Source organism: Streptopelia decaocto (assembly GCF_964273445.1).
Source record: "Streptopelia decaocto genome assembly, chromosome: 7".
NCBI classification, from domain to species: Eukaryota; Metazoa; Chordata; class Aves; order Columbiformes; family Columbidae; genus Streptopelia; species Streptopelia decaocto.
Window position 1 is genome coordinate 11,134,473 of NC_138661.1, and position 144,179 is coordinate 11,278,651.

The window sequence follows — 144,179 nt, forward strand, 5'->3', positions numbered from 1 at the left end:
AGACAGATCTGGGCACAAAGGGCTCCTGTTTTCAGACATGTCCTCCTGGGACTGCAGGGAAGTGCTCTGAGGTCAGACTTCAGCCCATAATAATACCAACACTAAGCTGGTTGCTGAGGAGATTGCATCTTTAATCTAGAGATGTGCAGAGAGTTGGTGTAAACAACTAATTGCTCTTCTGGGGGTTAGGAGTGAGGTGAAACTTAGATTAAACCCACGTTTTGTTCTAAGTGGTTTCAGCTCAGCCAGGGAAGAGATGGGGCAATAAGCTGCCAGTTACAGGAAAATATCAGATAACTGTAGCTTTCTTCAGCTGACTCTTGTTGTCCATGAATCTAAAAACAAGCAGTATAGTCAATTAAAACATGCTAAATAGTTGGGTGTTTTTCCAAAATGGGTCTGTCTGGTTTGCAAGCTCAGGCTGTCCTCTGTGTGTGAGCTTAACTGTTGTATTGTGCAGGTGTGTTCTCCAGAATGGCTGTAGTCAGCGTGCAGGTGTTTGCTGTGTGGCAGCATCACATTATTGACCTTAAAGAACAATGTTTTCCAGAAGTACTGATAGCTTGGAGCATCAGAGCCCCTGTAACAACAGCTTTTGTAGCTCATGCAACCTTGGAAGCAGATTAGCGCTTGCTCAACAGCTCTACTCACTGCTGAAACCTGGCTTTTATAGAGGGAGTGTGATGAAAGGTTGCTACATAGCTTCACAGCATGCAGCTTTATATAGGTACGTGCTGACAACTGAAGCTTGCTTTTGTAGAGGCTGTGATATTTCTAAGGCTGTGATTGCAGGCTGTCACGTAGCTGAAGTGACAACTCCAGTTGTGGTTAAGCTCATTGAATTTTGGTGAGGGAAAGGCTGAGTGAACATCTCAGGTGTGACTTTTTTTTTTTTAATATAGCTTTCTGTATGATTCAAATTTAACTGGGTGGGGGAGAGGAGATCACATGTAAGAGTTTTGCTGTGCTGGTTGGTGTTTCTGTATTTGAGTTAATCAGCACAGGGATTTTTTCTGTACGAGGCTTGTGAGAACAGGGAAGGGAAAATGGTGTAAGAGACAAGCAGTTGGTTCTGTATATTCTTTAGATCCCCCTTGCTGTGCTTCATGTCACTGTTCACAGACACTTGGCAAAAAGCTGGTGCTGCATCTTGTAATCAGAGTGTTCATTTGGTGGTGCCTCTCCTCAACACGGTATCATTACTGTCCTCACAGCAATTATCTAATGGAAAGAGGTGCCTGAAAACTTGTCTGTTGTTTTTTTCTAGCTATATCAGCTGGACTAATAAAAACATGTCTCCCTATGCATCGTGTTTCTCCTGTGTCCTTAACCCATCAGAGCTACTACATCTCTCTGTCTCGTAGCCCCTGGATCCCCACAGTCTGAGGCAGGACCTGTAGCTGGTTAAAAAATTATGGTCAAAGCAGAAAGCCAGTCTTTAATGCTTGCATCCAACTAGAAAATATTTCTTTTTAATTGGTTTTCTTTCCCACCCACCACCTTTTCTGTGTTCCCTCCTGTTGCTGCCACAAGGAACAACATGACCGTGCTTTTGTTTCAGCTTTTGAAAAGCAATTGAAAATATTTCAGAACATGTCATGGTAGAAGGCTGGACACAGCGACCTACCCCAGCTGGGACACGCTAAAAGCCTGCAATCAAGAGAGAAATTAAACCTCCCACCCGCTCACCTTAAAAGCTTTGGTTTGATTCTCAGCATTACTCACCGTCGTGCCCTGTGGGTTGCTCAGATACTGCACCTGTACACAGTAGGTCATCCGGAGCACCCGAAATGGTGCTGGGCGACAGCAAGCTGCCACATGTCGGGGTGCCTCGGCTTGAAACCAAGGGGAGGAGTGGGATGTCACTAGTGGCTGCTGTGCTTTATACAGGGGAACTGCAATCAGCCTTGCTGGCGGAGCCACCCACCCCGCGTGGCTTTTGGGAAGGATGCAGGAGCTGGTGGGGCCCTCTGGACGGATGAGCTCATGCTTTGCATCACACCCAGTGGTGGTGGCGTCGTTCCTCACCAAGCCTGGAGTGCCACGTGGGCTCCTTGGTTGGCCAAAAAAGTGCTGATGGTGTGTGGGTATGAGCCAGGGAGGAGAGGGGCTGGGAAGCCCTTCAGAGCATCCAGGAGTTTGTTGTATTTCTGGGCTTTCCCATGGAGTTTTAGATGATTTTTTCTCACTTGCAGGTTGGGGAGCAGGGACTTTGGCTGCCCTCCTGCTGCTGGGGAGAGCAGCTGAGCTTTGCCAGCTGTGACATGGGCCGTGTGTTGTCCCCTTTCGCTGCTGTCACACATCCTGCTCAGGCTAGCACGTTGTCCCTCAGCGGCCGGCTCGCACTCAGAACACGCACTGGTTTTACAATGTGTTCAAGCGGCATTTCTTTTTGCCTTTTCATTTTTCTTCTGAAGGTTTCTGCTTTCCTCTGGGAAGCCACTGCCCAGTCCTGGCACTGCGATGCCCACGCAGGGCCCTGCCTGTGCCAGCTGCAGTTGTTCAGCCCCGTCCCCTGCCCTCTCGGCACGCGTGGCACCGGCACCACATCGCCCGCTGGGACCCCAGGGTCCTTATTCAAGAAATCGAGCTGCTTGGGAAACCACTCACCTCTCACATTACATTTTCTGGCAGCAGACTGCCCATAAATGCTCTTTATTCCCCTTCCGTGCTATCTACTGGAAAATTATTCATGGTCTTTCACCCGCTTGTGGACTAAGCCACAGGGAGGATGGTGGTAAGCTCAGCATTATGACATTGACCCTGGGCACCCTGCCATGCTGTGGGGAGCTCCCAGGCCTGAGTTCAGTGGCCAGGCTCCCTCCACTCTCCCTTGTGTCCCCAGCCAAGGCAAGGGACAGGGTGGCTGCTTCATGAGGGGGTCCAGGTGCTCCAGGGAGGCTCCTGCTTCCTGGGACAAGCTAGCCAAACCGTGTGACTCTTCTCATGAAAACAAAGTATGGAGCAGGGTGGTTTTATCTACTGGATGCCCAGCAAGACCCCTGCCTGGGGCACAGGAGGCTGCTGCTCAGGTCCTGCCTTCTGCCGGGGATCCTCACTTAGCTCAGCTTGGCTTGGCTCAGCTTGGCTTGGCTCAGCTCATCGCAGCTTGGCTCGGCTCAGCCCCAACCACAGCTGAGGACATGGCAATGCTTTCCTGCAGCATTCCATTTTGCCCAGTGTAATTAATCCACCACTAGGCCAAGAAGAAAAGGGAATCACAGAATCACAGAATGTTGGGGATTGGAATGGACCTCAAAAGATCATCTAGTCCAATCCCCAAGGTGCTGTTTCCTAATGTCTCCAGCATCCATCTGGAAAGGAGGAGGTTTAGGCTCCAGCCTGTCCTCAGATGAACATTACTGTATTTTTATGCAATGTGGAATAGCTCGAGCAGGAGTTTGGGTGATTTTTTTTTTTTCTTTTTTCTCCACCCACACAAAAAATGTGGTAGCGTGGTGGGCAGGGCACTCTGCTGGGAATGGAGACTGCATCACAGCCTTTTAATCTCCTGTTTGCTTTTCTTTTTCCCCTAGGGAAGCAGCAGGCCAGCAGGCTCCTTTGGCTGCTCCGTGTTCCTCTGGCTGGCCTGCCTTCCCTCCTCTCCTTGACAACTCTCACAACTATAAAGCTGGAAATAGCCTGGGTGACCATTTTCTCCAGTCCTCTAGCAGTGAGACAGGGCACTTTTCCACCATCCTGGGGCTTTGTCAGGTTTATTTATCCCCAGGGAAGGGGGAGTGAAACCCAGTGCTGGAGGACACCCCATAGACCAAGATGTTGATAGGACGGGCTAATCAGAACCAGGTGCATCACTTGACCTTCTTCCCCTGCCTTTGACACAGAATCATAGAATAGTTTGGGTTGGAAGTGACCTTCGAAGCTCATCCAGTCCAAACCCCTGCAATGAGCAGGGACATCTTCACCCAGATCAGGTTGCTCAGAGCCCCGACCAGCCTGGCCTTGGATGCCCCAGGGATGGGGCATCTACCATCACTCTGGGCAACCTGGGCCAGTGTTTTACCACCCTCATTGTAAAAAGATTCTTCCTTATATCTAGCTTGGATCCACTTTGCTAGAGTCTGTCCCCATCTTTCTTGCAGGCTGCTTTTAAATACTGAAAGGCCGCAATAAGGTCCCCCTGGAGCCTTCTCTTCTCCAGGCTGAACAACCCCAACTCTCTCAGCCTTTGGGGTTTATTTTCTTATCCAGAAATCACACAAGCTCCCACCAGCTCCATTTCGCCCTGGGGTCCCGGCAGCACCTCTGCCCCAGCGGCCGCTGCACGGGACCGCGAGGGCTGCCCTGGGCTGCAGAGGTGCTCGTGCTGCACACACTGGGTTCCCCTGCCTTCTGAAGGACCGTCTTCGGTTTATTTTTTAATTCAAAAGCTCCATAGAGCCAGGACGAGTGCATCAGGTGAGAAGCTGTATCTACAACACCCACAGGGGGGGTTTAGTAGTTAAACTGGCAGCGTGGGCTCAGGCTGGGATTGGCAGTTAACGGGGAAAATCTGCGTTACCAGACAGGGTAAAAATAAACAGAGATGCATCCAAACCTACAGAAGAATTTTGTTTTTCTCCTCCAGCCAGTGAGTAAGACTATGAGAAACCATATATATACATATGTATATTTATATATATACACATATATATATATATATTTTAATATATATATGAATATAAACTTTCAAAGGGCAAAATGTCTCACAATTAACACCTGGGAAAATGGATAGAAAGGGTAGCACTCAGTAAAATATGAATGTTAGGCTTTTAATTGAATGTCTAAAGCTTCTGCTATAAATACAGAATAGGCAAGCCCAAGCTTTCTGTGATGCAATTTCAGAATAAAACCAGAACTGAAAATTAATTTGACAGATGATACACATGCAAGCCCCAGATCTTTGTGAAGACTTTGGCTTCTCACTGTGTTTAGTGCAGGTGGGTGCGAGGTCTGGCCAACAGCTGCAGTCTGATTGTTTGTTCCATGTCCATTATTGATGACCAGAGAGTAAAACTGAGAATCACCTGTGCTGAGGAGACCTTGGGAGTGTCAGCTTATATTTTTGCAGGGACTTACTGTGATGATGTTTAATGGTAGCACTCGAGCACAACAAAGCTTTCCCAGATTGGAAAATAAGTGAATTAACTCAACTGAAACCCCATGTTCTCTAGCCTGGTCTGGCAGGGTGGTTAGCACATGCACCAAGGACAGTTTTGTTGGGACACAAAAGCATTTTTTTTCAGCTCAAGCACTGCTCCGTATTCAAAGTGCAGTGAAAATGGAGGGAAATCCGAGGGCAGGTTCAGTGGTGGTGCCAGCCCTGCTCGTGGGAGCTGATGGAGGTCGTGCACCGGCTCCGGCACAGCAGGGATTCCTCCTGCTTCACTGGCCTGGGACAAAGCAGGAGGGACCACAGCAGCGAGAGGCAAGTGAGTTGGTTTTAGGGCACTGGGTGGTGAAATCATCTCGGGCAGGAAAACTGGTGTTTCAGTAAGCGTGGGCCAGGCTGCGTCCACCCACAGAAACTGGCCCGTCTCCCTCCATGGCTGTGGTGAAATCCCCTGAATCATCACTAATCACCGCCTGGGCTGACGATGTTCCTGGGCTGCTGGGCAGACAGGCTGACGGTTGCCGGGAAGCTGGCAGAGCTGATCTGGAGGGACACACAGGGAGCAAGTGACTGAACGTGTCCAGATGGGCACAAGAGGAGAGGTCTCCAGTGGGGATGGACAACAGGAGAGCCATGGGACCATGCAGATGCACGGGTGGGCTGTCTTCAGCAAAGGGCATTGGGACACCATGGCTGTTGTGACAGCCTTCAAGCTGGGACTTGTCTGGGGAGAGACGGCTCCAGAGATACCCATGGGATTGTGCATGAGAAGAGGATTGCAATGGATGGGAGCGCTCATGGCCCCGGAGTTCCAGCACTTCGCTGTGGGAGAGTGACGGCTTTTTTTTTAATTCTTTTTATAAGTCAGTGTTTTAAGGCAAAACACTGCTGAGCGTCTTGAGGATGATCTTTCCCCGGAGCTGGAATAATTGCCTTCCTACCTTCCCTCTGCCTCTGGGATGCCCCTCCTGCCTGGCCAAGGGGACCTGCTGCTGCCAGCACCGCTTCCTCTCCTTCATCTGGTGGGTGGCACGGGGTGCTCTCTGTTCCCACAGAGGAATGGCTGGTGGGGTCCCAGCACTGTCCCAAACCTTGCACCTACCTAGAGGGTGGAAAGGACCATGAGGAACTGACAGATCGGCTATTTCCTGCTGCTGAAAACCTCAGGAGAGGCTTGAGGATTTCTTACAGTTGTCCAGGAGGCCTGAGGAGAGCAGAGGTGGGAGTGCAAGACCAGGCACGCATGGACGTGTGTGAAACCGCCACAGTGCACCCAGCCGTCCCCGGTGCTTGGCTTCGGTGCCCCCTGGGTGCTATGGCCAGCTCCTCATTCTGCCCCAGGTCTCCGGAGAATGTTCCCCAGCTCATGCCAGCTCTTACAGCACCCCAGAAGGTCCAGCCTCCACTTTCTCCACTCAAACTCTCACAAAGCCCTATCCCAGCAGCAGGACGTAAGTTCTGGGGAATGCTGCACCTCCCCACTGCGGTGGTGTCCCAAAGGGCTGTGTCTTGGCTGGTGTCCCTCACCACAGGTGACCATACAGACCATTTGTCACTGCAAGGCACTTGTGGTTGCATTAAGACAGAGGAGAGGCCAGTGGGGTTTGTAACCTCCAACTCTCTGCAGGGCTGTGAGAAGCTCACTAATGCAGCAGCTGCTGTGTATCACACCTCGCGTGAGCCTCAGCCATCCTTGTGCAATAGCGAAACTGGCCACTGGTTATCATCTCCCTGAAGTGCCCACTTGGACTTACTCATGCTGTGGGCTGCTATGAAGTGGGTCAGGGCTGAGGGGTCATGCAGGCCAAAGGCTGAGCCAACCTCACCACCAGCAAGTGGGGGATGTAACCAACCCAGAGCCATAAGCTACAAATTTTCTCTTACTTGGTGGTTTTGCTTTTTTGGGAGGATTTTTTTTTTGGTGATGGTTTTTATTTGCAATAAACCCTGCGGTTTGCAAAGAGACTTGTCAGCAGCATGAAGACCTTGCAGCTTAGTGTGAGGGGAGCTGCCTGCCTCCGCTGCCCGGCAGCAGCCTGTGTCACTGCTGGGACAGAACAAGGTGATGAGGGCAACCCCAGCAGGGGACAGGGAAGGTCCATCCCCACTGGACCTGCCGCTTGCTGCTGTGGAGCAGCATCCCCAGTATGGGGGGCTGGTTTCTGAGTCTGTCAGAGGGGAAGAGTTCATGTGCCTCACTTCCTGGCAATAACCTAAATTTTGGACAAACCGAGGTCCCAGACCCGGTGGGGAATGGACAGTCTGGCCCCAGCGGCTTCCCTTGGAGCATCTGGCCTCTCTTCCCACTGGTGGCTGCAGATGCTTGGCAGCATTTCATACTGGTGGTCACCCGTGTCCTCACACAGGCGAGGGGACTGCCTGTTTTGGGGTGCAGCCCTGGGCTCACCTGAGTCTGTGCATCACTCCCTGGCGCCAAAACACATTGCTAGCAAGATGCTGCATCCCTCTCCTGTCTCAGGGGAACCAGGATGTCTCTAGGGGCTGAGCACCCCTCTGCACAGCCCCCTTCTGCTTCCCTCAAAATTCCTTAGAATTGATTCTGGTGGTCCTGGTGCTTGGGCATGACACTGCTGAACACCTGGCTGGGAAGAACCATGCATGCAGTATAAAACACAGTTTTAACAGCAGACAAAAGTTGTATTTTGTTTTTCCTCATAAGGAATAAAGGATCAGCGCTCGAGCAGTATTGATGAGGAATGACACCAAGCGGTGGGTCACCTGGAGCCCCTGGAGAGGTGGAAGACAGCAGATAGCCAGTGTGTTTTTCCCAAATACTTTTATATGATGAATGCTGAAGCCAGCAATCTCATGTCTTTGTATTTAGCCAACATGTCCTTTCAGCCATTGCTTTCCTGGGGCACCTGTGCACTGTCCTCTCTTGCAATCATTTCCATTTTGCTCGTCACTGGCATGGCCATGTTGAGATTTTTCATACAACTTAGTTCAAGAGTGAAGTTTCCACCAAGAGCAACTTCTCTGGTGAGACACCACCTTGTATAGGGTTTGTTTAAACACCCAGCTGATGTGCATTTCAGCTCAGTTTACTCACTTTCACTTAAAGCCAACTCTGAGCAGAGACCACCAAAAATCATATATTAGATTACCTAAAAGAGATTTGTAATAAACACATCAAGAAGATATAGAGAAACAGTGGAATACATTTATAAACCCAAGCGCTATTTGAGGCTGAATGGGCATGGCAACAGTTATTAAAAACACTCATGAAACTAGGAAGGTAAAACAATTTTTAAGATTCTAAGAAATATCTTCCAGTGGGTACCAGCGAGGGGGGAAACACTTTGTTGTTTGCCGGCACTCTTAGTCCCATGACACTTTCAAACACAAACATCCACCATTAAGCCTTTATTAATCCTCCCTTCTGATTTTTAATGCAGGTCATTTAGCATTACTTAATACTGAGCTTAAGGGGAAAACCTCATAAGCCAACCACTAATCTCTGAATTTGGCACATAACTCTCCCTTTGCTGTTTCTCAACATGTTCTTTCTTGTCCTTCCACCCCACTGAGAACCACCCCGGAGTGCCGGCAGCGGTGATTGCGGACGGCGGCAGCAAGCCGGCCGCAGTGGCCAGCCCGTGCTTACACCAGCCGAGCGGCTGCAGTTTCCAAATGACCTGTTGCTGGAGATATTTTGGAACCTGGAAATGAGCCTCTTGGAAAAGGTAACCTGTGGTGAAGGTAACCTGGCTGTTATCAAGCCACACTGAGACTGTGGGATCCTTGGAAAATAAGAAGAACAAAAGAATCACAGAATCGACTGGGTTGGAAAAGACCTCAGAGATCATAGAGTCCAACCCTTGGTCCAGCTCTAGTCCGTTTATTAGATCATGGCACTAAGGGCCATGTCCAACCTGAGTTTAAAAACCTCCAGGGACGGCGAGTCCACCACCTCCCTGGGCAGGCCATTCCAATGCCTGACCGCTCTCTCCGTAAAGAATTTCTTTCTAATATCCAGCCTAAATTTCCCCTGGCAGAGTTTAAGCCCATGCCCCCTTGTCCTATTGCTGACTGCCTGGGAGAAGAGACCAATCCCCACCTGGCTATAACTTCCCTTCAGGTAGTTCTAGAGAGTGATGAGCTCACCTCTAAGCCTCCTCTTCTCTAGACTAAACAACCCCAGCTCCCTCAGCCTCTCCCCATAGGTCTTATGCTCAAGTCCCTTCACCAGTCTTGTTGCTCTTCTCTGGACTCGCTCCAGCACTTCAATGTCTTTCCTGAACTGAGGGGCCCAGAACTGAACACAATACTCCAGGTGTGGCCTCACCAATGCAGAGTACAGGGGAAGGACAGACAGACATATATTTAATTTAAGCAACAGCACTTATGCTTGGCATGAAGCATGCAGCTAAAGCATATTTTAGAAGCAGCTGAAAGCCTGACAGTATTTTCTTTCCTTTGTAAGGCAGAAAAGACCTCTGCCACCACCCCATTGGGGAGGTATGTGATACTAACCAGGAGAGGGAAACCTCCAAGGCTGGGCTTTGGGGGCATCAACAATGGAGAAGCCCCAGACTCTGGCTTGCAAATGAGAACAGGATCGCTTCTTCAGCTTAGACCAGTCAGTGCTAACAGTATTTTGTATTTGTATGCTGTTGCTTTTAGCAAGCATCATGCAGGCTTTTAGCCAACCATTGGAGAGTGTCTTTAGCCCCATTTTGCAGTCTGGAGGAAGCAGCTTTGCTGAGGCTGGGGAAAGGGTGGCCAAGGTGGCTCTTGCACACAGTCCTCTGCCTTCCTGCTCACCCTCTTCAGAGCTGAGGGTTAACCTGGGCACTCTTCTTCTCTGGATGGAATATACAAAAAAATATAATTCACGGTTTGAAATGCAGAGTCCTTCCTTAGCTGTGTGTCTCTCTCACGCACAAACTCACAGCCTTAGGCAAGGATCTTGACTGAGTATTTTCGTCCCAGCTAGAGCTGGATTTTGTGTATGCCCCTTCTAGGTTGTTTCTTCCTCAAGATTAAAAACAAACAAAACAACAATGACAAAAAAACCCCAAACAAACAAAAAAAATAAACAACAAAAGTAAAAATAAAGTACAAAGTTCTCAAGAGAGATCCACCTTTCCTCTTCCCACTGCTTCTCCTGCAGAAATAGAAAATTCCTGCAGAGTTTCTCTTGGGAATGGAAAAGACTAAAAAAAGCACATTATCGGAGGTGAAGAGCCTTGTGGTCCTCTGGCAGCTCGAGACCCTGGTGTCCCCCACAGGTCACCTCCCACCAGTGCAGGGAGGGCACCAAAGGGGCCATCACCCTCCAGCCCAGCTCAGGGCAGACCCTTGAGCCAACCCAAGCACTGGCAGCAATAAAACCTTTAGTAGATGGATCTGACTCCTGGTACACAGCCCACCCACCTCCCTGTTCTGGGTGCTGGGCTTTGTCCTCCACATTTTGGCCATTTTGGGGTGTGGAACCCCTCACATCCTGCATGCTGGGGTGCTGGTGGTGACAGGATGGGGCTTTGCCACCATGGGAGGGGTTGTGGCAGCAGAAGTGGTTGCAGAGTGCAGGTACCACAGCGAGGGTCCACCTGAAGAAGCCCTGCTAAGGAAAGGGGGGTCAAATCAGGGAAGATCCAGGGGGAAATCTCCCCGCAAGGAGAACGTGGGGTCAGAACACCAGGGCCAGAGCAGCACTGGCCTGGCAGGCTGTGTTCCCTCATTCTCATGGAAACAGGAGTGACTCCCTCTGGCTTGGCTGTTTTCTCAGCTTATTTTTAAATGCAGCTCCTGTTTGCTCTGGGGAGCATTTCAGCAGCCCCTACGGGGGTCTCCCCGTGGCAGGGCCCTGGGGTGACCCTTGAGACACCCCACAAAGCCTGGGAGGGCGTGCGGCCCCTGCACCAGGCCAGCTGTATCTCACCGGAGTGATGCTGGAGCCCCACAAACGTCAGCGCCAGCCCGGCATGCCTAGGGAGCCCTGACAAACCAGTGGTACCTCCCGCATCTGCTGTAGGTCACAGTCACATTCGACAGAGGCCACGAGTGCGAGCTGGTACCTTCTCACTCCCCCTCCATGCTGAGCAGGCGAGGAATCTTCTAAATAAAAAAAAAACACCCTCACTTGGCTTGAGCGCAGGAAACAGCCGCCTTGCGAGTAGTCGGGTCAAGCAAGAGACTTCCAAATCAGGGCATCCTGTCCCCCTGCAGCCGTGGCACTGCCTGCGCGTTCTGAATGGGGAATGCTCTTCCTTGCCCGCGCTGGAAACTGGTGCCTGGCTGTTCCTATTAAAGGATATTGTTTAATCTCTGGTTGGGCTGATGTTCACGCAGGCTGGAAGCTGCAGCCCAGCTGAAATCCTTGGCAAGTCTCATGAGGACCTGAGGTCTGTTCTGGGATGCTCATCCTTTTGTGAGCGGTGCAGCTCTAAAACACAGCAGGGTGTTGCCAGTACAGCCAGGGGTGCTTGCAGCAGAGCTGAGGGGTCCCAAGAACTGAGTACCCACCCCAAATAGGCTTGGGGCACCCCCTCCCGCCCCGCGTGGGGCAGCCCCCATCGGTGCAGGCTTGCATGACCTGCAGGTCTGAGTGATGCTTTGTGAGCCTGAACATCACTCTGAGGTGACAAGCCCAGGAGAGGGGGACGTGGCACCAGCCCCTCGAGGTCCTGCAGGACAACCTCCATGCTGGGGGGTGGAGAGGTCAGTTGAGCAGCCACCAGCCAGGAGGAGGTGGCAGCAGGTGACCACACTGCCTGCAGGGAGGGGCAGTTGCAGCACACGAGCCCACCCGCCATCAGGAACCCCAGCATCCAGCTGCATTGGGGCTGAACTCAGGGACACTTTCCTTGGCAGGGGGTGAAGGCTGCCTCCACCACCGGCCATGACCGAATGGTGCCAGCAGGCAGGGTGCAGCCCTTCACTGTCCCAAATTTGGTTACCTCCAACTGCATCGCTCTCCAAACACAGTCTAGCTCCACAGCAGCAGGCTGCAGACGGGTCTTCGCTCACCTTTGGAGCTCTATTTCCAGACCTTCCACCTGCAGGCCACAAACCCAGGGCCACCAAGAGTTGCTGCAGTTGGAGGCTGACCTGTTTTAAACTACATATGGTCTCTACTGTCACCACAGAGTCCACCAAGCTCAATGTGGTCAAATGTGACATGATATTTCCCGCAAAACAGTCGGGTTTCTGGTGACATGTTCCCCCCACTGAGGTTCAGCTTGTCCCAGAGGTTCACAAAAGCCACAGAAGATGTTGTCTGGGAGCAGTGAATGGGGAAATGAGCTCTCTTGCTTTTTCCTACATGCACACCAAGGCCTCGAGCTTTGTCTTTAGCTCAGGCACAGCCAGGCTACCATTGCTCCAAGCCACCTCTGTTCCTCCTGCCTTCTCCTCCTCTCAGCTCCCCAAAGGCAAGGAGGAGCACGGGCTCATCCCAGATTACTTTTTCCAGGAAAACAGATGCCTGTTTCAGCTGACGCAATGACTTTGTGTTGAGTTTGATCCCACCTATTCTGATTGTCACTGTTGTTATTATTTCCATAACCGTTTTTCCTCCAGACTTCCAGCATGTTCCTGCCCCGGGAACACATTACTTCAGCCTTGCCCACTCCCAGAGCTCAGAGGCTTCAAAAGGCATCTGAGAGACCTGTCCTTCCTAGTAACACTTGCTCCTTCCCTTGGATCCTCTGGGGACATCGTCTGCAGCATGTCACACGTGGGGAGGAGCTGCCCAGGAGAGCAGCACCATGGTCACGGCCAGGGCAGGAGGCATGGCCTGCTGGTAGCCAGCCTGGGAACCACTTGGGCTGGGGCAGGATGGAGAGCAACCATGTTTCTGGCTAGCACCGAACCAGAGGGTGACTTCACTCCTCCTCTGCCAAGGGAGAAACTTTTGCTTGAAATCAAGCATATGACAGTCTAAGCAAGATCCAAAACTAAGTTTTTCTGAGTTGCTGCAGGCTAAGGGATTCACAAAACAGCTTGCTGTTTCCTTCAGCAGTGGTGGTGAGATGGTCTCAGTTTCCCATCCAGGGAGACTTCTGCATACGTTGTCCAGCTCCCACTCTGGGATGTGCATGGGACATCTCAGGTCCAGCTGACACAGGCAGCCACGTTCTGGCCATGGCTGCCAATGAGATGAACAGCCCTTTTCAGTGCCACTTCAAACACATACCAGCTGCTCACAGGGAGGATTCAAGAGGCCTTCTGGCTCCACAGAGAAAGGACTGGCCGACCATACACCTGAGCTGACTGTGAATATTTATGACCTCCAAAAAGGACAGCAGTTGCTTGTGCGCAGGAGAAATAACCACGGGCTTGGTGAATTATGCCTCGTCCTAGTTCTTTGCTGAGCCTTTACAGGCTTCAAGGTCTTCCTGACAGCATTCTTGGATGCTGAGAACCCCTTTCCCTTCTCTTCTCCAGGAGAGAAAATTTCAGCAAAGTTCTCACAACACTGTGAAAAATTATCACTTTACTTTGGCAAGAAGAAGGCTTTGGACCTTCTCAAACTACTGTGCTTACGTCTACCAACAGAGAGCTTTTGTTGTCCTACATGTCAGCCTACCCACACTCACTGCAGCGGCCAGAAAGAGATCTAACTCGAGACTTGGGAAAAGCTGACTCCTACTCTTCCTGCCTTGTGACAGACACTGGCACAAGCTGCCCCGCTCCCCCCCGAGCGAGGTCAGGGCCTTCCCTTCCCCTTTCACACTGGGTTAGCCTGGCCCACGCAGAAGGTTTTTCTGAGGACCAGCCAGCAGAAGAGCATCCAGCCAGCCAAAGGAGAAGTTGGTCCAGCAACTAGACAAGAAACCAGGGCTAGGAAGTGTCCTGGCCCCAACCCAGCCTGGATTCAGGTCAGAAAAGAGAAATGAAACCAGCCAAGATAGGAAGAAGCTTTTTACTGTGATTAGGCAGTGGTTTGTCCTTCACCCTCCAGCTCATGTTGATCCTGGGGCAGCACCTACCCCTGCCATCCACGGCTGCTAATGCAGGGGTAAGATGGCAGCAGACTGGGGTGCTCTTTTGTGGAAAACCACAACTACAGTGGGATGTGTCAGTGGGCCATGTTATTTCTCGTGGGTACACACACACCTGCCAGGTTGGACCCTCGCAGCGGTGCTGCCCATGCAGAGGCTGTATGGGGATTGCCCTGGAGGGGTGCAGTGTGAGGGGACCTTGTTATAAGCACTGAACAGGGAGAAGGAACAACAAATTACTGTCCCCAAACCTGACCCACTCCTCCAGCCATGCCTGGGAGGAGGGTGGTGAGGGAGGGTACTGCTGCTGCTCCATTTTCAACTATTGATCTACCTACTTGAAAATAGAAGCAGAGATCAGATCACTCCAGCCTTTCAACTTCTGGACTCGGCTCCACTTCTGCTCAGTCTCCTGCCCCAGGACATGGCCTAGTTAGGGCCCTGTCACCTGCAAAGACAGATTTTAGTACTTTTTCCTGAATCTGAGCCCACTCTGGGATTTTCCACACGGCAGCTGGTGAGTAGGATTGCTGGCAGGCCTTTTTGTCTCTGATGGCATCAAGGCTGAGCAGGGTTGCGTTCTTGCTCCTACTGGGTTTAACACCTCATTTCCTTTGCTGTCTGCCCCAGAAACATGGGGAAAGGAGCCTACGTGCCCTTTAGGCTCAACAGCAAACTGTACAACACTACGCAAGTACAGACAGCTCGCCGTGCTACGAACTGAAGAACTGGTTTGGGAGCTCAGATTTGCTGGTGACCACATTCTCTTTGCACATACAGTAATTTCTAGAAGGGCACAAGCCATTCATCAGGGTGCCAGGGAGCTGGCAGAGGTCCCCCTGAGCTGCACAAGGAGCATCTTTGCTGCAGGGGCTGCCCACGCCTCAGCCCTTGGCCCTCGCACCAGGAGCCAGGCTGGAGGGTGCTCTGTGGTGGTGCGGGTGTCAGGCACAGCCTGGAGAAGAGGTTTAGTTCTCCTTTCAGCTTGGTGCGAACACAAATATCAGGTACTCCAGCTTAGATAGTCACCGTCAGGACTGGGGGTGCCTTCTCTTCTGTACTGCACTTATACACACTTATAGAGCCCGGCCCCTTCATGGTGAACTGCAGCAGCGTGTAAGGCATCCAGAAAAACCTCCTCTAGCACAGTCAGCTCAGCATGGCCAGTATTGCACAAGAGGTCACTGCCAGCATAACCCACATTTGGAGATAGCCCCTGTCAGTATGCTTGTCCGCACAGTCGTTAAGGAAAGGGCAAGTTACGGCAACGAGCTTTATCTTTGCATGCTCAGTTTGCTGTAATCTTCAGAGCTGTCTCCAGCACTGGAGTAATTTCATTTGAACGGACTGACTGACAGTACTGTTTCCAAAACATTGCTGTGGACACAGAGAAGTGGAAGCTCCTGGGTTTGACCTCCCTCCAGCCCCAGCAAAGGGTTCAATAAAGATTTGGGTGTCATACCAAAAGTACACACAAATTTGAGCAGGCGTTGGTAAAAATGTTGGAGCTGTTGGCAAAGAGGAGAGACTGAGAGAGCTGGGTCTGTTCAGCCTGGAGAAGAGAAGGCTGAGAGGGGATCTCATCAATGTTTATGAATATCTCAAGGGTGGATGTCAAGAGGATGGACCAGACTCCTTTCAGTGATGCACAATGATAGGATGAGGGGCAGCAGGCACACACTGAAGCAAAGGAGGTTCCATCTAAACCTGAGGAGAAACTTGTTTGAGGTGCCAGAGCCCTGGAACAGGCTGCCCAGAGAGGTTGTGGAGTCTCCTTCTCTGGAGACATTCAGAACCCACCTGGACACATTCCTGTGTGATCTGCTCTGGTGAACCTGCTTTAGCAGCTGGGTTGGACTAGATGATCTCCAGAGGTCCCTTCCAACCCCAGCCACTCTGTGATTCTGTAATACTGAACTCAAAACAGACATGGACTAGCACCACCTTCACCCTCTTTGCTTCCTTACTTCTCTTCCTATATTCTGTGGGAAGCCATTTTCAAACCAAGTCAGGGTCTCCCACCTCTCAGGCCACGGGACTTCTGCAGGTTAAAGCTGTGTAGAGGTGGATCTCTCTGAGCAATGGCCAGAGCAGGCCAGTGTAGCTTAGACTTGCTAAGTAAGGGCAAGAAATTACCATTTTCTGTCTCCATGCATAGACTCCTTGCTCTAATAAGCTGCAAATGTTGAGCACTCCTGGCAGGAGGAGAGCCCAGCCGTGTCCCACACAGCCCTTGGTGGAGAGTGGGGGGGCCAGACACTTTCAGAGGTCAGCATGTGGTCTCCAACCTCCTCTGCAATGCCCTACCCACAGGGTTACTCTACCGCTAGTGAATTTAGCACCACAAAACCCCATTTCTCTGCAACCAGCTGATAATGCAGAAGAGGTGACTGCCACCACGCTCCACCTGTCCCCAGCCAGGACACTTGCACCTGCCCTAAGGAAAGATAAAGGGGCTTATTACAGCAGCAAGCCTAACAGGTACCATCAGCATAACCACACATTTCATTGCAGTACCATGCTGATCCAGAGCTTTACTTCCAGGCTTTTGGTTTTCCATTTAGCAGCATGTCTATCTTTAGTTCAGTCCAAATTTAGGACTTGTTTTCATGCCTTGCCTTCCTCAAATTCAGCTGCGAAATCAATGAAACTCAGCTTTGCAGTGAAATGCTGAGCGCTACTGAATCTGAGACAGAAAACTGGAAAAAGGCATCATCTGAGTGACAAGACAAGACACGGATGAAACATTCTTCATTCTCACATGTTGTTGTAGGACAGAAGGGGAGGGTAATGTAGAGGTAGCAGTAAGTTAATGAGAGATGCTGGATGCTGGTTAAATAAACAGCATGTCTCCCCATAAACCTTGGCTCTCATCCCTCCTTTTTATTTTTATCCTTGGTGAATGCTTTTGTCACTGCCTTTGCTTATACCGCTTTGCAAAGGTGGTTCCACATTTCCGTGCTTCTTCAGCAGAATTAGCCAGATCTAAAAGAGCGAGAGAAGAAAAATAATCTGTCTTATATTATGCAGCGCTCACCCTGGCAGACCCAGTTAATCATGTCAGCAATAGAAAGAAAATTGGACCCAACCTTTAGTATTTTAAGTTACCCAAGTTATTAGGTGCACAAACTAGAGCTTGGCTCCCTTTTGTGCACAGCAGAATTCGTCCCTACTCCATCAGGATTCACCCCCAGCACAGCTCTGACCTGAAAAATGACCTTTTAAGGAGAGCTGCCTCTCGATGGGCAGATCTGGTCCCTGCTGTGAACTGTCACGGTTTTAGGCTGGTTTCCCAGAGAAACAAGCCTTATGCAGCCATGCGCGGTGCGCGAGCGCCTGCGCTCGAGTCTGCTTGATCAACCAGCGGACGGATCGGAGATGAACGTCCCTGCAAGTCCCCTGAAAACAGAGCTCCGAGAGGAACAGGCCTTTCCATGCAACCCCTCAGGGCTGCAGCTTTACCCCAAGAGCTGTTCACACCAATAAATACAGTATGAGACGGTCTGGGACATGGTACAGCTGCGCCCCAGACACAAACCCACCCGAACCAGGGGCCATGGAAGGTGGTGGTCACTAAGCTCCTCTTCTGCCACAGGTAAGCTCCACCACCCCTCCCTTCACACCTCACAATTCTCCTTGTAGTGTCTCTCCTAAGCAGAGCCAAACGGCCACCAGGGAGAAAAATGGACACATTTCCCTACAGCAACACACCCAGGACGAGCTTTCCCTCCCACCTGTGGAGGGCTCATGGTGCGAGGAGGCTGGAGAACCACAACAGGACTGTCCTGCTGGTTCTGTCAGTACCTACAGCCCACACAGCTTGTTGGGGACATTGCCCACCACTGTGCAGGCCCTGCATGTGTTACAGAACACACCTAATTAAGTGTGCGTTCTCGCGAGGTGTTTGATTCCGTAATGAGAGGTCTGGAAAGCAGCTAGGAACCAAAGTCACGCAGAAGAGATGACTCTCCCTTGTCCTCATCCTAGGGGCTGCTCTAAATTCAACCATCCATTACAGCCTTGCACTTACTTGAGCTAAAGTGTCCCCCAGGTCTGAAAAGCCACATCAGCAACTGAACACAGAGGAGATCTCTTTGCATTTGCCATGGTCTGTACCAAGGACCCACACTGAAGGGCTTCAGGGGACCCTGAAGCACTTGTGCTCTTTCCCCATGCAGAAGAACACTTACAGACCTGGTCTGGAGAGCTTCATGGAGCTCTGACACCACAAAAGACCTCAGAAAGGGACTTATCCTTGAATTTAAACTTCAGCTCACAGAAGTGCTTGGACAGAAGGGTTCAGCCAAGGCTCACCTCTTGAGATAAGGAGAAAGCAACAAGTTCTAGATGCCGGGGATAGAGTGGTTCATAAAGGGGTCAGTTAGATAAAACCGCTAAAAAATATGTATTTGACCCAACGAATTTGCTCTGGTGGTTGCTCCCGGATTGGTGATGAGGAACAAAACTTCCCAACAGCCAAATTCTGCTTTTGCTGCTCCAGACGCACGAAGCCACGAGCCCTGTGCACGCCGCTCAGTGTGACTCCCACCACAACCGAATCTTCAGGGCATCGTCGCCTTGGGAGGTGCAGAAAAGGGCTCGGTGGCGGCCGATGGGCCTGGGACTGCAGGGAGGAGGGGACGAGTCGCAGGGCTCCTTCACCCTGAACACCAAGAGCCTGAGACCGACCAAAATAAACAGCTCCTCCCTTTCCACTCGCTGAATCCAAACATCCCAGCAATAAATATTAGTACCAGTCACTATTAATCCCCCAACGGCAAAACTTTGATTACAATAGAAGTGAAAGCTGTGGCAAAATATGTGATTTGAAAAAATCCTGAGCAAATAAGGAAGTTTCACTTCTTGCCTACTCAAAGAACAAGCACTGAGATTTGTTTGAAGATTAAAACAGAGTGCAGGCATGGAAAATGCCAGGCATAAAGCTTTAGAGTTACTTAATACAGTGAAATCTAAATGGCAAGTGATCCCAGATTATTTCAGAAAAGGCTGGCTGCAATTTGCAGCCTTGATTAGACTGATTACTAAAGGGTGAACAGCAAAATAGCTTCACTAATTAAATTTCTGAACAGGAAAACAAAGATTCTTACTCTTTTAAAAGCTGGAAATGAATTTAAATATTCACTGTTCCTTACCCTTATTCTTACTCTTTTAGAAGATGGAAAAAGAATTTAAACATTCAATATTCCTTATACCCTTCTGAGCAGAAAAGCCGGCTGCCCAACGTGGTCACTTTCTAGGAAAGCAGATGGGACAAGGCTTGACCAAGAGCAGAAAAGGGTTTTGCAGCCCTGCAGGTTTTATATGGCAGAGCTAAAGACCATTTAACTACACCTCAGCTCCCAAAGCAAGAAAACATGATGCAAAGTTAAATGTAGCATTAAGGTATTTTTCAACCTGAAAAATAAGCAACTTCCATCAATATCTTGTGGTGCATTTTTTCCCCTAACGCTTTTAGGGGTAAGTCAAAGTTGTCTGAGCGCATGATACCACCGATAACCGCCGTGAAATCGCTGCTCTGCGTGGAGCAAGCGATCCTTGGAGCTCTCCTCTAGAAATACTCCCGATGGACACCCACCAGAGCCGTGTTTCTGCATTTGAGAGACATCCTGTGGCCACTGCAGACACTGCAACGTTGCTCTGCAGCTCGTCTTTCCTTGCAGAAGGGACCATCTGTCCACCCATCACCCCACCAGCTCCCCTCCTGCTTCTTTGGGCACCACAGACGTGGGTCAACTAAAACACGTTCTGGCAAGCGTCTCCAAGCTCCTATCAGGCTGGTGTTTTTCACATCTAGGAGGAAACACGTGTGAAAGTGCTTTATTTCATACCTTTTGGCTGGGTAAGCCGAGGTGGGGGGGGAATAATTCTGTGCTTAGAAAGAGTTTGTTGTTTGTAGCTGGTTACAGGGACCTTAGGGAGCTTAAGTCTTGGTAAGAGGCACCTCAAGCAAACAGGACTTTACCTCGAGATAGGCAAACTATTGAAAACTGTGCCATTGTAATACCAGTAGCATTTTACTTTCCAATTTTGCATCCTCAAATGTTTCAATGTTATTATTATGTGATGAGATATCCAATTTTATTCACCTAAAATATCCAGTGTGATCAGCAACTGCAAGGAAACACGAAGTGCACGAATATTTTGGTTTTATGCCCTGATTTTCATCCAGATATTATTTAACAATAACAGAAGGGGTTAATGGGATGAGCACTGCAACACTTCAATGCCTTGAAACTCAATGCCGTGGTTCCCACAGCAACCATAACCATGGCCACTCGGCAGGAATTTCACATCCAGTCTCAGAACACGCAGTTCCAAGCGCTCAACGCACACAAGCAAAGAACCAACCAGCAGCTTTTTTGCCTCTTTTTTTTTTTTTTTTCTGCAATAAATATCTTACCTGCCGAGTCACCACAAGGTGTAATGGCACTTGTAGGTGAAGATGAATTCCCACCAAGTGGCAATCAATGCCCCAGACAGATACTCACAGGATTCACGGTGTTGGTACAGGCACAGCTTCTGTTTTCAGTTATTGCTGGAATAGGAGCCCACTGTTTGTACCAAAGGTTAATACATCATTAGAAGGCTAAAAAAGACCTGTTAAGGGTCTTTCACAGAATCACAGAATGTCAGGGATTGGAAGGGACCTCGAAAGATCATCCAGTCCAATCCCCCTGCTGGAGCAGGAACACCCAGATGAGGTTACACAGGAATGTGTCAGGCTTTCAAATTACTTAACGTCAAATACTGTAGTATTTCAACTTCAGAAGCACCGGGTGAAGAGGCTGCTCTCCCATGGACCTGCTCACTTCATCCAGCCCCTTTGCCTGGAGGCAGGACCTGGTAGCACATTGACACCAGCAGAAACCAGAACATGAAAACCATCAAGTTATCCCACCAAGGTGACAGGTCAGCTTTTTTCTGCTCTCAAGTTTGTCAGAAGTAACGAGCGCACACAAGGACAATTACTAGATCTGTCCTGTGTTTCTTGGATTTCTCTAAGCATTTACTGCCGCTGTAATACAGGACACTGATGGCCCCTTGGTATAAAGAAGTATAACTTTGAAAAAATTCTTAATTGCACTAGGTTGAGCTTTTATCCAAAGCTCACGTCTCTTCCTGCCGGACGACAGTTTCTTCTCTGGAGTGATGGAGCAATGGTCAGTGGTGAAACCAAGGAAAGAACTCACTGCTACCAGAGGGAAGAATGCCAGCCAAACGTGGAATTTTCACAACCACACTTCATCGGAATGTCAGAGCAGGGGTTTAATTGGCAGCACCAGTGCTTTGTAACAATGTGAACCTGTCTTTATAGGAAAGCTCCAGGGCTTTTCTATGAAAGCTTATAGAAATGAGATCGTATTGACAGCTGAAAAATATGGGAAATTGCAGATCTACATGTTTAAATCTAAACATTAATCTACAGTGGGATCAGCTTTCCAAAGCTGTATTTAATATTTCCTGAACATCTGCAATGTAAATTAGAAAACAGAAATTTTACATTAGCATGACACCCCTAAATAACAGAAATAGCATCTACCACCGAGATTCTCTAAATATCTAACTCTTTAGGTTGCTAAGAAAAGCGTGCTGGTGGATGGCGGACACAGGCTGCACAGCAGGCAACACCAACCACCCCCCCTTGAAATACAGAGACCGGCAGCACTTGTGTCCCTGCCCCGGGTGGTTCCTGAGCCCCTCAGGACCCAAACCAGCATCCCCAAGCGGGATTCAGCTGGGAGCGGTCGTGTATGTGCTGCAAATCCAGAGCTGGACTTAACAGAAAATGGTTCTCGGCGTTGGCTGCGGTCCTAATTAAATTGCAATCCACAACACGGCGTAGGACACGGCAGCTGTGGGAAAGGCTGATTAAAAGTCTTTACACATTATCCCAACAGGCCCATGTGGATCTGAGCTTTTAATTGAATTGGAGAGATCTGCCACAATCTTTCCATAAGGCTACAAGGGCTCCTGAACCATTAACTTCATTTCTTTAACACGTGGATACTCATGTCAGATTTTTTTTTCATTATCTTGACAAAAAATGCTGCAATTGAAAAAAAAATACAGTATCGCACTGCATTTGATCTTGAAATTTCACCATAATACAAGAGAAAAAGGCGAAGCTTGCCCAAATCTGCACTGAAAGTCTTTGAACCCACTAAGATTGGACCAGATGCTGTAGCTTGAATAGAAGCAGTAAGCAAAACACTTAGAGCAGCGGGACAAGCTGTTCTAACCTACCTCCCTCGGCTTCTCAACACGGTTGAGGATCTTACGCCTTGTAAAGAGGTCAAATAGACCGAAGTGTTTTAGAAAGCCCACGTACAGGGAGGGTTTGCAGGAGAAAAAGTTTATCGGAGCATGTTTGTTCCCGTTCAGTGTTCAGACTTTTTTTTTTTTTAATGTACGTACCTTTAAGCACATTTATTTAAAGCAATCGACCCCCCGCAACTCAAACTTTAGGACATTTTTCTCTGCCAGACGCAGCAATCGAGAGGCCTCTCCAGAGCCGGATGACGGGGTTTGAGCCAAGCAAACGCTGAGCTACAAGCCCATCACAACCCCCCCAACACACCACTCGGACCACACGTTCCAGGACACCAGTCACGCCGTTAAACACTTTTTGGTTGCTGGACACGCATTTCGGAAAGGCCAGGCCTGCTGCTACCACACACTGACCTGTGATTATTTTTAAAGCTTGTGTCTTACGGAGAGAAATAAACCAGCTGTAGCTCTGCAGAGTCGCACCAGCAGCGGTGCCGATAAACCTACACAGATCCCCAAGGGATAGGAACAAATAAAAGCTTGGGAAGAAGTTCATCTTTGGTTTGGAGACCTGAAGAGTTCTTTCCTTCCCAGGCAGCTCCTAGAGGCTTGAACAGCACGTGTGCAGTCTGCTACAGAAACAAGGGTGTATTCTTGCAACTTGGTAATTCTACCAGGCATTTGGGAAGGAAGCTGTTAAAAATCTGTTTCCAATTATAATAATTAATTTTTTTTAATACCTCAAATACAGATTTACTCTGAAAAGAACCTTTTGAGAACACTTTAAGAAAAATATTTAAGTACAAACTTTAAATATCCAACGTATGATACCGGTGTACTTTCTAGAAACAATTACATACTTAAGAGGTGAAGTAGGAAGAGAGTATTTCAGAAAACATTTAATATGAAACCTTTTGGAACTTCCATCGAATACAGATTTACACCATTTCTCAGAACACTTTTTCAGTTCAGACAACAAAGTGCACCGCCAGGTGGAAAAAAATATACATTTGGAGGAGTGCTTACAACGTAGGGAGTGAAAGGATAGGTGACCATTCACCTGAGAAAGTACAATGACTGCCCTGAAATGTCTTATTGCTATTACAAAATGGAGTTTTCATGGAAAAAAATATACTGAGCAGCACAGGCATGGGCAGAGCACTGAAAGCCAATTGAACTCCAGCAGCACCTGGAGCTCCCAAGCCATGGTGTGATACAGAATATACAGAGAATAAAATGCAAATTCAGGAATATTTATTATATTTAACAACTATGATTACCCTTCAAACTAGCATAATCAATACCAATGCTTAGGGAAAGAGAGGGGAAGTCTGCTGCCTTCACAGATCACAAGAACTAACTTGCAAAATATTAAGGATTTTGTATTTTCACCTCGGGTCAAATCTGGACTGTGTACTATGAATAATTAGTAGCTCGCTGCAAATTTAAAATGCAAATTTAGGCTCCAGTTTAAAGCACATGCTTAAGGGCTTCACTGAAATATAACTATAAAATATTAATACAAAAAGTTGGTAACGCAGGTTATTATCTACAGAAGTCCTTGATGAGATAAACTGACTCTCAGTAGGAAACAATGCATGAAGAACACACTTCATTTTAGTTTGCAAAGTCAAATTTGGCTCACCACAGTGGTGGTTAGAAAGTGGGGACCACCCCGGAGCAGCACGTGTCCTACAGAAAGCTCGTTGGCCACCGGAGTCCCCCAGGGGCGGGTTCCCCACCGCGCTCAGAAGAGCGGCGGTGAGTTCCCGCCGCAACGCGGCCGGGGCCGAGGGAAGCGAGAGCTGCAAGGGCGAGTTCTACCTGCTGCTGCCTACGGCTGCACTTCAGCGAGTCGAATGTTACAACAGAGATCAGGAGCCAATTTGATTCCCACTTTTGGGTTTCCACGCGTGCAGCAACACCCCCGAGCGGCGCCAGTGCGGACGTGGCGACCGGCAGCAAAATACAGCCATTATTCGCGAGTCCTTTTGTGCTTTGTGTCGGTCTGACCTAGCCTAAGGTGCAGAACTTGGTCTGAAAGAAAAAGTCACTAGCCAGCGTTTGGCGCATCCTTTTGGACAGGCTGGTTCTGCAGTGGAACGAAGGGAAAGCGTTCTTAGCCGCAATCAATACCCATAAGCCAAAAGGACAAAGAGAGAACTTCAGCAGTTCAGCAGAAGCATGGAAGCATTTACCCAAGTTTTAATGCACAAATCAACTACATTTTAAAAATTTGATTCAGACTTAAATAATAAATAGGTGGGCAAAATATAATGCAAGACTTACTCAGTAAAAGTGAATTTTTAATAATCTCATGAGATCTACTTAGAAAACAGGACTAATAATGTTCACAACCGTAAATCCAAACCCTTCACACACTTTTTGTTTTCTTAACACAGCAGTGAACTGTAAACCTGCATTTACTGGTTATCACTTCAGTTATTTTAAATATTAACTCAAGTGTTTCCTCCTTGGCCATTTCAATTTTTAGCACCAAAATTAGCCCAAAAAGAGGTACTGGTACAGCTCAATGTTGTAAATGAATTGTTTACATATAATATTTTATATATTATACACACATACTGTACATTCACACGTCCACACAAACAGGAGGCATATTTAAATGAATATATTCTGTGTTTCAATTTGTTGTCAAAGACTTAGAAGCAATGGAAATAAAGCAGAAGGGGTAATATTTTACATAGTAGGCAACTTTAATGCTGTAGTGCACTTATAAAAAAGTCCAACTCTCCCGCCCAGCTCAGCAGCTTTTTTTTTAATATCACTATTCAGAAGGATGCAGAAGTTATTGCCTAAATGTTATTCTATACATTTCCATCGGAATTCTCAAAAACACTTGAAATTGCTAACTAATTTACAACTTAACTATTTTTCTTGTTACAGCTTTAACTCATTGGCAATTTTGGAAGCAATGTTTTTAAAAGCTATGGATGTTCCCGATATCCGTTTAAAGCGAACTCCATTCAGGGACAGTCTTGGCAGTTTACACACCTCCATCTCCCACTGTACAAGGTTTTCCGCGTGCCCATCTCCATGGACACAGAAAAGCAAGAAACGCTCTCTTTGTTCATAGTCACAATTATTGGCATCCAGGACCTTCCGTATTTCCCTCATCATGTCATTGGGATCCATCGAGCTGGTGGTTTTCATGCTCCAGGTAAAACGCAGCGAGCGAGGTTTGGCTTCCTTGTTCTCGTCCTTCTGATCCACAGCTACATTGCGGCTGAAAAACAGGAATTCACGAGTGAGCAGGGCCAGCTACCTGCTCCACGCCTCGTGTTAGTGAAGCAAACTGACACTCAACGCACACTACGGGCATTAGAGCAGCGTCTAGAGGCCCCGGCCGTGAGCAAGGCCCCTGTCCTCGCCGCTGTACGAACACACAGTCAAGGTAAAGCATTAGCTGCTGGGGCTGAAATGAAGGCGTGGTGGCACAACGGGTGACACGACTGGAGGTCACTGCAGTCAGGAGCGTGAGGGAAACGACCTTGCGGAGGCAGAATGACATGCATCACCTACGACTCGGTTTTAAGGCAGGTTCTGCTCAAATTCCTACTCTGGGGCCATGTGGATGGCTGAAACGACAGATGGGTGCTAGAAGTTTCTGGAACGTTCAAACGGCGGCGACTTGTGACAAAAGGGTGTTCAGCCTGGGCAAGCGGGAGTGCCAGACCACAGCAGGCACCCACTCATACACAACGGGGACGAGCCCGTGCAGAAAGATCCTGGCGGCTCCTCTGCGCCTTCTCCAGTGCAGCAGGTGGGACACCAAGCCCTGGGAGGGCCCATGGCAAGCCCAGGAGATGCCAGCAGGAGGGAAGAGACCAAGCCAGGGCACCCTGCCAGGCGTCACCCGCCATCTGCCCCCCGGCCAAGCTGCGGGCCGGCTTGGTGTCACTGGGGCCGTCCTGCACCGCTGGGGTTTGAGATGGCCACTGCAGACCCACCACGCTGCGGGCTACTGGGATGACCTTCAGCAGGGGGGAAATGCTGTCTCAGAGTTGGTCAGTAATTTGTTTAATACCAACTGATAAAGCGATGGAATCTTTCACTGCTACAAACTATGTGACTAAGGGCCTTTGAGGCTGAAATACAGGAAAGAGTTGGCAGCTGCTGTAAGACACCTCACCAACATCGTTAGTAAAAACAGCAAATAAGAGGGTTACTGTTCCTGTCACGGTTTTCGAGATAAAGCACAAAATATTGAGGCCTCAACTTTTTTTTTTTAATAAAAAAAGCTTTTCCTTTGGCATGTATAAACATGGTTATACAGGACAATTAAAAGAAACGTTCCAGAAATTTCTAGTTTGCAATGATTCTTGTACTTCAATTAACATCAGTGGTCACACAGCTGAAGGAACTACACTTGGACCTTTGGGGGAAAAGAAATGTGACAGATTCGCTTTAGGAATCTTTGCACACTGTCAGTTGCCTCTTCAAATTTACTTGTCCTCAGTACAAGAGACTTAAATATATTGACTGTCATGCTTAAATATCTTCAGAAAATACCCAACCTAACTGACCCCAAACCACACAGTTTAGGTCTCCTGTTGGACTTCAATTTACAATATTAAGTCAAGCTGCTCTTTAGAATAGTTGGCAATGAATTTCTGGTTACACAATGCTTTCTTTCTACCACCATTAAGCAGGCAATTATGAAAAAGTTAAATAAAAAGTGATAGCAGGGTCAAAACTAAATAAATATCTCTCTCAAAGATAACCTATTTCATAATTTTACATGCTATTAGAAAGACTTCCAGTAACTGAGAGAGACAAAGGATTATGCTGTCAAATCCTGCTACGTGATTTGCCAGATGTTACAAAATTCAGTGAGCAAATTAGAGAGTACTTTGTTCTAACTTTAAGGTTTCAATTAAATAAGGCTGTAAGGAGGCAGGGGGAACACCAATTTTTATTCAATGCTTATTTTATTTTTTAAAGCTTTTTCTACTTGAAAACAGTTGGCAGAACCAGCACAAGTTTGATCATTTCTACTATTTTTCGATATGCATATTTTGCAAGAAAAGTATAACATGAAAAATACACTTAAACTATCTGTGATTTTGGAGATGAGAAGTATCTTATCACTCTTCATTGGTTACCCCACAGGTTTGCAGCCTCACTAGAGACCACTTACCTACACACAAGACAACAGCAATTTGTAACAACTAAAATACAAAAAAAAAAACCCACACAAGGGAAAAGGCAACAGGGAAGATGAAAGTTTAGAATCAATTCAGTCAGTGCTTTAATAGCTTTTTTTGCAGACAGAAATGCTTCTTTGTTTAGTTTCAAAGCTTTACATGAAACAAAAGCTGCTGCCTGAAGCCACTGTGCCACATAATCAAGGGGAGAAAGGTTCAAACTCACCTAAGTAACATTTTAAACAAGAATTTGACCCTCACCTTGAGCCCTCAAATCTCCCGTTCCTCTCATATTCAGTCGGGAGCCTCATTGAAAAGAACGCAGAAGCAAAAGGAAGTGGGAAAGAGAAGACAAATCTTACACTACAACATACAATATCTGAGTAGCTGCTAAAAGATACTGCAATCATACCAAAGGTGTGTTAAAATACAAAGCAACAAAGATGTAAAGAACTTTGTAGGTTAAACCGATTTCAGAATGTAGCATATCGTCAAAACAAATGGAAGCCTACAAAGTACCGTTCTCAAAAACACTATAACAATTTTTTACAATGTACCTTTTTATATATGTAATATAATACTGTAGAACTCATTGAACAAAGTTGGAAGTTCTAAAAGCAAAAAATGTTAGAAGCATATTGAAGTTATTGCATTATTTGTAGGTACCTCTTAAATGAGCAATGACTCTAAATCATTTTAAGCTAACGATATCTAAAAGTTTTATCTGTAAATACAATATAGATTTGAAAAAGTTCCCTATTTACAGACAAGTCTGGTCACCCTGTGTGTTTGCATGCATGTCGGATGTGAGGTATTAGGTGTTTAAACAATACCAAATACCTTAACACAAAAGAACAAGACGCATCTACATTTTAACAAAAGTTCAGAGGCAAATCCAAGATTTCTTGAGCTGTGGAAACTCCATCCTATTAATTCCCACACTGATGCATCTTCCCACACCCCAGAGTAAGCTTAGGCTTTCTGTCTTCTTACATTGCTTTGAGCTACATTGCTGATCACTACCATTTTTACAAGCACAGTATCAAACAGAATTAAGGGGAAAAATCACCTTCCCGTTATTGCAGTACTGCAGTTCAACATCTCAGCGTTAATTCTGCTTGCAGGGAAAAAACCTTTATAGGGTTCTTATCAAGCCTATTCTAACACATGGCTTCACTGAAAACATAAATTATTAAAGCAGTTTGGTTGACAGGTGTCTAGGGATAGGAATGTACGACAGCAAGCTTATTTTTTGATGCATGGTGGTATTTCTGTCAGGGTGTGTGGGGTGTTTCAAGGCTTAATTTCCTCCTTTCCTTCCTTTGGAGGGTTGCAGTGAGGGAACAAGGCTGGTAGGACAGCTCTGTGCAGCCCCTGTCCCACAGAACAGATGTTGTGCGGTGCTGCGAGGGACAGGGCTGCAGCACTCGCTCTAAGGACACGGAGCTGCTCCTCGCTCAAAATTCACCTTCCTACCATGATAGAAACCCAGTTAAGAAAGTCGCAAGTCCCTCAGCTGTGAGCTGATGGTTACAACCACGTCCCATCAGAGCCCCATGCAGGACGGGGTCTCTGCTGGGAAATGTTTGCCACTGACTATAATAAACGACCGTCAGGAGCAAAAAGGATGAGGAAGATCATGAGAAAACAACTGGCAAGCCCTCAACTAATTCTAGTGCTTCAATGTGGGGTTTTAAGGGTAGTTATTTTCATGAGATCTCGTGCTACTTATCTATGGTGGATATAGGAGGTGGAAAAGATTTTTAAGGTCTATATATACAGCCCACGAACCTGTTGTTTCTGACTACTCTGCAGGACTGAGAAAGGGAAAAGCCATCACATGTACCAGCTGAACAAATCCACACCTTTCAGATGGTCTGAAAAGGCTCGTTTTACTGGGCAGAGCAAACAATGACTTTGAAGACACTGTTCAACTGAAAAAGTGAGAGTACTTGAACAATGAAGAACCTACTATGTTCCTCCAAAGTGAAAGACCACAACTCTGTTAAGAGCTGCAAGCATTTACGGGTTTTTTTCTTTCTTTAAATTTGCCAAAGGTTGTAGAAAACAGGAGCACAACCAGTGTCGCCAACAGTGAATACTCTCACTGTTACTGGAATCTGTCCAGAAAAGTCAGGGTGGATTTTTCCCTGATGATGTTCTCGGACCCTTTTTAGGTTGAAATTAAGCTGAACTGTTCAGTTTGTAAACCACTGTACTCTGAACTAAGGAAGGTCATTATTTACAAAATACCTGCCACTTTGAAATAACAAACACACTTTCATGGATGCCTCACAGAAAATCCTTACTTTGTTCAGTGTTTCCATGCATCAGGGGTGCATCCACTTAGTGTGAGGAACTGTGGTTGGTGACAGGGACCCTCGAACATGACCCGCCATGCCGAGCTCTGAAGAGCTGGGCCGGTCTCTCTGGTGCTCCTCTCGTCACGCAGGACACGGTTATGGTCCAGTTCTCCAGCACTGGGGCTTTGGGACCAGGCCCTCACTTTCCTGCCAGTATTGTTGTGGTGGGTTTGCAAGTCAGATGCAGCCCTGAGGCCTCCTCACTGCTGACACAAGAGTCACTTCTGCAGGAACCACAAATCGCTTCTTTATGCTCCAAATTTTCTGCTTTTGCTTGCAGTTTTACATAAATTTATTTTATGGACCAAGACGCTCCTTGGTCTTTTGAATGGCACAAATATATAGGAAAGTTATGTTCTCATTTGTCATGCAATGCCTATGCACTCTCCTTTATGGTTTCTGAAAGGCTTTCAAAAATAAGAATGTTTCCATACATCTGTCCTGAGTTATGCTGTGTTTTTTGTTCTTTACATCTTTGTACACTCTGTGTTAAATATCCAAGTAAACACAAAGAAAACTGTCTAGAAAGATACGGAAAAGCAGCAAAAAGTGCAAGACGCTAAAATGGAGAAAAGGTGCTGCAATAAAATCCAGAACATAGAAAGTGATTTTTGCTGTCAGAAAAAAAAAGTTAGACTTCCACAATATGCAGGTTGGCAAGGACAGTGCATGGTACAAGATTTTATATATGTGTGTATATATATATATGTACACACACACACACACACACATATATATTATACCTCTGTGTACTGAGCACAATATTAGAACTCAGTACCTTAAAAAAGGAGTGACTGATTACCTACTTTTGTTCGGCTCTCTAGAATGCTGTTGCAGTACTGTATATATGCACTACTGGGTTACAGTAGTGCTTTCATTATAAAAGACACTGAGCTTAGGTAAGATTCATAGCATATGAAGCGAGAAGAAATTGCCAAAATCCCCAACGTTTTCAGTTTGATTTTGTACCTACATAGAGACCAGGTATGGATGGACACCATGTGCACTTAAACCAGAATTTTAAAAGCACAGTCTGGTCCTGTGCAGGTGGTATAAGACTCTGGAGATCTCTTATTCGAAAGACAGATTCATTGAAGCTGTAGCAGCTAATTCCACAATAGCCTAAGATTCCTGGTCTCAAGTCAAAAGAAAATTGAAAAATTGATTTAAAAATTATGTTTCCATGTTTCTTCAGAGCAGCAGCGTAACAAACGTATATGCATCCAGCTGTGGATGTTGCACAGATCAAAATCCTTTGTTTTAAAAGCAACGTGACTACAGGGAGACAAAAGCTCCCTACCACACCCCACAGCCCATGGTGCACAACGGGTTAAAACTACTGCCGCTGCTCAGTGACACCCCCACGCTGCGTTGGATGGTCTCTTTCCTCAATGAGCAGTTTGGTGCATGCTCCTTCTCTCCAGTCGGCTGTGACAACGCCAGCCAACCCAACCAGCACCAGTTCCAAACTTCCATGTTTGGAAGAGCTCTAATTATCACATGTACATGGAATTTACTCATTTCAGTGGGTGAGGTAGTTTCAGACTCAGGCTGTAGAGAACAACCCCAAATTTAGGCAGCAATTTACATATCTCAGGTCTCCCTAATCGAAGTATTTCCTTAAACTGATCTGACAAACTTCAAATTACCATCACATGCACAGCCTTGCGTTTGGAAGTTAAGACAGATGTCTGTATATTTGCCCTGTCTCCTCATTTTTCATCAATAGCTGGAAACTGAAAAGACAGCCCTTTAAGAAGCTTCAAGATATGAAACAACTATACAGAGTATTATAAAATTCTACTAGGAAATTTACCTGTGGATCAAAATTGTATAACCAACTTCCGTGAATCCTAATGGATTTACAAGATGTATAATATAGCAGTTTGATTTGTTCCCAAATTTTAAAACTGAATTCAGTCTTTGGGCTTGAAATGTGAATCACACTTCTGAGCTCTTCCCTTTTCTTAACCAATTCACATAGATGTTATACTTTGTATTTACAACTAAAGTGCTGTATTTGTACTTCAACTGCAACCCACTTCAGCAAATGCATCCCATTTTAATATACACAGCCACTGCATCTTCATTCAGTCATCCATATAAAACTGTTAGATTCACAACTGTGTTGAGTTTGCTGTTGATTGAATCAACTGCAGACAACTGTTCGAACTGATTTTTTAAGTAAAATATCATAAAACAGAGAGATAAAGAATGTAAATTTAGCGTCACTTACCTTTATTTGCTCGTAACCTTATGTTTTGTTTATACTTTCATCATTGTTATCAAACACCTCATTCTTCAAACATAAGCATGCTAAGTGTATTAGTACAGAGAACAGAATTACTTTGGTACTACCAACTCTATCAAAGAAAGAAGAATTCACAAGGCATGCTTAGCATCTTGTTATACAGGTGCCACAGATTCTTAAGTATCATCATGAGTTAATGGATTTATTCTATGCTTTCCTCTCAAGAAAAGAAAGTATTTAGTTCTCAGCAGAAAGTTTAGTTTTCAGAAAAATCAAGGCTAGAAAGCCAAATCTTTTGTTAATTGCAGGAGCCACTTTTTTTTAAATATAAATAAATCCTACCTTTTGATAAACCTGAATGACATGTTTCTAAAAGAAATTAAGCCAAAATAATAATTAACAAAAAGTTTTGTACAAAATAAATTTTAAAAGCCATTTAGAGTGAAACATGCAAAAAGTTTTCCTTTAAAATGCACAATGAAATTACACTTCAATACATTCTGAGATCAGGCAGATGATTTAGGGTCTGAAGAGTCAACCTCTTACCATTGCTACTTCCAAACTCAATTATTCTGGGAAATACGCCACCAGTAGTTTTTACGAATTAAAAGACACACTGATGTCAAAACACTTGAAAAATCAATCTGCAAGGTCACATAAAAACATGTTTGGATTTTCTTAATGTATTTGAAATAGCGAAAAATCAGTAACTCTACTATAATTAGATCTTTAGTATCTCTAGAGTTAGGTTTCTTCCTTCATAATATTAGGTCAGTCGCGCTGTGCCAAAAATTGCCTTAAATATTTAGTTAATTTTGTGGCAGAAGCTGTAAAACTGCCTACACCATAATATAAGTAGTTCATAATCAAAAGGATTCTTATCCCCATAGAGAATGGTAAAATAAATTAACACTTGGTTTTTTAAAAATTTATTTAAAGAGAAGAAACATAACTGTGTCCTTTGATGGCATTAGTCACCTCCTTAGTAACTCGTACAGCACCCAGTGTAACAGAGCCCCAGCTGTAAGAGCTCCTACAAGTGCAAACTTCACCATCTGTAACAGTGCTATTGTGTCACAGCTGCATGTGATTTAATCAAGTCCAGATGGAATTTAAACTACTGTCAAAAGTAGTGGGGAAAAACTTCTTCAAGAAAACCACACTACACTGCAAAAGCTGAAACTCAGAGGTAATGAGACAAGTTTGAATGCTGCCTTAACAACTGAGTGAAAAGCTTGCATGTTCACAGTTTGAGCATCCACATTTGGAAAGTCAGATGGAAAATGAAGTAAGGATATTGCAAACAAAAGTACAGAAAGAAAGATGTGCCAAAAGGATGTGTCTGGGTAGACTTCACTTCACAAAAAGCAGATGACTTAGTTCTTTAAAAAAAAATAAAATTAAATCAATCTTTTATCTCTCAACAGAAAAAGAACAACAACAACAAAAGTATTTCATAAAGCACAGTATTTCCCAGGAAGTGTTAGCTGACAGAGAGCTGAGCAGGGTAAAATATTTACCAAAGGCTAAGCTGTCACTTTTTCATTTTTCACAGAACCAATTTCTAGATTTTAAAATAAATTCGCTCTCTAAATTGAAATCAGGCAGTTGTGAAAACCTGGAGTTCGGTTTAGCATTATTTTGTAGGAAGGGGATACTCTGATGATGAGAGGGAGGCACGTACAGTCACAGAACAGACAGGAAGGAAATGGCTTGTGCTGATGTGATATAAGCCCAGAACAAAAGCGAGCAGGCCAAGATCAGAATGATATATTAAAAAAAAATTCACATGATGAGGAGGGTAATAAAGTATGGAGATTATCTTAGGGCAAAGATAAACAAACCCTCACTTCTGCAAACACAAGTTGCGGGTATCGCAGTGGTCTGAAGCATGTGGTATGTGAACTGACAGGTTTGAAATACAGAAAGCAAACAGGTGGTTTTCAATCTTATGTTTGTAGGAACTAACTTAAATCATACATGAATTTGGAACTAGAAGTCCAATTGGAAAAAAACTGTTAATGCAGGAACAACACCTGCTTAAACTAGGCTTTGGCTAGACCAACATACCTTCACACCAAAACCAGAATCCACACATGAACTGAAGGTCAAAACAGGAGTAAGTTTTCCAAGGTTTGACCAGACTCTTGCCTAGACTGAAACCATAGCACTGCCATTATTTTAAAATGACGTATGCTAGCACTACTGCCAAAACAAGCTTTTGTCTACTGCCCCTATCCTTTCACCTGTGATACTTCTATTTGTGTGTTACCAGCAAGATTATTCTGGAAACACTGATTGCCTAAGTGATTGAGAAATGCAACCTGAGCTTCTAACGCTGCATTAAATATTAAGACTGGGATCCTAGTTTATGCTGTCTGCTGACAGACTGTGCAGTCAGAGTGAGCTGCTTTTGAACTGAGCTGAAATGTTTCAGCTCTGCAGCATTTGTACCTCAGACGTGAGGATGAAGAGCACAGAAGAAACAGTACAGACTAAGGTGTCCCACTTTTTATCCCATTTGATTCAACTGCTAAAAACAAATGGCTTCTGTAACCAAAAAGAATTACGAAAAAAATAAGCCAGTGCATTTTGAGTTGCAGAAACTGTTAAGCCATTAATCGGAGAATGTGGACAAAATCACCTAAGCAATGAACTACTAGGTATTTCTACTACTCGATAAAAAGGAAACACCGCGTTACCATTTTCAGAGGCTTACCTTCTCGTTAGTTTTGAAGTTAGTTTACTAAACAGATTAGTGGAACCCCTGGTTCGAGTCTGTGAGAGTGGTGTTGCTTCGTGGGACAGACTGGGGGAGGCCGGGGGTCCGTTGTAGGTGGCGGTGCGTCGCTCTCGGAGCTGCCCGTGGAACGTGCTCCGGCTGGCTGTTCCTCTGGGGAAACGAATACGGTCAGGTGTGGTGGCACTGCTAATGCTGTGAGTTGAAGCAACGGGAGTTCTTTGATCGGGAATAGTGCTAGAGCGGAAAACAAAAAAAACAACGCTAGAACTTCTTTACGGGAGCACTACAGTTCTGCAGGAAACACAAAACGCTACGTTTTACAGTAAAGCATAAGCAGACAATTTTATATAGGCCAGAGTTGGAAATATCAACATTATTACAGCACCGTATGGAATCAAAACTTGTAAGAAGTTAGGATTAAAAGGCTGCCGAAACAGAAACCTACATAGGCAGAACAATGCAACAGGAATATCCTGGAAAAGACCAGATACTCTAGGCATGTTTCACTCAGAAGACTGATAAAAGAATAGATGAGTAAAGTTTCCTTCCAGGAAAGAGAAGCAATAGGTAACTTTAGTGTCTCTCCCTCCACATTCTAGATATACATCTCTGAAAATCTTGCTAATTTGAAAGTATCCTACACCAAATTCTCAACAAGTGAACTGCTCCAAGTAGTGAAGTCCTTCAGGACACAGTTAAAGTCTCCCAAACTTCGACAATAGGGAATGTCCAATAGTCCTAACACCAGGAAAAAAATTAAGGTTCATTATTGCAGGATTATGTCACAGACAGCCTGACACACCACAAGACAAATGTAAACATGACAAAAAAAAAAATATGAGGAAACACACATCTTGTGGGCAATATATACTAGAACAATCTAGGACTAAAATTCCACAGCACAAAGTTAAGAAGCAGTGGGTATAAGTTAGTGTCACAACGATTTCAGGTTCTTACATAGGCCTGAAGTTATCTGCGCCATTGTCTATTGGAGGCAACATCATCTTCGTGTGCACAGAGGCTGACATGGACATCGACTTCTGATGTCGCAGCCGAACACTGGAGAAGGATGTGGTACAAACTGAAGCAGGGCTAGCTGCGTAAGCGAACATTTCTGTCAGGCTGTGAGGGGGTTTGGGTTCAGGCAGAGGCAGAAAGAAGAGCATGATGGACCAACAACAAACTGCTGCATAGAAAAAAAAGCAAACTTTTCCTTCTATTAACTGATTTATCAAAAAACACAAAGTCTAAAAGCCCTCTTCTATGTAAACAGCAGTAACTACCCTACTCTCCCCTTAAAAAGCATCTTTACTATAGCACTTGACATCTATGAAGTAATCATTCTCTTACCACTAGCATTAGTTTGTGGTGATACCCTCCCCTGACATACAGAACCTGAATAACTCAGTGTTCTGTACCAAAGCACTAGTATAAAGCACTCATGTAACTCGTACTGATCTTAACATTAAAAAATGCATTAAAAAAGCACCAACTGCACTTTCCAAAAGACTGATGATAGCTCCATTATTGCAGTGAAACACTTTGTTTTCAGAATTTATCTGTGTTAAAGAAAATCAGTGTAAGTTGGCCAAGCTGTCAAATCTCAATCTACATCTGATAACTGAAGAACTTCACAGGCACAATCAAAACCAACATCATATGATCTTTAACAAGCCCAGAGAGGCCCAAACTAAAAGGCGACTATTAATCAACCTGTACTAGTAGGAGGCAATGAATAACACTCAAGTGTTCTCTGAAGAAGGAGGTATGACTGTTGAAGAGCATCTCGTATGGCTTAGCCATGAACCTCAAATTCTCCAAATGACCATTCAGGCTTTGAAGGAAGGTGATTTCATAGCAGAATGGCAGTAGCTGCCAGCTGTATAATACGTTAAAATATGAGCATGAAATCTTTTTCTTTCTTTGGGCCAAAATACTCCTTGTAGCCTTCACATTGCTTAGTAACAGTAAGGACGGGAGAAAACTGAGAGGCCATGAGATATAACGGGCCTTTCAGGCTACACCACATGCCATTCATCTCAGGTTTGCTTTAAAAGTGAGGCAATTGCAATTCAGAAATATTGTTCAAGGTTAAGAAATCAGTAATTGTCAGTGTCAAGTTACTTCATGGTTACACATACTGAAATTCAAGTCCTGTTATCTCTGGTATGTCAGAATTTGCAGAGGAGAACGCTGGTCCAGCTACAAGTATTAGCTGACCCACTTCTGAGGCTTAGCTCCTGAAGCACTATTAGCAAACACCCCACAGCTCAGACATCAGAGCTGCTGGCTAAAACAGTTAGTGAAATCTACCTCTTTTTGCTTTGTTGTTAACTTTTCAGAATGTAGAAAACTTCACCCGAGTCACGCACGCCTCTCTCCACAATGCTGAATCCAGCAGGATGCCGACTACAAACACCACTACACGGAAGGCTGCAACACAGCCCAGCGTTTACATTACCCCAGGGTATAAAGAAATCATACAGTAATGAAGATTCATCTTGAAAGCAATATCCTGAAGTCAAGTAATCCCCAAATAATTGGTCAGTAGCTTCGCAAGCACTTCTAGCTCCTTTCCTCTCAATTTGTTGTAGAAGATAAAGGAGAAAGAATCTAGTTTTACAACACAATAGACCCAAGTTTTATTTAGTCACTTGCCTCCAAAGATGTCATAGCTAATGGTAGCAATACGGTACTACAGCTCATATTAAAGCATTTATATCTCTTCCTCTGAAGCTTTGCTAGAAATCAGCTTCCTTGCATTACTAGCCTGGGAACACAGAAACTGCGAGCTAACATCCGCCAATTAGTGCCAAGGCTTATTAAAAATCTGAGGCTGCTGTAAATCATTTGTGCTACAAATGATTTAAAGCAATTGCCTATCATTATGAAGAGTGTTTTATGAGTCCCCAAGTGCGTTAATTAATGCTCAGGCTTTGGAGGAAAGCCAGAGCCATCTCCAGCAGAATGCCTGTGTCAGCCACACAATGTGTTAAAGTTGGGATGTGAGACCTAAAACCCCTTTGTTTCGACCAGTCTGGCACTGGGTCTGCAAGGCTGCTTTCTCCAGCAGCAAGCCCCGTAGCTATTGATTCTTCAGAGTTCCCGTACCTTCAGAAATAAGGCCTTCTCAGAATTCAGTGTGCAAGATAAAAACAGAACAAGCAACATGTTAACGCTTCCTCTACAGAAAGAATGGAGACTTTAAATGCGTACATCTTGCCTTTCAAGGCAAGTCTCCCATGTTTGCCCTGGGCCACAGTCAGTATCTGACTGGATGTGGAAAATCTAAAATCCAATCTGCAACAAATCATTTACAGTAATCACTCTTGCCTTTCGCATCTGCCACCAACAGACGTTCCAAAAGCATTTTTAACAAAACCTTGGGTTTATACAAAGACCAGGTTCTACTCCACATCTTGTAATAGTTTTTCTTCCATGAAGCAAGTTTCTAAAGTTACTTTCTGCCAAGCTGAGAGTACAATAATATTAGAGATACTACAGAAACACCTGAAGGCAGCAGAATTCATTCTGAAGAGCCAGTCCCATCAACAGCCATATGTTGATTCAGCCTGCATTAAAGGTCCCTGCACTTCACGTGACCAGTCAAGCCTTTGTCCAGTTACAGCAACAAAATATATTCAGACATAAATTCTGAATTCTGTGCCAAATCACAGTAATTCTGAAACTATGCCAAAATGAATGTGCACTTTACTGTTGAAGAACTTCAGACAATGAAAAGTCTCCAACTGTAAAACAATTAGCAATACATTCTCATTATCTTTTCTCATTTTAACCCTCTATAAAGAGCAACAAAAGTAGTAATTAAAAATACATGACAAAGCTATAAAGCTTTTTTTTTTCCCTGACACTGAAAATATAAGTGCTCAGACATTTCGGTTGACCTAAATAGGGCTAAAGTTTGCAGGAGAGGCAAATGATATTTAGATACTGTATTGACAATAAAAAGTAAATTACATAAGGATAACCAACTATGGATATAGAACAGAATTAATGTAGTTGCCAAGTACTACTCAATGCTAAGTTTGAGCTTACTGCCAAAACGTGACAAATCCGAAAAATGGCAGTTTGCTGAGAAACTCAAAGCTGGGAAAAAAACTCACAACTTCAAAAGACAGCTCTTTATGAGTATGAAGTTACTCCTAAATTAAGGGGACATCTGAATCTCAAGCATTCCTAGTAAACAATATCTCATAACTTTTAAAAATTTAATAAAGAAATTGTAGACAAGATATTGCAAATATATTAGCTTAAAGATGAACAGAAATGTTAAACCAAGAAATCAAGTAATCAAATCTGATCAAAACTATTTTGGACAGAAAGATTCATTTTTCAAAGAGAGTTTGGAAAGAAAATTTTAAAAAAACTATTAACATATCAAATCAAAGAATGGATGGTGGGATTTAACCTAAACAAACTTGGTAACATTAACAAGGACTAAGCAATGAAGGCTGAGACAGACACACTAAGAGACAGTACCAAATAGCTACTCTGTACTTCACAAGACAGCTGACTGGCTGGCTAGACTTTTGGCACTCTTCAAACTTATACTTGACTTTTTCCTTAATCACTTTCAGTTTGCAGAAAGCTAGGAGGAAGAGACAGGGTCAACATCATGTTCTTTATCCCTAAGCTCCAGGAGTCAAACAAGGGACAGACAAGACTTTCCATTCAACATCACAATTTCACCACTCTTCCTTATAAACTGCTGAAAGGAAGGGGAAAAATTCTGTGCAAAAAAAAAGGGCAGATCTTTCACCAACTTCAAAAACAGTTAGAAGTATTTTATTCCCACCTTTTACAATTTATCACAAAGTTAGAAGGGGGTAGAGAAAATTGGGAAGAGTAGGAGAGAGGTACACCTTCCTCCAAGCCTAAGCCTTTTTATTAAGTACCAGCTATCTGGGCACTCTCCTGGCAATGATCAACTACTTAACTGCTACCAACTACTGAGACCAGTAAAATTCTGTGAAGCACAGTTAGTTGGAGCTTAAAACACCTCAGCCATCCAGGAAATACGGTGCTATTCTTCACCAGTGTTACTCTGTACCTAATGTCTACGTTGACTGTTATATTTATTTTCCACAGCTCTCCCCAGTCCTGGGCTCCCAGGGAAGCTGGCACTAGATGTGGCTATGGTGCTAACGCACGAGCTGGTCAACTCCAATTCCACTGCATGCTCCAGTCAGGCTTTCATTCAGCAAAGCAAGAGAAAACCTGTTTTCACTTAGAATGTGGAGATATTAGTGCTTCCCCCTTCTCAAAATGGGTTGTGTAAATATTGGGAAGGAATTAAGACTACAAGAATGTCAATAAGGAACATTATTAGTCCAAGACAATGGCCTATCACTGTTTCACCTTTGCTCAGAAAAAAGTTACTTTCTCCCTGAGACTTTGTAGAAAAAGTGGTATTCCAAATAAACCCAAAGTACAGTTTAGAGTGAAATGTAAAGAGAAAATGGCCCAAGAGAGATGGACTTCATAGTATCACACTAACCAAGCCTCTTCTGCAAGCATATGTTGTTTGGCCACAGGCATTAACAACTGATTGAAGGTGACCGTTGTACAAATATGACATGTATTAAACCAGAAATTAGGATCTTCCTTTTACATTCTAAGTATAAAGATTGCATGAATTAGGCATAGAAAACAAATCAAAACAACACAACATACTTACTGGTGCTGCATAACCAAAGATCTGTACTCACCTTTCTTTAAGAATTACACTAGAACACTACTGATTTTTAAATTAGGCACTACAGTTCTTTGGAAATGTGAAGACAAGGGACACACACCATAGGAAGACATTTCATGTACCTGTTCTCCTTGCCATTTTGTATCACTGAATGCCTATCAGCAGTGGTTCTTTCACTACAAACATATGTGTTGCGTCGTGTCATTGCTCCGGGGGCAGTATTATTCTACAATTAGAAAACACAGGCTTGTTATTCCTCACAAAAGGCTTTTCTGGGGTTAAGTCTACATATAACTGAACACTGTTTTACTTCATGCTCGTTCTACACAGTTATAAGACTTACAATAATTAAATAAGTTAATATACAAACCCTTTCCAGTATTTTTAAGGAGTAATGCAATAAAAAAATATTATTCTAACAAGTTGTTTTGTATTTCACATTGATGGATCAAAAGTAATATAGCTTAAAGTTTTTAATTACCAATGTTCTGAATTACAAATTCTCAGCATGGATAGCCTATGTCTTTACAGCCTGCTTTTGAAATACTTTACCACTTGTAGATTGTAGCATTTTCCTTTAAGTAAAATCATACCCTTAAACAAGATAGGAAAAGCAAAGACTTGAGACAAATGTGGTAAAATTCAGTGGGAAGGTAAACATGGATTTTAAATATTAAAATACCATAAAACACTGGACAAGTTTTAAAAACAGGGAAGAGTAAGTTAAATTAAAGAGACAAATCGCAGAGACTTTCAATAAGACATTTCAAAAAATATATATTTAAATACAAGCATAATACATCGAGGACAAGAGAACCAGGGGAACTTAAACTACAGACCTTACTTTAGAGGGGAGAAAAGAAATAGAATTACTTTGCCTCTGTCTTTACAGAGAAAGAGGGTGGAGATATGCCCAAGTTGGCGGTCAATTTTCCAGGAACGACTGAGAAGCTAGGTAATTCACAGATAACAGAATTATAAATAGTTAGATGCAATTACTGTAGGAAAAGCATGGTGGTCCAGATAAACATGCACCCCCAGGTTGTAGAGAAAGTAAAAGCCGGCAAGCCGTATATTTTTTTCTCCCCACCCCAAGAACATAACACAGGAAACTGCATATGGTTGGAAAGTGGAAAAAACCTTTAAAAAATTTCTGTAAAGAAAAGGATCACGGGGCAAAGCAGGAAACAGAATAGGCTATTAACTTCAAACATCATTGCTGGGGAAAGTCTTGGAGGAGGCCAGCTTAAGGGAATGACTGGTCAGCACCTGGATAAGCACATGTTGAGTAAGGATGGCCACTAAGAATCAGGCAGGGGACTTCATGCTCAACTAACCTTGTGGAGCTCTTTGAAGAATTACTGCTATGATAGACAAGGGAAATTCAGCGGATTTTTAAAATAGCATTAAGAAAAGGTTTCACATAAATGGTCACACTTGAGAATCATGGGAAGAAGGATAAAAGAAAAGAAAGGAAAAACTAGTTCAAGCACAAAAGGAGAGTAGCCAAACCTTTTTTGTTTCCGAACCTGAAATAAAACTGTTAAAAGTGGAGCATTCTCAATAACTAGCAAAAGTTCCTCCAGTGCCTTAAGGCAAAATATTTGCTATACAGGGAGTCTCAAAAAGTGCAATCCCCGAGCTGCAGATCTAACAATGAAGCTGTCTTGCCTGTTTAAAAGGCTGCTGATCTGTTGTACCTCTTTACGTGAATGTACAAAATAAAATTAAAGCACAAACTGTGCAACCTCCTGATGTTAAAAAGTACAAAGAGCATCAAGAGTATTTTAGATTAGTAGAACTATTAATTAAATCATAAGATGTATGCAGTTGTCTCAAGAGTTCTCAAGTATTCTCCGCTGGGTATTCCTTTGGGACAGGTATGTGCCAAGCAGCAGCAGCAAATCTCCTGGCCCTTTCCGTGCACTTTATTCCCTACACATCCCTTGTCTACAAATCTGTTTATTTATTTAAAGAAAAATCCACGTTGATTTTTCTACTTTCCTCTGACACTTGTCATTGTTAAAACTCCCCTCTCTTTACTAAACTTGCAAGCAATGAAACACTGAACCTCACATGAAGTTTTGTTTACATGTTCTAGAGAGGTCACGCTGTGCAAGCCACTGTGTGGAGCCCTCTCAAACCAATGGTACACTGAAGTTATCATATATTAATATTTGCATATCACTTTGATCTGTCTTCCTGAACATATTAGAGAATGAAACACCTAGAATATCTGACAGTGTTTTCCTAGTGGGAAATATGCAGAATAATGGGTGGCTTCCTTAACTATCTGTTTCCCTTGAGAAGACATCACATAACATTAAAATGTACTGTGATGTTGCGCATCTCGAAAGACAAGACAGCAATCTCTGTGCTGGATCGAACTTGAAAGACTCTGCTTTTTCAGGTTTGGGAGTGGACAAGGTTTGATATTCATATCTGAAATCAGAGGATGCTAAACATGCACCTTCCCAGCTCTTTCTGGAATGCAAAGACAGAAGGATCAGTACATATTGTTGTGTTCTGCTCAGATTTCAGAGGTCGCAGGAGAAGATTTAAGCATTTCAAGCTTTCAAATTTCAGTTTTAGCAAGAAAATGGTATTGGGGCCTTCACACAGCATATGACCTTTCATGATTCATCACGGAAGTTCTTCAGCTGCAACATATTTGTTGAGCCAGTCTACAGACAACTCATCTCTGGACGTGATAAAAACGCACAGCACAGGAAGCCTGAAACTGGTGCCAGCAGCACCACACTCCTGATGGAGTGGCAGCCCCTAGCATCAGGGTTAGTGGCGAAAGTTCATCCTCGTGGTGTTGCCTGTCACCTTTGCAAGAGGTGTTGACACTGCAAAAGCACATGTTGAGACTTCTGAGCACGTGCACAAGGTCCAGTCACAGCAGAAAGCATGAATCTGTGGTACAGAGTTCCCTTTTCCTAGAGAGCCTTGTGCCCACTGCTCAGGCAGGCTGTTTCATGTTAAGAGACACCAAGGCGAAAACAAATTAAAAACTTTCAAAAATCAGCTTCTGACTTACAATAAAGAACCAATCTATTTACTTAGGAGTACTAGAATGTTTTTTAGTCCTAAATGATTTTCCAAACATACCATCTATTCTCCTCTTCCAGTTTTCCTAAAGCTATACTAAGGGCTCTAGGGCAGTCTTGTTCCAAGCATTGAGGGAAAATCCAAAGCTGGGAGTAATAAACAAGAGTTATTAAAACGAGGAGCTGTTAGTTGCTGTAGTCTGTTTCCTTTATTAATTTGGTATTTGTCCAATGAACCTGAAGCTTTTTGTGCACTTGTTCAGCTTGCAAAACTATTTAGTTTGCAAGAGTTTAAACACTCTGCCAACTTTAGAAGTACAGCTTGGAGCCCCTTACTCCAACCCCAGACTTAGCTATCTGCTATACAAGCACTACTCTTGTCCTTAAGTGCGTGCTTGTAAGCTTTGCTATTTAATAAGAGCAGCACACAACTGACTAATGCTCTCCAGCAAGGACCAGTTCTACTACTTTCGGTCTGTCTGTCAAAGTAATAATTGCTTTTAAACAATATTTTTCTGATTCTTCAGTGATTTTCTCATCATATTACTGATTTTTGGACTTAAGTGCTCAGTGCTCACAAACTCTCTACACCTAAAACTTTTTTCAGCTTCAGGACAATATGGTAACTCCAACATCCTTTTTTTCCTTCTAGATGCAAGCCAATACTGTGAGAAATAACACTCTCTAATCAGTTCCAAGAATTGTTTAAAAAGTCCATGCTTCCCTCCATCCTCAGCAGCCAGAAGGCAAGAGACTCATCTCTAGCAGGGAGAGGGAAAAGAGCACTTGCACAGTTTGACATAAAGAGCTACAAACAAAGACAATTTTAAACACTAATTGAGTGACATCGTAAGTCTGAGTCCATGTTCAACACCTTGTAGCACTGCTTGTAAGAGATCACTTGGATCAGTTGAGCACTGAATCAGAAAAGTATCCTACGGTTATGAGCTGAATTTGAAACAAGATACTGGAAGAAAACCCCAGAATTTGGGAGTGGTGTAGAATAGCAGATCAAAATACTAAAGATACTAAATGTAAAATATGTTGTAAATGTGATGCAAAGCTCTTGAATAAGGCATTATACAATACCGGGTGAAGTCCAATGTAGGACAGAACTGATTTGATTATCTTACCATTCTAAGACTCAGTAGCTAAAAACTGCCATGTAAGAAGAAACAAAATATGAATCAAGAAGGGAAAGGGTGAGGGACCACAAAAATCAGAAAAGGGTCCTCCACAGTTATGAGCTCTTGTTCTTCTTTATGAATAACAGCTGCTGCAGTAGAGGACATGACTTTCTAAAGAATCTCGTTAACCGAAATCCTCCAGCCAAGTCATTATCAGCCACTGAGCCAACTGACAATACAGAGCAAATAAAGCAAACCAAATAAGCAAACCTTATTCTACTTCTTTTGCCTCAGACTGTCAAAGAGCTGTGAGCTCAGAAGTTCTGTTCTCATTTGCTTTAAGTAATGGCGCTGAGTGTATGACCAAAGCTTTGTGGGATAAGTCTAAAAAAAACAATTACTCCATTGCAAGTTGAATAAAGGACTGGGAGGTTATTTCTTCTGAAAATGAGAAATTTTCACAATACAAAATCCCAAAGTTTCAGAAATTAAATGTTACAAGACTCAAAAGTTACTACATGAGAACAGATTTCCAACTCTGCCTCAGAGGGAAGCACCACAGAGTCTACCACTTAAAGTCAAACCACACAAAGGATTTTTGTTTGGTACACTGCCTACTGCTCAGCCCTGCAAACTCACTGGTTATGCACCTTCGTGTGTTTTGTTGCTGAGGTTTAGAGGCAGGCAGGGAGAGCCCACGAGGACAAAAGCCAGGCACACTGCTTTTAAATGCAGGTTGAGATATACCTTTGAATAGTTCTTAGAGCTACATTTTTTTGATAATTTTACTATCCATAGCTATGACTTGGAACAGCCTGTTTGAGAACAAAGATTAGGCGGCTCCTTATACATACGAAACTATAAAATGGGATAATAGAGTTTTTATTCTTCTGTACAAAGGCCACAGAAGAGTAGTTAGTGATATCAGAAATAACTCACACAAAACTTCAGGGGACAGCCCTCGGCTTCAGTTTCTTTCTTTTTTTTAAAATGATTTTTAATACCCAAATTATGTCTGTTCACTAACAGCTGTTAGTGCTAATTATTAATGTGTACTAACTGCTTCGGGGATATTAAGAGGTAACTTGAGTAGCTGACTGATGCAGGAGCAAAAAGAAGGCAAGAGTACGAGATTCCTACATTTGCTCTTGATGAATGGAATGTAAAATCAGCACCACTGATAAATCACAGATTTAACACTTTTTCACCCCTCAAAAACATTTCACGGTTTTGATAAATGAGTGTTTCTACTTACACTAGGAACAGCCGAACTTTTCTTACGTTCAGGAATATCAGCCTTATTGGGATTGCTGGCATTTCCAAGCATTGGACTAGCTGGTGCAATTCCTCTCCCTCCAACAGCACTACTGCTGGATTTTCTTGACTGAATTCCTTCCTCCTTGAGGTCACTGTCTGTAGTACTAGTCTGGCTTCTTTTGGGGTATGCCACTACTGAGGGGATGGATGGTCCAGCTTAAAAAACAAACAAAAGAATCAGGAAAAGGATTTTTCTTCTCAGAAGTTCAGTAGCTATTTATGACTACAATGGAAATGTGTTCACACATGAGAATCAAAACAATTAACACTGGGAATCAGGGTTGCAAAAAGTAATTATTTAGATTATCAAAAATAAGACAGAAGACAGTAAAATATTGTGAAAAACAGGTGAAAGCACTACTTGACTTCCATGAAAGAATTACAAATTTCGTGGAGGCTTTTGGTGTTTTGAGTACTGAGACTGGTTTAGCTTGCTAGAAAAAAACGCTCTAGAGTCATCTTAAAGACACTTAACGAGTATCTAACTCATTCAAACGAGACAATCATTAGCACAAAGCTGGCACATGCTGTTCAAGCCGATTTCTGATAAAACCAGGCTCTTGAGACACGTACCTGGTGACACAACCCTGGACCAGCAGCGGCACTAACAGCCAGCATGCCTGGAACAGCCCAGAATTAGCAGTGGTTTGTCTCGGGTGTGCCAGGAACACCTGAGAGTGTGGCAGCCCCTTCCACTGTCCCAAGCTGCTTTAATAGATGCCTGGACATGGGGAAAAACCTGTGGGGATGTCGGGACTAGCTTTTCTCCTGTCTCAATTATAGCTCCTCTGAAGAGCATATGCCAAGACACATCAACTTTGTAGTTTAGTGTTTTAATAATTATTAATTAAAAAGTGTATGCATATACACATGCATAAAAAATACATCTATATATAAAAATATATTTAAAAAGCAGCCCAAAACACAATAACCATCATCCCAGGAAACTATCCAAAAGAAGCAACCTCTGAATGCACTTGAGGTATTTAAAAGTAGACCTAAACAGAGACTCCTTTTACCAGTTAGTGTCTGGGCAGGAGTATGTTTAGAAAACCTTAAGCTACTATCTTGTACACTCATTAAGCAGAAGAATTCTAAGTTTGTCTGTGTCACTGATCTTTAGAAATTTAATTCCTGCAGGACAATCAAGTGACACTATCCGCAGGAAACAGGAAACAAGTAATATTGGCAATCTGACATTTTTTCAAGTTTTAGACACAAGTTGACCTACTAGTGTCAAAAGAAAACAAAAGCTGAAAAGACATACAAGAGCATGGGGGAGGAGTGCTGTGCTTTTCATGAAAAATGGGGTTGCAACATTCTCTTCAATTTGTGTAACAAGACTTTCCCAGCATGGTCAGGAATGCAAGGGACGACACAAGGCAGAATAGGAGAATTAACTTTATGTATTCAGTGCTCTTCTAGATGTGTTTTTGAAGGCTTTATAAAAAAATCAATTTTAAAAAAATAACTACTTGGTAAATTCTTTAACCACCATGCTGTGAGCTACACTGTTGCCATCCTCGTTACTTCTGGGGGATGGAGACAAACTCAGAAACCAAATGGAACTGGAACTCACTATGTTCTGCAACACTGAAAATGAGAATTGCTCACCGTGATCGCTGTACCGGCGCTGTTTCTGGCTGGAAGATATGCTTCTCTGAACTTTGTGATGAGGAGATTGTCCAGTGCTATTATTAAGATCGCTACTTGGCCTAACTTTGGCAAGTGACAGATTGCTGCTGGAGCTTGAATCACTTGCATCCAACTACAATACAAATGAGAATATTAAAACAAGGAGTTCAGACAGAACAAATGAAACACCCACCACATTACAAGAGCAGTAACAGGGAGGCAGAAGGAAGATGGCTTGGGTACATAAGAAATTTTGTGACAACAAGTAAGTTGCTTAGAGGCCAGAACTTCTCTCAGATTCTTGTGCAACTGTCCCAAGTGAAACTCAGTAGAATTTGCAGCTTCTCAAAGGACAATTAGATAAAGAAAATCCAGCTCTACTTTCAGTACTCTGGCTTCAGCGTCCTCTAAGATTTTAAGAGAGGATACATTTAGCAGAAGCCACCACACCAGCTCCTCTAACAGAGGACTAAGAGCAGCTTACTGATGTGGAGCGCTCTCAGGATCATATGGAAATGTAATCTACAAGGCAAGAACTTTTTTAGGTTGATCAGTCCTGCTCCTTGGTTCTCTTAAATATTTACAGCCGGCACATTCACGCTTGACTAGACAGGACAGTAACTGGCATACAAAGCCCTTCAGAGGCTGAGCAGGCAGGGTGGTTTTGGGGAGCCTAAAGGCAAGAGTTTACTGACACAGATCAGGGTGAGAACAAACAGCATAATTCGGACAGTTGACACTGATGATTAGAATAATGTGATTTATAGTGTAATGGACTTTTGTGAAAGAATGCAATGCCTATATTTACTGACTTAATTTTTGGTTCTAGCTTCACTAAAGACACTTTCCGATTCCTTTGTTTCTTTGCATTTGTACGAATGGAACTTACCTCAGACGATTTCCTTCCTAGCAGTAAGTATGTGGCTGTGATTTCATCATACTTCATTTTACTAAGGGATTCTTGAATTTCTTCTTGAGAATATCCCATTCCTACCATAATATCTAAAAATAAATACATGCTTTTAAGTAACAAAAACCCTTTCCTGTTTAGGTTGGTGGAGTGTTTGAGGGCAACAACAGAACATTTAAAGAACTAAACAAAACAATTAAGTGCAAGAATATAAGCCTGATGAAACATCAATATTAAAAGTTACTTTTTCCAAATAGCAAACAAATACAGAGTGGTGGAGGTAAAAAAGAAACCCACCCACAAATACTATCATATTCTGAAAATACTCTATTACCTATTCTTTTCTGGTCCGAGATGTCTAGTTCTGGTTCAACAAAAGGTTTAAGTTCATCCTCCTCGTGCCCTGCGTTGATCCACCTGTCCTTCATAATTTGCTATAAAAGAAAGAGTTTTGTCAGTACAACACACTTACCAGGAAAGAAAATGAGTTGTTGAAAGAAACACTGCCCCGTTCACCAAACACTAAGGCTTTTTCTCATTTTTCTTTTCCCGAACAGGCCCCAGCACCTACCCAGTTTTGCTTCGCTCCAGTGAGGAGAATCAGCTATGCACATCAAACCGAGCTGCTTCCCAGTCAGCTGTATTCCAGCACACAGCTGAGAGCTAAAAGCACATAACACAGACCAGGAGCAGCCAGACAACCCTGCCAAGTCCAGTAGGTCCAAGCTTGACTATAGAAGTCCATGGAAGCCAGTATTGTTCTGGCCTTTCTCCTCCATGACAGTACAAACTGCAGGCAAAAGGCAACTACACCATAACCTAGCAGTTAATACTTGCAGTTCACATCATAAAATGTGGAAAATGCCCTGGTGGATCATCTGTTAATTCAGGAATCCACAAGGTAACCATCATGAAAAGTGTGCATATGCAGTGCAGTCTCACATTCATTTTGAAAGTAACTGTGGAGTCATTGTCTTGTAACCCCAGCAAAGAAAATCTTAAAAAATAGTCATATGCTTTAGTTAAACCCCACCCCCCGCAACCCACTCGAAATAAACTACTCAGGAACGGTATGACAACATTAAGTTACAGCTCAAAAGATCAGTTTGCAAAACATAATGTCCAGGTTTGTGATGCACCTCATTTGTGCCATTACCTCTAGAGTGCCTCTTTTTGTTGGGTTTAGCACCAGGAAACGTTTGAGGAGGTTTTCACAGTCTGTGGACATGTAGAAAGGAATCCTGTATTTTCCTCTTAGCACTCTTTCTCTCAGTTCCTTGGTAACAGAAGAAGAACAGAGAGTAAGCTGTAAACAGCAAATCACTTAAAACAATAGGTAAACATGCCAAACATGTTTTACAAAAACGCACCTTTAAATTCTGTCCATCGAAAGGAAGAGATCCACTTACAAGGGTATAAAGAATAACACCTAAACTCCAAACATCTACTTCAGGTCCATCATATTTTTTCCCTTGAAAGAGCTCTGGAGCAGCATACGGTGGGCTGCCACAAAAGGTGTCCAGTTTATTTCCGACTGTAAACTCATTGCTAAAACCAAAGTCAGCTATTTTAATGTTCATATCTGCGTCTAGCAATAGATTTTCAGCCTAGAAGAGAAAGAATGGTTTGTAAGATGAACTTAAAATACTTGATGTAAAATCCTACCGTCAGTTTTTACTCATTCTTAAAAGGTAAAAGCTGAAACATCTGCTAACATGCCCTTTCCTGCAAGGTCTCTAGGTATGCTTTAGTCTATCATTCACATATCCCCTATTTTGAAAATCTCTGTACAATGGCTTCAGACTACGGGAGCTGTTATGCTACATGAAAACTGTGTTATTACCATCTATCTGTTTTCTCCACAGAAAAGCATCCTGAGCTATTATAACTTACATTTTTGATCTGTTCAGATGAAAACAAGATATAGTCTCACTATCCATACATTAGGTGGCATTCTTGCAGAAGTCTGCTAATACACATAAGCTTCAAACTTTTTTCAAGTCTGGGTTTTTGCCTTTTTCTTTAAGTTATCCTTAAAGAAAGAATATACCACTTTATGTCAAGCTACAAAGAAGCCATAGTTCAGTTTCATCATCACAAGCGGTAATGCATTCTGTTCGAGACCAAAACTTGTCATACCTCTATCACACTACCTTTTTTTTAAAGATCTCTCAGCTAACACTGACCTGCATCAGCTTTGAATCTGACCACAGGGTGAGAGGTTCTCTTTTAGCAGCCATTAAATTTCTATATTTGAAAGTCTGACAAATCCTCTTCCTTTTATTTGAAATAGTTCTATACTGTAAACATTCCTCAAAACTTGCTATAACACATGCAAAAAAACCCAAAAAAACCACAACAAAACCACCCACAAAGGAAAGCTTACTATACACTGCATTTTATCCACACAATAAAGATCACAACCACAGATACAGAGGCTGCCACACATTTCACACACTTTTTCCTACTCACCTTGAGATCTCTATGAACAATATGCTTTTGATGGCAATACTGCACTGCAGATACTATCTGGATAAAAAACAAGCCCAATTATATAAGTGACATTTCAAAGAGACATGAGTTCTAATCAAAAAGTTCAATATTTATTACTAAAGTTGCCATGTACTTATCCACTCAGAGCCACATGACCAACTACTACAGTGACCAGTGCATTTGGGGGAAAGCTGCTAAATAACTTAGGTGTTTGTTATTTGATCTATTTGGTTTCTACTATACTTGAAAGAAGATTTTGTCTTTCCTGTGTGGCTAATTATAGACCAGTAAAAGCAATGACTTTTAGAAAGGTTACTGAAGTATTTCCATTCCAGTACTGTACACAGCTATAAAAGCTTTCACTCTAGACTGAAGTTTTCCAGTCCCTCTCCAAAGGTGATTTTTCATGTCACAGCATGGAGAGAAAAGGGTAAGAAATGGGTGCAGCTACTGGAGAAACAACTGGGAAACTGCTTGCTTGTCAAAACCTGCGCAGTGAGAAGCAACTGTGCACCTGACAGACATCTGATAAGTGCAACTGTCTTATTATACTTTGTACGCTGTATAAGAGTAGCAAACTCCATGGAAAATACTCTCTGTGTCTCAAATGTAACAGAATTATTTATCCTAATTTCCAAACATCATTAAGTTTTTCCTGCTTTATACAGCAAACTATATGAGCTCTTTACACAGTACAGTGTCCTAGTACATTGCTCTAGAGTCATAAACATCGCTGCAGAACTCTACATGTATGGAAAAGCTGGATGAAGTCTTATTGTTACATGATCACAAATGTGGTCAAACACATTTTATTGTCATGCATACGTGGTCAGAATTGATGCTGTCTTCTTAAAATAAGTGGAACTGCACATAAAACATAATTTACTGTAATAACTATGCTTAAATAAATGCATTTCCATTCTCCATTCAAAATTAAGAAGCTTTCCAACACTGAAAGAAAAGGTACCATTGCTGTTACGAAAATAACTCACGATCAGACCACCCAACTTAGCGTAATGCTCCTCCTGTACTGGTAAGCAGCAATGGTTTTCTCTCTCAGTGCTCAGGGAAGGTGAAAGTAAGGTTCTTGGTAGGCCAAACAAGTGGCCTACCAGTCAATTTTCCATTTGTAACTTAAGCCCCAATATTATGATCTTTGTGTCCCTGTGCTATTGAATCACACATACGTGCAGAATGTCACCTTAGAAACTAAGCAGTGTAAGAAAAGTTGAAGTATTTCCATTCTCTATACTTTCACTTTGTTTTTCTTTGTTCCTTTATATATTGGCTCCCTTTTTCAGACTCTGAGTTCAGCTTGTTACAGTTACTGAAACCATTCAAGTTCCTCCACACCACCACCTGTATCATCTATTTGGTTTTCCTTCCTTTCCTCTCTGCTCACACTGCAGGTTCCTCCAAGGCTGACAGCACAACAAACACCTCGAGCTTTATCTGGGACTGCAGAGACACAGCACTGTACCATTCGCTCCTGAACTGCTTTTACTCTATCTAAGAGTGGAAGGTCTAGCAGACGATCAATCAGCAGTTTCCTTTGGAGATGCTTTACAACTACTCCGCATTGCAACAGGATAGCACGGAGACTGCAGAGGTGAGTCCGCTCTAAATGGAAGGGAAATAATGCAGTGGGTATGACATTAATCATTGATGAACAGCCGTCAAAACTGAATGAAAAACAGCACAAAGCATGGCTGCATTGGATCGAGTGCCTTGTCTTCCCCTTCCATCACGATTTCCATCGACAGCCCCCTCAATCCAAGTCTACTGGAGTGTGAGAAATCTGCTGACACTTGGCAGGTGAGGAGAAGAGGGGAAGAAACAGCAGATCTTTTTGCTAGAGGTAGCAACTGGAGCATTGGAATACATTTCTTGGGAGGGATTTTGAAACTCTGTGTAATCATAGGCTTTAAAGGACAAGTTAGAACAAGTTATCTCCAGGCAGACAAACCATTCTTCATAAGGATTAAATGACAAAAGGATAGATAAATGACCTCTAAAGGTCCCTTCCACACTGCCACAAGTATTTTGTTTCTTAACTGGAATATACAAGTACAATGTAACTGTGGATTTTTTTGTTTTCCAAGATCTGTCCTGACATCTACCAGCATTAAAAATTCTGAACTGCTTCTGCAGGGAAACAGTGGGAAGACAGAAGGACGCCAGATCTATTCGGCTGCAATAAAGGAAGAGAGGGAATTAATACGCATGGATTTTGGGAGACCCCCTGCCTGGAGTCTTGGCTTCCCATTTTTGCATTCATTCTTATCCAGATGGGCAGATTTTTCTATGGAAAAAGGATGGTAAAATTGAACTAGAACTGCTTGGAAGCCTGTAACAGGGAAAGAAAAACTAAGTGACATTAAGAATGCAAAATGTTCTGGATATGAATTTCTCACACATGGTTGCACAAAAGGAGCTTGAAATGGAGAACTGCAGAGCATGGCTGTATTTTTAGTGTTTGTGCCCTCTCCTGTGTTCCTTGTCAAGCGTGACTGGAATAATATGATCACTGCCTTTTACATTCTTTTATTCCTGCTAACAACCTTAAGTATGTGTAACAAAATGGACAAAAATATTGTGTTTTTTGTCCAACAAACAAAGATGGGAGAATTACCAAATTCTGCTCTGTGCCTGCTGGAGAGGAAGTGCCTCCCCAACTAAAGCACAAGTGTTTGATGCAGAAATCACATCTACTGAAAAAGAAACATGATCTGAAAACATGATATAATACAACCTATTGTAGGAACTAAGCTCAATACTGCAGCACAACTGTTTCTTCAGTTTAAAGAGAGCTACCGCCTGTTAAAACAGTTACTGAATTTCAAAAAAATCCTTATTTTGTCATAAGTCCCTGTCTAATGTAAGAACAGCTGCAGTGAATCAGATGAAAGGTCTACAGAGAGCATTTTACCTCCAACAATGGCTAAAAGCTGTATGAAGCTATTCTGGGTCTACAGTAAGGTGAAATGAATAGTTTTATGACCTGTAAACCCAGTAAGACCCAGTTTCCTTTGACACCGTCCCACAGAGTCCTAGTGTCTAATAAATGCCAAGCTCTGATCAAAGCTGCCTCACTCCTGTCCTGCACGCGTGCTCTTCTCTCTAGCAAAGCACAAGGAGCTCGTGCTATAGTTTCTCTCCCCGGGTTACTACTAGGATTCTCTCTTTTGCAGGCGCTTGTGCTTCTGAGGTTCTCAAGAACCTCCCATCAAGGGAGATGACGGTTCTCTAAAACTGGTTGAGGTTGGTAGCTGGGAAGTCGGCTGTTGAGGGAGGACAGAGCACAACTGCCTGCGCCAGGAAACAAGACTTGTAAGAAGAAACTGAAAACATGCTTTTGTGTATTTCAGTGGATTCAAGTGAGGCCATCTATATATCTTTACAAACAGCATTTAGTCTACTGAAGTACCAAGTGAAAATAAAAAAAACAAGCTAAGAATCTGAAATACATAAAAATATCAACTCTTGATATGTCAAACACCCAGCTCAGTGGATAACTGCCTTTTAAATTCCTTCCATTCGTATTTTGAAAAATGAAGTTACATATATCCTGTACTACCCACATAATCCCATAAAATTAAGTACTAGATGTACCTGTAAAACATGTTCGACCTGTTTCCACAAGTTTTCACTTAAAGGAGAATCAAATTGTTAGGAAAAAAAAAATAGTTGTTGAACAAATGTGCAATTTGAATGGAATTACTGCAAAATCTTTTTCCACACAACTCCTGATTAAAGAAACTGAAGACAAACAGCAGAGTACCATAGCAGCAGAAGTTTTTAAAGTTCACAGCTGAAAGAGAACAGCAAACCCTCTCAAGTTACTGTGAAGCTCTTCAAGTGACATTACAAAGAGCAAAGCAACAGTCTGGGATTCGGAAGAGACGGGTGAAGTGGGAATGACTGCTCCACAACCCACCACATCTGCTCTAACACAGCACAGAAACACATACCGGAAACCTGCAATCACAAAGGAAAGTTCTCTACCTGACAGACTATGAAAAGGAGGGAAGCAGCTTTAAAAAGACATATAAGATTTTGTTAAAGAAGAAAAATTTTCCTTAGTATTATTAAGCTGTATAACTCCAGCAATCACAAATCAATTCTGGGGACAGGAAATCTGCAGCTCATTTTTTTTTTTGGGGGGGGGGGTTGCTTTGCTAGGTTGGTTTCTGGTGCTGTGTCTGGTGGTTGGTATTTTGGGATTTATTTTTTTTTTCCTTCCAAAAGAGGGTAAATACAAGATTTAAAGTGACGAGAGAAAACAAAGGAACAAGGATTTCACAGAAATGCCTATGTTGTTTCCTTATGTTGGGTTAAATAGGTTTCTGCTTTTTCTTCCATTGCTACTTTTGAGCTTATTGTTTATACTGCTTTCACACAATTCTTACTATATGGGACGGAGGGACCAAAACAGTTGTGGCACAGTTTCCTAGTTCCCAAATTGTTCCTTTCTGTCACACTACCCCCACTAGAGAAGTGTAAAAGTTTTCTTTACCGGGTATTTTGTGAAAGTCATTAATAAACTTCCTGGAAGTCTCGTATATTTTATTAAACTTTTTCTACTCCTGTATGTCTGCGCTTAAGAAATGAAGCTATTGGAGCCCCCCCCCTTTCAACAGTGAATCCGACTCTCACATCATTGCCGTAATTCACCAGTTCAAAAACCCTAGATATTGTTCAATAAAACACTCTTGTCCCTTCATTATTTTAAAGTGTCATCAAGCAGGAGCATAATTTGGATATTTATTACTTTTCACAACATTATCTAGGTTATTCAAGTGATCCAAGGGATGAAAGTAACACAGGCATTTACAAATTTCTGCACAAGAGAAGAAAACAGTTAGACCAGTTGAATGAAAATAAAACTATAGATGCTACAAGAGCATTTGGATTTTAATTAGTAATGCAAAAATATGTGGTTATGTTCAACACTGTAGAATGGAAATGCTTTTTACGAATCAATGAAATTCCAATATCTTTGCAGGGCTAGTTTATCCATCATAAAGAAAGCTAAATTAACAAGCCTAGAAATTACTTTTCCATGACTTTTTAGAACAACTATTAAACTGCATCTTTTCACGTAAGCAGGAGGATGTGAAGGGATGCCTGTTACAGGCAGTACCTGCGTTTTGAAACTGGCCTGTTTGTAGCCTGTTACGTTTGAATAACTCCCCAAAGGTTACAGACCAGCTGATCTAAGGACACATGAAATCAACCCAGAGGAAATGAATTTTGGAACGGAATACACTTCCAAACGAAGGAGTCACTGTGTTCTGGCACTCCCGGACGCTCTGGCACGCAGCACTAAGTAAACTGGCACCACTGAACGGACTGCTAACCCCTTCGATGTATTACTGCAATTCAAGTTTTTTCTCACTCTGGGCTACAAGACCACAACATGCTGACGCTGCTAGAAATCAAATGCAAAGGACAGCTGTTTTATTCATTTCAGCATTAAAAACGGGAAGCAGTGTGGGGGGGAGAGCTGATGTATAGGAATGTTATACATACCTGTCTAAATTTAGCTCTAGCCTCCTTTTCCTTCATTCTTCCATGTGCAACCAGATAGTCAAACACTTCCCCTACAATTCAATAATGAGATCCATTAATGACAATTTCAGAACACAGAGATTCTTCTCTAGCAGTTGCCCACAGCAGCTTCACTGGAAAGACTGTACTTCAAGGTTATGATGAGAGGTTAGCTCAAGCGAACAAGGCACAGCTGCTACACAATTTACTGTACTGTCATCTCTTATACAAGAATATAACAAGACTTAATGAATGAATGGATACAGAGGAAAAAAAAAGCCACACATTTCCTTCCAATTATTTATGATAGAAACTGAGCAGAGTACTTCTGTTTTGTAAATAAAGATGACATGTACCCCTTCACAGACTTTCTCACAAGGGTTTCTTCTGCCTTAAAAAAATCTTCGTATGTGACAACATCTGATGATGGAGATTGAAACAGTACTAAAGATCTGTTGTGTTTGGGATTTTTTTCCCCATAAATTAATCTGCTCATTTTATAGCACATCAATACAGACTACAGTGTTTGAGCTTTACGTGCAGCCAAGCGGCCCATGAAACATGACATGTTTGTGAGAGCATGGGAGACTTTCTTTACTAAAAAGCAATAGCCATGTACATAAGAACTCCCACCAATACAGACTAATATGCAGTTTTAAAAATTCTTTGCTAATATGCAGAAATCAATAAAAACTTCCGAAGTTGATCAAATATCTAAATATTCTCTACTGAGCAAGGAAACAGTTTTGTAGATCACCACCACACAGGGAAGAGCTACGTAACTTCACATTTAGTTTTTAAAAGAAGCAACTCCACTAAATTTGAATAAAACACCCAGAGTCATACAGCAGGAAAAGCAACAACCGAGTAATCCACGGGCATGTCAGGATTTTCTACAAAACAGTCTTTCCCTCTGTAGTGCATTATTTAATACTCAGCTCAGGTACCTCTCTTAGCCGTATTACACAGCTGTTTCTTCAAGAACCTTGAAGGAATAAACCTGAACACTTCTTCATAATACAGGAAAAACGATGCCAGAGAAAAAATTATCCCAAATTTACACAGCGTTGCAGTTATAGCCATAGTTTCTTTCATCCTGCAGCGACAGACCCCATGTGCATCATGCGTGACCAGTATCTTGATAAAGACGAAATGTGGGAAACCGCTGCCCGCCACCAAGATTTCCGGCCATCCCCGTCTTGCACACCATGGCGTGTGTGAAGGGTCCTGCTCATGGCCTTTTACACTGGTATGGTACCTGTCTCTCCATCACCCTAAGAAAGATCCTGGGTGCTTTAGAGAACCGCTGGCCCTTCTACCTCCCAGAAGATAATCACTAGATGGCAACAGGACTTCACTATTAAGTCTGGTACCATCAAACAGCACAGAGATGCCTCTACAAACACCTGTGCTAGCCAATATTTTAATGGTATTGTACCAACTTAGTTTGTTTAGACAAATCTTGTCTGATCATTTAGGAAGCTGCTACAAGAAAACATAGGATGGTAGAGAATCATAACCCAATTCATAGTAATTCATTAAACTCCACATAACGTAGTGTCAGAGTCAGAATTCAATACCAATTTTCTCAGAGAAGTCATCTCTGTATCTCCCTCCCAGAACTAAAGAAAAGCCTCAAATATTTGAGATTCCCAGCTGCCGATGCTAAAGGGTCACATTGACAAACTGAGGGCTATTAAGTTTTAGCCAGCAAGGAGTAAGTTAAGGCCAAATAGCTTAATTCTAGCTCTGGTGAAAATACGTGACATTGCACGATCTGTGCTCTTCCCCCTCCGCCCCCGCCCTGCAATCAGGAAGAAATGTTTAAGTTCCTCCTGAAATGGCATAAGGCTAAGCCTAACAATTCTTGACAGGAGCAAGTCTGTGATTAAGATACATCAAATGTCATCAACATCTAAAAAACAGAAGTTGCAGTACTTGTGCAGGGAGCTGAATACAATAAATTGAGAAGGTTGGCATTTGTTACAGACAGGAACAATTGATGCCCAAATAAAGATTCCCATTAAATTTGAGTTGTGAAAACAAAGCAAATGTTGCTAAGTTGAAATAAGTTCAGAAGCTGGTTTACAAGCTATAATTAATTACGTTGCCCAAAGAAGTACCAAAAAATATTAAAGATTTTTCTTAAGATTTTACACTATCATGACATTAACATTTGCTGAAAAAGACAGCAACACTTAAAAGAAAACAAGGGCTTTCTCCCACTTGGCAATTTGTTTCCATGTTACATCACAGCAGAGAGGTACTCACCCCCACTTGCATATTCCATTATTAAATAGAGAGTTTTTTCAGTTTCAATGACTTCAAATAGCTTCACTAGAAAAGAAAACCAGGAAAAAACACAAAACAAACAACAAAGAGCCTCACTATTTGCTTGCTGCTTGACAGTATCAAACTATTACTCTAAAGAAATATTTCCTGTCTAATGTTCCTAAACGGAAAATATGGTAACACATTTGGTCAACTCATACAGAACAACATTTTCTCAAGAAACAACACTTTCTTCTGTTACATGAGAAAAGGAACTAAATTAAGTGGAATTTCCACAGATTCGAGCATCAGCTATAGCCGTTTTTATGCACTAAACTGGCGTACATGGTCACAAATGAGTTGTCTGTCAGTTTGCTGACAATACTACATCATTTAAATGTCTAAACCTGAACAACTTCTTGACCACTTTTTCATTTTGGTATATACTTATTTTTAATGACAGCCTGAATTTAGTCAAAATCAATATTATACTCAAAAGAAGCAAAATTATCAGTTAGCTATGTTTAAATGGATCAAAACCTTTTTTAAGTACACAGCTCTGAAAAAGTATTTATTACTGATACTTTACAGTAAATTGACACCCTAATGAAGAATCATCTTTTAAACTCATACCACAACTATTTTAACAGTGAAAAAGCTAACATTTCTTCAGTTGGAAACTATGTGAAAGAAACAAGGTACCTATATTTGGATGATTTAAGATCTTCATTATTCTTACTTCTCTAAAGAGCTGAAATAAACATAAAACATGAAATAAGTTAACAAAACAGGTAACGCCCATTCTTCTTAAAGTCTGATCATTTTGATATACTTATGTAAACACAAAAGGTTAACATTACTATTCGCATTTCAATGAAGTTCATGAAATAAGCACTTATTGGAGGGAACATTTAAGCACCTGCTTCTTTTGACACCCCTCCCCAAAGAAATCAAACCTCAAACCTCTGGAGACACCCAGAAGTGCTCCAGATGGCTCAGAACAGAAGTGACCGTAGCCCTGTTGTTCGCAGACTTTTGGGGCCAGAAGATCGATACGAGCCCATGCAGCTTCTTGCTGGCCAGTACATCGCGCACCAGCTTTCACCCCTTCATGGAAAATTCTGTTTCCAAAGTTTCATGAAACCTCACCAGAGTGTATTTTGAAGACCGCTGCACTACGCTACTCATGTGAATCCATCACTCTTCAGTACTTTGTTAGAGCCATGGAATTACTGTGCCACACAGGAACTCACAGGTGAAAGATCAACTGCTTATACCATACAAAGTGTTACCCAACTGGAGCAAGTTTGAAGGAGAGCTGGGCCGGCAAGGCTCCCCCTCAGCCCTTCACAAGTCTTCTCACAAGGCAACCGAGGCGCAGCAGCATCCAGCCCGGGGTTTGTCCCTGCAGCTCTGCTGACTGTCCAAGCCTGCTCAGCCAGTACAACGTGCTGAACGTACTTGCCAAAATTAATAGGGCAGAACGCAAACGGTGTTTTCCTGACCCAACAATGCCCAACAGACAGAAGAAACACCATTACTTCAAGGGTACAGTCTCAAATTCACCATCCACCTTCCCATGCAAGAGGATGGTACCACCTCCCCGTCTGGAAGTACTGGTGTTAACCCAGACGGAGCACAAGGTCCAGGAAAGAATGTAACAGAAAATCTCACAAAACACACAACTCCCCCAAATAAACACACTCCATTTCCTGAGTTTTCTGTTGCAGCCCCCTTGCCCACCCTAGCACATCTGCTTTGGCAGGATGGGTGGTGAGGGAGCACAAGTGCCCACTTCAAGCTGCAGGGTAACACCAATGGTGCCACATCCAGAAACCACACGCTGATTGTAAGGAACTTGTTCCAAACCCTCCCACGACACCAATACCCATGTGATGAGGGTCTTGCTTGAGTAGTTATTTCCAAAGAGTTCAACTTTGCCTGTCATACAGAGTAAACTCCGTCCTTCGGCAACTGGACCACAATATGGGAACAGCATTCAACAAAGCACAAACAAAAAAGTCTGTCAACTATCAGCTGTTAATTATTTTCACCTCTGAAAACCCTCTTCTGCAAAAGACGATTAAAAGATGCACATAAACCTGTAAGTGTAATACCAAAAATGCCATGGCTGTTGTTACTGTAATATAAAACATTGCTTTTAATGAAAGTCATTAATAGCAGATGAAGTAAAAGTAGTCTCACTTCTGCTCCCAGAAAAGACCCAAGATAAAAAATAACTACGAAAAGCCTGAAGTGCAAATACTATTCTATTTGAAAAACCCAAATAATTCTCTTTTTCAGCAGTTCGCTATATGGCAGTCAAGTGTGTAGCTGTTCTCCTTCTGCAGCTCCCCCATGCCAGCCCCAGACTCCAGAGGGTTTATGCTCTTAAACCCTGATTATTTTCTAACAGCATGCTTCAAACCGTGGGAGTATTTAAGAGGTTTTGTTATAAATCTAATGCCAACTTCTACAGGAATACCAGTAACCTAGCAGATCATATTGATCTTAACGTGAAGAGACTGAAGCAGAACGAAAGCAAATAAGAGATACCAGCATTGTTATTAACAGCAAGGAAGCAAAAAGTGCTGCTGCAAGATTTGCCTCAGGTCAGATTTCAGATAAAGTGAAAACATTTAGTATGGCTACATGTATGGCTAACAACTCAAAAATCTGCAGGTGTACTTACTCAATAAAAGCAGAAAAAAAAAAAGTGAGACATAGGAAACAAACAAAAAACAACCAAAGAATCAACAAAATAAAATTCTTGTGCATTTGTGTCTTTTAGTAAAATAAAATGTGGGGGTTGAGATTTAACTAAATAAGCAGGGGGAAGAGGAACACAATCTGGAAACCAGTTGTTCTAACCATTCTCTGCTTTCTGATGTTCCGTCGAAGGGTAGGATTTGGGAAGCAATCCCCATTGCACTGCCCAACAGACCTTTTGCCCCATGCTACAGCCATGGCTGTGAATGGCACACTGCCTGAACACACAAATACTTTTAATTATCTTGTCATCATTATCCAGGTCTGTGTGCCTGACACTCCGCTAGATGACAAGCTGCCTAAATGCAATCAGGATTGACTGATCAAGTAATTTTTTGGCCATGCAAAATAGAGTTTCAAAAACTAAAGATGCACATTTTCTTCCCTGCCCCCCTGAGAGGTAAGTAAATTGCCTTTAAAAAAACCAAAACAAAACACAAACAAAAAAACAGATGTTATTTCTGGAGCTTTTTCATATATAATTAGACAAAGTAGACTACTTCACCAGCTCTCTCTGATCATCAGAAATTTCAAAGCAGTTGAATCTATAGTCATTTTTTTCTTATTTTTCATTCAGGTCAGCTGAACTGCTGTGTAGTATATTCTGAATACTCCACTAATACTTTCAATCATGGTTTATACAACTGAAAGCCTCTGCTCAGCTTTAAAGTTTTGAAGACAGTTTGCTTAATTCGCTCTTGATTGTTGGCATCTTCCACCCCCAATACTCAGATAAAGCCTGTTGGGTCAGACTCTCACCAAGGGCAACTCCACTGCTGCACAGATAAAAGACCTTGGCTGTTATTCAGCTGTTAGTCTATCATCACCTCACCCACCTAAAAAAAAAAAAGATATCTTCATAGGATTAAGTATGGGAATATAGGGAGTCATCACTGGTGCCATCGAACAAGAACAGTCAACCAAGAGCAATATAGATTAAGACAGTAAAAAAGAGGCCAAAATTCACAATATTATAATGTAAATGAATATATTCATTACTCTGTTTTTTTCTTTTAATAAAGTATGCTGACTTGGCTAGAGCAAGCTGCTTCCTCCAGTTTTTGATGGTCTAATGTGATAAAGTCAGGCCTATACCACATTTTGGGCTGCCCTAAATATAACACTGGTCCACAAGACAACTAGTCTGCATTACTAACCCCAATGAAGCATGTCAAAATGTAGCTTCTACATATGAGCCATTTGTTGAAGTGGGTGACTAGAAACAAACTTTTTAAAAAGAGACTATTTTTGTCTCAGAGGAAATTAAAACCAAAAATACTTGAGAACAGAATACAGCCACCACCAAATTCTTTATTAGAATGATAGTTAGATAAATGCACTTCAGACTGTGCTCCCTTAGTCAGTTTAAATGTTATGTGTAGAGTTTTGACACAGATGGCAATTTCCAGGGGGACATATGCGAATACTTGACACTGTATTATGTGTTATTGTCTATTTCTGACAAAGAAATAAAATGTAAAACATCATATAACGTCCACACAGTTTTCCCAGATTTTACTCCTCCAAAATATTATGTGCCTCAACTTCTAGCAAATGAAGCAGTAATTAAAATCACGCAGTAACATTCACTGCAAACAGCCAGGTACGATAAAAGCCCATACATGTGAGGTTCTCTGCCACAGGAACGCAGAAGAAGGTGTAACATCAGAAGATGCAGTGTGAAGGTTCTCAATCCAGAAAATCATTTTCCTAGCTTTAGGAACTTCATTGTCATTATGAGATCATAAGGGCAGACAAACAACTGAAAACAGTGCTTATCAGTTTAATTTCTAATACCGAGATTAAAAACTACTCCCAACTTGTTGAATAGCTCACTTTCCGTCAACAGGAGCTCTATAAATGTTTCTAGGCAAAGACAAACATCCTTAGTCTGCCAAACAAATGGCTTTCAGCTTTGTTGTGGTCTTGGTCCTTTGACTGTAAGCCACGTTAGATACTGGGAAAGAATTACATTTAATTAATGTTGCTGGCCAACAAACTGAGTGAAAAAAACTCCAACAAACCAGCAATGGAGCACAGACACATACTGAGTAATAATCTTGAATCAGTTTTACTTGAACTTTAATATGCTGACACATCTGAAACAACAAGGGAGTGAGGGGAAAGAAGGACCCATCTTTTAAGCCAGCTCTCTCTGAACACAGTGAAAGATAGAATGTGTTCCTGCATTAGCTATTGCAAAAGTTTCAGTAACACATTATTTCAAAAATAAAATAAAAAAAAAAAGTTTGCTAAAATGCAAGTCAGTGCACTTGCCAGACATGGAGCGTTAACATATCCTGGCCTCCTTCCCCACAAAGCGGGGGCTTTTCCCAACTCAGCTCGAGCTTGACCTGCATATTAGGGTGCTCCTGGTAAGTGCTCACTGAAACATGCCCCACATATGATTAGGAGCCTCAAGCAGGAAGCTTTTATACAATACGAGTTTGCCTCAAACAAACCACAACTTGAAAACAGAAAAAACACTTTTTATAAACAGAAAAGCCTGGGAATTTGAAATTCTCAGCCCTTTCTTGCAGTTTTTAAAGTACTGATTGACCTATGGTCAGAAACATGGTCCGCGTTAAAATTGATGTTTAAGAACTCTAATAAGCTTTAACAAAAAATGGCCAAAACAAGTGGCAAAACATCTGCACACAACGAACAAAAATATTTGGCTGAGGAGCCAAGTTCTAAAAAAGGAAATGAGAAATGATTTAATGCTATTACGTGGGCTCGGTAAAAAAAAACTTGCATATAACGGCATTGCTAATTCAAAAGAGAAAAACAAATTTTTTGTTGTTGTTGTTTAGGAGGAAGTGAACTACTGTAGCATCAGAACTTGTTTCCAGTGAGACCGATACTCACTGGAACGAGGTACACAAGTACTTTTGCGGAGAGCAGTGATCATGACTAACACCACCGGCATGGGAAAAAAGCTTTAAGAACTCCCTTTTCTTTCAAAGCAGGGAAGCACCGCTTACGGTTTCCTTTTTGCTAAGAAGGAGCAGCAGAGTAGTAATTAGGTCCTAAACCAACAGCTGAGAGTCCCTGCGTGTGGCTACCACAGGCTTCCTCAGCGGCGGAGAAACCCGACGGTTCCACGTGGAGCTGTGGGGAGGGCAGCGCCCGGAGCTCGCTGCGGGGGCAGACCAAGAACTACTGCTGTGGGAAGCAAAGCAAGGCCTTAACGAGGTTAACTTCCTTCTGGCAGCTAGAATCATAGAATCATTTCATTTGGAGGAAACCCTCAGGATCATCGAGTCCAACCATAACCTAACTCTAGCACTAAACCATGTCCCTAAGAACCTCGCCTAAATGCCTTTTAAACACGTCCAGGGATGGTGACTGCACCACCTCCCTTGGGCAGCCTGTTCCAGTGCCTGACAACCCTTTCTGTGAAAATTTTTTTTCTAATATCCAATCTGAACCTCCCCTGGCACAACTTTAGGCCATTTCCTCTTGTCCTATCACTTGCTACTTGGGAGAAGAGACCAACACCCTCCATGTTACAACCTCCTTTCAGGTAGTTGCAGACAGCGATAAGGTCTCCCCTCAGCCTCCTTTTCTCCAGGCTGAACAGCCCCAGTGCCCTCAGCTGCTCCCCACCTGACACGTGCTCCAGGCCCCTCACCAGCTTTGCTGCCCTTCTCTGAACTCTCTCCAGCACCTCCACATCTTTCTTATGATGAGGGGCCCAAAATTGAACACAGGACTCCAGGTGGGGCCTCACCAGTGCTGAGTACCGTGGCCTAGTCCTGCTGGCTGAAGTATTGGTGTGGATGACGTAATACAAATAAATCAGAACCAGCAGCCTTTAATCACCATTTGTTTTCCCCACCTACGGACGAGCAGGCTACACGGCTCTGCCGCAGCTCAGACACCATACACCACACCCTCTTCCCAGCACGGTCCTTCCCGCCCCACCAGATCTCAAATATTTTATTGGTCTCTCTAGAAGTGCAAGATCTGCAGCATTTCCATCTTAGCGTCCCCTGCATCTACAGGTCGCAGGGGCTTCAGGTGCACTGAGGCTGTGGCACTGCTGACTGTGCTGGGGGAAAAGGGGCAAGGGTTTCCAAAAAAACCTAAAACCAACCAAAACCTTGATTGTGCAATATTGGTAAGTATTGCATTGTGCATTCACTCTGCTTACTATGACAAGCAGGCATTTAATTTTAAGAAAATTACTTTCAGTTTTTGAATTGAGAACACTGACATACCTCATGAAATCTTTTCTGTGCTCATGTAACAAATGAGCTTAGAGAGAGCACATTAGCAGTCGCACTCCCCAAATCTGATCTAATTTCTCTCCGTTTCTTTTGTACTATTCTTCCAGACTCCCATTTAAGAAACTCAGTGGTAGACAAGACCAATTTACAAATCACACTTTCCAATCTAATCTAATTTTATAAATAAAAACATTACAATGGAGGTGGAGACACGAGTGGACACTAAGCAGGTTGAAACCCAGGAACCAAAGGGCCAAGCAGCAAACTTCCAGCTTGTGGCTTTGCCAAGTGAACACCTGTGAGTTGTACAGAAGGTTTGCTTTGTTCCTGGAACATGAGCTCAAGCTAGCGTTGCGGTCCAATCTCAAGACAACGCCGTATGAAGGATTAAGATTTTACATTTTTGTCTGAAAACACAGCCTCTTTACTTTTCTCTGACCATTTTTCCCATGCCCTGACCCCTCCCGTTCATATCATGCAGCTTTTGTTTATTTTTCAAGTCTTTCAAGCATTTAACAATTTTTTCAGGTATCCCAAGTCACACAGATCTGCCACACCAATCAACTTTATCTAATCCATCATATTACCTAATCTGTATTTAATTTCCTCCCTGCTTACCCAGAAATTACCAATAACTTAATGGATTAAGCTGAAAAAAATTCTGAGAATACTGGAACCACATCACCTACTTTTACCCAGTCGGTTACCTGCTCAGACAACAGAGACTTTCTTCCATAGGTTATTCTTTGCCTCTCGACCAAATTGTATAATGTAAGAACTTGTGTATTTTTCCAGTTTACTTTTGCACCATTAATTTTGATAAAAACATCTAGTCACATGATCCTTTTAGTATTTGTATAAAATCCAAATGTGTATATTCTCCCGTTTACTCTGGTTATGCCATTTCATTTTGTTTGCAGGTAAGTTCTGGGTATTCTCTCGTTCAAACAGAAATATGCAAGGAGCTTTTTAAATCAAAGTACTCAAAAGTAAATAAAAAGCCTTTGCAGCACTGAAAAGGACAGAGTTAGAAAAGTCCTAGGTAAAAGTGACATTTAAATGTACTTCCTGCAGGCACTCCAAAGCAGACTGGCTTGATGAAAGAGTAGGATTTATCACTACTTACTAAAATAGATAAGGCGATACAACTGTAACAGCACATTAAACATTTGAGGCTAGAGGGAGGAAACCAGAATAGCCACGCTCCAATCTGTCCCATAAAACTGCAGCACCTTTGCTGCTGTGAACTATGTGAAAGGCATAGACACTGCCCAGCCTCCAGTTCAGAGGCAGTGTTTTCAAGGTCAGTTTAAGAGACAGAATATAAGCTTTGTACTTATAAGTTTAATAAAGTGACCAGCATGAAGGAGACACAGGGTGTGACACCACACCAAGAAGGTCCTCTCTACAGAGTGAGTCATGCTCGGGAGACAAAGGAAGTGGCTGATACCACTGTTTTCTCAGTTTAGAGCTCTGTGCAAGTTCATCTTGAACAACTGCACGGTTGTCAAAAATATGTGTTACAAAACTAGTCAGTAAATACAGTAATCAGATGTGTACAAGGTGCAATGCTTCAGATTCTCCAGCACAGGCACCCAGGGTTAATGGAAGGAGGTGGGGAAATGAAACAAGTTATAGTCAAGTTGAAAGATTAAATGTAAAAACCTACCTTTTGTAGACTAGTTGGGTTCAGCTGTGTTTTGTCAATTATTTTTATGGCAACCTAAAGGAAGAGTTCATAATCAGTATTTTCCACCTGGACAATGCAGCATTATTACAAGATGGTCAAATCCAGCAACAGAAATGGAAAACATGAAAACTACACAAAACCCACTCAAGCTTCTCCAGAAAATTATGTACTCGTATTTAAACTAAAAACATTTGGAATTAACCTCTGAAATTTAACTTACTTCTACTGCAAGAAACTAAATGGGAGAGCGGAAATAACCCTAGTATCTTAAGCGTATTAAGATGAGAGAAGCTCACTTAGTCTTTTGATTGACATTGAGACCATCGCACTTATTACAGTGGAAGCTCCAACACCAGACGGGGCCCCGATAGAGAACAATGTGCCTACAGAGAGTATTTACACAGTGTAATTACACAACAGATTACACAGTACTGACTGGGCACTGACAGTTTGTGAAGATGCTTCTAAAAGTAGAGATTTCAGAGCAAACTGAAAGTAATTCTATGCAGATTTTCCAAGGACTAAGTTCAGCTTTGGAAATTCATGGAATATTTGAATCAATTATTTGCTCCCTAATGGATATGAAAAGAAAAATTACTTGTGCATTAACAAAAACCCATTGACTGTAGTAAAACAATTTCAGCAAGTTCATTCCTTTGCTGGTTCTCATCTTCTTGCTAAGTACTGCACAGAAATATTAAAGAACAATGTAAAAATTTCACAAAATAAGCAAAACAGAAATTCAGTACTATGGTAACTAGTCCCAACCTGAAGATTGGAGGCAATGAACAGGCAACAGATATGAGCTCCAGTACAACGCAGTTTGGATACAGGACGATTTAGAAGAGGAAATGGGAATCTTTCTAGTATTATGTGCCAATTTGTATTTTTCCTTTCTAAATTAGAGACTAAACATGCCAGAAAAAACTACAGAAGCCAAGGAGATGGTGCTTCTCAAAGAGGCAAGATGCTGCAACTCAGCTGATTATAATACCTCACTGGTGCACAGCAAGGGCTTTCAATTTCCCTGGAATTTTTGGCTCAAACAGTTGATGCTGCTCCTTCCCAGGCCACAGCTCCCATTTCCCTGCATCGCTCCGTGCTGTCTTTGTCATCTCATTAACTTGGGGTTGGCAACGTATGGAATAAAGAATATCTTACATCAAAGTAAATTTATATCCCTATATTCAAGTGCAAAAACACATGGATAGATCATCATGATGGAGAGGGTAAGAGGGGAACGCAGTGTTCAGCACCTGGGTGAATCACAGAATTATATGATGGATAAGGTGTTTTCTGAAACTGAGATTCAAGACTTATTTTGAGCCTTTCTAGATGGCAAGATACGATGAGATGTCACCAAGAAGCCATCTAAGAATATTTTTGCTTCAAGGAGTGTTTTTTTCTAAGGTATGCTACTGAAATTAAAGATCACTATTTCCTGAGGCAAAATTCCATTACAAAACCTTGAGAAATAGCTTCAAAAATACAAACTAACGCATTAAGCAATAGGTATTTTTATATCAGCTGCTGTGTACGAAACCAAGATTTTTATCTCTACCTTTTTACCTACTGCTGTAACGTAGGTAACAAAGTTATTCACTTCCTGTAATCTCTGACAAATCCATGCTGGATGTAGAGTGGCCGCTGCCTTTTTCAACAGCAGATAATGTTATCTGAAAGTCAACCGGTGTCCCAAGACTACCTATGCCACAGAAGATGGCTGTTGGCTCGGTAAGTGCATTCCACTCAGAAAAAGTTGCATTTGTGTTCTGAGTTCTACCGTCCAGGTGAATCTTTGAAAGACGTAAACTTGTTTCAATCCACAAAGTCTTAAGTTATGTGGTTTCTGCAAAACACAGCTGACCTCTCTCACGGTGCATCGGGGCCAGATGATCAGAGAGGTCTCAGACACTGGCAAACAAATCCAGCCCTGAAGGTCCAGGGAAGGTACACACCTCAGTTTTCTGAAAGGCAGACTCATAGGCCTGTTCAGGGCACTAATTATAGCCTTAAAGGCGAGATGAATTTAGAGAATTCCTATCCACTTGAACACCGAGAGAACACTGTGTTAACACTGACTGAGAGCTTGAACCCATCATCAGAATAGGGAACAATTTCAGGTGCCTTGATAAGGTCTCCAAATCCCAGGCAAAGGGAGCCTGCCCTCAAGAATAGTTCTGATGAGCCTGAGAAAGATGATTCTCCGTTTCACTAAGCACAGTTACTAAAGCAACAAATTGCCTTCCAAAGCAGAAACTTTGCTCTCTACACAAAGTGAATCTGGAATGATTTCAAGCATTGTGTGCTATGGCCAAGGCTGGAAGAATGCAAGTCCACATACACTGTGACACTGCTGCATCAGCCATGATATTCTGTGTGAGATTATTAGTAGAATTAAAATTAACTTTGCTTTCATCATCCACAATAACATGACTTAAAATATTCCTCCTACATGGCTTGAATTAGAGAGTTAAAGCAATCAGAACAAAGTTGAGACACTGAGCAAACTGGCCAAATCGCCACCATTCAGAATGTTTTCTCCCTCTTAAATTTCACTTTTTCCAAGAGAAGAACAGAAGGAAGATGACAATAGATTCCTTGGAGTCAGACTTGAATCCTGAAAGAATCCTGTCTCACTAGGAAACTTCAACTTTCTTGCTATTAACTGAGCACATGCCTTTAACAAACAGAAGGATCCATATATTTTTGGCTGTGATTTCAACCACTTTGGTAACAGCAAAAGGTAGTTCTATCTTTTAGATTAATTTTGGCAAGTATGGAAAACTTGTCAGAGGAAATCACCTTTGATAAGCCACAACAGAAAACACATGGCTTAAAGTCAAAGAATTAACAAAAGCAGATTTACAATGAAGATTCTCAGTTTCAAAAGGGCAGACAGACTACAAATAAAACTCTCCTAGACAGAGGATCTGGAAAGAGTGTGTTTCCAAACTCCAGCTCCATTGCAGTGGAGCTGACCCACCCTCCAGACCTCTGCCATGAGCAGAAGGCCATGTGCTTCTCGGCAGGACAATTCAACCCTCTCAAGTTAGGTTGGTGTTCTGATCACCCTCTAATAGGCCAAACATTTCTCCCCTTCCGTAACGTGAGGCTGGGCTCTCATCATACATCCTGCAGACACACAAAAGATGGAAATGAAAAAGAGTACTGGAACTTAATCCAGCTGGAGAGATGAAAGCTGTATCTCAGGCAACAGGAAAATTCATGGGGAAGGGCTCCAGATGTAAGGAGATGAGCAGCTACCCCAGAAGAATGCTTGAACAAACACACCCTCCTACCAAGAAGTGACAGAAAAGTGCTGATCTGCTGCGTGATTTAGAAGCTAATCAGCACAGAGATATAAAGAAGGAATTCTCATAAAAGTGAAACTGAACTGGACACTTACAAGGACATTAAGAACAGCCACACAGATAACAAAGACAAGATAAGTAGGGTTCAAATACAGCAAGGATACAGTAGAGATGAAAACTCATTTAAGCATGTCTCCCAAATCCAAGTGTTTTATTTTAGGTTTTGGTACACAAGATGGAAAAAAGAAGAGGAACAAAGACAGGACAGCCAGCAGGAATGAGTGTGTAAAGCAGGAAATCCCACATTCAGGAAGATGAGTGGCTGAGGCCAGACTGAGAACACTATCGTGGAATTCTTAAGAGTGGCAGGTTTAAAGGCAAAAGAAAAAAAAAGGCATTATTGTAGCAGAGATTTCTAATATATATCAAGAATAAAACAGCAACACAGGTTTAGAAATTGTCAGACTTTTTTTTCCCACCTAGCAGAGCCACTTACCACAAAATTATTGACTCGAAACTTTCAGAGAAAAAACAGGGAAACAGACAAAAGGGTTAAATGCAACATATTTTCCTACAGTTAATTGTGCTGATGGAAACACACAATATATGACTATCTCGACCACTGTAAAGCCTCATCTAGGAGGATGCATGGAAATTATAGAACTAGATAAGCCGAAATGTGCACAGAGCTTTTTTAATTAAAAAAAAAAAACGGCTGAAGAGATACCAGGTTGGAAATAAATGAGTAAGAGTTTTTCAAGGACAGGACTTGGGAACGATCTTGTTTAATATCTGTATCAGTGGCCTTGGCCATAATGATTAAGTCTGCTGAAGGAGTTAAGAGGCACCACCAAATACAATGAAAACTGATATAAACAACCTTGGAGGTGAGTTAGCAAAGAAAGCGCGATTCAACAAAGTACAAGGTGCTGTTGCTGATCACAACCAAAATACATCAATGTGACAGCCACAAAAAAGGTTAGCACAATCTAAAGCCTGATCAGATGAAGACTTCTGTAAGGCCAAGGGTAAATTAATGACACTGGGGAAATTGTTATCCAGAATATTGTGAACCATTCTGGTCATACACATCTAAAATTCATAATTATTATTAACGCTGTACAGTTCACCTGGCAAGAAGAGAAACTTTTAATTATCTCTCTTACAAGGGGAAAAAAAATTTAAAAAACGTTCAAGATATTCCTATAAAACTAGCTTAATTGTTCCCTTTAAAGGAAGGCCACTTATTCTAGGTAACCAGGACCAATGGTCACACCCTGGAAAGCATTTATTCTCTGAACTGACTGAATTACATCTATTCCATGAGAGTTAAAGAAACCTAGTACTTAAATCTTTCCAAATTTGGCCAAAGATTTTACACTGTCACTTTATTTGTTGGAATTTCCAACAAAAATAATGCATGAGAGGTCAACAGTTACATGCAAGTAAGAGAAAATAAACTCCAATTTTTGCAAAGCAATGTGTGATACAATTTCTATCTCCAACTCCTAGAACAATAGCAAAGAAATACTAACCAAGTATTTGGCTTTCCTGTGTTAATTATCAGTAAGAAGAGGAGTGAAGTTAAGTGGAAAGCAATTAATTAAAAACTTTGTCTACAAACGAGCACTGACTTCAACACCAGAAGACAACTGCTGATCACCACAACTGTCAGCTTAAAAAAAAAAATAAATCCCTCCCAAAAACTTTTGCAAAATGATGTCCCCACTCTTCCTCCTACTGCTACTGAACTCTGTATTAGCTCAGAAAAAAACATTCCCGTAAAGCGCTGCAGTCAGCCACATAGCTTTCTTTAGAAGTCCTTGCCAGTATCAGCAAACATTTACTCCATTAGACAGGTTTGGCAAGAAAAGGTCAACAAGGTGTTTCTCCCTTTTTCAGTATGTAGAGTTGCTATTAATAAAACAGCACCAAGAAACACCCTCTTGTAACAAGCAAACAGGACTATAGCTCACCAAATCAGAACCACCACGAAGTGCAAGTTATTAATTGCACTGCAATGGCATGCAAGAACTAATTATGGAACTGAGAAGAGAGAGAAGAGAAAGCTTTTCTCTACCACACAACACTGAGTAGCAGAGACACAAACCAGCTCCGAACAAACTGGAGAGTCTTCCTGAGGCTGCCCAGCACTGCAGACACCAGAACTCCTGGGAGATATATCACTTTGGCAAGAAAATACCACATTTGGGCTACTCAGACCATAATCAAGAAGATATATTTATATCGGTTCTCATCGTTGGCTTCCCCTCCAATACAGCCCTGCATGGTGCAGACATCAAGAGGCAGTCTTCCAGCAAGCTTGTTTAATTGCTACCTATTGAGACCTTTTTTGGGAATGGAGGATTTAGCACAGAATTCTAGTAAAAAACGAACACAATTCAGCTGGACAGGGACTTGTCAAAACCACAAATTTAAGAGACCATTTTCAAGAGAAATTTTTTTGTAATCACTACTAAAAAAATACAGTTTTCCATTTCTATCTTTTTTTTCTCCATCAGTGGCATCATCTCTAGTAAAAATATGCTAAATGTTCACAGTCTTACATGATGCTATCCTAAGAGAACCTTCACACCTACTGCAATTCACAACTGTTTACAGCCATACTACTTTACCTCTCTGCCAGTTAGGATGTGCCTTGCCAGTTTTACTTTTGCAAAATTCCCCTTTCCAATCGTTTTAAGGAGTCTGTAATTTCCAATGTGCGGCTGCTCATCTGCGCAGGAGGCTATAGAGTTCCTGCAGCGAGCTCCAGAGCGCCCAGTTCGAGAGGAAACTTCCTGCCGTCCATCTCCATGGGACGTGTGCTGCAATAAAAACATACAGATAAGGCCAGGAAATCAAGACAAAACACGTAAATGATGAGAAGCATGCAGCATTCAAAACTATTAGCAACTCCTTTGAAGAAACCTTCAAAGGACCCAACTCAAACTTCAGATTCACACCGAACTTTGCTCTGCTGGGGACAATAAAGAGGTTCCCAATTCATAATCCATTTCATCACCTGGTAAAGACCAAGTAGAACATCACCCGAATTGCAGCAATAGTTCAGCATTTTTAAGTAACTTAAGTGGACTGTCAAATCAGTTATGGAACAGGGAGGTTCCATATTTTTTCTCATTTGCATTACTATGCCTAACCAGAGCAGGAAAGCCTTCGGAAAAGAGACATGAAGAACGCTTTTCCAAAAGCACACACAGTAAAATGTTCACCCTTATTGGACAGTTTAGTACTACTGATTAAATAATAAAAGGGCTTTTTTCTCTTGTACTAGACTCCTGTTCCAAAATCTCATGACTGAAAATACCCAGGATGGTCTGGAGAACAAGGGAAGAAACCTCACCTAATTGTATTGAAACCTCAGATATTCAATACGCTGAGCACCAGTTACAGAGACCTGAGACACTGTCTGCAATCTGTTAAATTCCTTTCACTCAGTTTCCTCAAACACCTCTTAACTGTAAAAATTAATGGGTATATACCATACCTATAATAGCCTTTATTCATTAGATCACATGGTTAAGATAACAGTGAAATATTTTCTCATTTCGCAATAGAGAGCCTGTTTAAGAACGAGCAGGTCCCCTCCTGTCCCTTAGTTCTCAACTCACAGCTGAGGTCTACACGCCAACTCCACAAATTCAAGTATTAGTCAGGAATGCTCAGTAGTCTGCAAGTGTGCACCAAATAAAAGTTCAGCTACACAGAAGATGACAAGCTAAATTTACAGCCAGCCCAGAAATCCCAGATCTTGCTTTTCTACTACAACTCTTGCTGAAACCCAACAGGGACAACGAAAAATCCAGTATACAGCAACACTTGGTCTGAAAAATCACTGTAGCATAAAGATGTGAGATTGTAACTCAAGAGTTAACAACCATGGTACAGGCATACATGAACAAATCCATGTTTGCATGGCATTGGCAAGTTTCACACTCTATTTAATAACCTGATATAACTTTGTGACCATATACTCTGGCATCTTTAGTTCCTTGTTTTATAATTACGTGTTTTATAATTCGAGTGCTGTGATCAAATTATTTTTAAAAAGACATTAATTTCATTTAAGAAATGCTACTTATAAAAGTCTATGGCAATTCTTGGAAAATTGTTTCGATAGTTACTATTAAAAACAAACACACTGTGGTGCATATCATGTTTTAGTATCAATCTGGCTTTAGCTTCTCCTTATTCCCTGGTTACTGCATTGTTACCAGTTTTGGACTTCCCATATAGGTACTTAATTACTATGATCACATTACCCCATCCCTTTAATAGGTTATATAAATCTCTACATCTATCTATCTCCCTAAAAAGGTTGCTGTAAGAATAATACAGAAAACATTTCTTGCGGGTCTTTCAGAACCCTCTCCTACATTTCCAACACTGACCCTAATGCTTTTTAACACTCATAGCTTCCCATACCTTTACCACACATGACAACTTTCATTCCTAGTTCCTTACATGTATGATCTCACATCTGGTTGAAGTGAAATACAGAGGTTCCTTACATGCAGCTTATTACGTGTTCCCAAGGACTGGCCTATCCCGCCCTATTTAATACGGCAGCAATCTTTATCCTAGTTTTATCGAGCAGTAGTACACATCTCTTCCAGATCACCAATAACTGGCAAAGGAACAAGAAGCACACCCATAACAAGATCCAGTAAAAATTCAATGCTTTATAACAATTTTTCTCAATAATATATCAAGACCTGTAACAACTGGGTGTTTATCAATCAATAATTCCCAAGCAGGTGAAGGACAAGACCAGCGCCCAGCTGAAGAAACTACTAAAGTGAAATCCTGTCTCAACAATGTCACTGTTTTGCATGCCCTTAATGCCAGGCTGGTGCTGGTTGTTCAGGTTACCTTATTTACTCCTCTACATACCGACACAGCAAGGCCTATCCTCTATACTCCCCTAAAGTTTGACTTGGAACAAACCTTGCAACACATAATGCAGAGAACTTCTCTGTCAGCTTCTTTGGTACCTTCAAGGATCAAGTTATTCAGACCAGCAAGAAAATAAAGCAAAAACTGCTGATGCTAGACGCTAACATCCTCCTACATTGCTACCCCCAGCAATCAGGAACTGGGACTTGGGGATACTGGTGGGTGAAATATTGGAAGAGAGCCAGCAATGTGTGCTGGCAGCCCAGAAGGCCAACTGTATCTTGGGCTGCATGAAAAGGAGTGTGGCCACCAGGTCAAGGGAGCTGATTCTGCCCCTCTGCTCTGCTGAGACCCGACCTGGAGTCCTGTGTCCAGCTCTGGAGCCCTCAGTACAGGACAGACATGGACCTGTTGGAGGGGGGCCAGAGGAGTCACAAAAATTATCAGAGGGCTGGAAGAGCTCTGATGTGAAGACAGGCTGAGAGTTGGGGTTGTTCAGCCTGGACAAGAGCTGGGGAGACCTTATTGTGGCCTTTCAGTACCTAAAAGGGGCCTGTAAGAAAGATGGGGACAGACTTTTTAGCAGGGCATGTTGCGATAGGACAAGAGGTCACGGCTTTAAACTAAAAGAGGGGATATATTCGGGCTAGACGTGAGAGAGAAATTTTTTACAATGAGGGTGGTGAAACACTGGCCCAGGTTGCCCATAGATGTGGCAGATGCCCCATCCCTGGAGACATCCCAGGCCAGGCTGGACGGGGCTCTGAGCAACCTGATCTGGTTGGAGATGTCCCTGCTCATGGCAGGGGGGGTTGGACTAGATGAGCCAAACTGTTCTATGATCCTATGATTTTATATTCTGTACAGGGCCACAAGGATATCTCCTGGATATATTAGGGGAAGGCTCACTTTTGCTTCAAGTACAGCATCTGGGAAATACAGCTGTGCTACTTACATTGCGCTACACTGAACTGATAACCTACCTGGGAAAAAGAAGTGCATAGAACTCTTCAGCTGACAGCCCTTCCACACCTGGGCATGTGGCACAGGGACACAAGCTGGCTTCAGCAAGAGCCCACTTAGCTCCAACCAGAGCTTATTCTCATTCACTCTCCAGCAGACAGAGTCAACAAGGTGGTCGCTTTTGAATCACACAGCTGACTCTTAAAACAGAGTACCTGGATCTGTGCTGTCTTGTGCTTGAACTAATAAACCATGTTAGACTTGAGCTGGCTTATGAGGCAGTTGAGACGTGGGCATCAGGTACCATGTATTCCCAAAAGAGAGAACCTGTGTACAGCTTATTCAGAACTGTTCTTACTCATATCTTATTTTATTTAAACAATATTAGGTAAATATTCTGTTATGCTAACAAATTCTATTCCACAAATTAAACTGTCCCAGTTAATATATCTTGTGAGCTTCACTGTCCTCTGTTGAGGAATGGCTTCTTGTGTCCCAGCAGGGTTTTTTTTCATGCTTTCTAGCTTTGCACTTAAGGGGAGGAATTAACAGCTGTGAACTTATTCAGGCTAGTGTTGGTAAATTTAACACAATCTCCTTGCACGGAGGTTTGCATTTCCACCTTAATCCAGATTATTTCTTTTCAAGAACATGACCTTTTTCAGCTGTGGTTTTGAATATCAAGTTGTGTCTTCCTAAGCAGTTCAGTTCTCTCCCAGTTACTTGCTCATAGCTGTGTTTCACTGTGTAGAAATCTGTCCATTTGTAACCATATCTAATTTGGATTTCATTTCCCTTCACAAAGTAAGTCTATCAGCAAGTCCTTTCCCTGTCAAATACAAAATTATTATATTGAACAGAGCACAAGCTTTCTAAAAACTGCAGAAAATAGCTTCCCAGTTTCAACATGGATTTTCTTTTGCTTATGGAAATGAAGGAAGAAGAGGGCTTGGCAGCATGTAGTACCAAAAGGCATAAACTCAAAACTGAGTAAAAGTGTTTCTCCCACCCAAACCATGTTCAAGAAGCCATGACAGGCAGATGGGAAGCCAAATGGTGTAGGCAAAAAGCAAAAATATAGATGGTCCAGGAAAAGTTCAAGTCATGCATTGGCATATATAGCATTTGGTTGTACTCAGCTACTTCCCAGGGTAGTTGCCTCAGCAGCTACTTTCATGCAACAAAACCATCACCACAGACGAACAGCTCCAATCTCAGCCCAGAAAAATAGCAATCGCATCCTCTGCTCCAAATGGAGGTGCAGGTCATTTGTCTTTTCCCAAGCAGACTCTCAAAACCCTGACCTCCAAAGATTCTGTTCAATTTCAGGTTTCTTTCCCAGGTGCACATTTACATGGCTTCAATAAGACAGTGGGTTTGTCTTGAAAAGGTAAAATTTAAGTCAAGCATGTGTTTATTTGTAGTAAGTCTCCATACACTGTACTAGGTGAGCTGTATCAGCTGGAGGTGCGTTCTGTGTAAGTGTAACACTTGTTCATGACACTCACCACGGCTGAGGGAATCACAAAAAAGCCCAAAGAAAGACCATTATACAGCAGATAGGGAACTGAAGCCAGGAGACTGTATGTTTTGTGCAGCTTCAGACCAGCCACTCACCATCACTTTTAAAAGAAAAGTCACCTGAAATCCACTCATGACAAGAAAGCACTTTATTATGTATCTTGCCATGCATCAGGTTCATTTCAAAATCGTTTAAATGCTTTAAAGGTTTCAGGTTTTTTTTGTTGTGGTGGGTAGATTTTTTTTCCCCACTTTTTTGTGTGTTTGTTTGGCCTGGTTTTTGTTGGGGTTTTATATGTTCTGCTGTTGTTGTTGGTTTTGTTGTTTTTTTTTTTTTTTCTTGTTTTTCGCTTAATAGAAGAGTTCCCTAAAAACCTATCAATTTTCAAGCCAACAAGACAACCTGTCTCATTAAAAATATGTATTCTCTTCCTCCCCCAGCCCCACCCTTGTATTACTCAACCCAGAAGGAAATGGAGTAAAACAACTCCATTTGTGAGACTTCACTGCGAGGGAGGGACTGAGCCTAAGACCAACTATATTTGGAACACAATGCAAAACCCACCTTTTCGCAAAAGCCTTCCCCCAATGATGAGCCGACATCCTTTCATAGCCAGATAATGATTAGCATGAAGAGAAAGAAAAAGAAAAGAAAGTAAAAAGCAAATGAAATATGAAGGTGCCAGTAACTGAAACTCCTGGGGTAATGTTAGCTTTATTGAGTATCTGTATGGCTAGAGATATCTTAACATTCAGAGCATTAGAAACACACAGTGCAGAGGATGACTAGTGTCAAAGTTCTTACACTGCTTAAGAAGGTGCCCACAGCTGAGAAAAACCTGGAAGAGACAGAATCTGATATCCATTCAAAGAGCTGAAAAGCATTAAGAAATCAGAATGCCCAAGACCTGTAAAAATCCATGTTTATTTACAGTAAGTAGGAAGCTTTCTTTCTAAAGCAGGGAGGACAAACGGTTATCAACTTTTTTTTAAGCATTTATTTTATACAATAGTGAAAACCACCTTCCCGACAACAAAATGAACTAATAAAATGTAATCTTACGAAAGTCTCTAGAAACACTTATTACCTTAGCTTTTACCTCATCTTCATATGAAATACACAGTGATATTATAAAATTTCTTGGAAAGCTGTCAGATCAGTAACAATAGTAACAACCTAATTCAATTCAGCATTTTTAATCATAATAAGAAAAAATTGTACTTAAAGCCTATCCCTTGCAACGTTAATCTAAACATTCCAGGACACAATGAACATTTGGGAGACTTCATTACCCTACCCTGGGCATGCAACATATAAATACGTGGTAATTTCTGGCTGCACACTCCCCACCAGCACTCTTATTTATAGAAAAACTTACCAGGAAACACATAATTGTTTAAAACACAAAAATATTTTACATGAAACCTGAATACAAATTTCACTGCAGCCCTTTCTAACAATGTGTCATATTTTATTTCCCATTTATCATTAACATCTTTAAGTACGACTCAGTGTAAGAGGAAAAAAAGGTTAGCCCTAAGGATGTTCACAGAGGTAGTGTCTTATTGTGCACATATATCCCTGGAACAGCACAGCAGGGCATCCTGCGACTGCTGACGAAGGAATTCTACTGGAAAGTCAAAACACAGACATTTCTGGCAACCACCGAGAGGTGTCACAGCAAACACTCAACCACAATTGTCTATATACCAGTTACTACTCTGGGAATCCCTAAGTCATCACATATTATAAAATACCACATTATTTTCCTATATTATAAAATAGGAAGACATCAGGTGAAGATGTCCTGTACTTGTCCTGATTTTAGTTCCCACCTACCCCTGACCAGGGCACCAACCAGCACAGGGAGCAAAGTGGATTTGGTCAGACCCAGTATGTCCATGCCAACGTTGGCATAACCAACTTTTTTGTTCCAGCACATACAACTAAAAGGCAGTTTTCAGACTAGCTTGCTACATAATCAGTCTTAAGGGTGAATAGCTATGGCTTCCATCTCATGAAACTTTAAACGCTGTCCTACAAAGCAAAATGTTATCCAACATGGCACTACAGTTATCAATCCATGAAGGCAGATCTAGTCACTGAAGCGTGCTACAGCCCTACCCTATGGATGCTGTGATCCAGTGGAACAACTGAGAGGGTCAGAACTTGGCAAGAGAGACAAACAGACCTTCTAGAAATACATTATAGCTGGTAAAGGAGAAAATGCTAATTTGGATGCTTTCGTTGTCAAAGGTAAAGTGTGCAGTTCTCAGCCTGCCGTAGTACTCATTCAACTGGTATAACACTTCATGAAAATCAGTGGCTAGTTTAATTAGGTCGTATTTGTCAAACAACCAGTTTAAAGGGAGAACCTGAAGAGTAAATACAGTCTTTAGCACACACAGGCTATACCTCTTGACGCACATTCCTAATTCTCCCTAACCTCAGCAGGGGAGAGCAAAATAAAGGAAAAAAAAAAAGAAAAACAAACAAAAAAACCCCCAAACCCAAAAACCAGCAGTAATAGGAGAAGGCAGCTACAGCTCCAACCGAGCACAGCAATGCAACCCCTTCACTGAGCAACCTGATGGAGACATATGGACTGACATGACTTTCACCGGGCAGCAGGAGCATCACTACCTAAAGCAAAAGTTGCACGTTTACAGTTCCGGCCACAGACCAGAAATGGGAAGAGCAAGTGACACCTGCAGCACAGCCCCGAGGATCCGAGCGCCGAAAGCGAAGCACTGACAGCCTGCAGCAAAGGAAGGACGCTCCCCTTCGCAGGCGTACGGGGTCTGGTTTTCCCCGTATAACCACTATGGCCTCCGCCAGTGTATTTGACATCACTCGGTTCATACTCCATACAGAGTATTAGAGTAGATCTGTAATTCCATGATTAGCACTGAACAACACAACAGTGAAGAAATCCTGCTTATATAATCAAAAAGATAAGTCTGGTGCCAGTTAGAAAAGCTTTTAAAGAGCTCTTTTGTTGCTTCACATTATCAAGATCTGACATTCATCATATCTTTCCAGCCAAAGTTTCTTTGCTGCTGATTAAAATGGATATTTATTGACATCAGCCTGGGGAATAACAGCTGAAGAGCCAACCATATTCTATTCTTCATCAACAATACTGCCAACTAAGTTGTTTCCAGAATCATCACTGTCAGTAATTACATGCTAAACAAAAAAAAAAAAAAAGACAACCTCACAGTTGGTTTTCAAAGACCACATTGAGCTTGCAGATAGAAAACTCTGTTTAGGCTTTAACCCTGCAGGAAAAAATTTATTTGAAAGTTAATTTTTGTTTATATGTATGTATATATACACAGAGCTCAACAACTTGCTGCTTTATGGGCCAAGGATTCTTCTCAACCCAAGGGTTTCATCCAGGAGACTGAAGCGTTATCACATGTGTACTCAGTACCTTTCAGGTTTATGTTTTAAGAGCAGAAAGCATGTATTCATCATACATTCTAAAGATTTTTAGGGCCTGATGATGATCTCCACACCAAGCTGAGCCAACCCTGATATGCCATGAGCCTAAAGAAAAAAAGCGACCTCCATTTTTGACCTGGCTGACACCCATGAGGCAGCGTTACTTGACTGAGAAGAGGAAGTTGCAGACACATGCTACTTATATATCATATGAAATGGAGATCTGGAGACACAAATGCCTCCACTCTACAAATTCCTTTGGCTTGAGTCACCTGAGACGCATAGTCAACAGGAACTGTCGTCTTACATCAACACGAACACAACTTTTGACTAGAATGAAAATGGAGAATAGAGCAGGTAAGGATATTAGGTGAGTGGGCTTATTTTCTTTCAATAATTTCTGTAGTTGTGTCCTGTCTTTCAGACCGCTACTTCTAAGGCCACAATTTAAGTCACATTCAGTGGTGCTAATACAATACATGAACTAAGTCTGATCTTTGAACGACTTCTGGAGTAAGGTCCAGTAGCACAGTTTTTCTGAGTTACTGAAATAAGGTAAAAAAAGAAAAAAAAGACATTTGTTTCCAGGAGCAGAACAACACAACTTTCAAAGGTGCACCACTGCAATTCTAGATTTCCATTTGCAGTTGTGGCACAGCTCAAGTTACCTCAGCCCTAGGGAGCTGTGCTGTGACTGGCTTCAATCAAACCAAAGCAAAAATAGTTAAGAAGCATTTCCAGCCTTCCCCACCTCAACTGGACATTCCCATCCTCTCCTCTGAGTCAGTGTTTGCAGCCACAAAGAATGGGGATAAACCCACTTTTCTTAGGGGTTCATTTCAGTCCTATCAGAGGACTGAGCAGACTTGTCGTACCACCCCATGGTAATCAGCGCTGGCACAAACCACAGGTGGGAAAAGGCATCCCAGGCTGACGCCCCCAGCAGCCCCCTGTCGCTTCACACCAACGGGGACACCAAACGATGAAACAACACAGCACAGGCTGCTTAGCAGAGCTGAAGAACAAAACCACTCACCTCAAAATGCGAAAATACTCACAGCTGGTGGCTGACTCGCAATGCCACACAACCTCATCAGGTTTTTTTTTTTTTGAGTACAAACACAGTATGGGACCTATCAGGCATCCCATGCAGTTAAGAAATACACAAAAAGAATTTTCCTGCTCTGTGAAAATTTGGACTTAAAAAAATACATCCCAGATGAATTCCTAAAGCATATTTTATTTCTAGTTGGTTTGCCACCTTCACCTAATTTAATCAAAACCAGAACATTTATGACAACTGGTGAAAAATATGGAAGAATGTAGATAGTCTCTGTAGAAGAAAATCTACCAGAACTCTTGGTTATAGGCACAGTCCTCACCCTCTCCTTCAAAAAAAAAAAAAAAGAAAAAACAACAGGATTTCATGCCATGAAAGAAAGCATTCTGATTACAGATCTATCTGTAATAGGAGAAGACTGATAAATAATCTATAGAATAATGCGAGCTTGCATATTGTCTGCAAATGCTGTAATGCATTTCTTAGCTAATTGGTAATAAATCAAGAGGTACTGCACTAACCTTCACAGTATCTTAAATTTTTGAACCTAACCCTGCCTTTACTAAACCTTTTTAAATTAAAAAAAAAAATAAATAAATAAGATACTTTTGCTGCACAGAATCCTTTTGTATAGACTTGCACAAGCATAGCTGCCATCACACTGGCATTTTTCAATAGCAATTTTTTCACATTAGGCACAGTCATGGAGATAAAAGTATATTTTAGTCTCGCTTTTCTCAACTTCCTTAAATTTTTAATTCAGATTGGCCTGCAGTACCAACACATTCAAAACACCTTTTTTTCCCCTCAAAGAACACAGCTGTGCAATAGACACAGAGGTTCAAATTAAACTGTTTAGTCTAAGATTTTTCTTTACTATCTTCTGCTCTTAAAAAAAAATATATATTTATATATATATATATATATATATATCTGGCCTCCATACTACCTGTATTTCCTTGTTTCTATCTACAGTTCTCTCTCATCTTGCCACTCTCTGCTTATTTTTTAATGGGTATTTGTCCTACTCCCCACAATCTTGTTTCTTCTGCTCCTATTGCTTTGTCAGTAGTTGTCCTCCATCCTGCCACATGCACATTCCTGTGTGTCTCATCTTTTGTTTTCCACCATCTACCTTCCTTTCCCATTGTGTTTCCACACTCCTTCCTCTTTCATCTTCTCTCTCTTCCTCCTCACCACTAGTAGAACAAGTTTACTCATTCTTCTGTCACCTACAGGTCCTTTTTCTGTGTCTACCTTGTCTCCCAGTTTTGGATGAAGGGGGTCTCTGCTGCCCCTGTTGCTTTTTCTCCCCCATGCAGGACATAATTCTGAAGAAGACAGAAAAGATACGATCCTCTGCTTCCCTTCTGTCCTCTAAGGAGCCGGCAGCCACTGCTGCACAAGACAGGGCCAACAAGGAGCTGCTCCACCTTTGCAGTGAGAAGCCAGATCATCGCAGGCCAGCAGCCAGCTTGCAACTGTCCAAGTGTGAAGTTCCTATGATCACAGATCATCTGGGATGCCTTTCCTCTCAAAACCAGGTGACTCGGAGCTAAATTCTTTCGTCTCAAAGGCACTAAAGGCTTGATAGCTGTGAGTGGCTTTTGGGGAAAGTCACTGTGACAGTATTTCCACTTCAGCGGTACATGCATGAAGTGTCTCTATAGGAAATAGTATACACTGCGGTAAAAAAAAAAAAAAGAAAAAAAAAATCAAGTACTGACAATTCGACCTTGTCTATTCAACAGGAGTTGCCAACCACTGAACATGGTTAACTGCAAGCACAGACAATGATAATTTACGCTCACCGTCATTCTGGAGGCTAACTTCATTTTCAAAACTGCAAGTATAGGCACGGATAAGCTATGATCAGCACGATTCAACACCAGCCAAGTCTTTGTCAGCAGTGGTAACCTTCCAAGTACAGAGAAGACGTTAAGGGGGTCCATAACCATGGCCCAAAGGCTGGCTGGATACCTTGGCACCTCTTAAGCCTCTTCCCACCCGAGCTTCAAAGAGTCCTATGAATATTAACTAATTAGACTTCTCTTATGTGAAAGAGAATCACAGGTTCAATTTACCTGCCAACACAACACACCCAGCTTTGAGACAGAAGAACAGTTAGTTGAAATATCAAAATTGTCACATTTGTTATTAAAAACCAGACCTGGTATTCTCACCTGTAGGGGTAATTCAGAAAGACTAAATGTCAGATTTAAATTTAGTTTTAAGCAAGGCTGAACAGAATGTTTTTCGGTGAATTTCTAGATAGCTGATGGCAGACCATCAGAGACAAAGCTTCTTGGGGGATACAGTGTTGTACTGGGGGGTTGGTTCAATGGATTTGGTGGGTACTTGGATTAATTGCTCCCTATCAATATCACTACCTACAGGTACTTCTGTGGTCACCAGCCCAGATTACAGCAGCTGAAAAATATGCCTTAATCTAAACCTAAAGCAATTCATCTGCAAGCAAGACAATTCATTTATGTTAAACTATGAAAATTACTAAAGAGAAGTGTTAGACCAATATTTTGAAGTGAGAACAAGGTGCCTTAAGTGGAAGACATGTAAAAATCTAACTTCAAGTGCCAGAACACACAGCTTGTGAATAATGTATTTGCTCAAGCACATACTAGGTCTTTCCACTGTCAAGTTATCCATAGTAGAGTTTTAATTAATTAGAGAACCTGATCTGAACATTTTCTAAAATGATTTACTGAGTGGCCTACACACATATACATGGAGCTTGAAAACCTCAGTCAGGTTTGCTTAAAGACTAAAACAATTATCCAAATAACCTTTGTATAGTATTTTGTAGAGTATGCTACAACTTCAACTTTCCCCATGGCATAGGAAGGGCGGCATAGTATTTTAATTATTTTCTTCCACAAGGCAGGAAGCTCATTGAGATTTTACAACCAAATATGCTTACTTGGCTTTTTGCTCAATACAGCCCTTAGCCTGCAGGTTGCATCTAGTGCTAAAACAAATAAAGATCACAGAAGTTAGAAGTGCCTATTATGTCAATAAAATCTAAATCCCTAGTAACGCAGTAATTGTTCCGTGCAGCATGTTTTCTAACGCTTTGTCTGGTCTTGTTTTAAACAATGGGGCTACCATCACTTTTCTTGGACTATTTATGGTCTGGAACAATCCAACAGTTTTTCCTGATCTTTAACCAAAGTTTCCACTTTTTATGCCAGTCCAAAACATGAGCAGCCTCACAAAAAAAAAAAAAAAAAAAAACAAAAAAACCTCCTCTGTCAAGCTTAGCATCTGTCTTCTAAAGAATATCAGATAGCCTTTACAGAAAGCTGAATACAAAGTTCACTGATTGACTGCTTTTAGGCTGCAGTGAGTGACAACTCCCTCCTGTTTATCATTTGGAGACATGTCAGAGCCTATACAGAAAAATGGTCAGACAGGATACACCAGGATCAAGTAAGTTTTAACTTAAAAGAAATACAGTTCCTATCTGCAGAAAGGGAGTCTCCTAACGAGCTCCATTTGTGGCTATCTGCTCACGTGGTAGGACTTTTTTTTTTTCCCCTTTCTTTTTCCTCTAGCATACGACCTGTGTGATTGTTAATACAGTGTTTGACTCAATCTTGTAAATAAAGTGTCAATTCCTAAACCCTGGCTTTGTTAAGGAAAAAAAAGGGGAGGGGGGAGGGTGGCGTGGGGGGGGAGAGGAAGTACAGGCTCCCTTGTCTGGAAGGTAATTCCAATAAAGAAACCCTTTTAATGTCATCTGAACAGGTGACTAGTCTAACAGCGTCATTACCATCGAGAACCCTGCAAATTAAGCATGGAAGAGGCCTATTATCTAGGTCACCTAGCCCACCCCTACTAAAGCTGAATTATTCCCATCTGTTTACCAGAGGTTTATTCGGCTGCTTTTAGCGGTAACTTCGTGCATTAGAAAACAGCAACTCCCCGGGAACCCCCTCCCCACCGCAGACCCCTTCTCTTCCCCTTTACCGACACAACCAACCCGATCCCCCCCACCGAGAGACACACGAACGAAGCGTCAGCGCGGGGACACCGGGTCTGGGGGAGAAATGCCCACAAATACTACCAAATGGGCGAGCATCGCGGTGGGAAAGTTAAAAAATAATGCATTTTAAATACACAAAGCGGTACTCTGGGAACAGTAGAAGCGGTGAGAGGTTCATGACAGCCCCCCGCAGGGCGATGCCCCCCGGCCGCGCCCCGGGCCGGCGCCCCCAGAGCCGGCGGGGCCGGTCCCCCCGCGGCCGGCGGTACTCACGTTCTCGGTATCGCGCTCGTTCACCGTGGGCAATGGAGTCCGAGTGGACATTTTCCTTCACTCGGGCGGCCGCGCTGCCCGCGACGGCGGCGCAAACACACACACACACGGGCCCCCGGGCCGGGCTGCGCGTCTGCTCCGAGATGGTGGTCGCAGGGAGCCACCATGAAGGACGAGGTGGCTGGCGGGGGGCGGCGTCACGTCGGTGCCCCCCACCCTCCGGCGGCGCCCCACGCCCGAGCTAGATCCCCTCAGGGAGCGCAGAGCGGCCTCGCCCCCTCCGAGTCCTCCGGGCTCATCCTACAGCCAGGCCGGGGTCCGCGGGGGTCAGCAGCGGGGAAGGGGGCGCCTCATCAAGCGGGGAGGGATGGAGCCGAGGGAAGGGAGGCGGCAAGGGAGCGGCACGAGCGGGAGGGAAGCGCAGGGCGGGCGGGCAGGAGGCGGCAGTGGGGTGCCGCGCACCCCGGCTCCTCTCGCCGGCCCCTCTCCGCCGCAGCCGGGGCACGGCGGCTAGCGCAGGCCCGCTACCGAGGGGGCTCCCCTCTCCTTCGCCCGCCGCGGCCCCGCTTCACCGGGCCGCCGCTCGCATCCCGGCCCGCCCCTACCCGCCCGCTCCAGGCTCCGAGAAGGCCGGCACCCCGCGGGCCGCGGCCGGGCTGGAGAAGCTGGCTGCCCGCCTGACTCTGCCCTGCCTGCCCCCCGCCCCTCCGCCGCTCCCCGTCGAGCCAAGATGGCCGCCCGGCTTCCTCCGCGCCGAGCCCAGCTCCGACATGAACCGGAAGGGCCCGCCCCCCGCCCGGCCGCGCCGGGGAGGCCGGCGCCGGCGGCTTGTTGCTAAGGGCTGCGGCGGGGCGGGGGTGGCGAGCGGGGCCGGGGCGAGCGCGTCCTTGTGTGGCGACTCCTACCCGCCCCCCCCCCCCGCCCACTCCTCCGGGGGTCGGTCAGCGGGAGCCCTGTCCGTCCCCGGGGTCCAGCCACCCTTCGCCCCCCGCAGCAGCCCTGGGTTGGGGTATCTCCTCAACAGGCCGTCAGGGAGCTGCGGGGCTGGGCGTGAGACGGGAAAGAGTGTGAGCGGGGCGGGGAGCTCAGGTGTTGGGGACACCGCGGGGCAGAGGGGGCGCGGAGGTGGCTGGAGAAATGGCAGCATCTCCTCAGCCGGGGAAGGGGCGCAGGGTCGGACTCGGCTGCCTCATCACAGCCGGGAGCAGGAATGTGAACGTGTGGATCCAAAACCACCTCTACTGTACAGTGATGGTCAGGGCTTGGTCCTCAGATCGTCTTCTGCCAAAACATGTCCTCCCTTTCCTTGGGCTTCAGCAGCCCAAGTGGTGTGTGGTGAAGAAGGGAGCTCAGGCTGGTGTTGGTGGATCTCACCTGGTGCGGCCAGGTGCCCACACACTATTATGGCCCCGTGTTTTCACAGACATGTCATGCTTGGTTCATCTGGTGGAGGAGGATGGAAGCCCAGGCCATCCAAACACACCTCGTATATGCAGTAGTTACTCTGCAGGATCATTTTTAAGTATACGAGGGAGATCTTGGTATAGTCATGAGTAGATCTGATTATGAATTAAAGATGAGAAAGAGAAGTAATGTGTATATTTGATACAGAGATGGTTTATAAACAGACACCTATTTCAGTTTTTCATAGAGAAAATGTGAAAATAGAAAACAAACAAACAATACTAGATCTGGTGGGATTTATAGAAACTTGGCATTTCTGGGAATCTGACAGCCCAGTGATAACCTGACTTTCTAATGCATAGCTTATCTGAGAAACTTTATGTCCCTTATAAAGATTTACCAGCTTAGCCTTGAAACCCATCCTACGATGTAGGTAATAATTTCCTCGCTTTTAGAGACAGCTGCAAGGAAAGATACCCTTTGAACACTACCCAGTAAATAAGTTGCTTGTCTGTTACTTCATCATCAGGACTACAAAATGCTCCACAATGCCTGACCTGCAGGAGAAACCCAATAGGCTTGCATGGTGCCTTACCTTCTATTACTCGCTCTCAAGTTAGGCTAACACCTTGCTCTATGTCAACAACAGGAATTTTGTATTTGAACAGTCACCTCTCATGCAGATGATCCATATTTCTGTGGGTACATATACATCCGTGCCTGTATATGCTCAGGTGGTACATACACATAGCACAGCCACTCTCTCTGGGTAGCGGGCAGGACCCTTTACATGGAGAAGGGAGTGGGATTTGCTTTGATCTGGTTTGCCAAGGTCAGTCATGAATTCTGAAGCAAAGCCAGGAAAAGTATCGGGATCTCCTGACTCTCCACTTTTGCTACAGGGCTGTTGCTTCATCTCTTTCTTTTTGGTTCCCAGTAGAACATATTATTTGCAATATGTTTGTAAGAAGTGGTAAGTGACTTATGACAGAGTCAGAAAAAGGGTGAAAATAGAGGTTTACTTGGGTTGTTCACAGGACTGATGCTCTCACCCTGCACTTGTGGGCACTCCAGCTGGCACAAGGAGGCTGAACTGCAGGCTGGCCTTGTCAAAACTGAGATCTGTGGAAGTGCTGTGCATATGCACGAAGAGGTATTAAAGTAAGCTGAGCTTTGTGTTATACGTACTTGTGTTGCTGTTCCATGGTAGCAGTAATCACTCAGGTAAAATGGTTAGTGAAAATCCTAGGCATGCTGATGTGATAGGAGTTTTGCTGTCACCCCCATTTAATACTCACAGTCCAAATTAAAAGGGGCTGGGGAAAAGGTGCAGGGGGAGGGGAGTTGTGGGGAAGGGCTGTTTGTGCCTTTTGGAGTCTCATTTCTGATGGGCAAAGTGATTTTGAAGTAAGAAGTTTTGAAGAAAATGCTTGAGACCACAAAAATAACAGCAGCTGATTTTGCCGTTTTATTGCAACATTGATTAGTGCTGTTTTTTCCGCGTAGCAAAACTTGCACAGAGAATGACAAACTGCATAGCAGCTACTTTATTTTGTATTTCATTGTTGCTATATTCTGTTTCTTCTGTTTAAATGGGTGTGTTCATTTCAAAGTGTATTCATTTTCTTCTTAGAAATTGGGCCATACTCAAAAAACTGATTGCATGGGCTTCCTATTTCTTTGTTGTCTATAAATATTCTCCATATTATGAGGTACTACTTAAGCTGTGTTCACGAATGAGAAGGTGTTTGTTTGTTTTTCTATCTAAAGGCTCTGAAAAACTCAGAAAGCAGTCTAATAATCAAATTATGCTTTCTGGTTCTTGTGCTATCACTAGTGATAGTGACAGTGATTTCATAAGCGGGACTTAGATGACAATGTTTGTATGTTTTCCAGAATAGGCTGCAACTTGCGCTTTGAGCTGGACTGGCTATGGTCCTAACAGTTGTAAAAACTTGTTTTTGCCAGTAGAGTTGGAGAATATGACTCAAAGACACACAGGAAACAAATCTGCTAGTTAAGGTGCCTTTTTTATGTCACTCTTTTGGCTGTCACCACACACAGAAACCAAAAGAAAACAATATGATACAAAACAACACCATTGTGGTGGAGAATTTAGTTTTTTTTTTCCTCTGGACATTAAAACTCACACTGAAAGTCTCTCAACACTGCATTCCGCAGACAGAGTAGACCCTAACTTTAACAGCATTTGTGATCAGAGTGAAAGATGATGGAATTGATTACAATTGCTGGACAAAACATACGGATTGATTTTAATAAAATATAAGGATGGATTTTAATATATTTGAATGCATGAGTTTTGAGTCTAAATTCTGGAAGAAGTATTGCAAATGCAGAACAGACTGAGGACTTTTTATTCCACTCACCTCACTTTAGAGGCTGGGGACTCAAAGACATCAGCTGGTGGAGGCAAGTAGAGAATCAGCAAATGTAATTGATACAGCCGTCGCGTTGTGCACTGCAGCTATGGCAGTTTGCACGAGCTGGGAATCTGCCCAAATATTAAATATTTTTGGTTTTTTTACCATTTTAGACTGATCATTGTTAGTTCTGATGCGATTTCTTGATATTTTTTTAAGCCTTTGCAAAACACTTGTTAAAATGTCTAACATCCACAGAATTGCAGCCAGTATTACTCATTCTGACACCTTTTTTTTCCCCCTCATAGAAATTCCAAGATAATCCCATGCATTGGAAGATATCTAGGACTGTTTCATTATCAGTGCTGCCTTTAAAACTAGACTCATTACTTGTGATTGAAACCGTTATTTGTATTTGTTTTTTTAAATTTTAAGTTCCAAAGAATACATAATCTTAACGGTGTTCTATAGTAGAAAGAAATGTGTGATTTTGAAAATGACAATGACAAAGCTATTGATAGAAAAGGCCCGATTACGGTCTGCAACCTGAATCAATTGTCTGTGCTCAGTTATAATGAGGCGCAAGTGCAACCCATTGCAAGGCCACGGCAAAATATGTTTTTGACAGCAGGGAAAACAATGGAAAGAGAAAAGATCTTCCTTCCCACCTTCATGTCCAGCAGAGAATGAGATCTGAAAGGTGCGATAAGATTCTGTGTGTGTTGACTTCTTCCTTTCACCTGTGCCCGTTTCTGAACTCTCCTTCCTGTCCAGAAGAATGGTCCCTGGGGACAGCAGAGTGGCCGTGGCAGTGCGACTGCTCTGCACTCCTCAGGTAGCGGGGAGGCTCAGGCTGTGACTATGGGAAACCAGGAGCAAACAGTGGTGGTTCCTGGACTGCACGCCTCATTTGATTCCTTACCCGTAAGGCGAAGCATGCTGTGCTTTGCCTGCAGAGCCACATGGCATGGTGCATGGGATGTGAACCTTTGTGATGGGATTGCTGCCTGAACTGCAGTGTTTCCTCCACCATTTGACACAAATACCTATATGGACCACAGGCTCTGGGACAGCATCACACAGCTCCAGAGAGATGGCTGAGAGCATTGTTCTTATGGGCTGGCACAAGGTCAGTGTTTATAAAAGTGAGAGAATTGAAAATACCTCCTTAGCTTTCCATAAACCTGACGTCTTGTGGGTTACAAAGGAAATGCAAAGGACAAGTAACCAGTTGGCGGTGATGCTGTCTCTGAGTTTGACTCTCTGTGTTCGAAACTAAAATAGGTGTTTTATAAGAAGCCTCATCCATTCCTACTAGTGCATGACCCCAACAGGGCTGCATCTTAAACATAAATCCTTTTGGATTCTTTGCCATCTGAGTCAGGCATGTTACTGCACCTCCTACGCCGTTTCCTGTGCGGTTGATACTGAATCAAAGACTCCATTCACAATGATGGGAAAAGAATAGATTATTCTAGCACATGTAATGTTTTCAAGCACAAATTAATAATTGGTGTACCCGAGCACTAGTGGGAAGTAATTGTTTCATAGCGGTGAGATAAATTCCAGGGTTTTTGGGCACAGGTTATCTAAAAATATTATAGCCCATGCTTGTTCGAAAAGGAACATCTAAAATTGTCAACAGGCTAATGGAAATATGCAGCTTGGCTTAAATTCACAGGGCCCGTGATAAACCCCAAGAGCTGGGTTTTACTTGGAGAGATTTGCCAAGGAGTTTTTAGGTAGAGCTTCCTTCTCCATCTCCAACCGCAGAGCATCTACCATCCAACCTGCAGCTCCCACCTGTGATAACCTATTGCATCATCAGTGGTCAGCAGAGCCTCTTGGCTGCCATCCCTGTTGGTTATACCCTTCCCTGCTCTTCTCTGAGAAGAATCCTTTATTCTCCAGGGACCTCAAAGTGTGTCTACAAAGACAGCTCAGTGTACACTCAAAGCACTCGTAAGTCTGCCCTGTTTGTGTGCTTTCAGGTCCAAGCTCGACCTGAGCCCCAGTGGTCTCTGAAGGCAACCCAAGTGAAGGTCCAAGTTCTTGCTCACGTGATCTTCAAAGCTTTGGCAGAACCAAGCCCTGAAGTCATTCTGTGTGGATTTCCCTGAAGTAACCTCTGATTTAGATAGTATCTTTCAGGAAAAATAAGGTTACTTGTGCCTTCCCGAGGCAAGGAATCCTTGTCCAGGAAAACTGTCCATTTGATTGTTCCTACTCCCCGTTAGAAACCTTTGCTTCTGCTCTAGATATGTCTAATGACACCTTCCAGCTATCAGGTCTCTCCTATGTTTGTCTGGTGGGTGATGAAAATTTAATCCCCAACCAGGACTCAGCTCACCCCACAGCCATCTCTTCAAGAGACTGTAGAGACTGAAATCCTGGGGTCTGTCACCAAAAGGCATCCTATTCCAATTTGTAAGCACTAGTGTATGTGTTTTATCCGATCTGTCTCCACGTTATCCATCTGTGGGATACCAGACGTGAACTTGGTATTCCAGCTGTAATAACATGAAACCCAAATACCGATACGATATAACTTACTTTGCTGATGCCACAGCCAAATAACCCGTTTAGCCCTCTCAGATACAGAAACTCCGAGCTCTGGAAGCTCAGGTCCAGCTGTGACTTGCACGCCCTTTTCAGTATCTCTGACCCTTCTCCACACACGTATCTCCCATCTTGAGGCTATGCTTTATTTTTCCTATGGGTATGCTTTTTAACATTGATCGTACTCAAATGTGTATCATTCACCTGAACACAAATTTGCTCCACACCAACAGCACATCCTTTGATTTCCACCTGTTCTCTCCATCTTGGTGTTGTCAGCAAAACTTATCAGTAGTCCTCTCCATTTCTTTACAGTCCTTGATAACATATCCATTGGTGCAGATGAAGAACTGATTGCGCAGGGTTATGGGACCATACTGCATTTTTCTGCTGTCAAAAAGTGGTTGCCACCTTGAAAATTCACAAAACGCACTGACTGTCCCAGGGTGGGGAAGGACTAGAGGAAAATAAACAATTCAGAGAAAAAACAGCTGGTTACAGGGATCTGCCAGCAAGCAAAGGGGAGGGGTGCAAGGACTGGGGGCTTGACAAATGGTTGGAGGGGGACACTGAGCCAAACGTCTCTGGGTAGCACCCAGGGAGCCGCGCCTGCTGCCCATGGTGCCCCGAGCGCCCTTCCAGGAACAGCACCGTGGTGTTTCACTGATGATTAGGTAGACAACCATTTTATATGTGTCACGTTAGGTTTGTATCATTCCGGTTTCTTAATCAACGTGTCGTGCTGCAACAAGCTGAAGGCCTTAAAGACATCCAAGGGTTTTACATCAGCTTCGTTACATTTATCACTCAATCTTGCAATCTCCTTGGTGAAAGACAACAAGTCAGTTTGAAAGGGTCTCTTCCCATAAACTCCTGTTGATTGGCATTAATTGTATTTCCCTCCCTTAATTCTTTGTTAATCTAGATCCGCGTGACTCATTCCATTATACTGCTGGGACTTGTGTCAGGAGACATGCCTATAAATACTTAGATCTCTTTCTCTCTACCTTTCTCAAAAACTTTCCCAACATTTGCTTGCCTTTGGAGCTTCCCACTGCCCAAAAAGTTACTGGAGATCAGGCGCAACTATAGGCCTGTACTTATCATTGGAGAAGACATCTTCGATAATCACCTCGACAAAGCCAGACGCATTATATATTCTGCTGAAATAAGGGGCTTTTGAACAATGATTTCACTCTACAATCGTAAACAACCTTTGCAAAAGCATGGTAAGAAATATTTCATTTTCATGTTTGTCTTGAGTTTCTGTATCACAATCTAGCACATGAATACAAAGGGTCTTTTTTTAAATGCATGGATGATTAAAAAAAAAAAGATTTATAGAAGACCATCCAGGGAGCTGTGCAGCACAGATGGGTTTTGTGTATGGTCCCAACCTGGGCCTTCATAGCACCTTTGCTCTTCTAGTGCTAAACCACCTTTCACCTTCCATTCTCCTCAAACAATGACAGAAGCACCCAGGAGATGAAGAAACAGCCCCATATTTTACTACTGTTACTGCAGATGTGTAGTAACGTCATCCTTTTTTTTTTTTTTTTTTTTAAATTGGTTTGTTTCAAAACATCGAGGGAATGACAAGTATGTAACATGCTTAGGCTTGTTTAGTAAGAAAAGATGAGCTGCTGATTTGAAAGTATCGGCTAGAAGGTCAACAGCTTCAAATTGAATTGAAAAAATATCACATTAATGCTGTTGCCCAATCCTGTTTGAAATCCACAGCACACATGAACATAAAAACACCTCTGGAGAGAGAGGATGTCTTATAATCTAAGCACAGGTCAGTTTTCAATATGCGTAGAAGAACAAAATGAATTAGAAGGAATGTTTTAATATTATCAAAATAAGGAGCAGGAATTCGGACTATCCTCATTTCGAACATATACAAATATTAAACTCAAGTCCTGTATCCATCTGCATCTATATGTATCTGAAGTTGCTGGCAAGGGCCACCTCCTCACTGCCCCAGCAGCAAACCCAGCAGCCGCTCTGCGGCGGGGAAGATGTGCTCCCGGCTCCGGCTTTGCAGGAACGGGGCATCTGTGTCCTCAGATAGTCAGGGTGCCAGCTCTGCTTCTTCCTGGCCAAGAGTGCCAGTCACAGCTTAGCCTCTTTTTTCACTGATGACAATAAATGTTCCAGGATTAGGTCTGCGGTCTGTGTGAATCACATAGCTCTGTATGGCGTGCTTGAAGTGCCTGGCACTGTATAAACTTGATAAATTAATAATCCCTTTTGGCAGTGAAGTCCATGCATGCTGCAGGTATTCTCCATGGAGAAAATCCAGCCTGAAGCGTACAGCTGAAGAGATTTCTCCATGTGTCATGGAGTTTCCCTTTGAATAGCTTGCATCGATCTTCTTTTCACATGTTATACAGCATCACATCATTTATAGATACATATCTAACTACAACTATGGAATCATAGAATAATTTCAGTTGGAAGAGAACCTTAAGATCATCAAGTGCAACCATAACCTAACTCTACCACTAAACCATGTCCCTAAGAACCTCATGTCTATGCCTTTTAAACACCTCCAGGGATGGTGACTCCACCACTTCCCTGAGCAGCCTGTTCCAACGCCTGACAACCCTTTCCATGACAAAGTGTTTCCTAATATCCAATGTGAACCTTTCCTGGTGCAACTTGTCCTGTCACTTGCTACTTGGGAGAAGAGACCATACATTGCATTATATTAAATATATTACACTACTTACCATTTATTGCTTTTCTTTCCATTTGCCCTTCCCTTTTTTAGCCTGGTACTTCTCCTGGGACTTGGTGGACCCAAGTCTCCTTTCATCATTCATAAAAATACCGTTGGAGCAGATGCAGCCACAAGCCACTGGGAGCGGGGCAGGTGGGGAGCCCCAGGGACCCTCCTGCTGGGGCAGTGCTGCTTTCGGGATGCTCTGCACCCCTCCCCTGCCCTCACTGAATGCCCATTTTGCCACCCACTTTCTCCCTGGCCTCTTTACTTGTCTGGCAACGGAGCGATAAGTCTTGCTGGCAGGATTTACCACTGCAAATATAGGATCCCATTGAGCTAATAAATACTTCCCGTCAGTGCCTAAGGTTGCCAACAGTAACAGTCCCTTCCCCCTTTATAGGAGATGCTGAATATGGTGCTGATACTATTAACACCTTTAACATTAACATTTTCTGCCTATAAAAGGGTTTTCATATTTTCTGTTGATTCTGGTGTTACTTTCTTTTGTCGCTACTGAAGCTCGAAACACCTGAACTTTGGGAGTCAGCCTTTCAAATTTGTTTTAAAACTTTCACAGTAATTATAGATTTTTCAATCTGATTTTGCAAAGCAAAATAATCCTGGAGAGAAATGTGGGGGTATGACTTCGAATGCTCTAGAAACCTTTTATACTTAGCCTTTCTTTTCAGTAGCAAGGTGGAAAAGAAGGAAGAGAGAACCAAAACACCCATGAAAAAGAACTACCAATAATTTTTAATATGAACCTTTACTAAGACTTGTTGAGCAAAGGAAAGATGGGGCTGGGTGGGCTGCAGGAGGCTTCTGGGGCTGGAAGAGGAAGGGAACACACATATGGGACATGAAGGGAGATCTGACAGGCCGGAAAAACACATGGATCTGAGGGATGGAGAAAGAGCTACTGGCTGGAAAAACATGCAGGCACTCACCCTGAGAGAGTTCTCCTTTTGAGTAAATCTGCTCCTCTCATAAGGAGGAGGAAACTGAGAAGCCACATTAAGTCCCATGCTGCTATGATCCTTGCTGGCTTGAGTTCTTGTTTCCTGATACTACCTGCCTTCAATGAATATTGTAGTTGGTTATTGAAGGGATAAGCCTCTAGGACATCCTTTAAGAGGAGGTCAATCACTCTACCTCCTTATATAAGGCAAACAACCTGCTAGGGCACTTGTCCCCAGGGGACATTGCTGAAGGTCTGAGGTATCACCTGCAGCCAACTGAGACCAAGCCTGGGCTCACCTGGGACCAAAGTCTGACTGCAATGAGTTGAGCGAGGATGTTTAAAGGACATTAAATAGCTTGTTTAACAGGGCTGCCCATCAGAGTAAAACATGTTCTTTCCCCAGGGCTGCATTTGCTCTGTGTTTGCCATCCGCCACCATGTCCTGTAGCCCCCTCCATGGCTTTGTGCCCTTGGGCTTCAGGATCTCTCTCAGGGCTTCTCTGGGAAGACCCAGCATGGACTGGGACATGGTTTGGGAAATACGCTCTGTCCTCAGCAGACAGTGGTGTGGGGCGGACACAGCCAATGCAACTCAACAGCTATGTGAGCATCTGCACACATGCACACGTACATTTATACCCCTCTGTGTGTGCATGCATATAACAGGGAACCACCTGTGCTCCCTTCATAACACACCTTCCCGATACGTGTAAGTGCAACCCTTTGGAATCCACAAAGGCTGTAATGTATAATAGAGTAGGATTTATCATGTTTTCTAACACCCAGGGAAAAGGCTAATACTATTTTCTAAAGTACTGCAGTGTTTTTAGGCTCAGCTATATAGCTTTTAATATTTTATGTATGTGAATATGATGTACCGCAATGGAAACACCCTGATATCTTTTTCTATTAAGTGCGTCTTTCAAAACAAGGAACAATGTCAAATGATGGAGAGGAGCTCTGAGTGTGGAAGGCACAAGCAAATGCATAAAAGATGAAGTCCTATTTATGTTTCTTACACGCAAGCAAAAAAAGAAAAACACAACCCACCTACATGAAAGAAATGCTATGCAAGCTACAAAGTAAATCAGCCAGCATGTGGCCTCTCATTACTTGCCCATTAGCATCCAGGCCTTAATTACAGGACTGCACGCTGCTTTTCCAGAGCCCCCCGCGTGCAGGACCTGCTCTGGGGGCGCAGACCTGCACGTAGGAGAGGAATCCCCTCTGCTTTGCTGCCGGAGGTGGTGGGGCTGCGGGGTTGGGGGGAATGGGGTCTCCCCAGGGGGGCTGCAGCCTGCAAAGCCGAGCTCAACAGGGACTGCAAAACTCCTGGGTCCTAAGGTCCAAGGGAAGTTTGTGCAACCAGCTGCAAAGGCAGCGTGGAGCCAACATGCTGGCCAGCACAGGGGAAGGAAAATCTCAGAGATGTTCACCAGGACAGGTCACGGCCATGCTATGTGGTTTGCTGGGCTAGAGCCGGTACCTCTACCAGGAGCGATATAAACGCATTAGCGCAGTGGAGTGGGCTCATTTCCCCTAAGCTCAGCAGTCGAACTGCTTTAGGGCTCACACTGGGCTGCTTCAGGTACCTCTCCAAAGCAGAATTTTTGTTTAGTTGTTGTTCTGCAGGTGGGAACTGTCCATTTTGTATGTGGAGATGCGCCTGGGTGAGGAGCCTTGAGGAAACAGTGAAAGGAGAACCTTGTAGAGGCAGCCGGTGTTCGGTGTCTCCTGACTCTGGAGCAGCTGGCTGTGTCACCTCAGCTTTCTACAGGTCACTTGCATCCATGCTTGCATCTTCATGAGTACTCCAGGGTCACAGCGAAGCCAACTGGAGATCTCCAATGCACTCACCATGCCGTGGTGATGAGGCCAGCAGCAGAGCTGGAGCACCAAGGCCACCGGGCAGAAGTATGACAGGAGACACCAAAGCGTTTGTCACAGTGGACAGCTGCCATCCACAATGTGTCAACCAATGTGAGATGCGGGACCAGAGTGTTTAAGCTGATGAAGGAGGAGAAATGCAGATGGGAATGTTTTGTTCATCCCAGGCATTGCAGGGAACATGCATAAGGGTGCATAAGGATCTCCTGCCTTATTAATCTGGGAAGATAACTGGCTTGCTTCTCATGAGCATCCTTCGGCACCACCAGTGCTGGGCTTCCTAAGGGGGAGAATGGACTCCTCTTTCCTCCTTCCAGCCTGTGTCCTCAGAGGTCTATCTCTTCCTCTGGCCCTGCTCCTTATCCCAATGTTCCCCTCCTCGTCCATCCCTCCTCCACCTCAGACTTTTCCCCTTTGTCCCCAGGACACCCACATCTCTTCTCTTTACCTCTTCACCTCAGAGCTTTTTGTTGAGGACAAAACATATTGTTCCTCAGCCTCACCCTTGCCCAACTACCTCAACTGAGATCTCCTGGTGCGGCAGCCAGCTGGCACATCCGAGGTCAGCCCGGGTGGTTAAAGCCCCAAAAATATAAATTACTAAAACAGATTTTACAGTAAGAAAGGCCAGGCTGTCCTGACAGCGGGCAGCACTGCCAATTGGCAAAGACATCCTGTGCCCAAGCAGCCACGAGGGTGGCTGGTGAGGGCAGGGTGTGTTCCTGCAGATTTAGTTCATCGTGGTCATGGTGTTGTAGCTGTTAGAACACAACTTGTGGATCTCCTGCCTTATTAATCTGGGAAGTGTGGGAAACTGCAGCGGGTCTGTGGAATCCTTGACAGAAAATATGGGAGTAGAGATCAGCCTTGAGATATTAAGATTTACCCTTGAGAAAGATGGGAGTAAAGGAGTATCTGGAGGTATGGAGTTGTACCCGTGAGAAAGGAGAGATATACCCGTGAGAGAGAAGGAGATAGAAGAATAACATGGATGATAGCAAAATTAACCAATGAGATGTTAGTGCTGTAACTTGTAACCAATAGTGAAAAGACACATGAACTGGTAGAATTGTATAAAAATGCACTTGTAACAATAAATGGCACCTATTACTTTCATCTTGAAAGAATTTGGTCCATGTCGTTTGTCCGTCTCAACCGCGACAGGGAAGATAACTGGCTTGCTTCTCATGAGCATCCTTCAACGCCACCAGTGCTGGGCTTCACGGGGAGCCATTTCTGGGAAGCGGATCTGCAGTTGGGAACAGACACTTCTGCTGAAGCCAGTGTCTTCTGCTTTCACCAGGCAACCTTCTGGAGCTGAAATTCAGTTCAGTTGCCCTCTTTCCCACGGAGGCTGAATGCCAGCATGGTTTTGTGGGCTTGTATGCATTTCATAACTTAATAATAGGTCACATTAATTCATCTTTTTGCTCTGCCTTTACTCTTTAGAAAGATGGAAGTTATTTTTTAAAAATAATGCATTGCATATGCTGCATGTGGGAAGTGGTGATTTCTAGCTAAGGGCTGAGAGGGCAAGATTGTATAATTTATAACTCTATCATAAATAATGAGTCTGATGCCTGTGTTACTGTGATTTTACACTAGTCTAAAAGTGGAGTCACGAAGCCAAGAGCCAGCCCCAATATGTTATCACTCCGTTGCAGAGCTACTAAACATCGGGAACCAGATCCTTGGCTGAACAAGAAGAGTTTCATTAACTTTATTTTTCAGTTCAGCTAATGAGCCAGGCTGTGAATACTTTGTATGATTCAAAGCGAGCACTTTGCACCAGAAGGTAGGTTGGGTAGGTGTGGAGTCCTGGACAAAAATCAAGGACTGGCAAGATGTCAGGAAAATATCTGTTCATCTGAACTGCCTTCAGTGCAGCTACTCTGACTTGTCCCAGCTGATGAGCCGCCCCTGAAGTCACAGGGCAGCACCCGAACCTGCAGTGTGCCATTCAGCACCTCTGATTTCTTTGAGAGACATGAGTGTGAGGCAGGATGTGGTCCAAGCCTCCTCGGCAGTGTGAGTTCAGAGGAGCAGACATTTGCTACTGACTTGCCAAAGCTCGGTCTTCCTCCAGCCTACCCACAGCTCTATCAACTCCGCTGCCTTGGCAGGCTGAGATATTTGAGCTCAATTTGTGGCACATGCATTGAAACACGGAATATGAGCAGGGTGAGAAACCAAACCAAGCCAAGCCAAGCCAAGCCAAACCAAACCAAGCCAAGCCAAGCCAAGCCAAGCCAAGCCAAGCCAAGCCAAACCAAACCAAGCCAAACCATACCAAACCAAACCAAACCAAACCAAACCAAACCAAACCAAACCAAACCAAACCAAACCAAACCACAGCTGCCCAGGTGCAACTTGTGTCCTTCCAGCAGCTGCAGACTGAATAAGGAGGGAAGGTGAGGCCAGCGTGAGGTCCCCTCTGCTCTGCCAGCCCCTGCCATGCCCTGTGCCACTGGGGATGCTGTCCCAGGTGGTGGCGAAACGTGGCAGTCTAGACCTGGCTACGAGGAGGCCAGGACAGACTCCATCCCCAGAACATAGGAACACACACTCCACTTTGCAGCCTCTTGTGATGAGACAGAGCCATGTGTCATTTGCCCCTATAGGTAAATCCATCCTGACATCCTCAGGCTGCTCTGTCGCCACCTTGCTGCTGGGAATGTCACCTACACTGTCAGTGCTGCTACTTGGGGTGCCTGCACCCCTTGCTGCCTCAAGCCCGGCCCGCGCCTCTGCTGCAAGCTCCAGGAGCTCCTCAAATGCCTGATCCTCCTTTTGTGGCAGACAGACAGCCGGTATCTCACTGCCAGCAGCAAAGTCCATCCTGACGTTTTTCTGCTTAAATGAGAGAAAACTCAGGCTCCTTCACTGCGGGAGGAAGGCTTCCTGGCCAAGGGAAGAAGATCTCCCCTTTCCTGCCCTCCTACCAATGAGCCCTTTCATTACAAGCTCTAGTAGACCTTTCACTACCAGCACACAACAGGGAAAACCACAGGTTTGGATGCCAACCACAAATTTTCTAGTCCAATGAATCTCGCATTTTTCATTTCCCTGGCAGTCCCTCCAGTTGCAGGACCAACCCTGTGGCAGGACACCTTCCTCTCCTTGTGCAAGAGGGATGAGATGGTCCTTCAGTGGGTTTGCCTTTCCCTGGGTGGGGCACCCCCGTGGCCGTGGCTCCCCATCCCCAGGGCAGCTCCCCATCCCTGGGGCTGGCCACCACGTGCTTTCCTGGTGAGGTTATACAATGACTGCGAGGAACAGCATGTCAGGACAAGGTGTGTGAGTCACCAAAGGTACCGGAGTCTTACATAACCCCAGCACGCATTTTCGGATTGAACTTGAGCTGAAAAGGCTGTCAAGAACCCTGACAAAAATGACAGGCTGGGAGGATCAGGTCAGAAGAAAGCAAATACTGCTTTTCCCTCTCTCCTTACATTTGATCCTTCTGCCAAGACCTTCTCCAGAACTAGGAGGCCCTGGGCAGCTGGAGAACCGTAGTAGCCCTCATGCGTCCCATGGCGTGTGGTGACAGCTCCTCCAGGATGGGATTCACTGCAGTGCTTTGGGTCTGAATCTGAAATTTCCATAAACAGACTGAAATTACCTCCAAGCCCACTGTCCTCTGCTTCCGACCCAGGGCTTTGCCTTCTCCTCCATCAGCTGAGGCTGCATAATCCCACTTTTCCCTCTGTGCTCTTCTCCATGCTGGCATCATGAGCCTTTCCTAGGATTTCTGCCATCCCATCTGCAGAAGCTGCTGGGGATGCTGGGTTATGGTGACAGCAGGGCTGCACACCCAACCCATGGCTGACGACACATCCGAAACCCCTTGTGCAGGACCTACACCAGGATCTCAGCAGGGGGAGAAGGGGACAAGGGCTTTGCTTGACTTGCGGTCAGTCCTGCACACTGGCAAAGAGGGATGTGACACAAACCCAGCTGCCAGCCTGGGATTGTGGCACACTCAGGGTGTGGTTTAAGAGACTGTAGGTGAGGATCAAAAGAGTTTCCAAGCGATGGGGTAAATATCTGATGGCTTTAACTTTGAACTGAATGCGTCTTCCAGGTTCTGCATTAGGCTCCAAGTCTGTTTGCATCACGATTCCTGCTGTCCCAGGGAGCAGGAAGCCTTGGGTCCAAGTCCTGCCCCTGCTGAGGGTGAGTTGTGTTGGTGGCGGGGAATAGGTCACCCAGGGGGGTAGGAGAGTGACAAGTGAGCAGGATGGGGTGCTTCCTGTGTAGGGGAGAAAGTGGCAAACGAGGGAATGTCTCTTTATGAATTGGATAATTTCTGCATAAACAAACCTTTAAGAAATTCTTGGCTCCGTTGCAGCGCGGAAGGGGAACACCATCTGCAACCGCTATATTATGGGCTCCCCCAGATGGCTGAGGCTTTCTGCAGAGCAGCAGATCACGGCTGCTGTACGGGCAGCCAGCACGGCCAGGGACTGACTCACCAGCACCAGGAATGACAACATGCGGGGCTGGGAAAACCAAGGGCACAGCGTGGAACTGGATTTTGCTGAGCTGTGTCCACCATGGATGCCATCACGGCGCTGCCATGCTTGCAGGAGGCAGGAACTGGCCCCCAGCACAGCTCCCACTCTCCTCACTGGGGTTTTCTCTACATAGAAGAGGGTTTCAGGATTGAGCTCAGAGGCTGCATGAATCATGTATCCCATGGGACAAATTCCTAGTGGATGCTTCCTACAGGCATGTGCTTGCTCATGCTGGGGCACCCTGTGCATCACCTTCACCCTGTGATGCTCAGAGCCAGTGAGGAGCTGAAGAGCCATCTCTCATGGGCGAGCAGTCCCTCTTCTTCTAGCCAAAAGAACCCAAACATCTCTCCCATGCTTGGATGCCATGCATCTGAGCTGCATAGACCACATATCTTCATATTTTACACAGGCCAGCCCTGCAGGCATTGCTCATTCTGGTGAGCCTGGAGGGGTCCTGCAAAAGACTCAGCTGCTTTCACAGCTGGAGGGAAATGATGCACTTGGCAGCATACTCCATGACTGCAAAACAAAACCTACACGCACACATTAGCCCTGAGCACCCCTGCTTCCTGGGCCAGTCTGAGCTTAGGAAGGAAGCAGGGCTGAGACCTGACAACCTTCTCACAGTGCCTGGCCAGGAGGCTGGGACTGCCTGGGTGGAAAGGTGCCACCACATCACGTGGGGACAGTGCCTGGGTCTCTTCCCCCAGGGAGCTGCTCACTGGGCCAAGCAAACCTGGCAGCAGAGCCGGCCCTTTGGAGCGGTACAAATTTTGACAGCCCAAGCGGCCTCCCAAAATGTGCTGGCCAGGTGCCGCTGCGACAGGGCAGGGAGAGATGGCTCCAGAGTCAGCGCCTCCCTTCCCCGCAAAGCAGCTAATCTTAACTGCGTACATGAGTGTCAACAGGTGCCGTGGAGGGAAGAGGGACGAAGGGATATTGGTGCAGCTGGAGGAAGTATTTATAGCCGCTCTTTTTTAAAAAAACTGTATAGATCACATCTCTGTTAACATATGTAGCACAATTGGCAACCTGAGCTTTTCGTGACCCCGTGGCTGCAGGATTTCCTGTGGAATCCTCTACTAGCCACAAAAACAAGCTAAAAATAAATGCATTGAAAAAGAGACACATACTGAAACATATGCATGCCTGTGTCTCCTTTCTGATCACTGAACTGGGTAGGGGCAAGAGAGGTAGGGAAGGGGACAGCCCCTGGAAAACTCTCAGTAACAACCGCTCTGGTAGGTCTCAGTCCCCAGAGAGCTTCAGACACGCAAAGGTGAGAGCATTCGCTGTTGACAGGGGTCTCAGGAGTCCCAAACATCAAAAGCAGTAGAAGTTATGAAAGGGGAGCAACTTGATTCCCATCAAAAGCTCAGGAGATCTGAGTGCCTCTGAAAATCTTACCGGGAGTTAATTTCCCCGAATGCAAGAGAGCAGGTCTGGTGCAGATCTCTGTAGTGATTCAGCTAACTCTTGAGTTTTATTCTCTATTTTGTCCCCGAGAAATAGAAAGACAGCAGAAGGAGGCCTGGATCCCCTCAGCTGGAGAGCAAACCTGGTGAGGCTGGCTCTGCCCTGCGCAGGCTGGTCCCCAGCTCCTTCCAGCAGCACCCTCCAGCCAAACACCACCACAAGGCTCAGAGCTCCAGAAAAGCACACCTGCATATTTAGCACTCCCATGTAGTGTAGAAAAAGCTGCAGAAGCAATGTTTTTCCATGCATTGAGAGATGGATGAGGTCACCAGTTCAACTTTTGCAGCTACTGGGCTGCCTGCCAGGCTGGGTAGCAAAAAGTAAGGAGAGGGTTTTCACTGAGGTGCACACTGGTGTGGGTGCTCATGGATCAAACCCTGTGGGGAGCTGTGGGCCGTGCTGGGGCGCCCCATGACAAAGCATCACTGCTCCGCAGGGCCTCCCGAGCCCCCGTGGGCACAGTGTCCTGCCAGGCCCTGGACACCAGATCCATTAGAAATCACAGCTGTGATGGGTTGAAATTTAGTTCCTGGAGGGAGCTTTGGGGAGCAGACAGGACCTGGACAGGATGAGAGCATCACCTGGCAGATCAGCTTCTCACCTTCCTTCGGGCTTTTCCCCTCCTCTGGAAGAGGACCAGGATGCCAGGCCAGCTTCTCCCCTCTGATGGGTAAATCCATCACCTTGCTGTTTTATCTGACAGCTGTGTTTGGTGAGTAAGATGACCCATTAACAGGATACATCATTAATTAGGACAGCACCAGAATTCCTCAGAGCTACCAACAGTGTCCCTTGGAAGGAGGGGAGCAGCCTCATACCGCAGGCAATGGTGGTCAGGGTTGGGGCTGCTCAACCTTCTCCCACCACCATTTCTGAATATCCAAGCTAGAGTAGGATAAAGTACTTCACATCTAGGGCAGCATTGTCTCTCATCTTATATACTTTAACTTCTCTGGCTCTGATACATCCCCTGTCACGGCACATAAACCCATTAAAAGCACTTCTGCAAAGCTGCTTTTCCTGGCTTGTTGCTTTGACAGGTTTTCTTTGCATTGCTTCCTTAGCTCTTTTTTCCTTACTGCATCCTGGAAGGCCATTTACAGCCTTTTCACATCAAACCTGCAGTGCTAGCCACAGACAGGTTGCTCCTTTGCTGGACGCTTGCCACGTTTCCCAGTGATTGAACCTCCTCCTTCCTCCTACACAGATATTTCTACCTTCCAGAAAGGTTCTGTGAATGTCTTATCTTCCTTTCAAGCCTTCTTTAAAAACCTTCCATTAAACTTCAAACTAGAAACAACACAACCAGCGATACCCTCAAAGTCCTACCTGCTGCTGTGGCTGTGACCCTCCAGCGGGTCTGAACCATCACCCAGCCCCGTGTTCACTGGATACCCCAAGGATACATGGATGCTCCACACAGGCACAGCCCATTTCATTTTTTCCCTTCCTGCAGCAGGTCTGCCTGCCTCAAGGAGCTCCTTGAACCCCCTCTGAAACCAAACCAGCTTGGCCTCTGCCATCACCCTTGGTGGCCAGTGCTGGAAGCTGACATATCCTGCCGTATCCCCAGTCTCTCTGCTGGGCTTGCTGTATCCATATCCACTACCCAAACCTTTCTGGGTTTGCTTCCTCATGTGGGTGAGTGCCTGCAAAGCAGCCCGGGGCTCTGCTGGGTGCGATGGCTCTGAGCTTGCTGGGCTGTGAGGAGCTTTGCCAGGGCCACACTGTGGGGTCGGGCTCCTGGGGGTCCAAGTCCCAAGGGAGCAAAATGCTCACAGGTGAAATGAGAGAAGCCTGAACCACCCCACAGCTGCCTTCAAGCTGATGCCAAGACATCGAGACTCCGAGGAAATGGCAGTTTCCAGAAATGGGAACTGACCTCTGTGTTTTTTTCTCCCTGCTGTGGACCAGACTGTGGCCCCAGTGAGGGCTTGCAGGTCCCAGCTGCAGCGGTGGTGACCAGCCAGGCAGGGTAGATCCAGCATCCCACTTGTCCTTGGAGTGCAAAGCTGCCCAAGCTCATCCCCTGCTGAGGGCAATCTGTGCTTTCCCAGCAGCAAAAATGTGAAGAATCAGTCCCTCAACATCCTCCCACCCTGGACTGATATACTCAGAATATGTCAGAAGCACTCAAAAAAGCACAATGCTATTAATACAGATAGGAAGGGAAAAAACATTGTTTTTCAGAGCTGGATTTTGGGGTGTTTGAATAAGAAAGACTTACTCAGAATCACTGTATGGTATTACAGCTGCTGTGGAGGCAGCCACATCAGTTAAGTCTTCCCCCTATCCCAGCTAGATAGACTAGATTCAATCTAGTCCTTCTAGGACTGCAAGGCTGGGGTTATTTTTCTGAAGAATTATGATGGTCCCCAGCCCTCTCTTCATCTCCCATTAGATCTATTTTCCTATGAAACTGGAAACCGTGATTGACAGCCTGCTAGGGGAGACAAATCCCTGGGGTCTTTCTGTGTGCCGAGGAGACTGTCCCTGCTCTGGGGTAAAAATATGCTTCATTTTTGCTCTGCAAAAGAGAAAAAGGACTGAGCTGTCTTCAGGGAAGATGAGAGATTCACAGGAAAAACTAAAAAAAAAAAAGCAGTTTCTTTGGAAGTCATTTTGTCTTAAGAAGTTCTGTCTGCACTGCATTTTTTATGAATAATACAACACCCTGGATGTGTCAAAAAATATGAGAATACATTTCCTGGTGGGGAGCTCCAGCCTTGCAGAGCCAGGCGGTGCAGCTGGGTTGTCATCTGCTTCTTGGAATTTCATTTCCTAATCAACACGTCTGTGAAATCACTGTGTTTTCAAAGCTTAGTTTCCAGAGCTGCTGGGATCAAAGACTGGGGAGATGGGGGAAGAGAAGGGAGGGAGAAACCTTCTGTCTCCATCAGCAGCCCAGCATGGAGAAAATACCTGCCTGGGGAAGCCTAAACAAGGGGTGGTTTAATGCCCTAGCTTAGGTTTAATGTTTCAGAGACAAACAAGAAAACAAGGATGCAGAGACCCAGCTCTCATCACACTTCCCCTTGGGGAAAAATATCAGTTTCTTGGAAACGCAGAGACCCCCTCAGGATTTGCAGTGTCTGGCTGGCCCCTCCTGCGTCAGGAATGCTACAGAGAGCCATGGGGCTCAGGGGAGGGCAGGGGGCTGCAGGGACCCTCCCAGAGCCACCCTGTCCTGCTGCAGGTGACATGAGTGGCACTGCCTTCACTCTGTCCCCACAAACAGCACCCATCACCCTGGCCCAGGATGACGACTTGCCCAGCTTTTGGACTTCCATGTCCAACTGGCCCCATCTTCCAGAGAGACTGGGGCCAAGCAGCCTTTCCCCAGGCATCTGATCTCACAGCTACCAAGTGAGAGGAGCTGAAATACATTAAAATTGTGCAAATCTGAGGCAGACAATCATGTTCTTGCTTCTCTGACACCTGCAAGGCCATAAATTCACTTGTCTGGCAGTTACCTAAAAGCCCTCCCAGAAGATGCAGGCTATGCTTGTGTTTGAAGAAATTAGGAAGACTGGGAAAAAAAAAATCTTTAAAAAAACCCACTCTCTGATGTCTTCATTTATCATGAAAAATGATATTTTTTTTTCCATTTTCAAGAAAAGACATTGCCCCCAAATTTTTCCATTTCTCCATCATGATCTTTTCCCTGCTCGCTGCATGTAGAGACACCGGTCGCAGCTCACCTGATACTCAGCAGCTACTTGCCCTGTGAAACCACCACATTGAGGAGCATCCCTTCAGTTCCTAGGCAAGAGGGAGGTGCCCACCCATGTTTCCATTGCCCTTGGGTGAGAAGAATCACTCGATTCTGGGATGCTGACAGGAAAGGTTGGGTGAATCGACCAGAGGTGCTGAGGAGATGCACGGAGCTGTAAGCCATGTGGATTTGCAGCCAGTGCTGATTTGCAGCTGCTTTTTGGGTGGCAGCTTGGTCAGCCCCTCCACTGGGTACCGGCAGGTGCAGCATCCTCTGCTCTGCACAGGCAGAGAACTCAGCCTCCATCAACCCATCCCACCACCCCTGTGCCACCTCTCTCACTGCCCAAGCAAGAGGTGGGATCATGTAGAGAGCTCTCTCTGCCCTCATGGCTTTTTCTCTTGCAATTGTGCTTTTTGTTTAAGTTTTGCTGCGTATGACATGATAGCAGAAAAATAACATCACAGGAGAGTGGGAAAAAAAATCAGATGTTCAGACTCATCCCCTTGGAGTGCTAAGCAGGAGCTGGATGACGTTGCCAGGCCATTGGTTTTATTTTCTCTGCACCCTGTGGCTGGGGTTACCCCTTGTACTAACACAGCTCCTAGGAGGGCTTAATTAAAGCATCTGGGGTGCCATGAATGCATCTGAAGGGGGGCCTGTGAGACAGCGTGAGACTCACAGTGAGGCACTGGCGCACAGGAAGGGGCAGTCTCCCTCCTGCCACCATCACCCCACCACCACATCCCACGCTGAAGGAGGAAGGTGGAAGCCCTGGGAGCAGCAGGACAGGACAGGACAGGGCAGGCACTCGTGCAGACACAGCAGCACCCCAGCTGCGGGTGCAGGATCCCCTCATGGGGGATCCCCGCACGGCATTTGGGCAAGCGCAGCTGGGGAAATGGCTCATGCGCAGGACGTGTTACCTGGTAACAGATTGAGGATCTGCATCTACTGCACTGCAGTGTTCACTCCACCGGGTGTGGAGATGTTGTAGTTGTTCCTACAGGCAAAAGCCCTGCCAGCAGTAAGCAGGCTGTGTACAGCCTGAATATATCCTCCAACGTAAAGGGCACCACCATTTTGCCCTCAGAACATGTGACCTGAGATTACATGGACCAGGGTTTTAAAAGCACCATCCTGCATAACACAGGCTGGAGGGTATCGGCAAGCAAGCCCTCCCTGGGTGTAACGCTGACGCACTATATACCTACTGGAAGAAAATATCTCCTGATTGTGACTGTGTGTGATGGAGAGGCAGCTGTAGTTTTCCCTCTCTTCTCATATGCCTTCTTGACAGCAGTTTCAGGACAGGATTATTTCCACCACCCTCACCTCCGTTCACTGCCTGCCCCACCACACAGCTCCCCACTCTTTCCTTCCAGAGAGGCAGCTCCTGCTCTGCGAGCCCCTGGCCACCCTAGGGCAGAGGGTGACAAGGTGGTCGCTGTGCCACCTCCTTGTCCCAAGGCTCCCCATGCCCCTTGGAGCCCTGTGGCAAGTGTGACCCCACTTTCCACAGGGGCTGCTGGCAGGAGTGGCCGTGAGGCCAGGGCTGAGAACCCCATTTCCATCCAACACACAGAATTTTGCGCTTATTCCCTGAAAATCTGCAGGAGATGCAAGCTCAGTGGGTACTGGGAGAGAGGAGGCCAGTCCTGGCAGATCTGTGGCCATAAAATATTCAGGAGTGCAACAGCTGGAGGAGGAGGATTCTTTTTTCCTTTTTTTCTTTTTCTTTTTTATTTTTTTCTTTTATCTTTTTTCTTTTTTCTTTTTTCTTTTTTTCTTCTTTCTTACTTTTTCTTTTTTATTTGTTTATTTTTTCCTTTTTTCTTTTTTCTTTTTCTTTTTCCTTTTTCTTTTTCCTTTTTTCTTTTTTCTTTTTTCTTTCTTCTTTTTTCTTTCTTCTTTTTTCTTTCTTCTTTTTTCCCTCCTTTATATTTTTTCCTATTTTTCACTTCTTTTTTTTCTTTTTCCTTTTTTATTCTTCTTTTTTTCTTTGTTTTATATTTTTTAATAAACACCTTTATTTTCTTTTTTTATAATATATTTTTCCATCTTCTTCTTGTCTCGTCCCGTCGTTTCTCTCCAGTCCCGTCCGTCTCCCCGCTCGCCCCGCTGCGGGGTGTCTCTGGGTCCCGCCCGGGGCGCGGGGCGGGGCCGCCGGCGCACAGGCGCCCCCTGGCGGCTGCGCGGGGCCGTGTCCGGGATCCCCGCGTTCCTGCCCCGTTTCCCGGCGCTGGGTGAGGGGTCCCCGCCGCAGCCTGTGCCCGGCCCCAGCCCCCCAGCCTGCTCCTGCGCGCCCCGCTGCGCGAAACACCTCCCCATGGCTCCATGGGCCACTCTTCACCCCACACAACCCTCGCGGCGTGCACCCTCCTGCCCGGGCTGACGACAAAACCCACAGTGACAGAACCCACGACAGGGGTGGTGCTGGGTGCTCAGGGCCACACGTGTCACCCAGGCTGAGCGTGGGCCAAAATCTGCCCATGTTCCCTTCCCATCGCCCACCTTGGCTGCATCCCACCGCGTGTTGGGGCGACTGTGCTGGTGCGGGCTCAGGGGTGTTCTTGTGTTTGGGCAACAGTGTCAGTCCCAGCTGAGATCCCCAGCCCGGTTCTCCTGTGCAACAGCCTGGGGACATTCATGGGAAATGAGACTGTGCTACTGTCAAGAAACAAAATTTAGGGACAGAAAGTGGGTTGTGGAAAATTGCCAACACTGGTGGCTTCTCTGATACCTGGGTACCGCCACAATGCACAGACCTCCCCATGACATCAACCCTCTGACAGATACAGGCATCTCCATTATGGACACCAAAATCCCCACCAGTGACCAGCTCTAGGCCAAGGCAGAGACTGTTTGCCACCAAACCAAAGCAAGTTCCATGGAGCAGGAAAGGCAGAGTAGTCCACCAGGAGATATACCTTTCAGTAACTCCTTGCAGGTTACCAAGCCAGACCCTGACCAGCAGCCAGCCATTGATCCAGGGCTGAAAATGGGTTCGTGGGAACACGGAGGACAGAGGAAGTTGCCTGTCATCCCCCACAACCCTCCCACCCTGCTGTGTGCAGGGCAGGTTGGGTCATGAGTGCAGCCTCTCCTTCTCCATCCCGCACGCATCAGCAGGTTTTCCTGCAGAACAGGTTTTCTGGTATTAGTGATACTGCTGCTTCTTTCTGTCTTCCAGTCCCACCCCTCAGCACTGAGAACAACAAAAAAAAAAAGAAGAACAAAGGCAGTGACAAAATCATAAAAGACTACAGGAAAAAAAAGAAACTGCAGCAGTTAGTGCCTTGCGCTCGTGAATCGCTGCAGCTCCCAGGTGCACATCACCAAACACCCCCAGAAAAGCCTCTCACAACAGACAGGTACCTGCTCTTCCACTTCTCCTCCCACCAGGAACACTCAGTTCCCCCTCAATGATTCAGATAAAACCACCCCCTCGCCTGGGACCTGCCTGTTGGTGTTACAAAACAGGAAAGCCTCACTGGTGTCCTCTGCCTCCTGCACCACCCACCTGCCATGGCCACCTTCACCTCCTGGCTTCCCGCCCACCCAGCTGGACTGGGATGGTGGGATGCAGCCAGCAGTGCCATGTTGCTGAGCTTGGCTTCCCTTGCACGTCCCTCCCAGCCTGCACTCTCCTGCCCTCCCCAAGGGACTGGTCCTGAGCAGACGTTTCAACCAGGCACCCAAACCTGGCCATGCAAAACTGGAAGCATCTCCAGGTCCATGCAAGTGGTTGCAAGAGGTTCTCCAGGATGGATTAGTGGTGAGAGGTTGGCTGTGCAGCTCTGAGGACTTGATGAGCACCTTGTGCTTCCTACAGCATTTGTTTTGCTGAAGTCAAATGTGTTGCTCCTGCCTTCTGGCATCAGGATTGACCAGGAGCTGGCCAGGAGGACTTATCATACCCCTCCCCTTTATTCTTAATCATCATGGGGACCACACAGTTAATTCTACCTACATGTAAGTACTTGTTTTGTTTTGTTCTGTTTTTTGTTTTGGTTTGGTGTTTGTTTGTTTGTTTGTTTTCACCCCTGGACTCTTGACTCCAGCAAGTCATGCTACTAGCTGAAAACTTTGACTGTTCCATGTGACTGCAAGGTGAAGGTGGTGTTCTTCAGTGACCTCCCTTGGGCAGCATCCAGCCCGCTTCCCTTACAGAAAGGTTTCCCTTCCCTTTTTCTGTACCATTCCATCCAAGCGGGGACTTGGCTCTTGTGGAGGTGGTGTGCTCCTGACACCAGCCTGAGTGGATGTGGTTACCACTGTTCTGACCTCAAGGGACCTGGCTGATATAGCTCATGTCATTTAAACTGGTTCTTTGGATTTTGTTAAAAGGCCACTGATTGTCCACGATTTTTTCCTTAAAATCACAGAATGTCAGGGATTGGAAGGGACCTCAGAAGATCATCCAGTCCAATCCCCCTGCCGGAGCAGGAACACCTAGATGAGGTTACACAGGAAGGTGTCCAGGTGGATTTTGAATGTCTCCAGAGAAGGAGACTCCACAACCCCCCTGGGCAGCCTGTTCCAGTGTCTGTCACCCTCACTGAGAAGAAGTTTCTTCTCAAATTTAAGTGGAACCTCTTGTGTTCTAGTTTGAACCCATTACCCCTTGTCCTACCATTGGTTGTCACCGAGAAGAGCCTGGCTCCATCCTCGTGACACTCACCCTTTATATATCTGTAAACATTAATAAGGTCACCCCTCAGTCTCCTCTTCTCCAAGCTGAAGAGACCCAGCTCCCTCAGCCTTTCCTCATAAGGGAGATGTTCCACTCCATTAATCATCTTTGTTGCTCTAAAATTGCCCCTTCTGCATTCTGGATCTTACAAGGCAGTCTTGTAAGTAGAATGGAAACTAAAATCTAGCTGTCCTGTCCATGGAGAAGGCATGGAGAATGCAAACTCCTGGACTAAACATCAGGTGATAAGAATATAAAAGTGATTATTTAAAATCCCATGACTTTCCCCACATAGAGCAGTGTTTTCCCATCATCACAGCCATGTTACTGCTTTCCATTTCCCCTGAGTTTGCTTTCCCACCGATCATAACCATCCCGAGCGCCGCAGCACATCCAGCTGGGACGATCTGCTCCTCTGGCTTACGACAGAAAATACAAGCATAGGCTGAAGGAACAACAGAAGCAGGAGACAGAAGCCTTTAAATCCAGGTTTCCCATCCTCAGGGATCACATGAAAAACCCTTAGCCCTTTTATTTAGTCTTCTTCTATGTGAACTACTCTGTTCACTATTTGTATACCTGTAACTTTGTCCATAAGATTGATTATTAATTAATTAATTATCAATTCCCTGACAACACAGAGATGGGATTCTCCTGGGGAAATGTACTTTCCTCCCGTTTCTTTTAAAGATGCCAGATGTCTACCTTAATTGCACAGATACAAAGCCAAGCTCCATTGACGTCAGTGCTGTTAGCTAGGTTTTATTAATATCAGACAGATACAAAAATCAGAAGCAAAAATTCAGGGAGAATAATACAACACCCACACAAACCTCCCATTGAGGAGCTCCTGGTGCTGGTACTTCACTTATTTGCAATGTATGGCTGAATGGCCTGTGACCCTACGCTCAGACCAGAGCTCTCCTTTGCATCATCTCTTCCCTACTTGAGAAAGAAAATACTGTGCCGAAAATCCATCTAGCACCACGGTATAATGAGATAAGATGAGCAGTGGGAAAAACAGCACTCTAGAGCTCCAGCCTTAGAAAACGTCAGGGTCCTGGGAGCAGGAGAAGGCTCTGCAGCCTCTTCCCCCAGCTTGAAGGTGTGTGGCTGCCAGTGCCCAAGTTTGCTCAGATATGGTACAGACAAGTGACCTTGGAGCTGAGTGACACGGAAGGAGCAATATGAGAAAGAGCTGGGAGAAGCCCAGACTGGGGTGTCCCCACCTCGGCATCAGGCTGAGGCCCTTGTAAAGCTTAGATACTCACATGGGCATTCCTGCACCCACCCTTGCTGATCCTGGCCTTGCCGTGCTGACCTGGCTTCACCCTGGACCTGCCCTGTCACCATGGATTTGCGTAGCCACTACTGGAAACTAATGGCATCCCATTCAAAGGAACCCAGGATGCAGCTTTTGCTGAGGCTAAATTACTAAAAAAGTCTTAGCTATTTACTAAGCACCACAACTTTGAAGGACGGGCAAGTAGAATGTCCAGAAAAGGTGGTTGAACATTTACTGGATTTCTCTGACACTCATCGCAACAGGAGGAACCATTCCCTCTGTTTTACTGACAATGATCAGATGAACCCCTGTTTCTTAGGTTCCTAACCCAAGATATCAAAGGTTTTTAAAATTTTTCCTCTGAAAAAGATTAAGGGGTTGCAAAACTTTACTGAATTAAAAGCAGCACCTCCTGAGTGCTGGCATCTGTATTCTTGACAGATGTCAACTGGAACAGCTCTAAGGAAGCTGTGGAGATACACTTGTGCTGTGCTGGTCCAGACTAGGTAAAGAAGCGATGCTCTGGGAAAGGAGGTCAATGGCACCAGAACAGCCCCTCACCACTTCCAGCTCTGTCGACTCCGACACCTCTGTGGTAGCAAGACGATTGTCTTCAGAATGGAAAACATAGACAATGCCAGCAGCCTGTCAAGTGTGTCAGTAACCCCAGTGGCTCCAACAACATTACAAGACTATAGCTGAACGTTAACTATGCAAACAGTATTTCACAGATAAGATGCTTTTAAAGAGCATTGTTTTCAAGCTGTTTTTTATTGTTTTCTGGATTTTCTGTTCCATAACTTCATGGTTCAGTGGTGTTACTGAATGCCGAGGAGCCAATCCTCAGCAACAGCCCTTTGAGGCTCTTTTGGAGTGATTATCTTGAGAAGAAAATGGCTGCCACAGTTTAGAAGACTAATTGAGGGGTCAGCTACTTTTGTTCCATCTCTCCTTGCCATTTCCGTTCACTGGTTTCATTGGGAGCCCAGGGTTGCTGTGATCTTTATTACTACCATGTAGCAGCCCTCAAATGAAAGAACAGCTTCATTACAGACTACTACATTAGCTATTTTTCAGTGATACCTCTTCTTTTCAAACATCAAGCTTCAGAACTTGCACAACTGGAATACTCCCGTGTACTAGGCATTATCTATTAGAGCTATAAATCAATGCTTTTAACTCCGCGGCACACCTGGCCAGCATCAAATCAACCAAGCTGTTTGACATGGGTGGAGATTGGGATCTTTCAGCGAGCATCTCAACCCAAAGAACAAGAAGATCTTAAGAGGGAGGAGTGACAGCCTTGTGGCAATGCCTCACACAAGTGACCCCACGGAGCTGACTGCAACCTATTTAACAAGCTGACCTCTTCGGGAGCATTGCATTCTGGCTACACCAGCTGGGGCAGCCACTACCACAGCAAGGGAAAATAAAAAGCATTCAGCACATGACTATGGCTGCTGCAATCCCTTCAAATCACTTTATCTTGAGTCATGGCTTCACTACAAGCCTGACCTGTATGCTCTCAGGAATGAAGAGCACCCTTTTGCATAATACATGGCTAACATATCCAACTAAGCAAAGTCCTGGCTTCTAACAACAATTTTTATGCTCTCATTGAATGAAGTAACATCAGACAATTTTACTTTTCATATGCACAACAATCAGGATTTCAAATCTTGATTGAAGCCACTGAGCTCTTTTCACCTGCTCATGATGCTGCCCCAAGCAAAGCTGCCAGGCTCTGGAAGCCCCTGATGAATGCTGCTGAGCTGCAGCCAAGATCCCCATCGCAGGCTCCTGGAGGGAGATAAAGGTTGGAAAAGCTAACAGACCTGCCGCTAGACCTCCCACTGGCAAACCACTGTGTCCGTGCTCAGGTTTTTAAACAGCAAGACTCTACAGTATGAAGTGAGGGAAATCACCCAACACTCACTGTTTCCTTTCCAGGTGCCAGGAGCCTCTGAAGCTTGGAGCAGATTATATCTCAACACCGAGTTGCCTTTTGAAGATGTACTTGTTAATCAGATAGTAGCAGCAATAAATTCAAAGACTCAGGAAACTTCTAAGTCAGACTCCTTCCTTCCCGAAAGAAATGCTGACAAAATACTCATTTTTATTAGCTGGTGGAATTCTCAATTAACAACATGAGATGGAAACAGCAGTAACTGTGTGAAAATAGGGTAAGAAGCATAACTCAGTGCCAGGAATTTCATAGTTAGTGGTGGTCTCAGTGCTTCTAAAAGCCTCTCTCATGTCTGAATATCAGGGTACCACTTTATAATACACTTAATCTGATCCACCTGTGTGCTACTACAGGCAAGAACACCTCCATTCCCTGCCAGCTCCCACCATGTTCACCCCAAATCTACCATCATATAGCTTTGGTAGGGCATCACCAGTTCACTGATCTTATGGAAAACACTTTCTTTTTTGTGTGTGTGTGTGCACACGATTTCCTTCTTTCCCTACTAGAGGGTACGGGTCTGTCTTGCTAGTCACTAGGTTTTGGGGTAGAAAACTATAGATTATTCCCTTTGGTAGCAGCTTGCAATTGCAAAAGTCCGCTCTAGAAGTAAACTAACAACATCCCAAATTAAACCTTACTGTGTTACGGCCAGTAATAGCCAACACCAAAAAACACATACTTCAGACAGAAACCTCCTGGTCACATTCTAGAGATGGTATCAACCTGGATCTGCAAAGCTGCATCTGCAGACCATCAGTGTGGATCAACCTGTCAGTTTGGTGAACTGAGCTGACCTGTGCTAAGAGTTGGGCTTAAAGAATGAGAAGATAGCACTGCCCACGCTGCCAAGAACTCCCTTGTGCGGTTAGTTAAGGGGACACAGCATTTCTCAACATCGCAGCTGTGACATACTCCCAGGAAAGAGCAAGGCCTCTCGGTATCCCCCACCCAGATAACTCACCTAATGTACAAGCACCCACCTCCCACAACAACATGTAACTACCAGGGAGGCACAACTTGAGGAAGAGAAATCTTACACCCCCATCACGAGCGTAACCGGGTGAGACTAGTGAATGATTTAATTTTCTGGCTTTGCTAACACAAGCAAGCAAGAGACCCAGAGCTGAAACCTTGCCCCTAACCAGTTTTTAACCCTTCCCTCTGTCAGCACCCCGAATTTCCAGTCTTTTGCTTCAAAAACATCCCACAGATTCTAGTCTCTCAGTTTTCTACAGTAATACAAAGCAAACATCATCAGTTCTGTAATAGCTACAGTTTCCAGGTAGAATTTTTTTTCAGAAGATCTCAACCTTTCAGTCTCTGCTTCCAGCCTACAATGGTGTGCTCAGACCTGTTAGACCAGGAGGAGGTATCTTTCACAGAGGTTACATCGAGATTAATAATCCAGCTTCCTAGTTCCCAACAGCATAACAGTTGAGTTACTTTTGAAATACAAACACAGTTTAAACAAAGAAGAACAAATTTACTTTTAGAGAAAAATAGGCCAGAACTAAACTTGTATTTCACATTTTTGCACTGCTGCAATAAACACTCAACTGAAATAACACTTTCAAATGCTTCACAGCTTCACCCCATCCTCTCAACAGTTTGCCACATCTGCTAGTGCCAAGTGACAACTTGATGCCGGGGCTGCCTGCAACACAGTGAGTTTGCAAACCTACACCTCAGTTTTAGAGAGGAAAAACCCACAGGTTAAGTCACCACTATTATAAGCAAACAAAATCTTCCCTTTCACTTAAGTTCTGCTAAAACAATTTGACTACAAAAAGCAGCTCATTGTGCACTGGAGCAATGTCTCAACTTTTGAGTCTCACAACAATGAAATAAAACTATTGTTACTTTATTGGCACTTCTGGTTTTCCAGAGCAAGTGGCTGTGAAGGGCCAAAAAAAAAAAAAAAAAACCACCCTCTTTAAAGCTCTCCCACTGACCCACACTCCTAAACCCAAACGTGTCACTCACCATGTCCCATCAACTTCCTGATTTAGATGGACTAGGCTTTAGTTTGCACCCTTGTTTCTAAACAAGTCAGGTACCTCAGTGCTGGCATCAAGGATCTACAAAACTCACTTCCAGAGCTACATAGGTCAGCTTCACGGGCTCACATGCTCAAGCAAACAGATCCTGCTGTCTTCCCTCTCACCCCAGGTCAGAGTGGGGCAGGACGCCCATCTCCCCTGCCACAGTGACACTGCACAGCAGCGTGCAGCCACAACCCCTGTGCAGTGGCAGTGCCTACTGCAGAGATAGCACTTCCACCAATGCTAGTCACAGCACCAAAACCTGAACTTGACCTGTTGAAAACCTCAGAAAAACACCAAACACAACCTAAACAAAGACAACTGATATAGTAAACACCTGTAGATTGATCTACAGTTGCCTTTCAGGAGCTAGCGCTTGTACATTTTAGATTACCCAGCATCTGTTTCTTGCCCATGTTTCGAGTCTCCACTGTCACAAGAGCCTTTAAGCTATTTTGTCTTATTTAAGGGATTGTTGTAATTATTTCAAACATCACAGATCAGCTTTTGTCCTTTTGTCTCAGAATGTGCATGTTTCACCGAGTAAATACTTACTCAGAAAAGAAATAAGGGAGTTGAAAGTCACAAATGAAGGTTGACCAAAACCAAATCCTTTATTTCCACAACTGTATAAATGTGCTCCAAGTATGTGTCCAACACAAGTTAGAAAAACGAAACAGAACATGCCAGTTGCAAACTAGATCAGTTCACCGATGTGCTGACTCCTTGGTAATAGGCTTAGTTACACAAGATCAGTCACAGTAAAAAGATACATGTTAAGAGTACAAAGAGTAGCAGGATGTTAAGCCATTTCAGCTTGTGCACATACAAGTCACACTTCTGGCAGAAAATGCAGAGAAGTTTGCATTATTATGCTGGAAGCTACGTTGCATCACTTTAAATGGCATCAATATCGATATCATCATCTTTATTGTTTGCAGGCTTCACAGTTTCAACTTTAGGTACACTGGCAGTTGTAGAATACACCACCTGCAGAGACAAGACATGAGCTTTTAATACAGCAGCTACTGCCATCATTAAGCACCAGAATAATTTTAAGATCAGGAGTTGCAACACCCACCCACTCAAACAGCCCTCCTGTCTATTGCCATGCACTGCTTAACATGCTGCTCCATGTTCTGAAATGCACTGCAGAGCGCCTTCCAGCACAGGAATTCCTGTTGTATAGGAAACCTGAGTTCAGCTGTGCTGAAACTACAACTACACCTCAACAAGTGTCTTTAAGAAGGCAGGGGTCTATAAGAAGCAGGATTTCAGATCCAAGAACAGGAGTGGGTACTACTGGGAGGAAAACAAACAAAAAACCCACATGCAAAAGAAGTCCTGGCCACAGTCAGCTGGAATGTAGGCTAACACATTTTACCTAGGCCTAAAGCAGGAGGAAAACACTTTTTTCCTTTCATCACCTTTTCTAAGACACACCAACTCTTCTAAAACATTAGGCTTCACACACGATACATTGTTATCAATCTTCCACTATCAACTACTACTGCAGAAGAGACTGTACCGTTTCACAATTATAGTCTTTGACTTATTAAGATGCACCATTACTGTTAGAAGTGATCTCAGGTAGAAGTGACAACACTAATGAGCTGTTCCTCCAGCTGCCAACACATACAGCAACACATGAAGTAAGCTGTTTTATAGTGCACCAAGACCTAAGCATGCAGGAACAGCATAACTTCAGAGTTGTTTATATTAAGCGAGCTTTTCCTACCTCTATGTTTTCATCTTCATCTTCTTCTTCATTACCGGAAGATTCTTCTTCAGCTTCCTTCAGCCATTTAATAAATGGTTCTGCTTTGACACGGATTTCTTTGGCAAGCTCCTTTGAAACGTATTTCTTTGAGGCCTGAAAGACAGAAGTGCACAGGCTCTGCTTGAGCACTGAGGGAGTTTGTATCAGATCATAACCAGGTACAGCAAGACCCTAACTCAGGACTCTAACCTCACCCACCCCACTACCTTCAGACCATTTTTAAAAGGGAGGTTTCACCCAGACAGTAACTTATCTCAAGTGAGTTTTTAATAAAGACAGCTATACAAGCTATTACACAGAACAGAGAAACCAGATGCAATATGCTACATACAGGTACTTAGCTGATATAGTATGTGAAATACTACCCCTTACCTTTTCTGCCCAGCCAAGGATGACTTCTTCTTCTAGAAGATCTGCATCATACATTTCCTTCAAAATATGTGGTATTTTAGAAATAAGCTGAGACTGATGCATGGCTACCACACACTCAAAGCCATGGAGAAGGTACCTCTGAGCTTTTTTGTTGTTGTGGCAGAACTAGAATTGTGATAAAAACAAAGCAATTAAATTAGCTTTTTTTCCTCTCCACGAAGAGCTGCTGCTTCTGCTCTTAACTCAGTGAGACAGCAAGATTTACTACAGCTCATACTACCCCTTCCCAGCAGTTTTGCCTAGCTAAGGAGGCGTTTAAAACCAAAAAACTACAAAAAGTCTTCTTCCCCACAGTACAAGGCAACCCAGGCCTGAGTCAAGCACTTCCTAGAAAAAGCCAACCCAACAGCTGTTACACTGGGTACCAAAGAAGAGACTGCTTACACGAAGGAAGTGACGCCTGTATTTCCTTATCTGTTCACGAATCTTTTCATCGAAAAGGACTTCAGTGAGAACTAGTGGGCCCATGGCCTTCACATCCAGTCTCTCTGCTTCTGCTACAATGTCTTTGTCAGAAGTATCAATGACACCTTCTTCCTTCTTTTTCTACAAGACAGGAACAGAGAAACATTTTAAAGCTACTGAGGTCTGCATCAGTACTCTATTGCCACCACTTGCCTTCCCACCACCAGTGGAACAAGTGCTCTGGTAGAAGCCTAAGCAGCTTGCTCTTAGCCTCCTTACTAACACTTTATACGACTGCAGTAGAGCAGCTACCAAGCAAACAATCAGAGAATATTCACCTTCACAAAATCAAACAGTATGTTGACTCTCTCCTCCACTGTTCTTTCCAGGTCTTCACTAAGTGTGAGGTTCTTCGCATGGTCACTGATTTCATCCATTCTACGTCTCTGGGCTTCTTCTGTTGTGTCTTCACCCCAGTCATCATCATCCTCCTCCTCCTAAAAAACAAAACCAAACCAAAAGATTCATACAATGTTACTACAAGCTTAGTAATAAACAAATGTTTTTCTGAATAGAGAGCATTTATTTATAAATAAGTATTTTGATTTTTCCCCTAAATAAAGGGTTACACTAAGATCTGGAAATCAAAGGTGATTGAGAATGGGCAGATGTAGCAAAGAGTAATGGAAGATAGACACAAGTTTGTAACTACCTGTAGTAGTACTTTAAGTGCAGTTTTACCACTATCTAGTACACTCATACAATATACCTTTTCAGGGACCTAGACAGATAAGGATATGCAGCTTTCACTTCGCAAAGAGAACAAGCTCTGTTACTGAAGAGTTAACAAGTACTGTTACTGAAGAGTACTCTCACTATGGAGGAGACACAGGGATAACTCCTATTCCAGCAGTGATGTTCTGGATACAGTAAAAACTTTTGGTGCAATGCTGACTAGCAGAGAATACCACAAGACACCACATCTCATCTCCCCAGTTTCCCTTCTACTTACCACAACCTGTGGAGGAGAAATCTCCTCTGGTGGTGGAGGTGGAAGTGTCTCATTGCTGGACACAGAACCATTCTCTTTGTCCTTGCCTTTTCTGTTCTTCTTCTCCTTTTCCTTCTTTCCTGTACCAGTGTCACTGGTTTCTGCAAGTGGATTTTAATATTTTATTCTATAAACTAGAGAAAACTAAAGCGTCCCTGTACTACTGCACCTCTGCCAAATGCATTTGGATGCTTTTGTTAGCAGCAGTTACATGTAGTGCCCATCCCCTGATACATTCAGGGCAGATGTAGGTTTGCTGGGGAAACCCCTGGTTCCAGTGAAAGTTTAATTTCTTAAGTCATAAGGTTGTCCAAGTCTATATAACAAGTGACCTCACAAAGCAGAGACCCCTGGAATAGGTTAGACTTTTCTATTCTAGCAAGCTTAAATTGCAGTAGGCAACTAGATGCTTACTACAGAGTGTTGCTTGCACAGAACAAGTACACTACAGTTAGCATTTACTATACTGCTTTTACTTCCGACCCTTCTACTTCATGCTCACTTTAACGCAAAACTGCCATGAGCTACTGCTGATTAGCTCTCCTCCTAGTAGGTTTTGTCCTGTATAGGCCAATCCAACTGTTCACAAATATGGGATATGAAACAATGAAGTAAGAGACTGCCCACATTGAAACTATCCACAGATCTACTTCATTCTGACCTACAAACTTACTCTGGGCCTACGCTGGAGTTTTGTTTTCTGTTGTGTGTAGTTTTTTTTTTTAAAAAAAAACACAACTTCCTGAAGAAGTTCCCTTTACCCCCACCAAATAAGGCAACACACTTACCAGGTGGGTTTTTGAGAATGAACGTGCAGAGTTTATGGTTTGTGTCAAGCATGCCTCGATAGCCACAGGCTTTGCAAGAGTTACCTATAGTTTGTTTCTTAGGATTGACATGCTGTAAAGAAAAAACAACTTCCTGTTAACATATCACTTACAGAACAATCATGCATTACAAGCCTAAACCTGATGTTTAGGTTACCACCACCACATTATTAAGTCAGATGTTTAAATACTTTATATCATCATCAACAGATCAAGTTTAGAAGTAGCAATTTAGCTCTGAAGGTTTTACCTGTTTTGAGTCTACAACCTTCCCGAAGTGGATATGTGTACTGGATTTTCTCTTCACAGATATTCCAAGTCAGCTATTAGGTTCACACCACTTCCGTAAACAACTAATCAAGTGTTTCCATAGTGTTACCACTAATACAAACAGAGAGCACTCACCAGATCAGTTTCAGGATTCTCACACTCAGGACAGAGAACAAATTTTTTAATGAATCCATCCAACATGTCTTGCAGCTTATTCGCCTCATGAGATCCATTGACAATGTAACGGTCATTCTTAACATCAAACTGGGTCTGTGCTCCCAGCTCACAACCAAAAAATTTGGTAGGATCTGTAAAGAAAGCACAATAATCACCACTGCCCTCATACCTTCAATGTGATTTTTAGTAGCAAGTAAATGTTATTGCTTTCTGTTTGTCATTTCATTCTCAGATAATTACACTTCTTACAAATCTTGAAAGAATGGTATTCATAATTTGTTACTTAGCACTACCACTTCAGACGCAAAAGCATTACAAAATGCTGTGTCACTCCAGACTACTTACACGTTGGAGGCCGATTAAGCGCCTTTGCAACGTCAACCATGTTGACTATAACCGTCTTTATTCCATTTCCTTTGCCCTCCACCTAAAGAAAAAAGTGTTTTAAGATTAAGTGACTGCAACAGCCAAATCCAGTGTGCATTCCCCATTTTACTACATCAAAGTTCTGCTTTAAAGTGTGTCTTTTAAGAAGAACTAATATGCAGAAAGGAGCAGACACATGCCTTGCCCCCGACTAAACATTATCACTAGCCTCAGCCTCCTCTTCCTCCTCTATCAACAGATCAAGTGGTATGAAACACTACCTACTTACTACTAATAGTAAGTTACCTTGGCAATCAGACGGGGCATTTTGTAGCGATAGAACTGATCTGAAACACTGCGGTTGACGTTGACAGACATTTTGCCTTATTAGTAGCTTTATCAATAAGATGAAGAGATCTTTGATTGCAGTTTTTTGGTATCTTCTGTCTGGAGAAGACGGGATGACATAAACGACTGCAAGAGTTCTCGGTCTCTGACATGAAAAAATTTTCGCCACTGAGGCTGTAAGGTTCTTGCTTGTACGCTATGTTTCCCCAATACAGGTACCAGTGGCTGCGCAACAGCTCTGCAAGTGTTAATAAACAGAAAAGAGATGAAGTTTATCTTATTGTGCACCAATCAGATCTTACAACAGAAGCCATGGCTTTCTTCAATTTGTGGAACTGAAAACAGCCTTGAACTGTACTGCTAAGTAACATCCTCAACTACACCATAGCTTTCCACCCTCTTCTTTCTTAGCACCCCAAAACCACAGCACAGTTTATGACTATTCGCTGTACAATTAACTCCTAAAGAAATGCTGCAATCAGTAAGGAAAGGAAAGAAACACTGCTTGATTTATTATGGAGACCAATGGCTCTTGCACTGAGAGGGTCATGTGACACATTTCAGGCTGCAGGGCAGAGGAAATCAGGAGAAAGATCTGGAAACCTGTTTCAAATTCCACATCATAGCATGAACCTATCACATAAACTGTCAGAATACTGAGAAACCTCAGTAAGATAAAGCAGCAGTAATCTGTAGCCCAATCTAGTTTTTACATGGATTACCAATTTTTGGATTGTAATGGAAAAGAATTGAAAACTAGGTAATTCTTCCTCTCACTTATGGATTCTCTTAGCAGCTTCGGTTGAGTTTTGACTTAATGATAAACCTGATAAAGTCTGACATAAGTTGCTTCACTATAGAAAGCCTAACAATGCAGAGATACAGAGCAGTGCAGCAGCTTTTCCAGTGTTGTTTGGTTTTGTTTGGTTTTTCTTTCTTATGGGAAGAAAGGAGGAAGGGGGAAGAGAATGAATCCTGTTATTAAAGTTGCCTTAAGCAGTATTTACATATTTAAATTAACGTGTCTCTATAATCAGATCTAAGAGTACTTAAGCCACAACCGGTTGACTACACAGGCAATCTTGACTACAGCATGGCTATTCTGACACGTCATCACGTTTTTACCATTAATAACACAAGCGTTGACACATTAAAATAGCCTTCTTAGTATTTATGCGTAACAGTACATAGATTGATTCCACACAGCCTGAGTCCCTCTGGTCAGGCTTAAATATATATATTTTTTTTTTCTTACACAAAAAGCAGGCAGATTTTTCAGTGCCTTGTGTTCTACACTAGCCCAGATGCAGTTTTGCCCTTCCTCAGCAAGAAGTGCAGCATGGACGCTGTTTCAAGCACGAGGCTTCCTTCCCCAACGTGTCTAAAAAGAGCCACAGCGTGACCTGACCACATGCTTGCAGCAGCACTGAGGAAGCAGGTATCTCAAGGCAGAACATGCTGTTTCTCCTCCTTCCAGACTACAGCTTTTGTCTGCTATAGACTAAAGCTCCCTCTCCTGGTCCCTAGGACACCTCATCCCAAGCACCACCCTCCCCCCCCAACCCATACGCCATGCACGGAGGAAAAAGCGGGCAGGCACATCGACTCCCCGCTTCAAAGCGCCCTTTCCCCGCCCCGCTCAGCCCTGTGATGAGTCATAAATGCAGCAACGAAGCACTGAGTCAGCCCTGGAAGAGATGGAGGGGAGTCACCTCCAGCCACGCATGCGCTTTCCAAACGCGGGGGGGTTCACGCTCCGCAGCCACCCCTCCTTCCCTCCCCCCCGCCCCGGCTGACCCTCGAAGAGCAGCAGCCGCCCCCCTCCCCCCCGCCCCATTGGTAACTGCGCCACAGCCCCCCCGTCGCGCGCCCCCTCCCCGTCCCCGCCGCGCGCGGAGGCGCGGCCCCTGCCGCCGCCATCTTGTCTCGTCGCATGGCGGTGGTGGGGGAATTAAGAAAAAAAAAACAAAAAAACCAAAAAAAAACAAAAATACAGCAAACGGCTACAATTAAAACATTGGAGCTTTTTTTTTCCTGTCTGTTTGTTCTTTCGCCCCCACCCCAGTTCTCTTCCCCCTGCCAACAAGGTCCCAGACGCTTCGTTACACAAAACCTCCCCCGACTACCCACCGCTCACCCACAGCCCGACGCCACAGCCTGAGGCGCCCGCCCGCTCCCCACACCTTCCCAGCACCCAAACCCTCCTCTCAAACCCACCCACCCTCACCCGCCCTAGCCCGGCACTAATACTCACCGTTTTCGTCCAATAAAGACATAAACCCAACGCTGCTCGCCCCGGGCTGCGACGAAGCCGAGTGTGCGAGGAGAACAGGGCCGTGGGGGCGCTTATATCCGGGCGGAGAGGGAGGCGGAGGCGGACGCCGCAGCCTCCGGGTCCCGGCGTCCTGGGGCAGGCGGTATCAGCAGGGACAGCAGTGCCGGACAATCTGCGGGCAAGACACAATCAGGGGCATCGTTAGTGGCGACACCTGTGAGGAGAGGGAAGAGGAGGAGGGGGGAGAAAAGGGAATGGGGGAGGGAGAGCCGGCGGCCGGCGCGCAGCTCAGGCAGAATGGGCCGGTTGATGGGACCCCGGCAATGGCTGCCCCGTACTCACCTCTAGAATGTTCTCGCTCTGACTGAACAACGCCAAAGCTGGGATCAATCAGCCAGCGGCGTGCCCCGCCCCCCCAGCTCCACCATTGGTTCGCCTCTCGCCTTGGGACGGATCTATTGGCTGAGACTTCGCCGTCCCCCCCACCCACTGGCGGCGACCGCTATCAATCAAGACACCCTTGGCTTCGCTTCCCTCCCTCTCTGCCCTCCCCCCGCCAGTGCCCCAGAGGACATCGCGTCTACATCGCCGAGTCTCGCGAGAGCGCGCGGGATGGGCCGGGGGGTGCGGGAGCTGAGTCAGTGCGGCCGGGTCTGGGGCGGGGGGGGCAGCGGCTGGGCCTGGGGGTTTCGCGCTTCCCCCGGCCTGCCCTTCCTTCCCGCTGGGTGTGCTGAGAGACTTCCCAGCTTCTCACCCCACCTCTGCGCTCTGCGGCGGGGAGGGGCCGCTCGGCGTCTCCTCAGGGCTGTCCTCCCGCCCCGGCCCCCGCGGCCTAGGTAGGGCCCTTGGCGTGTAGGCCGGGCCTGCGCAGGCCGGCTGTGCCGGGCGCTTGGGGAAAGGCCCGTGTTCCCTTCTCTGCCCGCGCTTTCACCCCCGCCGGCGGCGCGGAGCAGGCCACGGGAGGCCAGGGGCCGAGGGAGGCGTGTGGAGGAGGATGCAATGCTGTAGGAATGAAAATTTGGGTGGGTTGCGACTCAGGCCGGCAGTGACTGAATGCTTGACATTACAGCAGCTATATTACAAATAATTTAAAGCAATTAAGTTGCTGAATAAGTTGTGTTTTTCCTGTACACCCTGCTTTCAGAGTGCAGGAAAGAGCCTTTTATTTAACTTCAGTGTCATAAAGACTAAGCTTCGTGGGCTGTCTTACAAGGGATGATAAAACCATGGAGTGTTTATTCTTAATGTAAAATGTTGCCAGCCCTCTTTAGCTGAATTAGGACCCTGGATGAAATACATCTTTGAATTTACATTCACTTAAAAAGCAGAAACATCTGTCATTCCTTCTCTGTGAACTGTTCTTTCCATCTTTTTCCATCTTCACTTTCCAGTATCACAGAAATTGCAATATTGGACATTTTAGAATGCAAATAAAAGTTTAAGTGGCAAAGAGCTGCTTTATTTATCAATTGAATGATGGACCAGCTCTTTTAGCCCTATAAATACTCACCAGCAAAAAATACTCAGTTCCTGTCACTGTGCGTTACTGAATAATGTTGTAAAGCTTCTTGATGGCTGTGTGGGTGCATAGAGGAAAAGAGGGGATGAAGGTAAAACTAGTAGTGACATTAAATAATGTCGTATACTCTAAATCTGTTCCTGCCTGAAGTTAGTTTTGAAATGTAGGTTTCCCGGCTGACTTTGGTAACAATGAGGTCAAAGGAAACACCCCTTCTGCTGAGCCTTCGAGTACGTGTTGAACATTGTTGGTGTGATACGCGAAAGAACTGCATTAAAATATGAAGGTGACTGATAAATGAGGTTTTCTTAGAAATAATAAAAGATGGGCTGTTGTTATGAGCACTTCCAGTGACACACAATAATAAAAGTCTTGTTCCCTCAGCTGGAGCTACCAGAGATAAATGTGCACATCTTGGCGCTTTCTAAAAAAACCCTCCTATGTGATGGCTGCTGCCGTAGTTACAAGTCTCTTCAGCCTATGGAATAGCAAGTCTTTGTAGCCAGGTCACCATCCTTGTAAAACATCATGTGTGTCTTGGACTTCGCTATCTGCATTTGAAAAAGTTAAAAGTTCTTCAGGGTATGCTGAATGTATTGTTGATAATTACACAGCAACGCTTTTTAAAACATGAGAGAGAGGGCTAGGACAAAATAAGGAAGCATCTCCAAAATATGTGAAGCTTGACAGTTACCGTGAGGGGAAAAAAATATATACAAATGTGGGAGGGAGGCAAGAAAAGCACAGCAGGAACTCCTTTGCTGTGAAAATATGCAGCATGTATAACTTGCTAAATGCCTTCTGTCTGTGGCTTTAGTTCCATTTATTAACCTATGAGGTTAATAAATTACAAATGTTAAAGCACACTCCTGCCAACACCACTTTATTGAGCAGCAAAAGGGAAGTGAGACCCTGGATTTGGCGCTCTTTGACATAATGAGTAACTCTGAATAGTTATGATTAGTAGCATAAAGGAGGATTTTTAAAATATAGTATGTAAATTGACATAATTAAGTTAAAGAGTTACATTTTAATGATACAAAATGGACTAGAATTGTGGACTGTTGTCTTCTTGCTAGTTGTTGATTTTTTTTCTTACCAGAACAATACATTAATATTAAATGTTGGATCCCAAGTATATATTCTCTCCTCCCACTTTAAAATGTCATGGTTTTACGAATCCTGAAGTTCACAGTTCACATTGCTTAGCTGACCTTCAAAATGCATGCCACTTGTGTGCTTTGCATTTCATTGGTAGAAACTAAGCAGGTTTTATATATATTATTGTAGTGAAGACATTTTAAGTGGCCTCAGTAAGTGAGGGTTTGGAAGTGGTTTCATGTCTGAGAATAGGAGGTTTTCTGCAGTGGACCTCAGGGTGCATTTCCTTATCACAGGAATGCTTTATTATCAGTTCAGCCTTGAACAATTCAAGTTTGTTCTAAGTGGTCTTAGTTTTTTCTTAAAAATAACAGAGTAAATGTCAGCAGCAGCAAAATAAAAATTCTATTGAAAATCCCAATATGTCTATATTTAAAATGTAAATCTTCAAAAATGGGTGTTGTAATCACGTGTGTTTATATTCTCTGATAGACAACTTTGTGTCCTGTCAACGGTTTATTCTTCGGCAAGTTTGTTGTCTATCAGTGATGTGGTTGGCTATAAACATAACATAACCCTGTTTCAATACCCACTTGGTAACCTTGGCCTTGAGGAATGTTTTTTCTCTGCTGTAAGCTGAACATGTTATCTCCCAGTGACTTGTTCAGAGCTGTTATTTTGTCCAGGAACCCTTAGCTGCTGAGTAAGTGATTCCTGTTTTCATTACTTTGACTGTAGTTTCAGTAATTTCAGAAGATGGAGGGCCAAGATTACGTATACTTATACTGAACCCTGAAAAGCAATGGCCTTTCTTCTTCGTGTCTTGGCAAAATATAGACAAAGTTTAATTATTTACACTTCATGCTTCAATATGCAACCTTTGGTGAAGCATGAGTCCAAAATCCATTGGGATTGACACTGGACACTGATCGGTAGCAAGGGCAGAGGTTAATTCTGGTTTTACTGTTCAGGAGCTCCACGTGAATTGCTGTCCAGCAGCTCGCTGTTCATCTTGGGGAGACTCCCTTTGTCAAATGCCTTCCTTTACATGCTCTGTAACGTTGCCATTCTGTCAGTTATTATTAGGAGTTCAGGAATTAGTAAACAGAGAAAAAAAGGAGAGCAAGACTATGATGCAACAAGAACAGTCTGGCCAGTAGGACTAGGGAAGCGATTGTCCCCTTGTACTTGGCGCTGGTGAGATCGCACCTCAAATACTGTGTTTCAGTTTTGGGCCCCTCGCTATAGGAAAGACATTGAGGTGCTGGAGAGAGTTCAGAGAGAGTGATAAGGCTGGTGAGGGGCCTGGAGCACAAGTCTGATGAGGAGGCTGAGGGAACTGGGGCTGCTTAGCCTGGAGAAAAGGAGGCTGAGGGGAGACCTTGTCACTGTTTACAGCTACCTGACAGGAGGTTGTAGCATGGAGGGTGTTGCTCTCTTATTCTGCATAGGACGAGAGGAAATAGCCTCACGTTGTGGCAGGAAAGGTTCAGATTGGATATTAGGAACATTTATTCACAGAAGGGGTTGTGAAGCACTGGAACAGGCTGCCTGGGGAAGTGGTGGAGGCACCATCCCTGGAGGTGTTTAAAAGATGTAGAGATGAGGGACATGGTTTAGTGCTAGATTTAGGTTATGGTTGGACTTGATGATCTTAAGGGTCTCTTCCAACCAAAATGATTCTATGATTCTATGTTAGATACACGTATAGCCATTATTTATGGTAATTATTTTTGTTGCTTCGATTACTATGTAGAAATGCTAAAATCTCCCAGTGAGTGTTTAGGTCTGAGTGCCGTGAAAGGGCTCAGTGTTCAGCATCAGGAGGCTCTGCCTCAAATCTGTGTTATCGTTCCAGTAGACACAGTGAGGCTCCCTCCTGCCCTCATTCTTCCTCTCTCAGTGTGTGCTGTCTAGATAGGGGAGACACCTCATCAGGGAGAAGCAACCAGCTTTCTCTGCAGAATATGAACCACTGTTTAAGAGCTGTAAATGCTGAGGGAAAAGGATGCCTGTTCTATATCCCAGGGTTTCCTATTGGGATGCACTGTAGGGGATGGGTAGAGGTTGGCTGGGTAGGGGACCGGTGCTTAGGGGATGCTACTCAGTACCAGACCCACACACAGGGTCACCTGCTGAGGCAGCACTGCCTTCCTGGACCAACACCACATCCAGCATCACGTACATCACCATCTCGTGTTAAACAGAGTAGGGGATGGCTTCCTAGAGCACCAGCAAATCTAACAGGCCTGTTGTCACTTTGGCTTCCATGAATAAGGCTAAGGTGGGCAGAGAGTATTTTGGCTCTGTCTGGATGTATGTTTGCTGGAATACCCTTTCCAAAATAATAGCGGTAATATATCTTTTCTTAGACCAACTGGTATGTCTGGAAGAACTAGCAAGCTTCCTGACAGCTGAGTAATACCCGTCTATGTGGGCTGAGAGAAGGGCTGAAGGCTGTCAAGAGCATCGCTGAATTTTAAGTGGTGTGTATCTCCAGCAATGCATTAGAAAATTGTTTGGGCTATCAGGCTGCATGCACTCAGTGGACATTTGAGTCGTCTCACTGTGTTTGCTAGGATAACATGGATTTTCATAATGGTATTTATTTTTTTAACAGGAACAGGTTGATTTGCTTTGCGTGTTGTTTTCTGTGTTGGTGATTTTTCAATAGTGTACCTTTACCTTTGACACTGCACTTGGCTGGTTCTTTGTAGGAGGAGTCTGTTGGGAATTTTACAGACAGTAGTTATTTGGATGAAAGGACAAAATAAAACATCCTTTTGAGCAAATAAGTCCAGGCTGTCTGTGTTTGAAGAGGCAAATAAACAAAGGCAAAGTCACAGAAATAAATGAAAAGTGCAGATGGGGTGTAATTTCAACCAGGAGGTGAATTCAGCACAGTGCAGTTTGGAAGTTTATGAAGAAGGGATGCTTCTGGGTTGGTGTTGCCTCTCAGGAAGGCAGTGACGACCTGGTTCAGGGACAGCACGGTGACCATGCTCGGGTCGCTCAGCCCATCAGCACGCAGACACCAATGTGGTGGACGGCAGAAGGGGCATGGCTCCCCTGCACGATCTTTTAAAAGGAAAAAACCCATGGGAACAGAAGACCCTGACAACAGATTGGAGAGCTGTCTTTTCTCCGTGTGTCTCAGCAGCAGATGAAAATGTTGGTGATAGGAATCAGACAAGCCATGTTTCCTCAGTTTGCCCAGGTAGCAGCTTTGGCTGTGGGCCTAACTGGCAACCATTAGCATTATCCAGCATTTGCCTGCTTGTGGTTGGCAAATCTGCCTGCTACATTTATATGGTTGCTGAAAGGAGTGGATGTGGAAGATAAGCAGTTCCTGGGGAATTCAGCTTCCAGCTGAGGACGTGCTGTCAAAGCTGCCTGCCTGTTCATTATGCCCATTAGCAACCGCTGCATTTACATTTCCCTGCTGCTTGCCATAGCCAGGCTTCAGACATCAAAATCTGTCTGCTTGGGCGTTAAGTTAAATCTCTTTTCCGGTATCTTTTTAGCTATTTACACTTTCATTTCCATTTCATTAAAGAAACAGTTCACGTCCTCTGCAGCTGTCATACCCTTTGCCAACACTTCCGCATATAAATCCTTTGTCATCCTTTTCCTTTGGCCCCTGATGGTATGGCAACCAGTGCTGTGATTATCAGTATCAATTTCCCAGCAGATGTTAACTCTAAGTAGTAAAAAAGAGTAATGAGTGCTTAGAGTTACCTATTGGCTTTCTACTTTTCCTAAGAGGGAGGTGTGGTATCCCCTGCTTTTGAGACCCTCCCTTCAGAACCTCCTCCCAGGCTGGGGAGACCTTGGAGATCTTAAGTGCTCTCCAGGCCCTTCTCCTGTGGACAGAAACGTGTCTAGGGGTCTGCACTGCTGGTTACAGCACGCTTTACTCTTCTGTTCTGCTCATTTGAGCATGGAGGAGTTTCTTTGCTTTAGAATAATATGAGAGAATTACTGGGAGAGCTGGGGTTTGGAGGCAGTACTGGGGTCCAGCTAGGGATCACATTTGTGCTTCTGCTGGCAGATCTATGAGAGGAGGAGGTGTCCCTGATGCTTGTGCTGAAAGCAAAGGAAAAGTCTGTTTTGAAGGCAAAGGAAAACCTTCATATTCTCCAGAACTAGACCTTTGAAGGTGCTGCTTGGCTGGGAGGACAGAGTTGTGTATTTGGAAACAGACATATAGCAGAAAAAGTTTTGTCTGCAAAGTCTGATTTTATATCCTTTACAGAGTTGCCTCTTTTGCAACATTGAAGGCATTTTGCAAGGCAGTACAGGTTTTGTAGTGGATTATGTTGAATTTGTAGATTGTAAATCAGAATTTGCTGCTTGTTTGGTATGTTTTGCCTTTAGCTCGAGTACAGCTGGTGCAGACTGCTTAATAAAAATACAGGGATTACCTTTTGTAATGAAGCAAATAATACATGACTGCAACGCAGTGCCAAAGTCTTTGAATGCTCTGTTGGTTTGCAGCTCAAATATTTATAGTACTAAAGTAAATTATTTGCCAAACTGAGGAAAAAAAAAAAAAAAGGTGGTACTTAAAATAAGAGAGGCAGAAACTTTGTTCTGTGGTTCGTGCATGCCAAGTGCTCTGTATGCTTAAGCTATTACATAGACTAGTAGCAATATTAAAATAGCTGGTAACACACGTGATTTTCAAGAGTGGTGTAGTGAATCAGGTCTGTTTTTGGCCTATGGGGATTCTGTGATGGCTACTAAAAGCTGACTTGAAGCACTAATAATGTCTCAGTCTACCCATCTACCCATGTACCTGAATGTCAGTGTATTTGGAATTATCCAGGGGATTCAGGAACAGGTAGATGGGGCTGAAGAGACAGATGGGTGCATACACACATACAGATAAACACAGCACAATCACATAAATCTTGCTTGTTTCAGAAACAAGGCTAAAATACCCTTGAACATGAATCCAGGTCAAACATGGTGTTGACTATAAAATCTAGCATGATTCGATTGACCTAATGTAGACTTTTTTTTTTGGGAACAACCCAGGAGATGCACTGAAGGCAGAACTTACTTCCAAGGATATTAGTGCCCTGAACTGTTTTCAGAATCAGTTTTTGAAAGGTCTTAAGACACGCAGTTGGGTCAATGAATGCTCAAATGCGTAATGGAGGCTGAATTTTGCCTTGAAGGTCAAGGATGTTATTTTAAGGCTATTTACGAAACAAATATTGTCTGCATTGGTTGTTTTTTAGCTTTTTACTTGAGATAGATAGGTTTAGGAAACAAGCTTTCCTAGAACAGGCTTCACATAGTTGAAGTGATCTGAAATAAATGCTAATAACATGATTTGTGGCTACCACACTCATCTAGGAAACTAGAGTTCCAACAGCTGGATTAGATTATGTGGTAGCTGTGAACATTTTGGCACTGTAACTCTTTCAGCCCTTGATTTTAGGATTCTAAAATGATTGTGTGCGTGTAAGCAAGATCACTGGTGTAAAGTATTATTCAGCCCCTGGGAGTCTAATTTATCCTTATTTCACTAGTGTCCTTATTGCTTTTTTTTTTTTTTTTTTTAAGTTCAGCCTTATTTGCACAAGTAATTTTAAGCACAGTAGCATTTTTGCTTCAGTGCCTGATGTAGTCATCTGAATAAGCTGTAGCTTGCGGTTGTACAGTTCTCTGAGGATTTTGTATCTAGTCCGTCTTCTCCACACTAAAGAACACAAAGCAGGACTTCTTAAAGTTGCTTACAACCACTCCACCCTGTAAAAGATGAGATACTCAAGAAGAATATACCGGCTGCTTTCAGTGTTGTTTTGCTGCACCTCACCCACAGTTTGTAATTATTCTCATGAATGATTTACTGTTCCCTTTCTATCATGTTACTTTTTCATTGTTGTCTCTTGCAGGCAAAAAGCTTTTAAAGGGTTCTTCGGGGTTTAATGTGTTGTTTGTCCTAGATATTGGGCATGACTTATTCAGAAATGTGTAATAAATACGCAGCTCCTCTCCTTTCTGATTGTTTGCACAGTCAACAGATTAATGGATGGCTAGGTGACGGATTAGTTCTCCATTCTAGATTAAGTAAGGGAGGGTGTGTGGGTGCAGGTGGGATCTCAAAGGTCATACGTAAATGCTTGTGAGCTCATTCAGTCCATGGCGATGCACCATTTTATACCAGTGGATAATATCCCAGTTTAACTCAAGTTTAATTCTGGGATGTCTTTCCTGGCAGCAACTTCGTGCACTTATCCCTGATTATGTCATATAGATGTAATACTTCTGTCTTCAAAGATGTATGCTTATAAATGGTTATTTTTAGTTTGTAGACTTCCAGTTCTTTTGACTAGTAGCACCTACTGTGGCTGAAGAAGACCCTTATTTTTTCTGCTCGCTTTTTCTCCTGGTGCACTGAGACAAGGGGTTTTGATAGTTTAGTCTATCTGTTGCGAGGATAACTCTCTGTGCAAGTCTGTGTGCTCTGGAGAATGTTTACTTGCACACAATTGATAAAACTTTTTTTTTGCGTTTTATAGGTAAGAAATTATGAATCTCAGTGCTGCTGCTGCACCCACAGAGACTTGCATGGAACAGCTGAGTCACACAGATGAAGCTTGAAATATCTCCCCTTGCAGATGTGAGGGAGTCCCATCGCTTCCTCTGCAGAGAGTCCTGGGCTGGTGCGTTCTGCGCCCTGCAAAACGTTTGGGTAGGCAGGAGGGAGAGTGACTTGGCCCCTGCACCTTATCCGGCAGCGTGCCAGCTCTGGAGGCATATGCTGTGACGTGTGTGGGCAGATTGCTCACAGCTTACTCCATTCCTGGAGCAGCAGGGAAGCGGGCAAAGTACGGTGGGCTGCCAAGTCACAGTCTGCTCGCTAGATTGCTCGAGAGTCAGCACAAACCTCCTTATCCCCTGCTATGGAGTAAAGTGCTCAGTAATATCTCATCCTAGCAAAGGTCTTAAAGAGGCAGTTCTCCAGCTAACTTCAGGTTGTGGCAGGTTTGCCTGACTTTTTGCCTGTTTACTCCAGGTCTGCAAACAGTGCTGTGTTTGCCACAGCAATTCCAACCTGCGTATTTCTGCTGAGAGATCTTTGGAAGATGTGATTAGTTTTGGGGAGGTTTGTCTCCCTATATCTGTGGACTCTGCACAGGGCTATTGCACAAGAGGCTGTGCAATATTTTCTTCCAAAAATCCTGCTAATGAGAACAAGTGAATCAAAGAAGAGTTATTAGTCACGGGTTTCCCATAGCTGTTTCTTTCAAGGAGCACTGACTAATGGCTGCTTCTCAACAAATACAAATATCAGATAAAATGAAGTGAAATTCTTAAGCCTTTACTGACCAGCTAAGCTTCAGCCATTTGCTCTGACCACTTTTGAGAGCTTGGCATGCATCACTTGCATAGGAGAGCTGTGCCGTAGCTGTGAAAAGCCCTGTATATCTTAACTCTTGTCCCATGTCTTATGTCTTCCACATTTCCCATTTACATTAACTGTGTTTAAACCTTTGTAGCGGGTCTGTCAATTGTGCACAGTCCATGCTAAGGCATCAAGGACAGACAGGATTCTGTTTTTAAATCCTTTTTTGAAAATCTCTTCATAATATGTCCCTGGAAGAAGCTCCTGGTTTGTTTATTTTGATTTGTCCTTTGGCTGTGGCTGGACACCCGGTCATGGGTCAAAATCTCACTGGCCGTGTACCAGCACAGAGCAATTTGCAGCTCCATGTAAGTGACTTCAGTTCATTTTGGCCACATCTCCCCGGCATTTTCCAGAGCCAGTCATCTGCGCTTCAGCTGATCTGAACTCTGGCTCGCCTGGCTGAGCCTGCCAAGAAAAGCATTAGCTAAGCAGAAACAGCTTGTAGCTGAGGGCAAAGGTGAGCATGCATTAAGTATCCACATCTTGACACAGAAAGGATGCAGCTACAATCAAAACAAGGGAAAGGGGACTGGGCAGACAGACAGCCGCCTGAGGTGACCCAGGAGAGCGTGCCACACTGCTTGCTGAGAAAGGCTTCTTTGTCTCCCTGCACTATGCCTGCCTGTTTTGACTGAGGTGCAGAACAAATTCAAGAAACCCACCTATATGGCCTTCATGACATTTTTCTGTTTCTTGGCATTGCTTTGTTGTGCTCAGAAAGGCCTTGAATGTGTCGGACCATTGTGTGTACCTCAGCCCCAGCCAAGCAGGGATATTTGCACAGCTGGCTTTGTGGCTCCCCTCTCCCTAACGTGCAGGATGGGGGATAGAGCGTGTGTCTGCATGCTGGGGCACCTTTCTGACAAGAGAATTCACTTCTGCATCACATCTGGGAGACTGGAGGAACAGACTGAAGTTCTTCCTCTGTGTCTAGGAAGGAGCAAGGAGCAGAGGTAGAGAGGAGACCTTTAACCATCACCTACCACTTTAGCACTGCCTGGTGTGTCTTTGTAATCCCATGTCATATAGCATGACACTATTCATATTGCTCCCCTGTTCCCCTTTAGATTAAAGCCTGACCACTGTGAGCTGCATTTCCAGATGTTATTTTTCAATACTTTCAATGTGATGGAGCCTCACTCTGGCAGAATCCCTACTGTGTCCATGAGCATCACTTAAAGAGGCAGGACAGAGTTTCTAATCAGTTTTGTGAGAAATAGTCTTTTCAGAGTTCTTGGACTTTCTTTCATATCTATTTTGCAGTTACGAAATGGCTGGACTGTGGGCCTTTAAACTGTAAGACTGAACATTAGAGATACCAGTTCTGTGTTTTCCTGAACTTTGGTAGCATTCAAAAGATAGGATTTACGACTTGACCTCCATATCCACCAAATGCCTGTTTGGCAAAATAGTTCTCTGAGTGGCATGTCCTGATTCTGGATTCAGCTCAGGTCTGCTTGGTGGGCCTGTTCTGTGGGAAGAAGTAGCTAGTACAATCCTTTGGCAGACCTGACTGCTGTTAGTGAGAGGCAATTCTAGCAACAGGAAAAGCCTGGAGTGTAATGCTTATTTCTTTTAGTTACCCCTTACTTTGGTGTCTGGCAGGGACAACCTCTGAGCCTATTGGCATGACAGTAACTTGGGTCACTTTCAGAAAGTTGGGACTACATGGGCTCAAAACCTCTCCTTTTGCATGACAGGGTTGAGATAATCCCCATGTCTGAGCTCTATTCCTGTGCCTTAATTGAATTTTCCCAATTTCCTATTAACTGTGGAGCTTTAAAAGTAAAACAGCAAGCCTCTTCTCTTCAGAGCCTCTTATTTCTTTGTTGCTTTCATGTTCGTTCGCATGCCATCTCCCTATGGGTAAAATGAAATGCCTTTTGCAGGTCACTGCTGTGTGTTACGTTTATTTCCTTGGTCTTGCTTTCTCTCAGAGCATGAACCCAGCCAACCAACTTCTTATCAGTTTGACGGGCTGTGACTGTTGTCCTGGTGACCAGCGTAGCTGCACTATCATCATGTACAGAAGGCTGCAAAAGAGATGCCTTGACCTGTGAGTGTAGCTGTGCATGTGTGTGAAATGCCAGTAAGTCACTGGGATACATGAAAGTAAGATGCAAGTCTTGGTCTATGTATGTGAAAGATGAAGCAACAACAAAATGGAGAAGCATGCAAAGTTAATAGCTATAAAAGAATAAATTAGAACACGTGTAGGAGTTGCAAATGCTCAACTTTTCTTGGCATGTGATCTGTGTACCAGTCATCTAGAGCGTTTGTATTTGAGAGCTGCATGCCCGCCAGCCTGCTGTCTCTTTGCCTTTCTGTCTTTTTCTGCCCACTCCCCCATTTCTTCAATTTCTTAGGTTTATGGACAGGAGTAAAGAGTAATGTTAGTAACACTTCTGAGTCACGTTTTCTATCCAGACACAGCATGCTTAATCCACTCACATACACATTCCTGAACAACGTCGACTCAAATTCAGTAATCACTCACATGAATTAATCAGATTGATTTTGTGGTGCCCTGTCACAGATTATCTCCTAGGTGCTAACGTAAAGCCCTGCTTTGAACAGCATACAATCCAAGCGGAAGACAAGGAACAACAGATGGAAAGAGATGGGTAAGGGAGCACAAAGAAAGAGTGAGACATCATTACTCAGCAAATAGGTAACAGTGTCAGCTCACCAGCTGTCTAACACTTTGGACAGCTTTCACAGGCTCTGCAGCATGTTCTTTGACTGGTTTGCTTAGATATTGTCAGCTTTCAGCCTTCAAAGACAATGTGGGATGGGGTAACCTAGATTAAACCAGATCCTGGCTACTACAGGCTGTATGTTAGTTAAGGGTTAAGAACATATTCAGGTATTTTACCTTTGAAAGGCAGGTAATGAGCCTGCCAGTTTCTGTGCTGAGTGGGGACAGCTGTAGCCTGCTGGTGTGCCCTGTGTTATGTGTGCAGTGGCATGGTGGTGTGGCCATGGCTGCTGTGGGGAGGAAGTATCTTGTTAATCTCCAACCCAACTAATCTTCCGTGGCTAATTGAGAGTTGAATATGGTTGGTTTACTGTAAAAGCTGGCTTTTCTGAACATTTATTACCAGGCAGAGCTCCATAGACATCAATAGTCCTGCACTAGACCCAAAATCATGGAAAGGTACATCTGGTCTGCTGCTTGTCTTGTTTTGCTTATGTCCTTAGCATTGCCCTTGCCTGTGTTTGCTTATCTGTGACCTCCAGACGCCTTGCAGCAGATAGGATGCTCCTCTAGACCCGCCCATTCTGTGCTTACAGCTGTGTATCTCCATACAGCCTGTGTGGGGGGGGGTTTTGGTGGGAAGCATTGGGAGAGGGAGCTGATGCAGCAGATCCATCTCCTGGGATAGTCTCTACAGCGATGCTTCAGGACAGGCTCTGTTCCAGTGGTGGTCGGTAGGGACAAGGGATATGCTTGTGAACAACATGAGTCAGACCTCGTGCCAGGGCTGGCAGTGAAAGATGTCGCATCTCCCAGCTGCAGCATCAGAGCCCTGCTGACTAACGAGGAGAGGCTTGAGGATGTTGTGGGATGGAGCTTCTGTCATGTAAAATTCATGGTGCTAGCAGGCCATCTTAAATAAAACATGACCCTCCCTTAAAAAGACTCAAAGTCTTCATTTTGTGCTTGTAAAGCAAAAACACAAAGAAAGGATGTTTGAAGAATGGGGAAATTAAGGACTGTCTTGGGTGTGCCAGTCGGATGTGACACTGAATCTGCTCTCATAGCAGCTTTACCCTGGAATGACACGTTCATGTTGCCCATTAGGAAATGTAGCACTGAGGGGAACATCACTTTGGCTAGAGGAGGAGGGGACTCGTGCTTTCTGATTACCAGAAACAGAGGAGTTGTGTTACCACTGTGACAGCTTCAGCCTCTGGGGTGGCTCCATGAACTTCAGTGACCCAACGCACGGTGCTGGTGGGAGATGGAGCAGACCTGGAGCAGCTCTCTTGTAAAGGGACAGCTTTTTGTTTACTTGCCCACCCATGCCTATTGTCCTGCACTCATCAGTACTTCTCTTGTTTCTGAGATCAGACTGTTTTCTTTGTGCTGCTCATAATCCTCCTAGATGTTGTGTATACTGAAATGTCTAAGGGACTTGTGAAAGTCCTGGGTACCTTGAGCTAGTAAAGCATGATTATGTGGTCCTTCCTTTGTAACATGAGTTCTGCCTCTTATGGGAAACCTGATAAATGAAGAAGCTATTGTTTGCTGTTGTCACAGAAGGCTCTTGAGGTAAATTGGAACCTGGCACTAAAAACTAATTGCGTAATTTCAGGAGGGTAACTTAAATGTCTAGAAAGCAGGTTTTGCTACTAACAAGTGCAGTGAATGATTGCTGCCTTCAGTTCTTTTTCAAGGCAGCATTAGTTTGCTATTTTAAAGAATGAAATAGAGAATGTATGTGTCTTACTGATAAATGACATTTTATTTTTGTATGAATTGATCCCAAAAAAACATAGTTACAGAAGACTGAGTGCAGCATCACATGCAATGTGTTGCAGGTGGTAGGTGGCAGAAGTGACCCATGTGCGACCCATGTGGATGGAAAAAAAATGGAAAGATTGGGGTATAAAAAGCCATCTTTGTGATGTTTATCCCAAACCACTGGTTTTCCTGTGAACATTGTTAGCATCCTGTGGCATCGCAGGGTTAGATGATGACAGAGTGACGCTTGGCTGACCCTGCAGTCACCTTGTATCACCCAGACCATTCCAGCAAGTTTGCACGATATGCTCCATGTTCTGAAAACACCCCTGGGCATCCCTGCATATGATTCTCACCACGCCTGAAACATCGAGCGGAGTTCCCACGCTGTGCTGCGTGTAAGAGGGCCTGACCTTTCCCCATTCATTTGGGCTGTTTCTGTTTGCCGGAAGATCTACAGTTGTCTGCCCTGCATGAAGGATGCAGGTTGTGTAGCTTTATCTACAGTGCATACCTAGTGCTCTGTGACAGCATGGCCTTTGCTGGAGAAGGAAACATTATATATAGTTGGAAGCAGTTCCTGGCCAGAGGCAAAAAAGGTGTCAGCAAGCACCAGGACCTCCCAGCCAGCTCAACCCCTTCCCTTTACCCTGTGCCAGGAGCAGCCTGTCCCCATGCTTTCATCCTCTCGACAGCAAGATCCAGCGTTACTTGCACAATGTAGAAGCCAAGAGCCAGCAGTGTCTCCCAGCCATGCAGAAGCCCTGGTGTGGTGGTGTCCTGGGGAGGTGGGCAAGCAGGGTTCCCGTGCAGGGCTCCCCTCTTGGCAAGATGAGCTGGTGCAGCAAGCAGCTTTTGCTGGAGCTGTTGCCAGATGTGCAACCCAAAAAGGCACAGGACTCATTGGCCATACAACTGACCCTATGCCCTCACAAACTGTATATGTCTGAATTTTTTCATGTGAGTGGAAAGTCAGAAGACCTGTGAGCCTGGGGATTAATTTCTGACACTTTTTTTAGTGGCTAATTTGTGAAAATTTAGGCTATAGTTTGTCTGTGCTGAAATACATCTATCGACATCCAATCTACTAATTCTGAATTCCATTTCTTGTTGATGGAGAGAATTAGGCAGTGCTGGTATGCTGCTTGACTGGCCTGTTTTAAATGTCTGCATCCACTTGAGAAGAAGGGCACTGCCTATACTTGTGCCGTTTTTATGGTTAGAAAAGCAGTCTGGATTGTCAGCAGAGATGTAGACTTCTTCACACTGGCCATGCAAGGTTAGTAAAAGGATTCACATCCCCAGAACTTGAATAATCTGTTAACTCATGCACTGGGCAAAGACTCTGGATTCCCCAGACAGGTCAGATGAAAACCAGACTGATAGAGACCTGGATATAGATGGTCCCCCTTAGGTCCTAGCCATAGGGGCCATCTGCCCATTGAGGTGATCTGCCCTGGCTTGGTTGTCTGATGAATGTCAGTCAGGGTTGTGACCACTAACCTGCTGAATAAAAAGCTGGTACTAGATTTTGTTGCCTTGAGTTGAGTTGTTTGTGCCAAGGAGGTAAGAAAATACACTTGAATCTCTGGACAAGTTTTCTGTTGCTAAACTTGGCTCTCCTGCTGACTTTTGTCTGGCTGCTGAGATCTTGGGTTTACCCTTTCAGGAGTTGTGAAGATTTAGATGCAGTGTTTTCTATTATCCTTCAAACTCTGATTCCCTACCTCTCGTAACCTCCTGGCATCTTTTCTGCTCCATATCCTTGTCTCTTGTGACCTGCATCACTGTCTCGCCTTTTCATAGACTCTCTGTGCTCTTGTCTGGTTTGGTTTGCTCCCTGCTGCATGTGCTTTGTTTCATTGACTGCCAGGGCATGTGACCTGCAACGTCTCTTGATTGAGCCTGACTTTTAAAAAGAGGCCTGAGATCTCAGTAACCCACCCAAAGAACTAAAAAAACAAACCACCCCAAACAAGACAGACAGGAAAATATACAGTGGATCTTTCTGTGCTCTAATAAATAAAAGTCAGACAATCACATGGTTTTCTAAAAATAACACCCATAGCGAGTGTTTCGTTAGGAATCATAGTGACCTAATTTGCATGTTACCCACATACAAAAACTAAGTTGGTGAGGAAAACTCAGTTGCCTGATTCACTATTTGCATTTGCTGGACCAGATCTGAATTGAGAGGTGGTTAATTAGATCTTACATTCTTCTCTCGGCATCCCTTCTGGGGGTTTCAGGGAAGGGGGATGCTCGCTGGCCGCGCGGGTTGTGCCTGTGTGGTGCGGTCAGTGGGGGTCTGCGTGAGCAGAAGTCCTCTTCTGCACGCTCAGTCTGCGGTGTTCGTATCTAGAGAAAGGGCAGAATATCTCTGTGATCAGAGGACCTAAATTAATGTATGTGAATTTAACTTTCTGTCTCCATCTGTGAGACATATCAAAACATTTTGATATCGAAGGAAATCTCCCTTGACTTCTCAGCTCCTGCCCGCCTCAGGGATCCAGTCTGTGCTCCTGTCCTTGTCCCTGTGACCAGCTCTGCAGCATAGCCCTGGGGTGGGAGCTGTACCTTGGGGTACACGACAGTGTCTTGCACTATCTGCTGCCTGCCAGCTCCTTCTCATCCCACCTGGGGAGCTGCTGCTTGGGTGCTGGCCTGGACCTGGACCTGCTCGCTGTGGGCAGCTCAGCGTTAGTGACAGCAGTGACCGCAGCCGTCAAGGGCTGGCATCAAGCTCACAGCCCTCACAGTGCTGGACGCCCTTGGGGTCCCCTGAACATCGGTCTGCTGAATATTATTAGTTAATATGAGTGGTTTCTGGGCCTGGCTTATGGAGGGGCCTGCTAGAATCTCAGAGAGATGAGGAATGTGACTGGAGACAAAACAAATTAGTAGCAGAGGCAGGAATAAAGGACTTGGGAGTCCTTACTCCAGGGCTGACCAGTCT

General features: G+C 44.2%; 2 protein-coding genes across 13 annotated transcripts; both read right to left on the reverse strand.

Moving 5' to 3' along the window:
- Positions 1–23,244: 23,244 nt before the first annotated feature.
- MARK3 (microtubule affinity regulating kinase 3) lies at positions 23,245–87,890 on the reverse strand. Of its 12 annotated transcripts, none has more exons than XM_082059608.1 (20): positions 87,159–87,890; positions 78,940–78,978; positions 73,610–73,801; positions 67,639–67,692; positions 59,671–59,719; positions 58,969–59,034; positions 56,680–56,750; positions 51,127–51,183; positions 50,025–50,261; positions 49,811–49,930; positions 48,989–49,088; positions 48,634–48,746; positions 47,724–47,877; positions 46,048–46,265; positions 40,735–40,838; positions 35,854–36,018; positions 34,873–35,046; positions 32,496–32,522; positions 27,801–27,845; positions 23,245–25,618 (listed from the first exon to the last, which is right to left on the reverse strand). In XM_082059608.1, exons 1-20 carry the CDS (start codon positions 87,207–87,209, stop codon positions 25,273–25,275), a joined length of 2,382 nt encoding a protein of 793 aa, XP_081915734.1. In that variant the 5' UTR covers positions 87,210–87,890; the 3' UTR covers positions 23,245–25,272. The 12 variants fall into 12 exon arrangements, with proteins under 12 accessions (XP_081915734.1, XP_081915727.1, XP_081915729.1 ...); XM_082059601.1 differs by having other exon boundaries at positions 34,873–35,130; XM_082059603.1 differs by lacking the exon at positions 35,854–36,018.
- Positions 87,891–119,370: 31,480 nt separating this feature from the next.
- On the reverse strand, positions 119,371–127,172 carry EIF5 (eukaryotic translation initiation factor 5). The gene is made up of 12 exons (XM_082058270.1): positions 127,055–127,172; positions 126,692–126,884; positions 124,396–124,675; positions 124,069–124,150; positions 123,682–123,854; positions 123,238–123,349; positions 122,411–122,550; positions 121,737–121,895; positions 121,378–121,539; positions 120,934–121,098; positions 120,520–120,654; positions 119,371–119,771 (listed from the first exon to the last, which is right to left on the reverse strand). Exons 3-12 carry the CDS (start codon positions 124,465–124,467, stop codon positions 119,679–119,681), a joined length of 1,293 nt encoding a protein of 430 aa, XP_081914396.1. The 5' UTR covers positions 124,468–124,675; positions 126,692–126,884; positions 127,055–127,172; the 3' UTR covers positions 119,371–119,678.
- Between the last annotated feature and the right edge of the window lie 17,007 nt (positions 127,173–144,179).

Coding starts and splice junctions, on each gene's coding strand:
- MARK3 (XM_082059601.1), bottom strand. CDS start 87,209: ATGTCCACTCGGACTCCATTGCCCACGGTGAACGAGCGCGATACCGAG. Junction 51,184..56,679: donor CTAGAGCTAAATTTAGACAG/GTATGTATAACA, acceptor TTTTTTATCCAG/ATAGTATCTGCAGTGCAGTA. Junction 27,846..32,495: donor TCATTCAGGTTTATCAAAAG/GTAGGATTTATT, acceptor CTTTTCAATGAG/GCTCCCGACTGAATATGAGA.
- EIF5 (XM_082058270.1), bottom strand. CDS start 124,467: ATGTCTGTCAACGTCAACCGCAGTGTTTCAGATCAGTTCTATCGCTAC. Junction 122,551..123,237: donor CATTCTCAAAAACCCACCTG/GTAAGTGTGTTG, acceptor ATCCACTTGCAG/AAACCAGTGACACTGGTACA. Junction 121,896..122,410: donor TTTCTCCTCCACAGGTTGTG/GTAAGTAGAAGG, acceptor TTTGTTTTTTAG/GAGGAGGAGGATGATGATGA.